The 122,736-nt window shown below is 51.4% G+C and overlaps 10 protein-coding genes, 1 long non-coding RNA gene and 2 other non-coding genes across 19 annotated transcripts; 2 read left to right on the forward strand and 11 right to left on the reverse strand.

Moving 5' to 3' along the window:
* Positions 1-468: 468 nt before the first annotated feature.
* KLK4 (kallikrein related peptidase 4) lies at positions 469-3,791 on the reverse strand. Its single transcript, XM_061140587.1, has 6 exons — positions 3,692-3,791; positions 2,993-3,190; positions 2,692-2,872; positions 1,984-2,234; positions 1,760-1,896; positions 469-899 (listed from the first exon to the last, which is right to left on the reverse strand). The coding sequence occupies exons 1-6, from the start codon at positions 3,789-3,791 to the stop codon at positions 747-749; spliced, it is 1,020 nt and encodes a 339-aa protein (XP_060996570.1). The 3' UTR covers positions 469-746.
* Positions 3,792-13,566: 9,775 nt separating this feature from the next.
* On the reverse strand, positions 13,567-13,639 carry TRNAQ-UUG (transfer RNA glutamine (anticodon UUG)). The gene has a single exon. It is a non-coding gene; the product is annotated as a tRNA-Gln (tRNA).
* Positions 13,640-29,171: 15,532 nt separating this feature from the next.
* Positions 29,172-38,385, reverse strand: KLK5 (kallikrein related peptidase 5). The gene is made up of 5 exons (XM_061139966.1): positions 38,313-38,385; positions 35,521-35,782; positions 34,292-34,548; positions 34,025-34,158; positions 29,172-29,327 (listed from the first exon to the last, which is right to left on the reverse strand). Exons 1-5 carry the CDS (start codon positions 38,383-38,385, stop codon positions 29,172-29,174), a joined length of 882 nt encoding a protein of 293 aa, XP_060995949.1.
* A 3,926-nt stretch (positions 38,386-42,311) lies between these two features.
* KLK6 (kallikrein related peptidase 6) lies at positions 42,312-49,042 on the reverse strand. The gene is made up of 5 exons (XM_061139980.1): positions 48,997-49,042; positions 48,203-48,359; positions 45,156-45,403; positions 43,574-43,710; positions 42,312-42,464 (listed from the first exon to the last, which is right to left on the reverse strand). The coding sequence occupies exons 1-5, from the start codon at positions 49,040-49,042 to the stop codon at positions 42,312-42,314; spliced, it is 741 nt and encodes a 246-aa protein (XP_060995963.1).
* An 8,043-nt stretch (positions 49,043-57,085) lies between these two features.
* Positions 57,086-62,247, reverse strand: KLK7 (kallikrein related peptidase 7). Of its 3 annotated transcripts, none has more exons than XM_061139970.1 (6): positions 62,200-62,247; positions 61,540-61,658; positions 60,905-61,064; positions 60,518-60,759; positions 60,173-60,309; positions 57,086-57,863 (listed from the first exon to the last, which is right to left on the reverse strand). In XM_061139970.1, exons 2-6 carry the CDS (start codon positions 61,598-61,600, stop codon positions 57,708-57,710), a joined length of 756 nt encoding a protein of 251 aa, XP_060995953.1. In that variant the 5' UTR covers positions 61,601-61,658; positions 62,200-62,247; the 3' UTR covers positions 57,086-57,707. The 3 variants fall into 3 exon arrangements, with proteins under 3 accessions (XP_060995953.1, XP_060995952.1, XP_060995951.1); XM_061139969.1 differs by lacking the exon at positions 62,200-62,247 and adding an exon at positions 61,960-62,189; XM_061139968.1 differs by lacking the exon at positions 62,200-62,247 and adding an exon at positions 61,960-62,189 and having other exon boundaries at positions 61,522-61,658.
* A 6,183-nt stretch (positions 62,248-68,430) lies between these two features.
* On the reverse strand, positions 68,431-74,353 carry KLK8 (kallikrein related peptidase 8). The gene is made up of 6 exons (XM_061139967.1): positions 74,262-74,353; positions 73,768-73,845; positions 73,154-73,313; positions 72,707-72,966; positions 70,692-70,825; positions 68,431-68,586 (listed from the first exon to the last, which is right to left on the reverse strand). Exons 2-6 carry the CDS (start codon positions 73,835-73,837, stop codon positions 68,431-68,433), a joined length of 780 nt encoding a protein of 259 aa, XP_060995950.1. The 5' UTR covers positions 73,838-73,845; positions 74,262-74,353.
* A 53-nt stretch (positions 74,354-74,406) lies between these two features.
* On the forward strand, positions 74,407-77,668 carry LOC133054730 (uncharacterized). Its single transcript, XR_009692502.1, has 3 exons — positions 74,407-74,440; positions 75,663-76,046; positions 76,731-77,668. It is a non-coding gene; the product is annotated as an uncharacterized LOC133054730 (long non-coding RNA).
* On the reverse strand, positions 76,004-81,846 carry KLK9 (kallikrein related peptidase 9). The gene is made up of 5 exons (XM_061139979.1): positions 81,804-81,846; positions 81,512-81,668; positions 78,745-79,010; positions 76,819-76,955; positions 76,004-76,163 (listed from the first exon to the last, which is right to left on the reverse strand). The coding sequence occupies exons 1-5, from the start codon at positions 81,844-81,846 to the stop codon at positions 76,011-76,013; spliced, it is 756 nt and encodes a 251-aa protein (XP_060995962.1). The 3' UTR covers positions 76,004-76,010.
* On the forward strand, positions 77,321-77,394 carry TRNAG-CCC (transfer RNA glycine (anticodon CCC)). The gene has a single exon. It is a non-coding gene; the product is annotated as a tRNA-Gly (tRNA).
* A 4,046-nt stretch (positions 81,847-85,892) lies between the features above and the next one.
* On the reverse strand, positions 85,893-90,066 carry KLK10 (kallikrein related peptidase 10). Its single transcript, XM_061139989.1, has 5 exons — positions 89,973-90,066; positions 88,597-88,780; positions 87,419-87,693; positions 87,098-87,231; positions 85,893-86,232 (listed from the first exon to the last, which is right to left on the reverse strand). Exons 1-5 carry the CDS (start codon positions 90,064-90,066, stop codon positions 86,080-86,082), a joined length of 840 nt encoding a protein of 279 aa, XP_060995972.1. The 3' UTR covers positions 85,893-86,079.
* Positions 90,067-92,473: 2,407 nt separating this feature from the next.
* Positions 92,474-97,012, reverse strand: KLK11 (kallikrein related peptidase 11). The gene is made up of 6 exons (XM_061139976.1): positions 96,893-97,012; positions 95,005-95,079; positions 94,430-94,586; positions 93,808-94,073; positions 93,122-93,258; positions 92,474-92,626 (listed from the first exon to the last, which is right to left on the reverse strand). The coding sequence occupies exons 2-6, from the start codon at positions 95,042-95,044 to the stop codon at positions 92,474-92,476; spliced, it is 753 nt and encodes a 250-aa protein (XP_060995959.1). The 5' UTR covers positions 95,045-95,079; positions 96,893-97,012.
* Positions 97,013-98,041: 1,029 nt separating this feature from the next.
* Positions 98,042-106,025, reverse strand: LOC133054705 (kallikrein-12-like). 3 transcript variants are annotated; one of them, XM_061139958.1, is made up of 6 exons: positions 105,926-106,025; positions 102,194-102,249; positions 101,432-101,591; positions 100,380-100,636; positions 99,363-99,496; positions 98,042-98,334 (listed from the first exon to the last, which is right to left on the reverse strand). In XM_061139958.1, the coding sequence occupies exons 1-6, from the start codon at positions 105,973-105,975 to the stop codon at positions 98,179-98,181; spliced, it is 813 nt and encodes a 270-aa protein (XP_060995941.1). In that variant the 5' UTR covers positions 105,976-106,025; the 3' UTR covers positions 98,042-98,178. The 3 variants fall into 3 exon arrangements, with proteins under 3 accessions (XP_060995941.1, XP_060995940.1, XP_060995942.1); XM_061139957.1 differs by having other exon boundaries at positions 100,380-100,639; positions 105,926-106,017; XM_061139959.1 differs by lacking the exon at positions 105,926-106,025 and adding an exon at positions 102,421-102,652 and having other exon boundaries at positions 100,380-100,639.
* Positions 106,026-112,115: 6,090 nt separating this feature from the next.
* Positions 112,116-119,982, reverse strand: LOC133054713 (kallikrein-13-like). Of its 3 annotated transcripts, none has more exons than XM_061139974.1 (5): positions 119,931-119,982; positions 116,191-116,380; positions 115,835-115,884; positions 113,988-114,124; positions 112,116-112,304 (listed from the first exon to the last, which is right to left on the reverse strand). In XM_061139974.1, exons 1-5 carry the CDS (start codon positions 119,980-119,982, stop codon positions 112,116-112,118), a joined length of 618 nt encoding a protein of 205 aa, XP_060995957.1. The 3 variants fall into 3 exon arrangements, with proteins under 3 accessions (XP_060995957.1, XP_060995955.1, XP_060995958.1); XM_061139972.1 differs by having other exon boundaries at positions 115,616-115,884; XM_061139975.1 differs by lacking the exons at positions 115,835-115,884; positions 116,191-116,380.
* Positions 119,983-122,736: the final 2,754 nt, after the last annotated feature.

Genomic DNA, 122,736 nt, shown 5'->3' on the forward strand with positions numbered 1-122,736 from the left:
TAACAATTCCTTATATTCTTGGGCCTTCAGTCTTCCCTTTCTCTGTCCTAACTCGTCCCTCTCTCCATCCTCAGACTTCCCTACCCCTGCCCCCCAGATTCTTGCTACCAGTCTCCAGCTACAGCAGGTGAGTCCTGAGGCAACCACAGGTGAAAAATTCTTAAAATGGATTGAAGAAGACCAAACCAACATAAGTCAACTAAAGTTGATTAAACAAAATAAGGAAATCCCATTACTTTGCCATTTGCTGATTCGACTTTTCAGAAACTGGACAACATCCACAGAATCAGTTTCTCTTAACCTCCTCCCAGGTATGTCTTCTTCCGTGGGAATCCTGTGACTCTCCTGGTCAAGGGTCCCATTTCCCAGATGAAAAAACTGAGGCACAAGGAAGGCAGACTATTTGCTGGAATCCCTTGGATGGGAAAGGAAGCAAGGAGGACAGTTCGAACAGAGCTGATGCTCTCTTAGACTTTATTTCAGGGCTTAGGGGAAGGGAAAAAAACGGTGAAAAATCAACTTTCTCTACCAATGGTAAGGCGGTGTCAACATCGTGCCGCTAGGGGGCACCGTGTGCAGGAAAAGATTCTCGGTGGGACAGGACTCCTGGGGTTGAGGGAGGCAGGGTGGGGGTGGGGGTCTAGACTCCTGGATCTGAGGGTGGAAGGCACTGGGAACCCAGATTCCTGAATTCCTTCAGCAGCTTATATTTTGGGGTTCATTTTCATGAGTCCCAGTCGCAGGAGTTAACTGGCCTGGATGGTTTTCTGTATCCAGTCCGCGAACTTGCAGAGGTTGGTGTAGACGCTTGGCACGTCAGGTTGGCCACACTGGGCTTGTCCAAAGGATACAAGGCCCTGCAGGGACCCGTTGCAGACCAGGGGGCCCCCGGAGTCACCCTGTTGTGGAGAGACAGAGAATAAAGAATCCAAAACAGAGAGGTGGGGACGCGCCTGACGGTCTAGTGGCTCAGAATCCCCTTTCCAAGGCAGGCAACACAAATTCGACTCCTAGTCGTGGAACTGAGATCCCACGTGCGGTGGGGCAACTAACTAGAGTGGGGTAACCGACTACCGTGCCACCGCTAGAGAGACACCTGAGCGCCACAAGCAGAGAAGCCAGCATGTTGCAACGAAGATCCCGCGTGATGCGACTAAGACCCGAGTCAGGCCAAGAGACAGATGGACAGATAAATGAATATTAAAAACAAAACACAGAGAGGTGGAGATAGATGTGAGATCAGAAAGGAACCAAATGGAGAGAGGCAAAGACACGGGAGAGAAGACAAAAGATAGCAACATATTCCTTAAAGGTTCCACTCCAGAGCCCCGATCACACCTAATTCGGCTCCCTACGTTCTAACAGCTGGCCTATTCTCTTGGGTTTGCTGCTGTTCCATCTCTGTGTCTCTCCTTCTTTTTCTCCCGCTATAGCTTACTTCTCTGTCTCAATGACTCTCGGAGTCTCTATGCATCTCTGTACCTCCTGTATGTTGATTTTTTATCCTATTTCACTTTACATTTCATCTCTATGTGTCACTGTATCTGTTTCTGTCTGGGTGCGCATGTGTGTATGTGTTTCTGCCTTTCTGCATCTGTCTTTATTTCTGTTTCTCATTTGCCTTGCTTCTCTTTCTTCCCATGTCTATTTCTCTTTCAGTCTCTCTTCCATATCTCATGTCTCACCACGGGGTCCTTGCCCCCTCCCTTCTCCATCTCTCCCTGGATCGTCTCCCCTCTTCCCTTCCCCCATCTCTCACATGGCAGGAGTCCTTCTGGTCCTGGCCTCCACCAGCGCAGAACATGCTGGGGTGGTACACGTGGGCATAGAGTTCACTGCAGATCTTCTCCGACACCACTGAGATATTCACGCATTGGAGCACTTTGGGCAGTCTGCCTGGGACGCAGAGCATCAGATCAGCCTCTACTGGCTGGGCGGAGAACCCCTCGGAGAGACCACACACACCCACCCTCCCGAGCTCACCATTCACCAGCCGACCCCAGCCGGAGACCAGGCAGGAATCCCCGGCGGCCGGGCACTGGGAGGCGATGCTGATGTCCTGGATGGTATCAGACGGGGACACCGACTCTTCTAACTTGATGAGCATGAGGTCGTTGGCGAAAGATGGTTTGTTGTACTCTGGGTGCTGGATGGAGACGTGGGCTTCTATCATCTGACTGCCTGGTTCTTGGTCGGCCTCAAGACTGTGCAGGCCCAGCCCGATGGTATAGGACCTGAGGGCCACGGGGTCGAGGGTGCGGGGATAGCGTGGGGACAGGTTAGTTCTGTGGCAGCCACGCCATTATCTCCATTCTTGTCTTCAACCATAACCCCATCTCCAGTCCCCTGCCTCACCCCCATCTTCCTTGCTAAGCTCTGCACTACCCAGTCATGATTTCAAATCCTAATGCACAAGTTATAATCCAGGGACAAGAACTTGCCTTAATTTACTAGATACTCAGCAGTGGAACTGAGATTTCAACCCAGGACTCTCTGAGTCTTTCCAAAGCAAGAGCTCCCGCCTCCCTCGCAGAGCCTTCCTTGAGAGCGGCTTTCACTTTTAGTACGTGGAGACTGAACCTATGAAGCCCCTCTCCTCAGCTAGCAGTGCATCCAGACCCTCCCTAGAACCCAAGCCCCGTCCGCGTCCCTCCTCCCCGCCCCACCCCCGGCCCCCCGCCCTGCACTCACTTCTGGAAACAATGTGCGGCTGACAGCACCCACTGCGGATGCACCAGGACGCCCCCGCAGAAGAATTCATTTTCCAAGAACAGGGCCGCCTGCCAGGGCTGCGAGTGCGGGCGGCAGTCCTCGCCGTTTATGATGCGGCTGCTGCCGCCCCAGGCGAGGGATCCTGAGGGCGGAGGCAGGGCTGGGGGAACCCGGCTCTGAGCCGAAACGGGGCTTCTGGGGGCGGGGCTTGGCGTGGGGGCGTGGTCAGGACTGAGCAAAAGGCCCAGAATGGAGGACACTGATTCCTAGGGGGCGTGGCCATGTCTCTCGGGGGTGTGGCTGCGGTTGATGGGCGTGGTCGGGGCTTCGGCGGCGGTGAGGGGCGGTGGCTCAGGGTGGAAGCAGGACAAGCGGGAGTGGGGTTGGGGGCGGGGCTCTCGGTGCATGGGGGCGTGGTCATAGCTGGGAGACAGACAGGAGGCGGGACTAGGCCTCTTGGGGGCGGAGTCACAGTGCACTGCGGCGTGTGGAGGTCAGATGGGACTAGACCTCTCGGTGGGCGGGTGTGGTCAGAACCTCAGGGATGGAGTCAGGGATCCTGCGGGCAGGGAGAGTCCTAGGGGCGGAGTCAAGGAGGACTGAGGAGGCGGGGGCGGGGCCACAGTGCGGGGGGCCTTAATTCCACGGATCAGGTTCCTTGGGGTGGGTTCGGGTTCGCAGAGGTAGGGTCACTTGTTGGGGGAGAGTTTCAGCTTCGAGTTCGTCACAGCCATCTCCCAGACCCACACTCCATCTCTCTCTCTCACACACACACACACACACACACAGGCACCACGGTAGGCTTGTGCACGGCTGGGGCCTCAGTCTCCCAGCACAAGCAGACCCCTCCACACAAGGTGGCAGAGGCAAGGGAGACAGAAGAAGATGCTCAGGGAGGCAGTGCCAGTGTCTGGAGCCCTAGCGTCTCGCCCAGCTCGGCTCAGCCCCGTCCCCCCAGGGCAACAGAAAGCCGGCTCACGCAGCAACCCCATAACACCGTGCTGATGCCCGTCCCCGGGCCTCTGAGGACTGCGCAGCAGGCGCAGATTGCCCTCAATGGGTGCCTCTCCTAGAAGCATAATCTCCCTTTCAGGGGTACCCCAGGCAAGGTCTGGTGGCTCAGACGGTAAAGTATCTGCCTGCAGTGCAGCAGATCCGGGTTCCATCCCTGGTTCCGGAAGACCCCCTGGAGAAGGCAATGGCTACCCACTCCAGTATTCTTGCCTGGAGAATCCCATGGACAGAGCAAAGAACAGGACACGACGGAAGCGACTAACACTTTCCGGCTCCACAGGTCCTCGCAGCTTCATCACTCAGGTCCTCTCAGCATTGTCACCACGCAGGATATCCAGAGGCACAGACTGTCAGAGCCGTTCCCCCAATCATGCACCGACTCTCATGGGAACGACTGTACACGGAGGCGTGCAAAACCACACACACACGCTAGCACACAGGTGGCACCCATGCAGACCCTGTGATACAAGGAATCACACGCGTGCATCCGGAAAGCAACCGTCACACCGTACTGTCATCCATGCAGCTTCAGTCAGGTCCCAGAGGACCCTGAGTCGTGCCTGCCCAGTAACAAGCCTCAGGCACAATCTCACACACACACACACACCTCACTCAGATACCTGTGACACCGAGGAGGAGATGCCCCAGGAACCAGCCCCAGGGCTTTCCTGCTGTGGTCATCCTTCAGCACCTGTATGAGGGTCAGTCTCTAGGGAACCAAGGCTTTCCATCAGTCTCTCTCTCCACTCCTGCCCCCTCCCCCAAGATATTATTGGACAGACAAGGATCTATACCACCCCCTCTCCGACACACACACACACACACACACACACACACACACACACACATCGCAGTGTCTGAGCTCATGGCCCAGAGACCCACAGCCTGGAGAGCCTGAGAGCCTGAGAGCCTGAGAGAGAAGTGGAAAGAGAGAGAGAGAAGTGGGTGGAGAGGAAGAGATGGAGAAAGTGTCTCTCCATCTATAGACTGGGAGACGTAGGAGGATGGAGACAGGGCCCTCAAGGATGCAGAGAAGAGAGGATATCAGAGACGGGCTGAGAGTCAGAGTCCGGGAAAGAGAGATTCAGGGAAATAGACCAGGGGAGACACAGGAGGACTGGAGAGACCCTCCTAACTAGAGACCAATTTGGAGGAAACAGACCTGAAGACCCAAGGTCCGGAGGCTGAGAACCGCAGGGACACGGGGCTGTAGGGAGAGTAGATCATGAAGACTGCTCTTAAAGGAGTGGTGGGTGGGACGCTCACCTAGTTGCCTCTGGGCTCCGGGATCCTACACTGGGCTGGGCTTCCGCCTGCTGCCTCCAGCAGGGGCCCCTTGGGGAGCTTATAAGCATCCCCGGCTGGGCTGGCCTGCCCCCTAGGGACACATTCCTGGGGCGAGGTGCTGCCAGCTTGCAGCTCAGAGCTCTCTGGCTGCCTGGTGCCAGGCTGAGATCAGTGAGCTAGAGGGGTCGGGAGACTCCGGCCTCACTGACCCCTTCTTGCTTGGTTGCCTGTCAGCTTTCCCGTCTCTCTCTCTGGTTCTCCCTCCCTGTCTCTCTCACACACGTACACACACTCTCTGTTTCTTTTTCTCTTGTTCTCCCTCTCATTAAATCTCTCTCATCCTCTCTTTCTCCTTCTCCCTGCTGTGTTTTCCCAGCCGAACCTCCCCGATTCAAACCCCCAAGAGCACATTCTACCTTTGGAACCTTGCACACGTGACTGCACCCCTGTGAGCCTCTGTTTTCCCATCCATAAAATCAGGGTGATCATTGTTCCTCCATCTCAAAAGTCTTCCCAAAACCTTTGTGGGGCAAAATGCCTGGACACCGAGCCAGGCGCACCGTGGGCACCCAGACAGTGGCGGGTAGGATGAAGCTTTTGCTAGTCAAAGAGCAATTGCGCCCCTCCGAGGCTCTGAGCTGCGGGAAGGGACACGCACATTCCAGTGCTTCAGGGGCATACGTCCCAGCGGGGGAGACCGACCAACAGAAAAAAGTGCAGGGACAAGCGAATATCTGGTATTCATGTGTGTGCAGAGAACACGGCTGGTATTAGAGATAGACTGGGACCAGGTTGGGTGACTGCAAATGAGGGGGTGTCGGGGCGTCTCAGAGGAGGGGACTTTTAGGCTAAGAGGCAATGAACTTGGCAGGAAAGAGAGAGAAGTTGGGGGAATTCCCTCGTTGTCCAGTGGTTAGGACTCAGCCTTTACACTGCAATGGCCTGGGTTCAATCCCTGGGGGATTTGCATGCTAGGGGAAAGAGTTTGGGTTCATTTTCAATGCAACGGATTTTTTTTAAGTTTTTTTTTTTTTTTTTTTTTTTTTGCTGCAGACCATTTTTAAAGCCTTAACTGGATTTAGTACAATACTGCTTCAGTTTTTATGTTTCGGCTTTTATTTTATATTATTTTTTGGCTGCAAAGCATGTAGGGTCTTAGCTCCCCAACCAGGGATCGAACTTGCACCCTTGGTATTAAAAAAGTGATGTCTTAACCCAGGGAAATCTCTCAGTGCAATGGATTTTTAAGCCTGAGATAGGAGTGGTGTGATCTGATTTCTTTTTAAAAAGCATTCCGCGTGGAGAATGATGGGAGTGGGGTGAGATGGAAGCGGTGAAACCACTGAAGGGGGGGGGGGTGGCAACAGCCCCCCGGATGGGAGAGGCTGTGGCCCCTGGGCAAAGAGAAAGGGGAGGGGCGGGGCGTCAAGTACCCGACGGGTGGACGGTGGGGAGGGAGGAGAAAGGAGGCCTGGGGCGTGTCTCCGCCTCGGTCTGCCGGCGGTCACATTTGTGGCGCCGTTTGTGTGGAGGTGCGAGGGGGTGTTGGGGGAGAAGGACTGAGCTGAGGGCGCCCATCTGGGGCCAAGCGGTTGGATGTGTGGGCCCCAGGGGGCGGACAGAGGTCGGGGTGGGTGAGGAGTCACCCGAGGAAACATGTGTTTAGAGCCATGGGGTTGGATGAGATCACTCAAGAAGCAGGCGTGGACTGCCCTGATGAGGGGTTGTAGGGACAGTTGAGGTGATGCTGAGGGATGACTGTGCCTCCCTCCGTCTCTCTTGGCCCCGTTTCCCTCTGCTTTCTCTGTCTCTGGCCCTTCCCTAGTGTCTGGTTCTTGGACCCTGTCTCCATCTACCTGCCTGCGGCGTTCAGTCACCTGGGGGCACAGAGACCCCGGACCCCGCTCTGCTCCGGGGACCTGCAACTTTGATCGTGAACATGGAGGAGGTCAGCAGGAGGGGTGTGGTGGGTGGTGGGTGGTGCAGGGTGGGCTCAGACCTCACAGCTGCCCAGACTTGACTTAGGTCTGGGCAGTGGGAGGAGGGGGGTTGGAGCCAGAGGGAGGGACAGGGCTGGGGCAGCTGGAATCAGGGAGAAGGCGGTGGATGCGGCATCCTTCTGCCCTGCTCTGCAGCCTCACCTCTGTCCTGTCCTGCTTGAGGTTAGGCAGAGGTGACCCAGTTATTTGGGGATGAATCCAAGAGTGAGTGTGTCTGTGTTGGGGGCGGGGGTGGTTAGGTCATGTCATGGGGATGCCTCCAGCCTGGCAAGTGGGAAGGGTTTGGAACAGGGGCTCCATGGGTGAGAACCCAGGCTGGGGTGGGGGGTGGAGAGAGGCAGAGACCACGAGATGCAGAGATGGGCAAAGAGACTGGGACCAGAGGCAGAGAAATAAAACCCCAGAAGGACATAGGGAGAGACAAGAGAGAGAGATGGGCTTCCCTGGTGGCTCAATGGGTAAAGAATTCGCCTGCAATGTGGGAGATCTGGGTTCGATCCCTGGCTTGGGAAGATCCCCTGGGGAAGGGAACGGCTACCCACTCCAGTATTCTGGCCTGGAGAATTCCATGGACTGTATAGTCCGGGGGGTTGCAAAGAGTGGGACACGACTGAGCGACCTTCACTCATAGAGATGGAGGCAGAGACAGAGCTGGGGAGACGGAGAGGAATAGAAACACAGAGAGAGAACAGGGGGAAGAGATGAGGGCAGAGAGAGAGAGAGGGAGAGACCAGGAGACAACAGGGGGAGAGACCTGAACGGAGGCAGAGATGGGTTGGGACACAGAGGGAGACAAGGAGAGAGAGACACAAAAGAGAAGGTGGAGAGGTGGGCAGAGAACACAGGCCAACAGCAAATGACACAGACAGAGATTGTCTAAGCACCCTGGAAGTCATTCTAATTTCTTTTTCACTTTTAAAAATGTTTATTTATTCAGGTGCTCCAGGTCTTCACTGGGGCCCGCGGAATCTTCACTGAGTCACGCAGGCTCTGTCTTTGTGGGCGGCGCACAGACTCTCTAGTTTGGAGCGAGGACTCAGTAGCCGCGGCGAGTGGGCTTCATTGCCCTGCGGCATGTGGGGATCTTACTTTCCTGCCCAGGAACTGAAGCCATTTCCCCTGCATTGCAAGGCGGATTCTTAACCACTGGACCGCCAGAGAAGTCTCCCAAGTTATTTTTAAAATAGAGACCGAAGATAAGTTGTAATTTTCCCCAACTTGACCCAACCCTAGCCACCCCAATAAGTGTCACCCCATTCACAAGTCCCCATTGATTCTTTTCTTGGTTGCCCTAGTCCTTTGAGCAGCACCTCCAAAATGTCACTCAGACCTAACCAGGTCTCCCCACCTTGACTCCCCTTCTCCTGGCCCAGCCCTCTCTCCCTGGACTCGCTGCTTCCACTCTTGTCCCTCCCAGTCTATTTCCCAGAGGGATGTGCCTCCTGTAAACAGCTCCAGGAGCCTCCCGAGCCTCCCTCATCCTCTAGGCCCCCCTGTGGTCTGTTCCATGTGGCTTCAACACACTTCCCTTCACTCGCTCCCTTGACCACTCCCACTGCTCCTTTTGTCTTCTCTCAAATGTCACTTCTTCCCAGTGGCCTTGCCTGACCCCCTTCCCAGTCTAATCCAAGGCCCCCACTCTTCTGGGTTTTGCTTCTTTGTTTTCTTCTCCAAGCATCCCACGCATGTCTCCAGAGCCCTTGGCACAATTTACACACGTGTTACTGTTTGTGTGTTTATTTTTCTAACATCTGCCACTCTCATCAGCCTGGGAGTTTCGTGGGGACAGGGTCCTTGTCTGTTCTGTTCACCGTGGAAAATTCAGCGCTTCCCATGGAGCAGGCAGGCATTCACTATGTGTGTGCTGAACACATGGGTAGGAAGAGAGAAACACAGATTCAAAGAGAGATGCTCAGGGACAGACAGACAGAAGAAAGAGCAGGACACAAAGACAGATGGAAAGAACAAACAATAACAAACAGTAATAACAGCTTACACTTAATGATAGCTCTTTGCATTGGGACAGGAGTGGGGAACTTAATTAATTAATTAACATTGAATTAATTATAATTATGGCAAGAGCTTACCATGGGCCTATTTTAAGTGGCTTATATGTAATAACTTTATCTACCACCACACCATATGCTCTTATTAACTTTATACAAATGAGGAAAATGAAGCACAACGAGGTTAAATAGTTTACCCAAGGTCGCAGAGGGCTTCCCAGGTGGCAAGGGTGGTAAAGAACCTGCCTGCCAATGCAGGAGACGTAAGAGGCGCAGGTTCGATCCCTGGGTGGGGAAGATCCCCTGGAGAAGGAAATGGCAACCCACTCCGGTATTCTTGCCTGGAGAATCCCATGGACAGAGGAGCCTGGTGGACTACAGTCCGTAAGGTCGCCAACAGTCGGATACGACGGAAGCGACTTAGCTGCAGCAGCAAGGTCACAGAGTCTGGGAAAGATGGAGATGGACAAGTGGGCAGAGATGAAGGGATACAGACAGGAGAGAGTTGGAAACAGCAAAAGGTAGATGCTGAAAGACACACATCTCAGGATAATAATGATTAAAAACAAAAAGACCTAATAGTTATATATCACTTTTTACTAGGTGCCTTCATAACAGTTTTACGCACGCCAACTAGTTTTAATCGTCACGATAATCCCACGAGGTAGCCGTTATTGTGCTTAATTTTATGAATGTGGAAAGGGAGGCACAGAGAGGTCAATCGGCTTACCCAGAGTCACAGAGCAAAGTGGCCATGAATCCAGACCTCTGGCTCCAGAGCCCGCCTCTTGAGCTCTCCTTCATGCACATTAGGAAACAGAAACAGAAGCTGAGGGATGGGTGTGCTGTCTCGGGACACAGATCATGGGGGTTCAGGATACACCTGGGTCCACGGCCCCTCACCTGAGCCATCTGCCCTCATCCCCACCTGCAGGTGAGGGGCAGCCTGGCCAGAGAAGATGTAGAGTGTCACTGGGGAGGCAGTGAGATGCAGCCACGCCAGCCCCAAGTACCTCTCTCACTGCGTAACTGGAAGAGCAAGCTCCCCCTCCCCAATAGACGGAGCTAAGAAGACGCTCTTAAATCTCCTGGACACAGTGGAGGGTGGCCGCCGCTTACAGATGTCATCTGCTCTAAGGCCCAAAGCAGCCCTGACCACGTTTTCAGGGGCATCTGTCCCAGCCCTTAGGGTACCAGTCCCCATTCTTTGGGGGACCAGGGACCAGTTTCACGGGACACAATTTTTCCACGGACCAGGCATGGGGTGCAGGGAGGGTGGTTTCAGGATGACTCAAGCGCGTTACATTTACTGTGCATTTTATTTCTATTATTATCACATCAGCTCCACCTGAGATCATCAAGCATTAGATCTCGGAGGTTGGGGACTCCTGCCTTAGGGAACTCGCCCCCAAGTTCTATTTGGTAAACTCAGGAAACACGTTCAGGCTGGGTCTGAACCAACTTGAGGGTGGCCGGCGGAGGGGTTGCCCCTATTTCATTCAATAACTAAAACCACGTTGGCATAGATTGTATTATCTGAGGAGAAGTGCTTTTTCCCCCCTTATTAAGGGCAATGGTGGGTTCTGTAGGAAAACTGCCTGCTGAAGGCATCTCCCCTTCCTGCTCCTCTCCCAGGGGAGAGAGAGGCCAACACCTGGGGTGGGGGTCCACCCCGAAGCAGGGACAACGGAGACAGGGATTTGGGGAGGGCATTTACTGGGGTGAGAGAGTTGGAGCCTAGAGAACTACGGAGACCACAGCCTGCCCACTTGTGAGCTGGGGAGGTGGCTGTGGGCTGTGGGGCCAGTATTGGGGCGTCTCCTGGACATTTCACAGCGACAGGGTATGGGGTCGGAGGGGTCTCACTGAATGTCAAAGGAGCAGAAGTTAAGACAGTAGCCCTCGTGGGACTTCCCTGGTGGTCCAGCAGCTAAGACTCCATGCGTCCAATGCAGGGAACCTGGGTTCAGCCCCTGGTCAGGGAACTGGATACCACATGCTGGAACTAAGAGTTCAAATGCCACAACTATACATCCTGAGTGTGGCGACTAAGACCCAGCACAGCACCCCCCCCCCCCAAAAAAAAGGACAGTAAGTAGCCCCCATGGACCAGCGGCCTGGACATTACTCTTTTTCCCGTTATTTACAAGCTAAGTTATATCATCCCCCTGCAGAAGAAAATGGGGCCCTGCAAGTGGCAGATATTTCCTGCCAGACTGGTGGGATATGGGGTTGGGGGAGGACCAGTGGGCTTGAAGCAGATTAAAATCCATTTAGACCTTCGCTGTCCAAACAGCAGCCACCATCGGCATCTATTGGGTGCTTAAAATGTGGCCAGTGTGTGGTTAAAGAACTAGCTTTCACTGTTTAGTTAATTTCAGCGAGTTTCAGCATAAATGTCAACTCTTGGTTCAATTATTGGGAAAGTTTTAAGTGCCTATGGAACCAGCCGGGTACCTGAATCCACCTTTTCAACTCTTTACATTTTACAGGCTCTGAAGTAAAGACCTAGAATTCCAAATGAAAATTTAGCATTCTAATGGAGATTCTGCTGTAGGTGTGAAATAGTCACCCGATTTTCAATTTTCTGAAATTTACTGTATTTATTTTTGTCCATGCTGGGTCTTCGTTGCTGCTTGAGAGATTGTTCTAGCTGCAGCAAGCGGGGACTCTGAGGGTAGTAGCGGTGCCCGGGCCTCTCATTGGGGGTGGCTTCTCTTGTTGCATAGCAACAGTAGCTACTAGAAAATTTTAAATTACTTAGGCAGTTGCTGCTATATTTTGATTGGACAGTGCTGGTGTGGAGGGAATAAGAATCAAAGATTAACAACGCAAAAAAGCTTAAGCACTATGTAAACTGGTGTGACTGGGGACATGAGATGGATGTGAGAGTTGAATCATAAAGAAGGCTGAGTGCCGAAGAATTGATGCTTTCAATTTGTGGTGCTGGAGAAGACTCTTGAGGGTCCATTGGACTGCAAGGAGATCAAACCAGTCAATCCGAAAGGAAATCAACCCTTGAATATTCATTGGAAGGACTGATGCTGAAGCTGAAGCTTCAATACTTTGGCCACCTGATTCAAAGAGCTGACTCACTGGAAGAGACCCTGATGCTGGGAAAGATTGAAGTCAGGAGGACAAGGGGGCGACAGAGGGTGAGATGGTTGGATGGCATCACCGACTCAATGGACATGAGTTTGAGCAAACTCTGGGAGATAGTGAAGGACAGGGAATCCTGGCATGCTACAGTCCATGGGTTTGCAGAGGCGGACACGACTGAGCGGCTGAATGACAAAGTGAGTTTCTTTTTTTTCCCCGGCCGTTCTTGGCGCCTACGAGTTTCAGTGATCTAAAAAAAAAAGCTCTGGAAATGGCAGATCTTTTGTCGGGCTGATCCACAAATAGCCTTCAACTGTAGGAGAGACCTCTCTAAGGCATATACCTGATCCAAAAGACTTCTGATCACACTCAGAATAAAAATTAGAAACCTTACCGGGACGCAAAGGCCCAACCACACTCTATGCGCCTTTGTTCTAGGTTTTCCATAAACGTTAACTCAATGTCCTCACTATCCTATGAAATAGTGTTATCACTATTGTAATAGTGATATTGTATTACTATCAATACACTGTCAATACACTATCAATCTGTAAAAGATTTACAGATGACGAAAAAATTAGGCACAGAGAAGCAAAGAGTCATATGCAGTTGACCAAACAGGGAAGATCCCCTGGAGTAGGACATCGGTTGGAGGTGGGTTTGAAGATGGGCTTCCCAGGTAAAGAACCCGCCTGCCAATGCAGAAGTAAAAGACGCAGGTTCGATCCCTGGGTCGGTTCTATCCCTGGGTCGCGAAGATCCCCTGGAGGAAGGCATGGCAACGCACTCCGGCATTCTTCCCCGGAGAATCTCACAGACAGAGGAGCTTGGGGCGGGGGGAGGGCGGTGCTACAGTCCGTGGGGTTACAAAGAATCGGACACATCTGAGGCGACGGAGCACAGGTCTGCAGGCAAGCTGGTAACCTTCAGAGCTGGAATTTTTGACATCGCGCCTCTCTGTGCCCAACGACTGTGCAACACTGCCCCCTTGTGGATCCGGAGACACACAGGGAGAGAGTGCCCTCTCTCACAGGAGAGAGTTCCGAGGTTGGGAGGGGGTTAGAGACAAAGGCGGGACCCCAGGGTCTCTTGGATCTGTCGCCCTGGGCCCCGGCACCCAGCTCTGGACCCAGACGTGGGAGCAGGGACCGCCACGTGAGCTTTGCCCCTGGTGAGCTCCGAGCCTTGCGCTCTGTGAGCTTGGGTCTTGATCCTGACCTTGGGTGTATCAGGAACTAAAAAGAAGAGCTCAGAAATCTGACCTTTGGAGTCAGATTTGCTCCAGCAAGAGTTTGGGTGAGCCGCGGAGTGTTTCCGTTCTTAGAGGTCAGCCACTGTTATCTCCAGTTATTGCTACTAATGCAGTAAGTCCAAGAGGACTCCATTTATTTACTCTATCTCTATTTATTTATTTTTTTGGCCACACGGTGTAGCTTGTGGGAGCTTAGTTCCCAGACCAGGGATCGAACCCAGGCCCTCAGCAGTCAAAGTGCTGAGTCCTAACCACTGGACCTCCAGGGAATTCCCATCTCTGTTTATTTTTGAATCATGGTGACCCTGGGTGTCTTCCAGAACCATGTCCTCTGTGCACCCAGATACCCAGAAATGATCATGCTAAAATAATGGGGATAATAAATCCCTCGCATGCATTGAGTGGGCTTCCCTCATAGCTCAGTCGGTAAAGAATCTTCCTGCATTGCAGGAGATCTGGGTTTGATTCCTGGGTTGGGAAGATCCCCTGGAGAAGGAAATGGCAATCCACCCCAGTATTCTTGCTTGGAAAATCCCATGTACAGAGGAGCCTGGTGGGCTACAGTCCATGGGGGTCACAAGCAGTCCATGGGGGTCACAAGAGTCGGACGCGACTTAGCAATTAAACCACCATGCATTGAGTGGTTCTAGTCATTGTTTAGCTTGTGTTATTGTTCTTAATCTCAGGGGATAAAGTTATGAGCCTGTCTTTTTACAAAAGCAGAGATAGGTTCAGAAATGTGACTTCCCCCATTATAAAAGGAAATCAGTTTTTCTCAGAAAACTCCTCGCTGGCTATATTTGTTAGGGTGGCGGGGGAGGTGAAAACAAAGTCCTTCTTTGTTTTTACATACTTGGGGGAACATGTTAACACTAATGGTTAACATATGCTGAGTGCATGCTCTGTGCAATTGTTTCAACAGCTTCACTCGCATTAATTTGCTAATATGCCCATTAACTTTAAGAAGAAGCTACTATTGTCTGTCTCCATTCTACAAGGGAGAAACCCAGGCGAAGAGAGATTAGAGTCACCTTCCGAGGCTATCATGGTAAGAAATAGCTGGGTATGAACCCAGGGAGAGTTGCATGAGAATCTGTGTGTGTGTGTAACGTCATTCCCACTTCACTTTTCAAAGGTAGAAGTAGATTTATTTAAATAAAAATAGATTTATTTATCTCTGTGGCTGGGTCGAGTCTTCGCTGCTGCACGTGGGGTCTGCACTGTGTCCTTCGGGATCTCTCCTTGGGGAGCAGGGACTCTCCAGCACCAGGGCTCTACATCACCCGGGCTTAGCTGCCCCGCAGCATGTGGGATCTTAGTTCCCTGACCAGGGATCAAACTAGAGTCCTCTGCATTGCAAGGTGGATTCTTTTTTTTTTTAATGTTGGGATTTTTGTTTTTATTTTTAAAATCATTTAATTAATTAATTTATATTTATTTTTGGCTGCGCTGGGTCTTCGTTGCTTTCTGCAGGCTTTCTCTAGTTGCGGCCAGAGGAGGCGACTGTTAGGTTGAGAGGCGTGGGTTTCTCTTTGCGGCGTCTTCTCTTGTTGCGGTGCACGGGGCTCTAGGTGTGTGGGCTTCAGTAGTTGCGGCTCGCATGTGATGCACGGGCTTAGCTGCTCCGTGGCATGTGGCATCTTCCCGGGCCAGAACCGAGCCTGTGTCCCCTGTGCTGGTAGCTGGATTCCTATCCACTTGTCACCAGGAAAATCTTCCAGGCGGGGTTCTTAACCAGTGGACCACTAGGGAAGTCTCTCTGACTTCATTTTTGAATAGGTATTGCTTCCACACGGCACAGAAGCAAAGTATGTTTATTAAAAACATACAGAGTGATATACCTCCATCGTGACCTTGCCCGCCTTTGAGCTGGTCCTCGCCCCTTCTTCCAAGCATAACGACCAGAATGTCTTTCTTGGGTCATCTTCAAGGGTTTCACTGCACATGAACCATTAAATGCAGAGATGTCTTCTCATTTTGCCTTGGTTTTAGCCACCAGGCTGGGCTTCTTGAAAAGTAAGGTGTTTCCTAGTGATCAAAACATCTGGTGAAATGAACCATTTAGACGCTGAGAAAACAAATCGAATTTGAGGAAGTCTAACTCTCGGGCCTACAGAAATGAACTGGGTCTTTGCTACATCTCCAGGGGAGACTGTAAAGAAAGAATAGCTCCTTATGTCATGTGACTGCTATCAAAGTGCATTATAAACAGTAAAGTTTTTGGAAATGGCAATACACAGTTTATGAGAATTATAATAGATCTGCATTTGCTTCTACTGTATCTTTAAGGCTGGTCTAAGAGTCACAGGCAGCTAACAAAAACGGTACATGAAAAAAATAAAAATAAAAACACAACATTTGGTGAATTGTTTTTCATGATATAAGCATCAAAGAAAAACTTGTAATGCTGAGTTAGTTTCAAGGTTTGTGCAACACGGTTTAGATAATTACGTAAGTTGTAAAACAATGGCTGGTGTAAAAATTACAGATGATTCATAATTATATCTATGAACATAAAGCTCTCTACTGGGAAGGCTTCCAGTCTGGAGAACTCAGTGGGAGGCATTCCTCCACCCACACCCAAGGGAACTTGCTACTCATTCTGCCGGTGACTGTTGTTCAGTCGCTGGGATGTGTCAGACTCTTTGTGACCCCATGAACTGCAGCACGCCAGGCTCCCCTGTCCTCCGCTGTCTCCCAGAGTTTGCTCAATTTCATGTCCATCAAGTTGGTGAGGCTATCCAACCATCTCATCCTCTGTCGTCCCCTTCTCCTCCTGCCTTCAATCTTTCCCAGCATAAGGGTCTTTTCCAATCAGTTGGCTCTTCGGATCAGGTGGCCAACATATTGAAGCTTCAGCATCAGCATCAGTCTTTCCAATGAATATTCAGGGTTTTGATTTCCTTTCAGATGGACTGGTTGGATCTCCTTGCTGTCCAAGGGATTCTCAAGAGTCTTCTCTAGCACCACAGTTCAAAAGCATCAATTCTTCAGCGCTCAGCCTTCTTTATGGCTCAACTCTCCCATCTGTACATGACTACTAGAAAAACCATAGCTTTGACTGTATAGACTTTTGCGGGCAAAGTGATGTCTCTGCTTTTTAATACGCTGTCTAGTTTGTCATAGCCTTGCTTCCACGGAGCAAGCGTCTTTTCATTTCATGGCTACAGTTACCGTCCTGTGGGTGGAAAAAGAACACTGAAAATAGAACAAATAAGACAGTGAAAAGTGCACATAGAGAGATCTAGAACAGTGATCACAATACATGCTCAATGCAGAAATATCTACATTGTTGGTTGCAGTATGCGGGAGCTTTAGTTGGGTCTAAAGCTCTAAAGTCATATGAACTCATGAGTTGCAGTAAGTGGGATCTAGTTCCCTGATCAGGGATCGAACTTGCACCCCCTGCATTGTGAGCATGGAGTATTAGCCACTGGACCACCTGGGAAGTCCCCCAAGTTTCAGTTTTGCAAGATGAAAAAGTTCTGGAGATCAGTCATACGACAATGTGAATGTACTTAGCACTATCGAATGGCACGCTTTAAAGTGCACAAGATGGTACATAATTTTACATTATGTATTTCTACCACAAAATATTAAAAAAGACCTCCTGATGCTGGAGTTGGTTACCAAGTTTGTGACACATCATTTAGTTAGTTAACATGAGTTATAAAACAATGACCAAGAGTGAAAATTAGAGATGACTCTCTTGTTATCACTGCAGGTAAATGATACAGCCCCAAAGCTCCCCTGGCATATTTCTTAAGGTACATTGTTCTTAAAAGCTATAAAAGCTCTGGACAAGCTCCTCATTGTGAAGATGAACAGTTTCACTCTTTGTCTAATGCCCTGCAGGGGTGTTTTGGTAGAGTCAGTTCTTGACAGTTTTTCTTGAGTATATATGTGTGTGTTAGTCTCTAAGTCATGTCTGACTTTTCACGACCCCATGGACTGTAGCCCTGCAGGCTCCTCTGTCCATGGAATTCTCCAGGCAAGAATACTGGAGTGGGCGGCCATTCCCTTCTCCAGGGAATCTTCCGGACCCAGGGATGGAACCTGCGTTTCTTAAATCTCCTGCATTGGCAGGAGTGCCAGTTACCATTGGTGTTGCCACTAGCACCACTCAATGCCTCAACAGCACACACAGGAAAATGTCCACATCGGCTTTTTCTGGATGGTTGAATCACTATGTGGTTTTATTTTCTTCATTCACGTACCTCTGTGTACCGTGTTCCTCCATGTTCCACGTGTTCCTTTGTGTAAGTAAATGATGAGAGAATTTTTAATTAGAAGAGTTCCAGATCATAAATATAGGAGAGTGATAAAAATTATAAAATCACCATTTTGCAACCCGTAACGAAACAGTGCATCTGGGCTATGGTCATGGTTGGCTGCTAAAACCAGTGGGTGGAAAGCAGATGGGAACTTTATAATAAATGGGTCAGGCTACGACACTGGAATCCTAACATCACAGAGAGGCAACTCCACAGCAAGTATCTCTTGATTTGTTGTCACGGTAAAGACACAGCAGCAGCTTTGAAATATTTTGCTCCCAGCTTGGACCTGAAGGAGATCATGGTTTTTGCTCCAACTACCAGAGGATGGAGAAACATGTTAAATAGGCCCACAGGGAGCCAATCAGGAGAATCTGTGATGTGCAAACTTCCAGGATGAACAATCTGTTTTCATCAACAATAAACACATTGTTCAAGATTGGGAAAGGAGTATGTCAAGGCTGTATATTGTCACCCTATTTATTTAACTTCTATGCAGAGTACATCATGTGAAATGCCTGACTGGATGAATCACACTCTGGAATCAAGATTACTGGGAGAAATATCAACAACTTCAGATATGCAGGTGATACTGCTCTAATGGCAGAAAGTGAAGAAGAACTAAAGAGCCTCTTGATGGGGATGAAAGAGGACAGTGAAAAAGCTGGCTTAAAACTCAACATTCCAAAAACTAAGATCATTCCAAAAACTAAGAGAAAAGTGGAAACAGTGACAGATTTTATTTTCTTGAGCTCCAGAATCACTGCGGATGGAGAATGCAGCCGTGAAACTAAAAGAAGCTTACTCCTTGGAAGAAAAACTATAACAAACCTAGACAGCATATTAAAAAGCAGACACATCACTTTACTGACAAAGATGCGTATAGTCAAAGCTATGTTTTTTCCAGTAGTCATGTACGGATGTGAGAGTTGGACCCTAAAGAAGACTGAGCGACGGAGAATTGATGCTTTTAAATTGTGGTGCTGGAGAAGGCTCTTAAGAGTCCCTTGAACTGCAAGGAGATCAAACCAGTTAATCTGAAGGAAAATCAACTTTGAATATTCATTGGAAGGACTGATGCTGAAGCTCCAATCCTTTGGCCACCTGATGTGAAAAGCTGATTCATTGAGAAAGACCCTGATGCTGGGAAAGATTGAAGGCAGGAGGAGAAGGGGATGACAGAGGTTGAGATGGTTGGATGGCATCACTGACTTGATGGACATGAGTCTGAGCAAACTGCGGGAGATAGTGAAGGATGGGAAAGCCTGGCGTGCTGCAGTCCGTGGAGTTGCAAAGAGTGGGACATGACTTAGTGACCGAACAGCAACAATAAAACCTTTATCAGTAAGTAGAACATTTATTGTCACTTCCTGCCAGTGCCCCATCAATCCCCACCCCCACCCAAGAGTCAAGCAGTATTCTGATTTCTTTCCACTATAGGCTAGTTTTGCTTGCTCTTCATATAAATGGAAATATAAATACGTCCTTTTCGTGTAAGGCTCTTTCATCTTGAGATTCACTCAGTGGTAATTTGTTCCTTTCAATGACTGAGGCACATCCCATTGCTGGACTCCACCAGTTGTGTTCATACGTTCTCCCATTGGTGGACGCCTGGGCTGCTTCCAGTCTTCTCCAAATAAAGCCGCTATGAACATCTGTCTGATGGTTTTCGGTTGCTTTTCTCTCATGATTAAAGATGTTGAGATCTTTTCACTTGCCTTTTGCCTATTTGCCTTTCTTCTGCTGTAAGTTGGTTCAGTCGCTTAGTTGTGTCCGACTATTTGTGACCCCACGGACTGCAGCATGCCAGGCTTCCCAGTCCAGCACCAACTCCCCAAGCTTGCTCAAACTAAAGTAGACTCATCTTTGATTTTTTTCTCTCAAAGAGAGGAGTCTTGGACCTACCTGGTGGTCCAGTGGTTAAGAATCCGCCTGCCAACGCAAGGGGCACTGGTTAGATCACTGGTCCTGGAAGATCCCACATGCTGCAGGGCAACTAAGCTTGCATGACGCAACGACTGAGCCCGTGTGCTGCAAATACTGAAGCCTGTGTGCCTAGAGCCTGTGCTCTGCAAACAAGAGAAGTCACGGCAATGAGAAGCCCGCGCACCTGGCAAGAGAAAGGCAAAGAGAAAGCCTGTGCATGGCCTAAATAAATAAATAAAATTTAAAAACAAAGGGGTCTTGATACATTTTCTAGTGCCCTTATTTAACTTCCCTAGTGGCTCAGACGGTAAAGAATTCGCCTGCAATGCAGGAGACCTGGGTTCGATCCTGGGGTCAAGAACATCCCCTGGAGAAGGAAACGGCAACCCGCTCCAGTATTCTTGCTTGGAGAATCCCACGGACAGAGGAGCCTGGTGGGCTACAGCCCATGGGGTCACAAAGAATCAGACACAACCTAACAACTAACACTTAATTTAACTTACACAGATGATCAACCTTCCCGTATATATTCGTTTTCAGGGACTGCTGTAATAAGGTATATCACAAGCTGGGTGTCTGAAAACAACAGAAATTCATTCTCTTACAGTTCTGGAGGCCAGAAGTCCAAAGTCAAGGTGTCTGCAGGGCTGAGCTCCCTCAGAAACTCGGGTGGAATCTTTCCTTGCCTCTTCCAGCTTCTGCTGGCGGCCGGCAGTGTTTGGCTTGCAGCTGCACCCTTCCATCTCTGCCTCTGTCTTCACATGGCTTTCTCCCCCAGGAGTCCGTCTTCACATCGTCTTCCCTCTTCTCGTAAAGACGCCGGTTTTATTGGATTCAGGTCCACCCTACTTCGGTATGAACTCAACTAATTACATCTGCAGTGACCCTGTTTCCAAATCTGGTCACATTCTGAAGTACTGGGGATTAGGACCTCGATATATCTTTCGGGCGAACACCACTTAACCCATAATATTATCGATCCGGTGGTCTGTCCCCGCCCCCCCCCCCCCCCCCAATTATGTCTAGGCCCTCGCCGTCTTCGAAATTGGGCTGCATTCTCAATGTGGTGGCATATTTTTCTCTGCACCAACTCTGGGGCAGACGCTGGGCAAGAGGTGGCATTGTCATCTAGGTGTTACCCGTAAAGAGTTTGATTCCATCCATGGCCCAGACGGGTCGAGAAACTTGCTCAAAGTTAGCGGAGGAATTGGTTCTCAGCGTCCTAGGACTCCAGAAAAGTCCGGCCACGTTCACTGCTTCCCCTAGGCGTTTCCTCAAGAAGCCTCGAGGTGGCGCCGTAGAGCAAACGGCGGATTCTAACACCCCGGCTTTTATTTTTATTTTTTAAATTTATTTATTTATTTATTTTTTCAGTGGGTTTTGTCATACATTGACATGAATCAGCAATAGATTTACATGTATTCCCCATCCCGATCCCCCCTCCCACCTCCCTCTCCACCCGATTCCTCTGGGTCTTCCCAGTGCACCAGGCTCGAGCACTTGTCTCATGCATCCCACCTGGGCTGGTGACCTGTTTCACCCTAGATAATATACATGCTGTTCTTTCGAAACATCCCACCCTCACCTTCTCCCACAGAGTTCAAAACTCTGTTCTGTACTTCTGTGTCTCTTTTTCTGTTTTGCATATAGGGTTGTCATTACCATCTTTCTAAATTCCATATATATGTGTTAGTATGCTGTAATGTTCTTTATCTTTCTAACACCCCGGCTTTTAAAACGCCTTCTTCCTGGGCCCACCTCAGGGATCTTGCAACTCTTGATTCAGTTGGTCCGAGGAGGGGGCCAGGAATTGACTCTTTTAACAGGCACCCAGAGGATGCCGATAGGCGAGGGCTGAAGGATCAGATGCCTGTCTTCTCAATTGTGCAGGGCAGCTTAGGGAACTCCAGCACAACAGTAGTTATGCTCATCATCGTTACAGAAACTCCTATTTTCACACGCTCCTTCTGTGCCCAGCTCTCTGCGCTTGCCATTAGGGTACGGTCTCTCCTTCAATGCTCATGGTAACTGTGAGATCGTCCCACCGGAACGAAACAGGAAGCGGATGCCGGTCTGCGCGTCCGTCCCCTTTTTACTACCAGACAGACCAGACCCACGGGGAGACTCTGCGCAGGGGCCGAGGGAAACGAGATGGGAGCTCTGGAGGCTGGTGGCAAGGCCACAGCGTTTGGGCGTGGAGGTGGGCGTAGGGGAGAGACTTAAGCATCTAGAAGGGCAGGGAGAACTAGATCAGGGTCAGCCAAGGAAATCTGGGGTCCAGGATTGCCCCTCTCTCATCTAAAGCTCACTGCAGGAATCCTTCCTACGTTATTGTCTCTTCGTGTGCCTCTCTTGCCTCTATCTAACCATCCTCTGCCTATCGATCTAGTATCTGTCTCACCGAGTCTCTCTCTCCATCCCCCTCAGTCTTTTTCTATAGTTCTGTTTTAGTCTTTCTCTGAGGTTTCCCAAAGGGCTGGCTCCTTCTTCCCCACTCTTTAAATCTGTGTCTGATTTTAAGTCACTTCTAATCTCTTTTATCTTTATTCCCTTTTTTTTTTTTTTTTTTTAAAGATTTCTGTCTCTTTTTTGATGTGGACCATTTTGTTATTCAGTCACTCAGTCGCATCTGACTCTTTGCGACCCCGTGGGTGGCAGCAGGCCAGGCTTCCCTGTCCTTCACCATCTCCAGGGGTTTGCTCAAACTCATGTCCATTGAGTCGGAGATGCCATCCAACCATCTCATCCTCTTTAAAAGTCTTTATTGAATTCGTTACACTATTACTTCTGTTTTATGTTTTAGATTTTTTGGCTCGGAGGCACGTGGGGTCTTAAGTTCCCTGACCAGGGATCGAACCCACAACCTCTGCATTGGAAGGCTATATCTCAGCCACGGGACCACCAGGGAAGTCCCAGCCTCTCTTTCTTTAAAGATCTCGGTCTCTGCCGCCTCCTCTCTTTCTCCCCTCATCCCTCCGCACCCCTCCCGTCGTTGCTCATCATCATCCCTTGTTTGGCTCTGTGTCCCTCTATTTGCTTTTGTTGGCCCAAGTGTGTTGTGGTTTCGGGCACAAGCTCAGAGCTCCCACTCCTTGGGTCACCTCCTAGCTCTGCCACATACCAGCTGCAGAAATGGAGCCGGATTTACCCAACCTCGTTGCCCCTCAGCCTCCTGATTTATTGAGAGCCTCCCTCCAGAGAGGCTGCCGTCAGAACCGGAGAGACGAGGTGCGCCACGCATGCGGCGAGGTGTCTGGCACTCAGTAAGTGGGAGCTGTCATCATCAGCGTCATTATTATTATTACTAATACAAGGTAACCCACTGCCAGCCTCTCTGGGGCCAACAATTAGGTGCTTATCTGGTGTGTGGAATGCATGAGGGAGATCCTCCCACCACCAAAATTGGGGCCACTCCCTGACTTCAGTTTCTAGCCTGGATCAGTCACCCCCAAGAGTGAGCGCACCGGATGGAGGACACACCAGCCTCCTGGGGACACACCTGATGACACTTTTCGCCCTTCGTCTCGGCTTCTCCGAAGTCCCGAGCCGACCCCGTGCCTTTGGTGTGTGTGTGCTGGGAGGGATCAAGCAAGGAGACGCCATGGCCAGGTTAGGGTCAGAGTCTCATGTAACGAGTGAGGGATACACAGTGGTGTCAGGAGGTGGCCACAGTGAGTAGAAACAGCACAGACAGCTTCCACAGTCTTGCAGAAGAGGTTCAGCGCCTCACTGTGCAAGATGTGGCTTGGTCACTGGACGAGTTCATTTCTTTCTTTCTTTTACTGCCTTTAGACCTTAGTTCAGAGGTTGAATATCATACACACATCATTATTAACATTATCATCACTGGTTTGCAAGGGATCCCTCTTTTATCTGTCTCCTCTCCCTCCCTCCATCCTTCTCTCTCTGTCTTCTCTCCTTCCCTCTCTTCCTTCCTTCCTCCTTCCTGCCCTCCTCCTTCAGCCTCACAAACTATGTCATGTAGCTCTTATATGTGTGTATTTTTAACTTATGTCACTGGTGTTGGCTTACACATCTCCCTCTCTTCCAAGTCGCTTTTCAAACAAGTGCTGTGTTTCTAAGACTCTTTCTCGCTCTTCGTGTTCCTGCGTCTGCCTCATTGCAGGAACTCCACGAAGGGTTGTCCCCACGTTCCCCCAACAGTCTCCCTTGAAATGGACACTCCATGGCTACCAACTCCGAGACACCACACAGAACACTGCAGGGTGCGTCCTCGTACGTGTCCCCTTGTGGGTGTGTGAGAATTTCTTTGGGATGGATAGTCAGGAAAGAAATGGCTGAATCACGGGGTGTGGGTATACTTAATTTGATGAAATACTGCCAGAATCCTTCCTCAGAGAACTGAAACCACCACACGTACCCAAGCGGCGCCTGAATATGCTAATGCCTGTACATCCCTAACAACACTTCACACTACGCATCCTTCTAATTTTCTCCACCCTAATGGGTGTAAAGTAGTATCCTGTTGTTTCAGTTTACATTTCTATGATAACTAATGAGTTTGAACACCTCCTCATTTGCATAGCTCTTTTGCAAATTGCCTATTCAAATCCTTTACCTATTTTCCCCTAAGGGTGTCCATCTTATTGCTTATCAATTCACAGGTTACTCTTGTTGTTCAGTCGATAAGTCAGTCGTGTCCAACTCTTTGTGACCCCAAGGACTGCAGCATGCCAGGCTTCCCTGTCCCTCACTGTCTCCCCGACTTTCCTCAAACTCACATTCACTGATTCAATGACACCATCCAACCATCTCATCCTCTGTCGCCCCCTTCTCCTCCGTCTTCAATCTTTCTCAGCATCAGGGTCTTTTCCAATGAGTTGGCTCTTCGCATCAGGTGGCCAAAGTATTGGAGCTTCCCCTTCAGCATCAGTCCTTCCAATGAATATTCAGGACTGATTTCCTTTAGGATGGACTGGTTGGATCTCCTGGCAATCCAAGGGATGCTCAAGAGTCTTCCCAGCACCACAGTTTGAAAGCATTGTTTCTTCAGTGCTCAGCCTATTATAGGCATTGGTCTCTTTTCCATCTTTTCCCCTGGTTCATGTTTGATTTTACAAATAATTTCTCTCATTCTGACAAATGTCTATTAAAAGTCTGTTTTACCCTCCTTTAAACCCAAATTCTTAATTTTGTCATAATCAACCTAACCAATGTTTTGTTCTAATATCTTTGCTTTTAAAGTCTTAAGGAGTCATTCCTTGTACCAGAGATTCAAAGATATTCTCCTTGACTTTTTTCTACTGACTTTACAATTGTCTCTCTTCCATATTGGCCTCTAATACTTCTAGACTTCACTTTCTTGTGTGGTGTCAGATAGAAATCTGGGTTTATTTTGCTCCTCATAGTGAGCCAGTTTTCTTAATACCATTAACTAAGTGTACCGTATTTCCCCTATTAATAAATAGGGTTAAGAAAACTATTAAATTTTCTATTAAGCTTTCCCTTATTAATTTGAGTTGCTGCTTTACCGTATTTTATATATAGCATACAATATTACATTGAGTTCCCATGAGTTCTTTCTGAGCTCCTTCTCTTTGTCACTGACCCATTTATCAGTTTTTTTCACTAATGCCTCACTTAAAAAAATGCATTCCTTTTGTTTTGTAGTATGTCTAGTAGGGCAAGAAGCTTATTTCTTGCACCACCATCACCTTATTCTCACCGCTTACATCACTGTGCAGGAAACACATTGATCCTCTCCACCCTTCATGGGAACTGTTTACCGACACCAGCCCCATCCTGGCCTCCTTGTCGGAAAAGACACATCTCATTCAGGAAGAGAAAGTCGAACCCGCCAAGGAAAATCTGCACAATGTCTTTGTTCAGCTTTTAGTTCCTGGAAACTATTTCCCAAACCATCTCCTCTGTATCAGCATACTAAAAACCAACTCCAGTAGCTCAGACAGACACTTGAGGTTTTTAAAAAAATACATTTACTTGCTTGTTTCATTTTTGGCTGCACTCGGTCTTGGTTGCTGCTCCTGGGGTTTCTCTAGGTGCGGCAAGTGGTGACTACTCTATAGCTGTGGTGCACAGGCTTCTCACGGCGGTGGCTTCTCTCGTTGCAGAGCGCGGGGCTCCAGGCAGGCAGGCTCAGTTGCCGCGTGGCACGTGGAATCTTCCCAGGCCAGCAATCGAACCAGTGTCCCTTGCATTCCAAGGTAGATTTTTAACCACTGGACCCCCAGGGAAGCCCCGACACTTGAGGTTTTATTCTCTGTTTCAAGCCCAGATGCTGGAAGTCCATGCCTGGAGCAGATACTTAAGCGAGTCCCCAAGAATGCAAGATTCCTCTTGCTTCTTGCAACCCAATCTTTATCCTGTGGTTTTTATCCTCAGAGTGGCGGGTCTGCCTCGGGGCACCTACATGCCAGGTGGCAAGAGGGGGAAGTCCAAACATGATGCGCTCCCTTTTATCAGCAAAACAAAAACTTCCCAGGAAAACCCAGCTGCTAGTTTTCAGCTGCTGTCTTACTGCTTAGAACTGGATCACGTGGCCACCCAGAGGTAGGGTGAACGTCTTTACTTAGGTCACACGCCATGCCACAGCAATAGAGGGTCTCAGGTGGTGATGCGGTGCAGAGAATGACGACCACCTCTTTGACTCCTGTCTCCTGGCCCACGCACTTCCCTTCTGATCTCCTGCTGACCCTGGAGTCTAAATCCATCCAGGACATCTCTGGGTTCCGCCATCAGCAGAAAGAAGAATGAAGATGGGGTGGGTGGAGAATCAAAGCACACGGCTTCTCCTAAACCCTTCACCATAGTTTTTTTTTTTTTTTTTTTTGCAATTGTGGGGGGCAATATTTATTTGTTTGGCTGCACTGGGTCTTAGTTGCGGCATGTGGATTTATTTCCCTGACCAGGGATGGAACCCAGGCCCCCTGCCTGGGGAGCACTGAGTCTTAGCCACTGGACCACCAGGCAAGTCCAACAAATGTTACATCAGGAAAAAAGTAAGCTGTTGAAGAACCTCGAAACTACTCCAATACTTATCCAAAGTAAAAATGGGTAAGTAAGTTGAAGTACGCTTGCACAATAACATACAGGGCAACGGTGAGAAGGAAACATTCACATCTACAGACAAAAACCTGGGTGAGCTGAGAGCAAATACAATATTGAAATCTGGATTCTGAAGACCAAAACTCCTGTCCCCAGATGTGTCTGTTTCCTCGACCGCCACACCCTGCAGCCTTCTCAGGGGCACTGCCGGGCGGGTTGCTGCTGAAGGAAGGGTGACGATCGGCTCCGCCCATACTAGGTGGCCCCACCTCCTTAGCCGTAGCTGATTGGGTCCAGAGTCAGCACCTGACCCACGAGCAGCCAATCAGATTTTTTCCTCTCTGTTGACTGTGAACTAAGACAGCCCAATCACTGGAGCCAGTTGTCCCGGAAGTGATGAGAAAAGAGAAGGCCCCTTGCAGAAAATGAGAAGATACCCTGAAAGCAAGATTGCATGGGGAGAGAGTGAGCCATCCCAGAGGCAAATATCTGTCCCATCGTTTTCCAACTGCAAGTCATGGACAGTCTGTTGATAACGCACCTCCCTTTTTAACTTTGGCCAATAAGCAGCTCCGTTTTGTTTTCCACCAATATCTGGAATGATCTACTTAGCACTGTCACCAGCCGGCTTTAAAACCCCTGGTGGTTTCCCGACCTTTTAGGGAAACAAACAAACCAGCTTCCAGGTATACTGGTCTTCTTCTTCTTCTTTTTTTTTTTTCTTTTTTGCAACCCCGTGGACTGTAGCCCACCAGGCTCCTCTGTCCATGGGATTTCCCAGGCAAGAATACTGGAGTGGGTTGCCATTTCCTTCTCCTGGTCTTCTTTGCCTTGTGAGAAATGCCCATCCCATCACCATCTTGCAGCCCTTGCACTTATTCTTTTATCTGGAATTCCAGGTCCCAGACATTCACGGGGCTGGTCACTTTTCATCTCACACGCTGTCGTTGTTAAGTTGCTAAGTCATGTCTGACTCTGGGACCCCATGGACTGTAGCCCACCAGCCCTCTTCTGTTCATGGGATTGTCCAGGTAAGTACTGGAGTGGGCTGCCATTTCCTTCTCCAGGGGATCTTCCCAACACGGGGATAGAACCTGCGTCTCCTGCATTAGCAGACATCTTCTTTACCATTGAGCCAGCAGAGAAACCCTTCATCTCGCAGGTCTCAGCTCAGATGCCTCCTCCTCTGAGAGGGCCTTTACATTAGTTTCTTGTTGCTGACGTAACAAATGATCACAAGCTTAGTAGTGTACAACAGAAATTACTGTCTTATGGTTCTGGAGCTAACCTGTTCACACTGTTGTCTCACTGGGCTAAAATCAAGGCACTGGCAGACAGCACTGAATTCCTTTTGGGAGCTCTCGGTGGGGGGGAGTCCATTTCTGAGCCTTTTTCATTATCTGCATTCCTAGGCTCACAGCCCCTTCCTTCATCTTCAAACCCATCAGCATAGCATCGTCCAGTCTCTCTCTCATTTTAACTCCCTACCCTGCTTCCTTCGTATAAGGGCCCTTTGGATTATATTGGCCTCTTCCTCTCAAAATCCTTAATTTGGTCACAGCTGCAACATCCTTTGCCATGGAAAGTCATGGGGCTGCCCTGGTGGCTGATACAGTAAAGAGCCTGCCCGCAATGTGGGAGGCTGGGGTTTGATCCCTGGGTCAGGAAGAACCCCTGAAGAAGAAAATGGCAACCCACTCCAGTATCCTTGCCTGGAGAATCTCATGGCCAGAGGAGCCTGGTATGCTGTAGTCCATGGGGTCGCAAAGAGTCGGACATGACTGAGCAACTAACACACACATGAAGTCACATATTCACAGATTCCAAGGATTAGGATGTGGACACCTTGGGGTAAGCGTGGGGGTGGCTACTGCTCCCCCACACCCTTCCAACCATCCGGTATAAATACGCCCCTCCCCCTACGTTCCTTCTCTTCCCCATGCCCTGTTCTCCTTTTATTCATATCACTTACATACTTAGAGTATAAAATGTGTTTGTCTATCTTTTCTGTTCTGCCCGCTGTAGTATCCCCAGCATGCGGACCCATTCCTGGCAGGAAATCGTCAGTTGATCAGCATTTGTGAATAAATTGAAAAGCTGATCGAAGGAATCTGTTTCTTGCAATTGCAATGATGACCCAACAGAGCAAACAGCAGTGCAGAGGGGCCAGTGACTTGTTCCTGGCCACCCGGCCGTTCAAGGAAGAGACTACACAGAAGAAGTCCCCTTCTCAGATGCTTTATTTCTGGGATCAAATCTGGGTCACAGCTGCAGAGGTGGACTCCAGACCTGAGGAAGGAAGCGCTGGGGAGACTGAGGTGCAGCCTTCGCCCTGGCTGTTATGGGAACTGTCTTCAGGATCCGACCAGAAGGACTGGTCTCTCCACTGTCCAGGGAGCGGGGATCTTGACTCCAGGAGACGGGTGGAGGGGGGCACTGGAGAGATGAGCAATCTCAACATTTTAGAGAAGGAACTGGGGTCTGGAAGGAGTGTCAGGGTCCCTGCAGGGGTGGGGACTTGTGGGGGGATGGTGGGGGGATGAAGGGAGTCCAGAATGCCGGGTCCAGGAATGAATCACGAATTGGACTTGATAGTGTCCTGGATCCACTTGGTGAACTGACAGAGGTTGGTGTAGACGCCAGGTCTGTTGGGCTGGGCGCAGGGGAAGTCTCCCCAGGACACGAGGCCCTGCAGGGAACCATTGCAGACCACGGGGCCCCCGGAATCACCCTGTGGAGGAGACAGGGAGGCACAGAGAGGCAGCGATGTGGGGAGATGAAGGGAGGGGGTCACACAGATGAGGAAGACACCAGAGAGTGAGACACAGGTAAAAAGAGACACACGTGTCGCAGAGTCGGACACGACTGAGCTGCTGACACGCACTGACACTGTCCCTCTGTACCCAAACCCCACCCTCTTTTCTGTCTGTCTCCCTCATGCCTGTCTCTGTGTTTCCTTCTATTTCTTTCTCCCTCTTCCCTCCAACCTTGGAATACTGAGTTTCTCCTACTCGACAAGCCTTCTTTTCCCTTCCTCAGTCTTCATCCATCCTTGACACCAATCCACCTTGTACCTATACCTCACTTTTGCAGGGGAGCAGTCGTCAACCCTGGGTGACGCTTTTTCAGCCTGGCATTGCTAACATTCTGCATGCTCGCTCAGTCATGTAGTCATGTCTGACTCTTTGCGACCCCATGGACTGTAGCCCACCAGGCTCCTCTGTCCATGAGAGTCTCCCGGCAAGAATACTGGAGTGGGTTGTTATTTCCTACTCCAAGGGATGTTCCTGACTCAGGGATGGAAGCTGTGTCCCCAGTGGCTTTTGCACTGGCAAGTGGATTCTTGGGGAACCCACTGGGACCAGACAGTTCTCCGCTGTGGGCGGCTGTCCGGTGCATCATAAGGCTTTTAGCAGCAGCCCTCCAGCCACTACACACTAGGAGCTCCCTCCCTCCCCAGACACATTGAGACCACCAAAAACATCTTCAGGCATCGCCACACGTCCCCCGGGGGTTCAGAATTGAGGATCGCTCTCGCTGACTAATTTGGGTTTGCCTCTGCTTAATTCCCTTAGCTCCCTGTAATGACCCTTCCTGTAATAATACTTGGGCATTTTTCCTGTCACTTCTTGTTTATGTTTATGCAAAATCCCTCCGACCTGGCTTCTTCTTGTGTTGTAATGCAGATGCTGTTTTCCAGGCAAAAAAACCTCTGCTGCCCCAATCACTAAATTTCAACTTTCTTATGGTTTAATTTCTCTCCTTTTTTGTTCGCTCTTGTTTAATATCCCTGCAGAGTTCCTTTCGCTTGGCAGTGAGTTAACTGCTCTGAGCCTTGGCTCCTTGTCTGTAAAACAGAGTTAATAATAATGGTTAAATGGATTAATTGAGCTGATGCTTCTGAACCACTTAAAAAGAGTGTCTGGCAATTAATTAGCTCCTGTTATTATTATAGTATTAGTATGATTGTTATTACTTCTTGCTTTTAGTGGCCACGCCCAGACTGCATTCCGGTATGAAAAAGCCACTTGAGGTTTAGGGGAAAAAAAAAAAGCCAAAGTACTACCCTTGGCTACAGAAAGACTATGTATTTTACTGTGTTGACATCTGGACACTGAGTGAAGTAAGACAGAGAGAGAAGGAGAAACATCTCTTTTATGTGGAATCTAAAAAGAAATGATACACATGATCTTATTTACAAAACAGAAAGAGACTCACAGGCTTAGAGAACAAGTTACGCTTGCCAAGGGGAACGGATGGTTAGGGAGTTTGGGATGGACATGTTCATGCTGCTGTATTTCAAATGGATAACCAAGAAGGACCTACTGTAGAGAACGTGGAATTCAATGTCCTGTGGTAGCCTGGATGGGAGGGGAGTTTGGGGGGAGAATGGATACATGTGTATGTATGACTGGGTTCCTTCTCTGTTCACCTAGAACTGTTACAACATTGTTAATCAGTTCCACTCCAATACAAAATTAAAAGCTTTTTTTTTTTTTTTTTAAAGATTTTGGTATCTGAATCAGATGTACTTTCTTCTCATAAAAACCCCTCCATCCAGATGTGTGTGCTTCCAGTGTTAACTGGGAACAGAGATTAAGCTGGTGGACCTGGGAAGTTTTTGCAATTGTTACATTTGTAAGATTTTTGGGGTAGGGGAGCTTTTCCCAGGCATCAGAATGGGTCTGGAGTGCTGTCTGAGCCCACAGCTTAACAAATATTACTGAGCATACATCCTGCCAGCAGAGAGCTTGTTAATTTACATTCCTCTAGACCCTTTGGATGGAGAAGGCAATGGCACCCCACTCCAGTACTCTTGCCTGGAAAATCCCATGGACGGAGGAGCCTGGTAGGCTGCAGTCCATGGGGTCGAGAAGAGTCAGACATGACTGAGCAACTTCACTTTCACTTTTCACTTTTATGCATTGGAGAAGGAAATGGCAACCCACTCCAGTGTTCTTGTCTGGAGAATCCCAGGGATGGGGTCGCACAGAGTCAGACACGACTGAAGTGACTTAGCAGCAGCAGTAGCAGACCCTTTGGAGGGAGGAGGGGGTTTCCCAGGTGGCGCTAGTGATAAAGAACCCACCTGCCAAATGCAGGAGACAAAAGAGATCCAGGTTTGATCCCTGGGTTGGCAAGATACTCTGGAGAAGGAAATGGCAATCCACTCCATTATTCTCGGCCTGGAGAGTCCCATGGACAGAGAAGCCTGGCGGGCTACAGTCCATGGGGTCACAAAGAGTCAGACTAGAATGAAGCAACTTAGCACACATCCAGAGCCTTTGGGGACCTAAATATAGGGAAGGGTCCTGAGCTGTAACAGTTTAATTTCTGTCATCCTCAACAAATAGAGCTCCCATGAGAACATAAAGAAGCTGTGTCCTGGGAATCAAGAAATATTTGCTGAACACTGGGTTCCACTCATCCTTCCACTCTCAACCTCTGTCCCCTAAACATGCTGGCTCTTTTTTTTTTTTTTTATTCTTTGAATCAGCAGAACTCCTTCCTGCCACAGGGCCTTTGCACATGCTTTTCTTGCTCTAAACTTCTGCAAGGCTGGCTCCTGTGTGTCATTCAATCTCTGCTCAGATGTCACCTCTTCAAGATTCTTCCAACCACCCTTCCATACATTGCTCCCCCATCACTCGCTATCATAAAACGACATTTTATTTTCTGCATGGTCCTTACCACTTTCTGAAATTACCCTCTTTGTGCAGTTTCTTGACCATTGGATTTTTTTTTTAAACTTTTTACTACACCAACAACTTTGTGATCAATCCTGTCGATTAAATATTGCCTTTTAAAAAATACCCTTAGTTCCCATTTTCTTTTTTTGAGATGTTTCATAAGAATTTGTCAAAAAACTTTCCCACTACAGATTTTGAGGAAATAACTCTTAAGACTGCACTTGCCTGAAAAGTGCCAAAATAAATAAGACAAATCTGTGATGTTTATCGGGGCTTCCCTGGTGCTCAGACGGTAAAGAATCTGCCTGCCATGCAGGTGACCCGAGTTCGATCCCTGGGTGGGGAAGATCCCCTGGAAGAGGGAGTGGCAACCCACTCTAGGGTTCTTGCCTGGCAAATCCCACGGACAGAGGAGCCTGGCAGGCTACAGTCTATGGGGTCGCAAAGAGTCAGACACGACTGGGCAGCTGAACACACGCGATGTATGTGGTACGAAGGGTGGCCCCTCAAATGTGGTACCTTTTCTCAGGGCACACCCTGCCTGTCCATACCACACAGGCTTGATCTCTGCCTTGAGGCCAGTGCTGTCTAACGCAGTGGCTACTAGCTACACAGTGTTCTTGAGTGCTTGAAACACAGCTAGCCCTGACTGAGATATGCTGTCAATGGACAAGGACACACTGGCGCAAACAAACAAACAAACAAAAAAAACAGGAAAAAGAAAAACCATCGAGAAACATCCACACTAGCTTTCAAAGACTTACTATGAGAATCAAAGGATGTAAAACATCTCATTCCTAATTCTTACATATTAATTACATTTTGAAATGGTGGTACTTAGGATACATGGGATTAAATAGGGTATATTATTATTGCACATGTGTGTTCAGTGGCTCAGTCATGTCCAACTCTTTGGGACCCCATGGACTCCAGGGGGTAGCCCACCAGGCTCCTCTGTCCATGGGATTCTCCAGGCAGGAATACTGGGGTGGGTTGCCACTTCCTTCTCCAGGGGATCTTCCCCACCTAGGGATCAAACTTTTGTCTCCTCATTGACAGGCACATTCTTTACCACTGAGTCACCATTATTATTATTATTGTCATTATCATTATTATTTGCTGGGTCTTCATTGCAGCACATGGGCTTAGTTGTCCCACGGCATGTGGGAGTTTATTTCCCGAACTAGGGATCAAACCCATGTTCCCTGCAACGCACGGTAGAGTCTCAACCACTGGGCCATCTATATTATTAAAATAGCTAATTTCACCTGTTTGTTTTTACTTTTTTTTTTTTTTTACATGTAACTGTGTGTGAGAGTATTAGTTGGTCAGTTGTGTCTGACTCTCTGTGACCCCATGGACTGTATCCTGTCAGGCTCCTCTGTCCATGGGAGTCTCCAGGCAAGAATACTGCAGCGGGTTGCCATGCCCTCCTCCAGGGAATCTTCCCGACCCAGGGATTAAACCTGGGTCTCCTGCACTGGATGCAGATTCTTCACTGTCTGAGCCATCAGGGAAGCCCAGGAAGTTACATGTAATTACCAGAGTGTTTAAAATTACACGTAAGGCTTGCATGATATTTTTACTGGAAAGCATTGCTCCAGAATGTGAGCTCTGTGGGAACAGAGGGTCTCACTGATTTGATCATCACGGGGTCCCCAGGACGCAGCAAGGTTCCAGGAACATAGCTGATTTCCGTGTGTATCAGCTGAATGAATGGAGAAGTCTCCAGCCTTACCTGGCAAGAGTCTCTGCCCGCCTGGTCCCCAGCGCAGAACATGGTGTTATCTATTTGATTTGGATAGGCCTTCTTGCACTGGTCGTCACTCAGCACCGTGATGTTCAGGCACTGGAGGGCTTTGGGGAAGGTAACTGGAACAGAGAGACCGCAGGACCGGGCAGGCGGTGAGTGATGGAGGAAGATAGGGGAGGGGCAGAGTGCTCAGAGACAGAGAAGGGGAGAAGGCAGACATAGGTGGGCATCGAGAGAGACCCAGACACTCACCCTGGGGACTGCTGGTTGTTCCCCAGCCAGACACCAGGCAGCTGGTCCCAGCAGAAGGACAACAGGAGGCGATGTTGATGGGTCTGACGTACGGAGTCTCGCGGATCCTTTTGTTCAGTTTGATGAGCATGAGGTCGTTGGAGTGGCCGGGGTGGGAGTAGCCAGGGTGGGCAATGGATTTGATGCCCTGGAACAGCTGCTGCCCAGACTCATACATGGGTGACAGTGAGTGGTGGCCAAGACGAACTCTAAAAAATCTGAGGAAGACAGTGCTGATCACCCCACCAACTCTGAGCCTGACCCCCATATGCAATGCTAACTCCCATGCCAAACCTACCCCCAACCCCACTTTCAGCCCCATCCTCAAACCCATCCCCGACACCGTCTTTGCCTCCAACCCTTTGCCTAACCCTGCCCCAGTCACAACGGCAAATGCATCTCCAGCCCGTCTCCAGCGCCAGCTCTAATCCTTTCCCCACCCAAAAAGAAGTTAAAGTTGCTCAGTCGTGTCTGACTCTTTGCGACCCCATGGACTGTAGCCCATCAGGCTCCCCTGTCCATGGGATTCTCCAGGACAGAATGCCAGAATGGGTGGCCTTTCCCTTCTCCAGGGGGTCTTCCCAACCCAGGAATCAAACCCAGGTCTCCTGCATTGCAGGCGGATTCTTTACCAGTTGAGCCACAATGGAAACCTCCCACAAAAACCAGGAACAAATGCATTCTTAACCCCAAATACAACTATCCTCAATCTCACATCTAACCATGCATGCGAAGTCGCTTCAGTTGTGTCCAACTATTTGCAACCCCATGGACTGTAGCCCACCAGGCTCCTCTGTCCATGGGATTCTCCAGGCAAGAATACAGGAGTGGGTTGCCATTTTCTCCACCAGGGGATTTCCCTACCCACGGATAGAACCCGCATCTCCTGTGTCTTCTGCCTTGCATTCCTAATCATCCAGGGCTTGCATTTCTAGCCTCAAATCCAGCTCATCCCTAACTCCCATCCCCTACCACAACCCCCCTCCCAGTCTGACGTCATCCCCGCCCCACTCTCCTCCCCAGCTCCATTCTAAATCCCATCCCCAACTCTACCACCTCCTGCTCCCCCGTCCCCATCCCACCCTCACCAGACCGCCCCACGCCCAGCCCCCAGCCCCCATCCCACCCTCATCAGACCCCCCATGCCCCTCCCCTAGCCCCCCAGCCCTCCTCTTGGAGCCCCTACTCACTGCTTGCGGCAGTGGGCTGCCGTGAGCAGCCACTGCGGGTGCACCAGCACGGCCCCGCAGTAGAGCTTGTTGAATCTCAGCAACAGCGCAGCCTGCCACGGCTGGCTGTTCTTCTCGCAGTTGGTCCCATTCACGATGCGGCTGCTGCTCTCACCCGCCCGGGTGTCCTCCGTCTCCCCAGGCCTGAGGTACCGGGTGCTCTCAGAGGGCCCGATGGCAGAAGGGTCGTCGCAGGAAGCCACATCGTTTGCGAGAGTCGGGTCTGGGGGCAGAAAGTGGGCGGGACCGAGCTCGGGCGCGGGGCCAGTCAGCGGATGAGGGGCGGGGCTAGGGCCCTAAGGGGTGGGGCCTAGTTTCCAAAAGTGGGAAGTCAAGCCTTCGAGAGAGCCGGGTCTGAGCTTGTGTGGGCAGAGCCTGAGATGTGGGTGGGGCTTGAAATCGATCTGGGCAAGGCCAAGGCCAGAGTCACGCGGAGGAGTCGATTCTATAAAGAGCCTTGACTTTGGAAGAAGAGGCCAGGGCTGGGTTCTAGGAACTGTGGCCAGGATCGGAGGTGGAACCTGGCCCAAAGAGGTAAACCCGAAGAAGCTGGGGCCTTTCTTGGTGGAAGGGCACAGCCCAAGGATCCCTGACTGTAGATAAAGTCTGGACTTGGGGTATGGTTGAGGAAAAGAGGCAGAACTAGGAAAAGTGCTCAGACTGGGGGAGGGGGAAGGGGTTTATTGGGATGGGGCGGTGGAAATCAGAGTTGTTTTGTGAATTCAAAAACACAAATGTGAGCCCCTCTTCGTCACACAAACCTGCACAAAGGGACCCAGATACCTTCCTCCATCACCGGTTCTCCCATCGCCTGTTTAACCCGTCTTTGTTTGTGTTCTTGCTAAAGACCCAGACAAGCGCCATCTTCATTTACACGCACTCTCCAAGAACACGACGGCTGTCACAGACATGCACACACCCAGTGACATGTATCATCCCCACACACAGCTCTGCCTCGTGGCGCACACACTGCCCAGGTACACTTATTTGGGGGAGGCTGACACTTTTCCAGTGGTCATGTATGGATGTGAGAGTTGGACTATAAAGAAAGCTGAGCACCGAAGAATCGATGCTTTTGAACTGTGGTGTTGGAGAAGACTCTTGAGAGTCCCTTGGACTGCAAGGAGATCCAACCAGTCCATCCTAAAGGAGATCAGTCCTGAATATTCATTGGAAGGACTGATGCTAAAGCTGAAGCTCCTATATGTTGGCCACCTGCTGTGAAGAACTGACTTATTGGAAAAGACCCTGATGCTGGGAAACATTGAAGGTGGGAGGAGAAGGGGATGGCAGAGCATGAAATGGTTGGATGGTATCACCGACTTGATGGACATGAGTTTGAGTAAGTTCCGGGAATTGGTGATGGACAGGGAAGCCAGGTGTGCTGCAGTCCATGGGGTTACAAAGAGTCGAACACAACTGAGTGACTGAACTGAACTGACATGATCTCACTCCCCCCCACACAGTATCTTAGTGACATGGGCACGGACGTGTAGAGACTGCCCCTCACTTCTGCACACAGCACGATAGCGTAGTGACAAGGTTAGATAGACTCTGTGGACCAAGCATGACACAGGGCAAGTCACCCAGCCTCATTCACTGTCTCGTGGTGACAGCCTCTTCCACACACTCTGCTGTCACGGGAGGGATGGGAACTTCACACACACCACTGAGTGGTCACACATACAACCCCTACAAATACGCAGTCATGGGACTTCCCTGGCGGTCCAGCAGCTAAGACTCCGAGCTCTCGATGCAGGGGGCCCAGGTTCTATCCACAGTCAGGGAGCTAGATCCTCCAAACACACGACCACACACAGTTACCCATACACAAAGCCTCAACCAACCACACACAGTTGTTGTTCAGTCGCTCAATTGTGTCTGACTCTTTGTGACCCTACGGGCTGCAGCACGCCAGGCCTCCCTGTCTCTCACCCTCTCCTGAAGTTTGCCCAAGTTCATGTCCATTGCATCAGTGGTGCCATCCAGCCATCTCATCCCCTGTCATCCCCTTCTCCTCCTGCCCTCAGTCTTTCCCAACATCAGTGTCTTTTCCAATGAATTGGCTCTTTGCATCAGGTGACCAAAATACTGGAGCTTCAGCTTCAGCATCAATCCTTCCAATGAGTGTTTCTGGGTTGATTTCCCTTAAGATTGACTGGTTTGATCTCCTTGCTGTCAAACTAGTGAGCAATATCTGTAGCTGTCACAAAGAGAGCCACCCATAACCACCCATAACGTCGCACCCAGCCACAATCACACAGTCGCAAATGGCTACCTGAAGGCACCTAGCCACACATTTTCACGGCCAAGCACTTTTGTCAGACTCAATCCTGTGACGCAGGGACAGAAACCAGCCGGCATCCATACACCCAGCAGAACAGCCACACACAGCCACACACACAATAGCACTCACAGCACACACACCGCCACCCACACAGTCACTGAGACACACACACCATCTTAGATGCACACACACTCAGTCACACGATCACACGTACAGTCTCAAAGGGTCCCACCTGTCACAGATAGTCACTTGATATGGGAAAAGGCACCACACACTCACACTCACACACACATGTTCACATACATAGCGGTCCTACTGCCACACACAATCACAAATGCAGATTTGCATTCACCCAACCGTGGGGCCATAACTAGTCACACGGGGTCCCCCTGGGTCACAGAGTCCCTGACAGCTCCCCCCAGCCCCGCACGGCTGGCCTATGTGGACACACTAGGGTCCTAGTTACCTGTCGCCCCCAGAATCAAGGCTGCGATTAGGGTATGGGCCATCCAGGACCAGGCGGCTCCTCCCGTGGCCATGGTCTTTGCACCTGATAGAGGTGGGGGAGAAGAGGGTAGGCAGGTGATTCTGGGACCACTTATCCCACCCCCATCTCCTTCCATCCCCTGTTGCTAAGAGCAGAGAGGGGCCGTGAGCACGTGGTCCACCGAGAGCGCTGAGTTGAGGCTCGGGGGAAATTCTAGTACTTCGCAGCATCCTCCCGTCTCTGGTCTCCGAGCGAGGATGGAGATGAGATTGAGAGAGGCCCCGCAAGCATCCTTCCCAGACCAGAGCCCACACGGAGCCGTCTCTGCGTCCCTTCGCCCCTCCCCAGGGCTCACCTGCCGCGTCCCCCAGGTGGGGGGTGGGGACCCGGCTCCGCGCTCAGCCGCAGACTCTCAGGCCGCCGCCGCCGCCGCCGCCGCCGCCGTGGTCCTGCAGTCGCCTCCTCCTCCTCCTCCTCGGCTCCTGGCACCGGCCTGGGTTATAACCACCCACTGATCCCCGGGGCGCATTCCCGGGTAGTGAGGCGCCCTACCGGGCTTTAGCAACCACTCCTCCGGGCTTCCCCCCACCTCCGCCCCCAGAGCACCCCCCACCCAGTCCCAAAAGCCACTCCCTACCTCCCTGGCCCCGGGATGGGGAAGGGTCTCCAGAGTTCTGGCCCCGGGGCCTCCCAGAGCCTCAAACCCAGCGCCTCCCCTCCTCTGAGGCGCGCTGGGCTCGGGTTTTCCGTCTTCCCTGCGCCTTCACTCGTTCGGCCTGCCCTGCCCTCCTCCCTCTGCCCTCATCCCTCTGCTCTAGGCTTCTCTCCGTTCCGCTTGCCTTGGAATCTTTGAGTCTCTTTCAGTATTAAGGCGCCCAGCCAGTGTCTCTTTCTTCTTTATTTTGTACGGCTTTATTGAGGTATGACCGAGCTACAGTAAAATGCTCATGTTCAGTATGTACAACGTGATGCGTTCTGACCCACATTCATCCAACCATCACCCCAACCAGGATAACAAATGTATCCATCACCTCCAAAGTTTGTTCATGCCCTCTTATGTGTTTCTGTGCTTCTTAATTAACCTCTCTTTCTCCACACCCTGGGTCTCTCTCTGTATCTTTTCTGTTACCTGTCTCTTTTCTGAGTCTACCCTTCCCTGTCTCCTATCTCTATTTCTGTCTTCCTCGCCTTCTTCTTTCCCTTCTTCTTCCTTCCCCCTCTCTCTCTGTCACCGAGTGCCTGTATCTCTGCATCTCTCAGTCCTCTGTCTCCCTCACTGTCCCTTTGGGGCCAGGAAGACTCTGGCCACGTTGCCGAGGGGCCCCCTCAACACCTCCTCCTGACCCGCATCCAGGACCTTGGGGTGCAGAAAGGGGCAGGGATCCAGTCTAGGGGTCCCCGCAGGTGCCTTCCACACACTGTCGGGCACAGCCAGGTGTGGGCGAGAGTTGGGCAGGGCCACCTGCCAATGGGGCAGGAAGCCAAGAGGCTGGGAGAAGGGATGGGTGGCTCCTGGCCCCTTGGGAAATGGGGCGCTGGGTGGGGAGCCCAAAGGGTGCGTCCTCCCTCCCTGGTTCTGGGCCACCCGGGCCTGCCTCTCCTGACCCCTTACCATCCAGGCTCTTCTTTTGTCTGCCCCCAGCTCTCTGGATCCATCTTTAACTGTCTCTCCAAGTCTCTGTCTCTGCTAGGATGTGAGAGCCAAGGACTCATCCGACACCTATTTAATGAGCACCTACTGTGTGCCGACTCAGGTCTGTCTGTGAGCAAAAACAGACAATGACGTCTGGAGATGCTGCTTTTGCAGAGCTCATGTTCCTTGAGGGCAAAACCTGAGCTGTCTTGCTCACCTCTATAATTCAGAACCCGTTGACTGGGAGGATTTAGAACCCCGAGGCTGGTTTCAGTGTGTAGGGGGGAAAAAAAAGTCAAAACATAAGAGTCTGAGGCTTATTTTGCCTATTGCAATGAATATTTCATGCACTAAAGTGACAAATCCTGCATCCTACTTCTTTCTTTTAAGTTTAGCTAACTCACCTTTTTAATTCCAAATTCCAGGAAGGTTTTTGTTTGTTTGGTTTGGTTTGGGGGAGTTCTTTTTTGCATTTTAATTTATTTTATTATTGAAGTAGAGTTGATTTACCATGTTGTGCTAATTTCAAATTTCGCCTTGGTAAAATTTCACCTTCCTTTGGTTCTGGAGACATCTAAGTATACTTTTTCTCAGCTCTAAAGACCTTTAGGATTGAGAGATAGTCTGGAATGGCCACTCTGTGATAATTTCTGACATCCTTCTACTCTGCAGGGTAAAACTAAGGTTGCCATTCATGTTGGCGAAGCAAATGGACCGTGGTCTCTGACCCTCCCTCCAATCCTGACTTCTGCTCCAAACTTCAGCTCCCATGTTGGACCCTAGTTTCCCTTTCTCTGGGGAGTCACTTACTGTTCCATTCAGCTTCCCGGGAGGATGGCTGGCTTAGACGGCCTTTTGTCTTTCTCAGGGCTCGTGCAGTGGGACTAAGCCAGGAAGGTCTTTCTGAGGACAGGGAGTGTACGTCAGCATGGGATCGTGCAGAGTGCGTGTGGTGGAAGAACCCCAGAAGGTACATGCAAGCCTGGGTCTTCACCCAGTTCTGCCTGTCTGCTCCCCTCATTTGGGGGGAGCGTCTCTGGTCTCTCCACCTCCCTGCCCAACCCCCTTCTCTCCCCTCAACTGGACTACAGTGCGATCTTTCACATATCTGCCTCTGATCCTGTCCTTTTTCTCAAGGCCCTCAGGATCAAGGTCAAGTTGTTCAGCCTGGCACTCAGGACCCAGCGCCATCCTCCACTGACCTACATTCCCAGCCCCATCACCCACTTCTCCAGCCTAAAACCCTGGCCTCCACCATCCTGGATAATTTACCATGTCAAGGACACATCAGATGTTCTCACCCCCCTCCCCCAATTTTTCTACAGGTCATTAGCATCCTGAGAATGCCCCCGACCCAAGCATCTCTATATAGCGTACTCAAATCCAGCCTCCCTTCTCCAGCCCTCCCACCCCGGCCCCTACTCAGCCCCACATCATCTCTCCCTGCACCCTCACTGGTCTTTCCCTTCCAGTCCATCCTGTACCTCGTCCCAGAGCTGCTCGTGCTAACACCCCTTCCATGGCTCCCCATTGCCCTCAGGAGAAGCCCCAGACTCCCAACCTGGGGTCTGAGGTCCTTTGGGATCTGGTCCCTGAGGTCTCCTCTCCTCTTATCTCCCACCACTCTTACCCACACACAGTGGCCTCCCAGCCCTCTCATCTCCCTGCCTTTGCTGCTATAAGGGGAGTTTAGTGGAGAAAGCCACCCTCCGGCAGTGCTGGCATAAGGTGGAGGAATCAGGGAGGTCTCCCTGGGCTGGGGAGGAAGGTCAAGTTGGGTTGTGAAAGGGGACTAAGGCTATCCGGGCTTTAGAGAGGCAGATGAGGCAGAAAGCACCACGAATAATAAAATCCACTCTTTTATTGTTCACGTGGGTGTGCCAGGCACTGTTGCTTGTGTTTCACACATTTACAACCCTCAATCTCCCCCACCACAGCCACTGCCTGATGAGACATGTACGATTCTTATCCTCATTTTTACAGAGGAGAAAACCTACACAGTGAAGGAAGGCAGTTCCTGTAGATACATGGCGAGCAAGTGGGGGAGCTGGGACCCCCAACTCGACTTTGGCCAGACACGAGACCACTTCTCTGTAGGAAGAAATTAAGCCCATGGGGTCATCAGGGGAGGGAGAGATCACTGGAAGGGAATTGTTTGTATTCTGTTAGCAGCCGGGGTAAGACCTTAGCCCGTGTCCACCATCACACCTAGTGATGAGAGGGCGGGGCTGGGGTAGAATCAGGAAGGGTTTGCACTGTGGTGTCATGGCTTTTTATTAAGTATTAGGATCGGGTCTGGGCAGCAGGGGGGGAAGAGGTCAAGAGGTGGAGGTCACAGGTCAGGATCAGTTGGCCTGAATGACTCTTTGGATCCAGTGACCGTATCTGCAGACGTCAGTGTAGACGCCCGGCTTCTCCTTGGAGCCGCAGGGGACGTTACCCCACGACACAAGGCCTCGGAGGCGGTCGCCACACACCAGTGGACCCCCGGAGTCGCCCTGTGGGTGAAGAGGGGGAGAGAGTCAGACAGACCCGCAGGAGAAAGAAAAAAAGACGGCGACTTCCCTGGGGGTACAGTGGACCGTGAATCAGCCTGCCAGTGCAGGGGACGTGGGTGCAAGCCCTGTTCTGGGAAGGGTCCATGTGCCACGGAGCCACTAAGGCTCTGCCACAACGAGTGAGCCTGCGCGCCGCAACTCCTGAAGCCCGCGTGCCCGGAGTCCCTGCTCCATGACGAGAGAAGCCACCTCAAGAAAAAGCCCGCCCAAAAGGAGAGAGCAGCCCCCGCTCAATGCAACTAGAGAAAGCCCCAACGAAGACCCAGCAACCATAAACAAATAAATAATTTCAAAAACCTACTCTGAAAAAAAAGAAAGAAAGACAGAAGGAGACACAGAGAGACATGTAGAGACGGGGGGACGATACTCAGAGATGGAGAGAACGACTCACATACAGAGAAAGAGAGACAGACAGACAGAAAGTCACGGTCTGGGGAACAGAGACTGAGGGAGACTCAGAAACACAGAAATCTCTAAAGGGAGGATGGATGGCCTCAGAAATGCGGCTTCTCTTCCTGCCCTTTCTCTGCATCTAGCTCACTGGGCGTCACCTTTCTCTAGCTTTGCCTCTTTCTCCCTCTTGGCTGGTATCTGCAGATCCTCTGATGCAGAGGGGTCAGTTTGGGCATCGGAAGGAGACATCCAATGGACGACGTGGCAGGAACCCAAGTTAAAGGTATTTGGGAGAGAGGACGGGGCCCCTTTGCTCCCTGGCTAGGGTCCCCCTTCTGCACAGCTTGGCTACTTCCAAGCAGGACTGATGGGGGCTCTGTTGGAGGAGGGACAGTCTCCTGGCACCATCTGCCTCCTGACTGTGTCTCTCTGCTTCTTGATCTCTTCATCTCCATCCTGTCTCTGCACTTCCGGTCTCTGTCTGTCCCTGTCTGTTTCTGTGTATGAAATTGAATCTCTCTCTCTCTTTTCTTGCCTCTGACTCTCACCCAACCTGGCTCTATGTGCGTCTGTCCCTTCCATTCGGTCTACGCGTCTGTCTCTTCCTGCTCATCTATGTCCTTGGCCATGTAGCCGATGGGCCCCGACGTCCTCACCTGGCAGGAATCCTTCCCGTGCTTCTCGTCCCCGGCACACACCATGTTTTGGGTGATCTGGCCAGGGTAGGCATGATTACACTCCTCGCGGGACACCAGGTGGATGTACGCACACTGGATGGTGTTAGGGTATTCACCTGCAAAGAGAGATGGGCCATGATCACATCACAGTCCGCCCTTCTCATTGATCCTCCATCTATAAATCCTCCCCCCCCCAGTGATCCCCTTTTCCCACTGGTCCCCTTATTCCTGTTTGTCACTCATTCTCAAAACCCACTTCCACTGCCTGACTCCTGATTGGTCCTTCTTTCCATCACTCTTCCCTCCTATTGGACTGTCTTCCTCAATTACCCCTTCTCTCAGTCAGGTTAGTCGCTCAGTCATGTCTGACTCTTAGCAACCCCATGGACTGCAGCACAGTAGGCTTCCCTGTCCATCACCAACTCCCAGAGCTTGCTCAAACCCATGTCCATTGAGTCAGCGATGCCATCCAACCATCTCATCCTCTGTCATCCCTTTCTTCTCCTGCCTTCAATCTTTCGCAGCATCAGGGTCTTTTTCAGTGATTCAGTTCTTCACAGCAGATGGCGAAAGTATTGGAGCTTCAGCTTTAGCATCAGTCCTTCTCATGAATATTCAGGGCTGATCTCCCTTAGGATGGACTGGTTGGATCTCCTTGCAGTCCAAGGGACTGTCAAGAGTCTTCTCCAATGCCACAGTTCAGCCTTCATTTCCTATTGGTTTCTCCTTTCTCTTAGGTCCTGCCTCCACTTGTCACTTTTCCATTGGCCCCACCTTCTTCAGTATTCCCTTCCTCTATTAGTCACTCCTCTGTTATATCTCTTCCTCCTTCACTGGACCCTGCTTTCCCATTGGCTCATCCTGATTGGGCACCACTTGACTGTTGTGCCTTTTCTAACTGGTCCCTTCTTTCCTCATTGGTTCTCCCTTCCTACTGGCCCTTCATCCAAAGCTGTGCCCCCTCATTGGTTCTTTCCTAAATGGCCTCGTGCTCCCCTGTTGATTCCCCCTTCTTTTTTGGCTCTTCACTAACAGGCCCACCCTCCATGGTTCCTGCTGATCTATTGGGTTTATTTCTGCCTCTAGTCCTTTATCTAGTGACCCCTCTTGACCTTTGACTCTTCTCAATTGGTTCCTCCACCATCAGCTTTCTCTACACTGTTCGCTTTCTTGATCCACATCCTTCAGCTGGCTCCCCTGCTTTATTGATTTCTCTTCTCCCATTAGTCCCTCCTCCATTGATCCTTTCTTGATCATCTGTGTATCCTGATCCGTTCTTTTTGACAATTGGCCCCCTCCCTGATTGATATCTCTGCAGTGACCCTCCCTCCTCATTGACCCTTCATGTCATGTCCCCCGACTCCATTTCAACCAGCTGTTGGTCTGCTCTCTTTGCCGGCTGTTCACTCATTAGCCCAGCTCTCGTATTTGCCCTCCCTCCCCATTGAACTTTCACCCACTGATTCACTCTCCTGCTGACTCTCATCATGAACCACCTCCCCCCGCCATGACCCATCACCCAGCGATGACGGGTCACCCGCATCGTTCTCCCCCTACTGACCGTCTGCCATCTTGCCCCAGCCTAGAATGTGGCAGCTGGTGTGGTTGGCTGAGCAGTCTCTTTCCAGGGCCAGAGGCTGGATGTGTTCGGAGAACCTGGCCGGCCGTGACAGACGCAGTAGCATGATGTCCTGGTCGTGAGTGGCGGCGTTGTAGCCTGGGTGGACCACGGTCCGGACGACAGAGCTCTCCTCCTGAAAAAACTCCCTTTGCTGAAGGTTGTGCTTCCCCAGGTAGACCTGCAGATTCCTGGGGAAGGAAAGGGTGAGGCCTCACCTGCAGCCCTTTGGACTGCAGCTGAGACTCTGGAGGGGCCTACAGTGGGATATGGGGTAGCCTGGTGCTACCAACCATCTGGCCTGCTGCTGGCCTCACTGTCTTCCCAGCTCAGCAAATGACAACTCCGTCCTTTCAGAATAATCCTGGAGGCTATTCCCGACCTTTTATGTGTTGCTTCGTATCTAAGCTGTCCAGAAATCCTTTTGTCTCTCCAAAGCATATCCAGAATCTGACCACTTCTCTCCTCCCCCACTGCTACCATCTTGGCCTGAGCCACCGTAACCTCTTTACCTGGACTGCAGCCTCACTGGACTCCTGGTTTCTCCCTTTGGTCCTGTCAAGTCTGTCTTCCACGAAGCAGCCAGGACTGTTTTAACAATATAAGCCAGCCTTGTACTCTCTGTGTCAGCACCCTACCATGACTCCCATTTTGCTCAGAGTAAAGGCCAAAATCCCACTGTGGTCCATAAAGTTTTGTACAATCTGTCCCCATTATCTGTCCACTGTGTCCCACTCTGCTTCTCTTTCTGCTCCAGCCACACAGGCTTCCTGGTCTTTCCTTGAACTCAACAGTCATCCTCTTACCCCAGGACCTTTGCACTGGTTGTTCCACCTGCCAGAAACTCTTTCTCCCAGATACCTGCATGCCTCACTCCCTCACCTCCTTCAAATGTCACCTTCTCAGTGCAGCCTTCCCTGGAGACTCAGTCACAGTGCAAATATTCAGACTTCCCTGGTGGTCCAGTGATTAAGAATTCATCTGCCAATGCAGGGGACACGGGTTCGATCCCTGGTCTGGGAAGATTCCACATGCTATGGAGCAACCAAGCCCATGCAGCACAGCTACTGAGCCCACAGCCACGACTAACATCTGAAGCCCTCATGCGCTACAGACTGTGCTCTGCAACAAGAGGAGTTATCGCAATGAGAAGGCTTCCCACTGAAGCTAGAAAGTAGCTCTCACTTGAGCAGCAATGAGGACTCAGTACGGCCAAAAATAAAGAAACAAATATTATTTTAAAAAAGATGAGATTTTTGTTTTAGTCAGGTACATCCTCCTTAGCACCTAGACCAGTGTCTGGCCTATGACAGACATTGAATAAATATTTGTGAAATGGATCAAAGTGTTGCTCCCTTGCTCAGAAACTTTCTGTAGCTCCCTATTACCCTCGGAATAAAGCTCAAGTGCCTAATCCCACTATTCTCTGACCCTCAGTGAGCCAGTAATTTTCCTTAGAACTCTTCAGACTCTTCCCACCTCAGCTTTTTGGGCCGTGTATTTCCTCTGCCCTGGATGCTCAGCCTGCTTCTTCATTTGGTTTCCCTTTCTCATTCTTTGTCCGTGCCTCAGCTTAAATTTCATCTCATCAGAAAGTCCTAACCCTCTTCCGTCTAAAACAGGAACTTCTGTTCTTTTCTCTCATGGAGCCACTCCTGTTTTTTCCTTTCATTGGACTTAAGAGTAATTTGTGGTTATATTCCACCCCCCCCCACCCCACCCCCCCCCCGCCAAGGATTCAACAACTGCTTCTGGTGCCTTTCTACTCCTGTGTCCCAAAGGGCAGATACTCTGGGCAGCTGTCTCCATCTTTGCTGAGTCCACACGACCCAGCTCAAATCTAGCATTTGTGATTTCCCCTGGTCAATGTGCACTGAACGAATGAATGAGGATGGTGAGAGCGATGCCAGGTTTCCCTGTGTTTGGGGGAGACCACCCTGGAGGTCCTTGAGTCCTTGACCCTGCAAGACAAGACCTCTGCTGAGGTCTCCCCTTGACCCCACTAGTACACGACACCTCTTGGTTTATCACTTGTTACTTCTCTGAGCTTCAGCCTCTACATTTGCAAAATGGGTCTAAAAAGTCTGTTACTGGGCTTCCCTGGTGGCTTAGATGCCTGCAATGCGGGAGACTCGGGTTCGATCCCTGGGTCAGGAAGATCCCCTGGAGAAGGAAAAGGCAATCCACACCAGTATTCTTGCCTGGAAAATTCCGTGGACGGAAGAGCCTGGTAGGCGACAGTCCATGGGGTTGCAAAGAGTCAGACACGACTGAGTGACTTCAATTTCTTTCTTTCTTTCTTTCTTTCTTTCACTGTGCAGGATTCCATGTGCCTAACTAGACACGTGGCCCATAGTTAGCACTGAAAAACATGGAGGCTGCTGTTCCTCTAACTACTGGTTATTAGCGCTCTGAGGATTGGTCCTGGACCTGTGGTTGTTTAGTTGCTAAGTCGTGTCTGACTCTTGCGACTTCACGGACTGTAGCCCGCCAGGCTCCTCCGTCCATGGGATTCTCCAGGAATGAATACTGGAATGAGTTGACATTTCCTTCTCCAGGGGATCTTTCCGACCCAGGGATCAAACCCGTGTCTCTTATGTCTCCTGCGGCAGGCGGGTTCTTTACCACTAGCGCCACCCCCGGCGGCAGCTCTTTCCAGGGTGCTCTTAAAAATGTGAACGGGAACTTGCTGCTTCCCTGATGAAAACCCTACGCGGCTTCCCCCTGCACTTGGAGTTAAATCCACCCCTCCCTACAGGGCCCTGTAAGGTCCTCCTTCCCCATTGAGAAGGCCGGTTTATTAATGCAGCAGTTTTGCTTGTTTTCCTCACTGCTGTACCCCCCCAGGGCCCCAAACACTGCCTGGCACGGATACTGTACTCAATTAAATACCGGCCAGTTGAGCCTGGTTATCAAGACGGCGTCATGACGTGGGAGTCATGCAATTCTGCAGGAACTCCGCAGGGTCTAACGGCAGCGAGGATACTCACGGTTTTTTGCAGTGGGCAGCGGTGAGGACCCACAGCGGGTGAATGAGGACGCCTCCGCAGAGCAAGTGGCCCGACGTGTAGAGGGCAGCTTGATAGGGGTGAGACGTCTGCTCACAGGGTCCACCGTGGAGTACCTTGTTCTGCTCCTCCGCTTGGGCTGAGGGAGGCTCTGAGTGAGTGGGGAGGTCTGGAGGTGTCAGCTACACCCCCCAAGCTGAACCCCATTGCTGCCTTGACCATCAGCTTCATCTCCATCCCCACCGCCAGAGCCAAACCCATCCCTAAACTTTCCTGTCTTTAAACCTGTGCCTGCCTGCTAAGTCGCTTCAGCCGTGTCTGACTCTTTGCAACCCCATGGACTACAGTGTACCAGGCTCCTCCGTTCTTGGGATTCTCCAGGTGAGAATACTGGAGTGGGTTGCCCTGCCCTCTTCCATGGGCGGGTCTTCCTGACCCAGGGATTGAAACTGTGTCTCTTATGTCACCTGCATTGGCAGGCGAGTTCTCTGCCACTAGCGGCCTCCTGGGAAGCCCATCTTTAAACCCACCTCCGACCAATTTCCCCATGTCCCGAACCAACCTCAACCTCTTCCACATCTTGAAGCCCACCTCCCACCCCTCCCCCACCTGCATCCCTCATCCCTAACTTAAACTCCCCGATGTCTTCCTCATTCTAAACCTCCTCCCCAGCATTGCCATATGTGTCCCCATCCCCAATTCCATTCTCTTCCCCATCAACAACCCCCCACCCCCTGCCCAAACTGACTCCCTCATGTCACTGCCCTTTTGCCCACCTGCAGCGCCCAGAACCAGTGCTATGACCAGCATCTTCACGGCCATTCCTGAGAAGGGAAGCCAAATGCTGCATTAGTCCCAGCCTCCGAGTTCGCCCAGGCTCCTCCGTCCCCATCCTCCCCATCCTCCCCAGCTGGCTATGCTCTCCTGACCCTTGGCTTCCATCCTTCCCATGTAGCCTCTCGGTTTCTTACCTTCCCAACCCACGCCTTCCATCTGAGGGTCCCACGAAGGCGGGGGTGCCAGCGAGGCCCCAGAACCTGCTGTTCACCCTGCCCTTCTCCTGATGCTTCTACACTCGTTCTTTTTTCTCCTCTTGGCTCTAGTTTGCCTGCTCAGTAACAGGACGGAGGGCCCCTGACATTCTTCCCTTGCCCTGGGGTGTCTCCCCCTCCCCTTGGCTCTGAGCTTACCTGAAACTCACCTCCACACCTGGGGCTCCTGCGGGGGCCAGCTGTGGGGGGTGGGAGGGTGGGATGGGCCGGTTCTTGGGTTGGGGGCAGGGACGGTAGGTGTCCCCAGCGGATGGATGGACGAGGAGACAGAGAGAGTCAGAGGTGCAGGGAGCTGGGTAGAGAGAAGGCACGCTGAAAGCAGAGGCAGGCAGAGGTAGAGGGCTGAAAACAGAGAACGTGGGCACCCAGGGCCTGGCGGACAGACACCCCAGCGCCCTGGCCTGCCTGCAAGAGGCCCGTCCTGTCCTCAGATGCTCCCATGCTTCCTTTTAACCCCTGCCTCCCCGGGCCCCTGGAGCAGGAGGCCGCCCCGCCCTTTCCTCCTTCCCCGGGCCTCCCACGCGCATTCCTCCCACCCCCACAGCTCTGCTTCTGCTGACCCCTGATCCCAGCGTCAAGGGAAGGGGGTGCAGTTTCCTGAGTGCACCAGGGGGGCGACTCCGCAACTCCCGGGTCGAGGAAGGAGGGGCTGGGGGCTGAGAATTCTGGACCTCCAAGGAGAAAGGGGCTGGAAGTCTGCACACCTGGACCTAAAGGCAGGAAGGGCAGGAGCTTGTCCTCAGTTCCTAGACTTCCAGGTCCTCGAGCACAACAGGGTGGGAGCACCCCAGAAGGCCTGCGTCCCAGGTAAGCATGCAGTACCCCAGGCCTCCAGGACTCCCACCACTCCTGTGAGTGCTCTGGGGCCTGCGGGCCGTCAGTGCCCCGGGGTACGGGCCACCAGGCGGCAAGGGTTCAGCGGGGTTAGGGTGATTCACGCACCTGCCCTGAAGTCGCCTCTGTGGGTGTTCAAGAGCCTCCGTGTCCCCGCAAGACAGAGCAAGCCAACCAGCAAGAGAGTGTGTGTCACCAAGCCGGTCCCCACCCTGGCCCCAGGCTGGGGTGCAGAGCCAGGCGCTATGGGGAAAGGGCCTTGGAACAATCGGGCTTTGTCCGCCCCCAGCACCCCGTGCCATGCTCCTGGCACCTCCATTTCTCAAGCTCTCTTCCGGGCAGGCGGACAGGCGGCTTCATCAATAACTTCCCTTTGTCCCTCTCCGACTGTGCTGTGATTGTCCATCCACCTCTGGCCGGATACCGGGGCCCTTGACCCTCCCGGTCCCCCTCTTCCGTGTCTCTGTCCATCTCTCTCCCTGGCGGTGGTGGCAGGGCCTCCATCTCTTTTTCTCTGTCTGCTTCTGTCTCAGCATCCTATCTTTTTCTCTGATCGCCGTCTTTCCCCCTTGATTTTCCGTGTCTCCACTGACACTCTAAATCTCTCTTCTTACCTCTCCTAGCTTCCCCTTGCATTGCCAGGAGAAGCATGTGTATCCACAGAGGGGTGTTAACTCCTGGAGAAGGGGCGACCTGGAGGTGGGAGCCCCAGGGGAGCTAGTGGGACCCAGGGGGACTTCAGGACTTGAAGATTTCACATCGATATGGAAATCAGCATGAGACCTGGAAATAGGCAGGGATGCAGGAACACTGGGTAGCCACGTGGGAATGTGATGAGTAATGGGGATTCAGGAAGCCATGGAGGCATCCAGGGAAGATTTGAAGAGGTGTCTTTGAACTTGAGCTTGCGATCAGGAGGAGAATGGGCGTAGTTCAAGGGTCTGGCCCAGGTGGGGAAGCAACTGACTGGTGATGAGCTGGAGCCTGAGGGTGTGTGTGGCCGCGTGGCAGGAAATGGGTGTGGTGATCAGATGGAACGGGTGGGATGGAAAATGGAAGCTTTTGGGAAAGTCATTGGGTAATAAGTCCAACTGATATGAATAATGTCTACCTCAGCAACCAGCGTGGGCCTGGCAGTACAGGTTAACATTTAATTCTTGCATTAAATCGAATTGTCACCACCTTTGCTCGGCCCCCGTCACCTCTGGGATGAAAACCGATTTGGCCTTTGATATGTTCTGTCAGTCCTGGGTGTTCATTGGAAGGACTCATGCTGAAGCTGAAACTCCAATACTTTGGCCACCTGATGCAAAGAGTTGACTCATTGGAAAAGACCCTGATGCTGGGAGGGATTGGGGGCAGGAGGAGGAGGAGACAACAGAGGATGAGATGGTTGCATGGCATCACCAACTCAATGGACACGAGTTTGAGTAAACTCTGGGAGTTGGTGATGGACAGGGAGGCCTGGCGTGCTGCGATTCATGGGGTCGCAAAGAGTCGGACACGACTGAGTGACTGAACTGAACTGAACTCTTGCCTGGAGAATCCCCATGGACAGAGGAGCCTGGAGAGCTATAGTCCATAGGGTCGTGAAGAGTTGGATGGGGAGGAAAGCAACTGAGCACTCAGGCATGCTCTCCGGGGAGGCTCCTCCCACCCCCACCCCCAGCCTCCTCCAGCCCTTCTCACTCACCTCCCCACTGAACTCAGCATCTTCTTCTCAGGACCCCCCATCCTCCCAGATATCAGGCTGGACTGCTCGCAGCCACTGATCCCCAAGCACTGTGCCCCCACCTCCTCTCTCTCTGTGATCTCCTCTCTCTGTCCCCATGTCCCTGGTCCCAGGTCAACCCTGCTCCTCTCTGGACCATTATCGCAAATTCTTCCCTTTCTCTGTATCCTTCACTTGGCCTCAGAGGCATCTCCTTGTGTCCAGAGCTGACCCTGCCTTTGTCCTGCTCACACCCCTGGCATGGGTCCCTCAGCGTCACTGGGACAAAGTCCCAGCCCTTCAGCATTCAGGGCAGCTCCGGCCAATAGAAATATAATGCCAGGGACACATGCACTTTTAAATTTTCTAGCAGCCACACAATTTTTTTAAGTAAAATATTTATTTTAATATCTCATTGAGCTCAATGCACCCAAAACAAAAAATTTCAATGTGACATCAAAATACAATTTTAAGGAGGCGGTTCGCTTTCTCATTTTTTACGTAGTAAGTGTTTGAATCCCACGAGTCTTTTACACATATGTGCATGCTGAGTCGCTTCAGTCATGTCCAACTCTTTGCGACCCCCACGGACTGTAGCCCGCCAGGCTCCTCTGTCCATGGGATTCTCCAAGCAAGAACCCTGGAGTGGGTTTCCATGCCCTCCTCCAGGGGATCTTCCTGACTCAGGGATCAAACCCAGGTGTCCTGTATTGGCAGGTGGATTCTTTACCACTTGAACCACGAGGGAAGCCCCTTTTATACTTACAGCACCTCTCAATTGGAACTTGCCACATTTCACGAGTCAGGAGCCACCAAGGTGAGTGGCTGCCTCATTGCCCAGTACAGCTCTGCCCCTCTTGTTTTCTAGGGCTCCAGCCTTGGAGACTAGAAGTTTTCCTGAACCATTCATTCCGTGTCTTCTAACCTCTAAGCGTTTGCTTATGCTATTCCCCTCTCCCACAATGTTCTTCCCACCTCCTCCTGGCAACAACTTGTCATTGCGTCATCATTGCCTCCTTCAGGAAAGCGTCCCTGAACACCACCCAACTTCCAGCCTCTTGCAGATGGGTTGGTCACTCTCATCGAAGTTCCTAGAGCAGGTGGCTCCTTCATAGCAGCATCTGGGTCCATCTCCCACACTTGGACCATGCACTCCTTGAGGGCAGACCCTAGGGCTGACTCATCCCTGTGTCCCAAGTCCCAGCACAGGTACTTGGCCCAGAGGAAGCCTTAGGAAATGTTTACCAAGTGACTAAATGACTTCATTACGCCCACTCCTGTTTTACAGAAAAGAAAACTGAGGCTCAGAGAAGGGAATTTAGTTGCTCAACCTCAAACACCCAGGGAACGATGGAGCCTGAACTGGAACTCAACTTCCAACATGGCCGTGGACGTGGCCCATCTCTTGGGTACCACCTTTGGATCCACCTTACTACTATGTGGGATGGGTAGAGTTTTGAGGAGTTGTAGAGAGCCCCTTGGGAAAGGAGGGAGGTGGTCAGCAGTGGGGAGTGGAAGAAGCTCTAACAGAGAGAATGAAGTGCCCAACTCTAGGCATTTGCCAGTGGCCTTCATGGTTTTGCCATCCCCACACGCCATGCATGCTTATCCCCTGCAAAAATCTTCAATGAAGAAGATGTTTGGGACTTCCCTGGTGGCCCAGCGGTTAGGAGGTCACCTTCAGGTGCAGGGAGTTCAGGCTCAGTCCCTGGTCAGGGAGCTAAAATCCCTCATGCCTTGGGGCCAAAGATCCAAAACATAAAACAGAAGCAATATTGTGACAAATTCAAGAAAAGACTTTAAAAATAGTCCACTTTACAGAAAAACTTAAAAAAAAAAAAGAAAATGCTTTATTAGAAAACTTTATGAAAGTAGAAGCAGGAAGAAGAGCCAGAAGTCACAGACCATAAAAACCAACCCTCACTGCAGGCTTACTCTATGTCAGACATGGTTCATGCACTTTCTGGATGTTAAATGTATTCTTTGTAACAGCCATGGGAAACAGACCCTATTTCCCTTATTTCCGGGGTGAATGGGGGACTTCCCTGGTGGTCCAGTGGTTAAGACTTTGCCCTCTCAATGCGGGTTCAACTCCTGGTCAGAGAGCTAAGGTCCCACACACTGACGGATGTGGCCAAAAATTTAAAGAAAAATTAAAAAAAAAAAGGGGGATGAAGGAATTTGAGAAGGAGGGGACATATGTATACCTATGGCTGATTCATGCTTATGCATGGCAGAAACCAACACAATAGTGTAAAACAATTATCATTTAATTAAAAATAAGTTAATTAAAAAAAAATAAAAGCACAATACCAGAAAAAACGAAAACAGAAACAACAACTACTTCTGTAAACCCTCCGTGGAAACACCGAATCTTATAATAAATCCTCCTGAACGTCCCTTTACTGAGATACCGTGATTCCCATTGTTTGCAGTTTCCTCCGCTCCAACAAGCAATAAACTTGATTTTTTCTACTTCAAAAAAAAAAAAAAAAAAGGATGAAAGAAAAAAGGTGGGGAAGTGAGGCGCTCAAAGGCAAATAGCTCACAACTGCCAGAATGGGATTGGCACCAAAAAGCTGTTTCTAGAGTCAGTGCCTTTAACGACTACAGTGTACCATCTGCCCAGAAAAAAGAATTTGTTTTTTAAAAAAATTCAACAAAAGAACACTCTCAAGTCATTGCAAACCAACCCACCTTCAGATTTGCATACAAATCTGCCTAGAGGCATAGTCAGCTATCCCCAGGCTGACCTAGTGAAACTGCTTTGCTTTGCTCTTTAAAAATGTTTAGATTAATATGGATTTAGAGAGAGGGGATGTTGGTGGAGCTTCACAAAGGTAGTGGCCAAATACTCTGACTTTAGCCACACTGCATGGCACGGGAAATCTTAGTTCCCTGATCAGGGATTGAACCTTTGCTTCCTGCAGTGGAAGTGCAGATTCTTAACCACTGGACCACCAAGGAAAGTCCCCCAAAGCCTTTTGAAATTCCTTAAACTTGACACTTAAACTTAAATATGCCAGCAAGTTTGGAATGTGAGCAAATTTGGAAAACTCAGCAGTGGCCACAGAACTGGAAAAGGTCATTTTCCATTCCAGTCCCAAAGAAAGGCAATGCCAGTGAATGCTCAAACTACTGCACAATTGCACTCATCTCACACGCTAGTAAAGTAATGCTCAAAATTCTCCAAGCCAGGCTTCAACAATACATGAACCGTGAAATTCCAGATGTTCAAGCTGGTTTTAGAAAAGGCAGAGGAACCAGAGATCAAATTGCCAACATCTGCTGGATCTTCAAAAAGCAAGGGAGTTCCAGAAAAACAACTACTTCTGCTTTATTGACTATGCCAAAGCCTTTGACTGTGTGGATCACAATAAACTGTGGAAAGTTCTGAAAGAGATGGGAATACCAGACCACCTGACCTGCCTCTTGAGAAATCTGTATGCAGGTCAGGAAGCAACAGTTAAAAATGGATATGGAACAACAGACTGGTTCCAAATAGGAAAAAGAGTATGTCAAGGCTGTATATTGTCACCCTGCTTGTTTAACTTATATGCAGAGTACATCATGAGAAATGTTGAGCTGGAAGAAGCACAAGCTGGAATCAAGATTGCAGAGAGAAATATCAATAACCTCAGATATGCAGATAACACCACCCTTATGGCAGAAAGTGAAGAACTAAAGAGCCTCTTGATGAAAGTGAAAGAGGAGAGTGAAAAAGTTGGCTTAAAGCTCAACATTCAGAAAACTGAGATCATGGCATCTGGGCTCATCACTTCATGGCAAATGGGGAAATAGTGGAAACAGTGGCAGACTTTATTTTATGGGCTCCAAAATCACTGCAGATGGTGACTGTAGCCATGAAATTAAAAGAGCTTACTCCTTGGAAGGAAAGCTATGACTAACCTAGACAGCATATTAAAAAGCAAAGACATTAATTTGCCAGCAAAGGTCTGTCTAGTCAAGGCTATGGTTTTCCCAGTAGTCATGTATGGATGTGAGAGTTGGGCTATAAAGAAAGCTGAGCGCTAAAGAATTGATGCTTTTGAACTGTGGTTCAACTGTTGGAGAAGAGTCTTGAGAGTCCCTTGGACTGCAAGGAGATCCAACCAGTCCATACTAAAGAAAATCAGTCCTGAATATTCATTGGAAGGATTGATGCTGAGGCTGAAGCTCCAATATGTTGGCCACCTGATTTGAAGAGCTGACTCATTTGAAAAGAACCTGATGCTGGGAGAGATGGAAGGCAGGAGAAGGGGACGACAGAGGATGAGGTGATTGAATGGCATCACCGACTCAATGGGCATGAGTTTGAGTAAACTCTGGGAGTCAGACATGACTGAGCGACCGAACCGAACTGACCTGAACCTTGACTCATATTCAGAGGCTGGAAGAGATTGGGTCTCTGGACTCTGGTCTGAGGGAGGAGGGGGCTTTGCGTTGGAACACCAAAGGAAGTTAAGACATTCTGCAGGGACAGTGGAATTCCTGCAATACGCGGAGGGGTGGGAGAGTGGGAGGTGAGGCGAGAAGGAAAGTTGGTGGAGCTTCCACGAGAGGAGAATGTTGACTGGGAGGGAGTTCTGGAGGAGCAACTGGAAAGACTGGCAAGAGAGGATCCCTTTGTCGGCAGCTTCTGATGTGTGACTCCCTGGGGAGCCTCTGATGGCAGGAGCAGGGGTGTGGCCAGGCTGAGTCACTGGGGCTTCTCCCTCCTCCCTTTGTGAGGCCCCTTCTTGAGGACTGGAGCCCACCTACTCAGGTTCCCAGCCCCCCATTTCCCCTGACACCCTGGAGGCTGGGTGTTCACCCTCAGTCACACAGTCCCTTGTGTGACCCAGGGGTCCTGTCTTCCTGCCAGCCCTCTGCTTCCACCTCGTTCTCCTACTACCTCACCTGTGGAATGCCCAGAACACTTTCACATCCCTCTACACCCTGATGAAGTGGCATATTCTCTACTGCCACCCCTTTACTCTCTCTGCCTTATTGTTCTTTCTCTCTCCCATTTTACAGATGAGGAAAACTGAGACCTGGAAAATGGAGAAAAATTTACCACTGGGCAGGGAGGCAGGACAAGATACCAAAAATCAGATACATTTTTCTTTCCCGTCTCCCTCTCTTCAGGGTGTCTTCTCCTCCACTTTGGAGCTCCAGAGCTTCTCCACCTTTGTTTTTCAGGCTATTAACATGCACACCCACAGAAAAGTAAGTGGAAGGAAGCAGGCGCCCCATGACTATCACTGTATGCAGGTTGATATACGTCCTTTCAGGTTTTATTTTGTGAATATTTTCATTTTACATAGTGAGAACCACATACACATGTATTTCTGTATATTCCTTCCTTCATTTAACATCACATAGCATAAACATCCTCACATGATACTAAGAACTCTGCATAATTACTATCCTTAACAGCTTCAGGATATCCTTGCCTCAAACCAGCCTACTGTTTGAACAATCCACTGTTTCTACACACCTTCCGTGTTTCCACTATTTTGTTATGAAAAATAACATTGTGATAAATTCAAACTTTGCTCCACATTTTGGATTTCTTTTTTTTAGTAGGCAACTAGGAATTACTAGGTCAAAGGTGGAGGACAAAACAAATGTCCCCACTCACACTGCCAAATCACCTTCCATAAAAACTGTATGAATTTACAGTTTCAGTGGCAGAGAGGGCTGGTCTCACTACATCCTTACCAACATCAAGGTTTTGTATTTGTTTTGGTTTTTAGGTCTAATTTGATTGGCTTACACACATATTGTTGAGGTTTTAACATGCCTCTGAGGAAAGATAAAGTCAAGTAGGACTGTAGGTCACTGAGGTCCTTATTTCTGTGAATTTCCTGTTCCAGGGCGAACGGATGGAGAGATGGGAGTGGAGAGATTAACGATATCTTCTCATGGTCTGTTTTATCCAGTCGACATACTTGCAGACTTGGGTATAGACACCTGGGTTGTTGGGTTGGCCGCAAGGGAAACTTCCCCAGGACACCAGGCCTTGCAAGGTACCTTTGCACATCAGTGGTCCACCTGAGTCACCCTGGAAGGGATAAAGCAAATTAGCTTCAGCTTCAGAGCGAAGCTCCTGCCCCCGCCTCAGTAGTCAGTCTTTGTCAGGCGGACCCAATTGAGGAGAAGATAAACCACGTTCTCTAAAGACATTGGCTTGAGCCTCAGCCCGTGGGACCAATCACAGGGAAGGGGCGGGGCTTCTGGCGGTCAAAGCCCCATTTCTTCCCGGTCTTTGGGGATTCTGGCACCAAGCCAAGGGAAGAAAGAGCAATATCTCCAGGGGATGGATAGATGTGCGAAAGAGGGATGGGGTGGCTCTGGAATCCAGGGGACAAACTGATGACATAATTAACAAGGTCCAGTGCAAAATGAAAATGCAAAGAACTCCCTGGAGGTCCATTGGTTAGGACCTGGCACTTTCACTGCCGGTGGCCTGGGTTTGAGCTCTGGTGAGAGAACTAAGATCTACCATGTGACTTGGTATTGCAAAAAAAAAAAAAAGAAAGAAAGAACGAAAGAAAATGTGGGCTCTGTAGCTCAGAAAGTATTAAAAATTTCAAAAAAGCAACAGGAATGTGTTAAACCAAGCGTGGGACTCTCCCAAGTGTGGGACCCTGTGGCACTGTAGGACTCGCACATTCAAGAAGCCGGCCGTCACTAGGGGAGGAAGAGGAGGCCTTACTCTTTGGGACACAGTTTCCTGTCCCATCACCCCACCCCTCACACATATGGTCCCCCCATTCCTGACAGCCGAGGGTGCAGGTGAGAGGCAAAGGAGTGGGGGTGGGGAGGTATGGGGCGAGAGACAAGGAAAGGCAAAGAGTCACAGAGGAAAGGAACTTAGGGGACTTCCGTGGTGGTCCAGTGGCTAAGAATCCACCTTCCAATGTGGGGGGACATGGGAGCTCAGGGAACTATGATCCCACGTGCTGTGGGACAATGAAGGGAAAAGAAAAAGGAAGAGAGGTATAGCAAAGGATGGAGAAGAGGTTGTCAGTGGGGGTGTACGGGGCAACACAGATGGAAAGAACGAAACGAAATTCAGCGTAAAGAGAGATGTGGGAAGATGATGTTCAGACTCTTTGCGACCCCATGGACTATACAGTCCATGGAATTCTCCAGGCCAGAATACTGGAGTGGGTAGCCTTTTCTTCTCCAGGGGAATCTTCCCAACCGAGGGATCGAAGCTAGGTCTCCCACACTGCAGGCGGATTCTTTACCAGCTGAGACACCAGGGAAGCCCAAGAACACTGGAGTGGGTAGCCTATCCCTTCTCCAGCAGATCTTCCTGACCCAGGGATCGAACTGGGGTCTCCTGCATTGTAGGTGGATTCTTTACCAACTGAGCTATCACAGAGAGGGAGTTACAAAGAAGAGGGGAGAGAGCATTCTTGGCCTAAGACTGGGTCCCAAGGGAGGGGAGTGAGACCTTAGCTTTAAGCACACAATCTCAGTAATTGCAATAAATACTATTTTAATGCAATACCTTAAAATTGAATTTAATATGAAAAAGTTCATGATGAACACTGTATCCCAATTTTAGATAAAGCGTTAGGTACCAGGCTGTGGTGAGACTCACTGAAGCCTGAGGCAGATGAGAAATTCAGTAAGACTGAGGCTTCTTTATTGAAAATTCTGATATTTTGTTAATCGTGGACTTTTGCATGAATTGACAAAAAAAATTGCATTAAAATGTGATTTATCTTGATTACTGAGTTTTTTGGGTGTCTCTTCCCCTGTAAAGTTTGTATTTGGGGGCTTCACTGGTGACTCAGTTGGTAAAGAATCCACATGCAATGCAGGACACCTGGGTTTGATCCCTGGGTCAGGAAGATCCCTTTGACAAGAAAATGGCAACCCACTCCAGTGTTCTTGCCTGAAGAATCCCATGGACCGAAGAGCCTGGTGGGTTATAGTCCATGAAGCTTCAAAGAGTCAGACACGACTGAACGACTAAACCACCACCACTGTGTTCATGGATTGTGATACTCAACAAAGATGTCAATTAAAAAATAAATACAGTTTGTGTTTGAAGCCAAGGCCACACATGCCTACCCGTTGGCCCCCAGGTTCCCCACCCCCAGACCCTCCCGTTCATTTCTCTGCCTCATCCTCAGGGTCACATTAGTCTGCACTGGGCTCCCACTACTGACCTGAGCAGAGAATGGGGTAGTGAGAGCTCAGAAAGCTGAGCCTGGGGCGGGGGCTGCAGGGGTGTTGGGAGAAGGCTCTGCACCAAGGTCAGGTGCAGAGATTGTGGGTGAAGGGGGACAACGGGGGCTCTATGCTGAGATGAAGCAGCCGGGGACCCAGGGCAGGGGAGGAAGGGGGTCTCACGTTGCAGGCGTTGGTGCTGGAGTTGGGGATCCCAGCACAGAGCATGGAGTCTCCCAGCAAGTCCTTGTAAACCTTCTTGCAGTCTTGGGGAGAGATGAGCTTGACGTCTGTGCACATAAGCTGCACTGGAAAGGTCACTGCGGGATGGGGAGGGGTGTCAGTCAGAGATCTGGGGTCTCGATGGGGAGAGGATGGAGGTCCAGGATTCTAGACCCTGAAGGACGAGGGGAGGAGGGGTGGGGGATCCACATTAGGATCATGAAAAGGGGGCCGACTCCTGGTCTCCTGGGTCTGGGGGAGGAAGGGTCAGGGTCCAGGACCCCTGAGTCTCCCAGGCAGCCTCACCATCAGGACTGGTGGTGGTGCCCCAGCCGGAAACGGTGCACGTGGTCCCAGGGGGGTCGCAGCGGGAAGGCAGGTTGACTTTCTTCACACTGGATGACAGCTTGGCCCGGCCGTTTAGCTTCACCAGCATGAGGTCGTTGGCGTGGGTCTGCGTGGAGTAGCCCGGGTGGCGGAAGGACCTCGTGGCCTTGATCTTCTGGCCGCCCGCCAGCCGGTCACTGCCCATGTGCACGTTGTACCCACTGGAGGAGGGTGTAGTGTTCAGAGAGATGCTGTGAGTGAGACGGGGGGGCAGGGACCCAGAGAGAGGGGGGCAGAGACCAGAGAGATGGGGATGAGGACCCAGGGGAAGGGCTGGAAGTGCTCACAGCGCCCCTGCCCACGTACTTCATCATGCAGTGGGCAGCGGTGAGCACCCACTGCTCGTTGATCAGCACACCTCCGCAGTGGAGCTGACTGCCCTTGAGCAGGGCCACTTGCCAGGGCTGGGAGCCTCTTGGACACGGGACTCCATCAATAATCTTGTCCCCACTCTTGTCGCCCTGGTCTGGACAGAGACATGGAGGAACACATGGGCAGCAAGCCTCAGAGGAAGGCTGAGTCAGCAGCTGAGGGATTTGGAGACAGATGGAGACAGACAGACAGACAAGGAGACAGGCTGGAAAGGAGAACAGTGCAGAAAAAGCAGGAGATGGAGACGGAGAGAGACAGGGGCAGCCCACTCAGAAGCCCAGGGGGAGCAGCTCGTCTGGGGGCCACCGCCGAAGCTGATGGGAGAGACGCTGTGTGCCGGACACAGGGTCTGGGGGGCACAGAGACCCCGGGAGGCAGAAGGAAGCAGGAAGGAAGGAGGCAGGAGGCAGAGGAGTCTTGTTTTCCGAAGGAGAAGCTGCTGGAGCCGGGGGAGGCCCTGAGCAGGCACGCCCCAGAGAGAGCAGCCCCTGAGGAGGGTCAACGGGGCTGAAGATGGGAGGTCGGGGGTGAGGGCAGCCCCCCACCCCCACCTCTGGGCTGGTCCCCACCGTCCTGTGCAGCAGATCCCAGGGCGAAGGTCAGCAGCAGGATCAGCAAGGGTGTCGCCATGGTGACCACTCTGAGCCTCTCAGGGGCTGCCAGGCAGGGAGGTTCTCTTCCGATGGGGCTGAAAAGGACACAATTCAGGAAGCAGGAGTCCTAGCCCGCAGCCCCTCCTCCCTCAGACCCAGGGGTCCAGACCCCCAGACGCCCTTCCCCTGGGGACCCAGGAAGCTGGGCTCCCATCCCTCCCCAATCCATCAATCTGTATTCCTAGCTCCTTTTGCCCTGAGACCTCAAATTCTAGACCTCCAGCCCCTCTACCGCCAGAACCAGGCGTCCAGGCTTCCCTCCGCCCCCGCCCCTCAGGAACAGGAGTCAGGGGTCCAGTCAGCCTCATCCGCCCCCTCTCCCCGCTCTCCCCCTACCGGAGACGAAGCCCCTTCTCAGCTCGGGGAGGTCAGATCCGACCCGGGCGCCAGACCAGGCCAGGCGTCTCCAGCCCGGCGCCGGGCGGCTGTCTTATACCGAGTCCACTCCCGCCCCCGCCCTCGGCGCCCTGGGGTGCAGGTGGGGCGGGCTCTGGGACGCCCCCTCCCGCGTTCGCGGTTGTCTGGAACCCCTGCGGCAGCCCAGGCGCTTGCACTCGGCTCTCTCCACCCTCTCACCCCCGCGCCTTCGGGCCGGCATCCCGGGTGCAGCTGCGGAGGGAGGATCTAGACGCTCCGGCCCTGGGGGCAGCGGGGCGGAGTTCAGGGGGAAGCAGGGCTGAGGAAATGGGCTGTGGCTGGGCCCTCCTCCGGGGCCGGTTTCTTGCCCGCATCCCCTCTCAGGGATGTCGTAGACCCTGTACCCTAATTCTCACCAGTTTGGGAGAATTCGTTCAGGGCTGGAACCCGGTCGTCTTTGAACCTGAACCCATTCCCAGCCCTCACACAGGGTTAGTTGCTCAGTCGTGTCTGACTCTTGGCCACCCCGTGGACTGTAGCCCCCAGGTTCCTCTGTCCATGGGATTCTCCAGGCAAGGATACTGCGGTGGGTTGCCACTCCTTTCTCCAGGGGATCTTCCCGACCCCGGGATCGAACCTGGTCTCCTCAATTACAGGCAGATTCTTTTTAATTTAACCCTCATACAGGGTATGAATTAAAAAGAAGATGCTCTTTCCTAACTGGATAAATGCTTACTGTTATCAGTATCATCTGTGATTTCATATTATACCCAGATTTCTATACATACTCTGTATTTATAACAAAAGTGTCTGTATTAAACATTATCTAATTAATATCACCTCTTTCTTTATGAATTACCTTGAAGAATTTTTCATCTTAGTATATTTAGATGGATTCCCCTTCCTTCTTAAGGGTTGCATAATACTATTCCATATTATAGCTGTATCATGATTTATGCAATCTGTTTCAAATTAGAGTATGTTTGGATAGTTTTAATTGTAATAATGCTGGGTTGTGCTTCCTTGTACATTCCTCTTTGCTAATTATGTTCATTCAAGAAATATTTACTGAGCATCTGTTCTGTGCCAGAAATTATTCTGGCTCCTGGGGACATTGTGGTCAGCATTCCTTCATACAAGCTCTTGTTCTAGTGGGTGGAGACTGGGAATAAAAAATAAGCGTATAAAATACATGCTTTGTTTATTAGATGTTGGTAAGTACTGCAGAGAAAAATAAAAGCAGGGAAGAGGGACAGGGAGATGCTGGTTTCCCCCACTCTCAGGGACCCCTGGGGTTGTATTATTAGGAAGATTCCACATGAAGATGGCATTTGAACAAAATCTTAAAGGAGTTGGTGGATGGGTCCATGTGGCTTCTTGGAGGGAGTGAGTTCTAGGCGGAGCAAATGGGCCAATAAGTTAGGCACGAGGCATGAATAGAATGTTCTAGAAGGGGGCCCTTTTTGAAATTTTCATTTATTCATTTTTGGCTGTGCTGGGTCTTCGTGGCTGTGCGAGGGCTTTCTCTAGTTGCGGTGAACGGGGGCTGCTCTCTGTTGCAGGCTCGGGCTTCTCATTGCAGAGGCATCTCTTTTTGCACAGCACAGGCTTTAGGCGTGTGGGCTTCAGTAGCAGTGGCTCGTGGGCTTCAACAGCGGTGGCTCATGGGTTCTACAGAGCGCACTCAAAAGTTGTGGCCCATGGGCCTAGTTGCTCCTAGGCACATGGAACCTTCCCTGACCAGGGATCGAACCCCTGTCCCCTGCATTGGATGGCGGACTCTCATCCACCGCGCCACCAGGGAAGTCCAAGGGAGCCCTTTGACTGGAGCTGAATGAGTGGAGCGCAGGGCAGGTGACGAGGCGAGAGAGGTAACAGGACTCGGGTGACATAGGATCTTGAAAATCAGTGTAGGACTTTGGCACTTACCTTGAGTAAGATGGGAACCATTATACCTGAAGGCCAGTTCCTAAAAGTGGAATTGACCCCAGCTTCTAAATCAGACCCCCAAAATGTGATCTGGTCCTCAACCCTGAGCCTAAATCTTACTTCAGTTCTGACCCCTAACCAAACTCTAGGTTTGTCCCATAATTTGGCCTATAATAGACATTACTGTTGTCTACTTAAGCATTCACTCCTTCTGCCTTTCTATCAGAACTCCAATTTTGTTTGTAATCTTTTATCCTCATCATGACTATGAAGTTTACTGCACCAAGCAGGAAAACCATATCCTGCCCACCAGGGATTGGTTTAGAAATGAACATGTGATGCAGGTCTGGCCAATGAGGAGTGAAGGGGAGACCCCTGGGGCTTTCTTATTTTCAAAAAGAGACACTGGCAGAATTTTCTTTTCTTTCTTCTAGATAGTACCCCCTCTGGATGTAAATTTTAGAAGCATGGCAGCCTTCCTGGGACTGGAGAGGGAAGTGGCTAGTGGACCAAGCCAAAACACTGCAGATGGTCAAGCAGAGAGATCAAGTGATGTAACAGGATTTGTACTTTCAAAATATCACTCTGGCTGCTATATGAAGGACGGATTTTAAGGGGGTGTGGAGACATGAGAAAACTATTGTTATTGTTCCAATGAGAGTTGATGACATCTTGGATAAAGCCATTTGGGAGGTGGGGATGGTAATAAGTGGAGGGATTCAAGGTGAATATAGGGGAATCAACAGGTCTTGGCAATGGATTAAATAGAAGCTGTGGAGAGGGAGACAGATGTTAAGACTTCGAAGTCTCTCGCTTGATGGATGGAGCTGCCATTCACTGAGAAGACACGGCTGGATATGATCAAGTGCTCAAGACAGAGTGAAAAAGACCCCACTCTTTTTCACAGAATGCCGAGGAGGCTGAAGAGAACCCTAATCCTTACTTTGACACAATTCTCAACACCAGTCTTGTTTTTTTTTCTTAATAATGCAATTACTTTATTATAAGCCTGAATGTCACCTAACTCATATTCTAAAATGTTGTATGGGAAACAGAACAAGTAAGTATATTAAAAGATGGCAGTCCACCTTCTCATTCCCCCCTCTAGCATTGATGAAGGATATGGTCAAATTATAGACATTTTAAAAGGTAACACATAGATTTCACTTTGAATTCTGACCAAGCTTGGAGCATGGTATTTGATGGTAGAAGATACAGATACTGAAGGTTTGTTGTTGCGGAGCACAGGTTCTAGGCACGTGGGCTTCAGCAGTTGTGGCTCATAGACGCTAGAGAGTGGGCTCGCAAGTTGTGGAAGTTGCCCACGGCTCGTGGAATCTTCCCGGACCAGGGACTGATCCCTGAGTTCCTATGTGCTGCCTTACCCCATCCTCCCGGATGGGGTGCACCTATTCTTGTGCACCTACTATGTGATGCGTCAGGTGCCTTGTGAACCTCATCTCTGTTCCTCTCATGGGTCCAAGTGAGGACTGTCTTCCCCACTTTATAGATGAGAAAAGGGAGGTTTAGAAGAAGTTAGAGGGCTTCCCTGGAGGCTCAGTGGTGAAGAATCCGCCTGCCAATGCGGGAGACACGTGTTCGATCCCTGATCCCTGAAGATCTCACGTACTGTGTGGCAGCTAAGCCCATGCACACAACTACTGAGCCTGTCCTCTAGAGCCCAAGGGCCACACCGACTGAAGCCCTGGATCCTAGAGCCCGTGCTCCGCAACAAGAGAAGCCACTGCAGTGAGAAGCCTGCACTCTGCACCTGGAGAGGAGCCCCCACTCACCGCAACTGGAGAAAAGTCTATGCAGCAACGAAGACCCAGCACAGTCAAATAAATAGATAATATATTTTTTTAAAAAAGAAGTTAGAATTGAGGCTTCCCTGGCGGTGCACTGGTTGAGACTCTGCCCTTCCACTGCAGGGGGTGTGGGTTCGATCCCCACTTGGGGAAGTTCCACATGCCATGAGATGCTACCAAAGAAAAAAAGGAAAAAAAAAAAAAGTTAGAATCCTTGTGGAAAATCAATAGCTAAGGAGTCAGAAGGGTCAGAATTGGAATGCTGAGGATTGCCCAAGGTATGCCAGGTGGTGCTAGTGATAAAGAACCCACCTGCTAATGCAGGAGACAGAAGAGAGGTTTGTTCCCTGGGTTGGGACAATCCCCTGGAGGAGGGCATGGCAACGCACTCCAGGATTCTTGCCTGGAGAATCCCATGGACAGAGGAGCCTGGCAGGCTACAGTCCAGGGGGTTGAAAAGAGTCGGACACTACTGAGCGACTTAGCAGACATGCACCTGTCACCATCACACAGACCCAGTCTGAGAAGGAAATTTCTCTGTCACCTATGCTCAGAACCTCTCTTGGCTCAAAATGAACTGGGAACCCCATGGACTTATTCATGATGCTTGTCCCCATGTTGGCCAGAGCCCCAAATCCCAGCCCTCTTGTGTCTGCCCTTTGTGCTTAGTCCTGCCCAGTCCCACCCAGACACCCGGTCCATACTTCCTTTGCCCTCAGACTCTTGTCCTGGTCTTCTGCCTGAAGACTCATCATCCGGCTCACCATCACAGCTGAGCACTGGTACCTCTCTGTCCTGCGGCTGTGCCTTGCCCTAAGGCGTCCCGGACATTGGCATCCTGGAACTTTCTGATTCAGTGTCTTAGGTTTGAAAAGCCCATTGTTTCTGATTTCCGGGATTCCCTTCCCCAATTTTTTCATTATCAGCCCCCACTTCTTATGGAAAGCTGCCCCCACATGCATATAGTTCTGGTGAAACTGTTAATCATAGTTTTCCAAAACACTCCCACCCATTGGTATAGACACATGGTCCAGTTAAGCCAAGATTATGGTTTCCTCCCTAGAAATAATGATTGATCCAATCAATGGGGGGGGGGGGTTCAGTTCAAGCTGGACCAATCAGAATTCTTCCCTGGGATTCATATTAAGATGTTGGGAGAAAAGAGATCTTTGTTTCTGCTGGGTTTGTTGAACTGGGGCTGTCTGAGGCTACTATGTTCCCTGAGTGTGAAGACATTTGTCCATAGAGGCTGAAATGAGATCCACGGGAGAAGAAAAGAGATGAGCTGAGATGAGAAACAGTCCACACATATGAGAGAGAGAAACAGAGGCAGAGAGAGCAGGAAGGGAGAAATTGTCACAGAGGAACAGAGAGATGATTGACCTAACTCACCAATTCAGGTGGGCTTCCCGGGTGGTGCTAGTGGTAAAGAATCCACCTGCCAATCCAGGAGATGCAAAAGACGTGGGTCCGATCCCTAGGTTGGGAAGACATCCTAGAGTAGGAAATGACAACCCACTCCAGTATTCTTACTGTGGATAATTCCATGGACAGAAGAGGCTGGTGGTGCTACAGTCCACGGGGTCGCAAAGAGTTGGACGTGACTGAGCACATACACACACACATGCACATCACTTCAGGTACTTGAGACTCTGATATCCATGTCACTTCCTCCAATATTACGAATCATCTTCAAGGCCTTCCTAAGCACCTAAACCAGTCAATCTCCCTTTATGCATAAAACCAGTTTGAACTGTGGCTCAGCCACTTGTATGCAAAAGCTCCTTGACATAAATAGGTCCTTTCAGCTTTTGTGCTGCCTCATTCTCGTGAATGCTCATGGGTGCATGTGTTAGCTATTCATATATTTTCTGGACCCTAGTCTGCATAGCTCACAGTTTATAAGGAGAAATCTCCCCATAGTCAGAGCTATGGTTTTTCCAGTAGTCATGTACAGATGTGAGAGTTGGACCCTAAAGAAGGCTGAGCACCAAAGAATTGATACTTTCAAGATGTGGTGCTGGAGAAGACTCATGAGAGTCCCTTGGACTGCAAGGAGATCAAACCAGTCAATCCTAAAGGAAATAAGTCCTGAATAGTCATTGGAAAGACTGAAGCTCCAGTACTTTGGCCTCCTGATGGGAAGAGCCAGCTCACTGGCAAAGACCCTGATGCTGGGAAAGATTGGGGGCAGGAGGAGAAGGGGATGACAGAGGATGAGATGGTTGGATGGCATCACCAACTCGATGGACATGAATTTGAGCAAATTCCGGGAGATAGTGAAGGACGGGGGAGCCTGGCGTACTGCAGTCCACGGGGTCGCAAAGAGTCGGGCAAGACTGAACAACTCAACAACAACAACATCTCCCCCAAGAGCTTAGTAAGTTTAGCTGCTTAAAAAAAAAGAAAAAAATGAACAGCAACTCTTTTAATGGTCTTTCGCAGGCCAGTCCATTGGACATTTGAAAATCCCTACATCTTCTCTCTCCTCTGAATTAACCTCCCATTTCTCCAAGTCCTCCCAGAAAAAAGGAGGGGAACAATTTTGGACAGTGGTGATGGGCAGAGTGACCATGGGGATTCTCATCTCTCCATCTCCGGGGTGCAGACCCTCTGCCCCTCCACCCCTCCCAGGAGGGCCAAAGCACAGACAGGCAGAGAGCCAGGCTGAGGTCGTGAGTTTATTGAGGGAGATTTAGAGCTTGTCTTGGGATCAGCCCCTGCCGCCTATGGTCTTCTTAATCCAGTCCAGGAAGCGGCAGACTTTGCTGTAGACACCAGGTTTCTCAGGCCGCCCACAGGGGTCTGATCCCCACGATGTGATGCCCTGGAGAACGCCATTGCATACCAGCGGGCCCCCAGAATCCCCCTAGAAGGGGAGAATAGAAGATTTTCACCTAAGTTGCTCAACTATTACCAGTATTTCCTGGGCTTCCCTGGTGACTCAGATGGTAAAGAATCTGCCCACAATTCAGGAGACTTGGGTTCCATTCCTGGGTCTGGAAGATCCCCTGGAGAAGGGGATGGCTACCCACTCCAGCATGCTTGCCTGGTGAATCCCCTGGACAGAGGAGCCTGGTGGGGCTACAGCCCATGGGATCACAAAGAGTCGGACGGACTGAGCAACTAAGAGAAACACGACACCAGCATTTCCTACCATCTCTGTCACGTGATTGGTTCCCGGCATAGGATCTTTGTATCCTGGGACCAATGGTGAGAGAGAGGGGTGGGGCCTCCATGTGTGGGGATACAGACAGGATGTCTAAGGGCAATGGAGGAAATCTTGATCAACGGGGGAAGAGAACGCTCTCTGGAGGGTCCAGTCCAGAGAGCAGAGAGTAGCAATTGCATCAGGGAGACTGAGCTCCTCCATATTTTGGCCACCTGATGCGAAGAGCCGACTCACTGGAAAAGACCCTGATGCTGGGAAAGACGGACATCAGGAGAAGGGGACGATAGAGGATGAGATGGTTGGATGGCATCACTGACTCAATGGACATGAGTTTGAGCAAACTCTGGGAGATAGTGAAGGACAGGGGAGCCTGACGTGCTGCAGTCCATGGGGTCGCAAAGAGTGGGACACGGCTGAGAGACTGAACGGTAATGACAAGAATTCCTGGCCAATCTTGGAGAGATCATCTAGTTACAAAACACAGGAGAAAGGAGCCGGGTTCTTGCGGATATACATACACCCAAGGGAAAAAGGTGGGAGTATGTGGGGAGACATTATTGTCTCTAAGCAATCATGGGGAAAAGACTAGCTTCCATAGCAGGAGCTACTCATGGAAATGATTCTGTTCTTGGCCAATAGGAAAGGGAATGATTCTATTCCTGGCCAATAGGAAAGGGAGCACTGAAGCATTGTCTTCAGGGACCAATCGTTAGCAAAGGGGGCGGGGACAAATCCAAGTGGAGCCCTGAGGACTGAACTTGTAGCCAGTAGACTAGAGAGTGCTCCATCAATGGCAAAGCCCAAGATGTGTCATCTTGAGGATGGGGAGCCCACTGAGGGAGCCCCGAAATCAACGGTGCCATCCTCTGGCCAGTTGGGAAGACAGCATTGCTCCCCAAGGAACCAGTCATAGGAGAAGTCAGCCATGCTAGGGAACGCAGTCAGGACCCGGAGAGAGGGAGCTCACTCTACGATCATCGGGAAAGTCAGCACAAACTCCAGGTGCTAACAGTGGGAAAGAGGGCAGGGAGCTTATCCTTCATGGACTTCCTTTCTCCTCCCTGCACCTTCCCCGGCTGGCAAGCGTTCCCAAGGAAACAGCAAGGACGATTCAATTATCCCGATTCCTGCGCTGTGCAGCCTCTGAACGCGCTTCCCACTTTGTAGAGACAGGGGTGCTGACTCTTTGGGATCGCCCCACTGCCAAGCCCCACATCTCTGCAAGGCGAGCGAGGGAAAAAGGGAGTTTCAGGACTTCCCCGGTGGCCCAGTGGGTAAGAATCTGCCTGCCAATGTGGGGGACTCAGGTTTGATCCCTGGCCCGGGAAGATCCCACATGCTGCAGAGGAACTAAGCCCGGGCGCCATAACTACTGAGTTCACAGGCCTAGAGCCTGTGCTCGGCAGCTCGCCTCAACGAAGAGGAAGCCCGCTGCCCCCCGCCCCCCAACACACACACCCCCCACCCAGTTTGCTGCAACTAGAAAAAGCCCGAGCAAAGCCACGGAGACTCAGAACAGCCAGAAATAGGTAAATAAAAGAGGGAGTTTCCCAGATCACCAGCCCAGGCTGGATGCGTGAGACAAGTGCTCGGGCCTGGTGCACTGGGAAGACCCAGAGGAAGGTGGAGAGGGAGGTGGGAGGGGGGATCGGGATGGGGAATACATGTAAATCCATGGCTGATTCATGTCAATGTATGACAAAAACCACTACAATATTGTAAAGTAATTAGCCTCCAACTAATAAAAATAAATGGAAAAAAAAAGAAAAAAAAAAAAAGAGGGAGTTTCCGAAGGCACTCACCTGGCACGTGTCAGCCCCACTGCTGTCGCTGGCACAGACCATGCTATCCGTGACTTGCCCTGGGTAGGCTTTCTTACACTGCTCCTGGGGAATGATTTTTACTTCTGCACAGTTGAGAGTGTCAGGAAAATTCTCTGAGGGAGCAGAGGTTGTAAGTTGCCAGAGACAGCAATCGTTTCCCTCCATCCCTGTTGGGATCTAACCTCCCGTCTGTACACCCACAGCTGCACAGGGCTTTCTGAGACATCTCACAGGAGGGCACGTTCTCCTCTCATCACAGGAAAGCCGCAGCCCCTGCTCTTTCTTTTTCTCCACCCAGAGAAGGACCTTCGGACCCTACTGTTTGTTTCTTGCCCTGAGGTCATTTTCAAATGAAGCATCTGGTGACTGGGGGGCCTGGAAGCGCCCCTCTGTGACACCTCTGAATCTTTCCAGTCTTCCCATTCCCAGACCAGCAGGTCCTCCATCTCAGCTTGGTCCTACTTCTTCCAAATATCACCTCTTCCTAGAAGCCTTCCCTGATTATTCTAACTACAACACCACATCTCCATTACTCCCTTTCCTCTCACCTCACCCCTGTAATATTCCATTCTAGCACTTGGCTCCACCTAATATTTCATTTTATATGTATTTGTTTATTGTCTATTCCCCCACCTGCATGCAACTCCACAAGGCTTTGTATGGTACAATACTTGGGGCATATCAGATGCTCACAAAATAAGTGCTGAATAGATGGGCAGTGGAACTAGTTTTTCTTATTAACCTTTGAAAAACAGACTTCAGAGGGAAAAATTCTACCTGGTACCTCTATGTACCAGAAGATATATGCCCAGAATCTCATTTAATCCTCACATGAGCTCTTGGAAGGAGGGAGTCATTCATTCCTTCACCCATGCATTTCTTCAACAAATGTTTACCAAACACATACTGTATCCCAGTCACCCTGAACACTAGGAGAACACCATGAAGAAAACAGATATAATCTGAGCCCTCGTGGAGCTTAGAAACCTATTGGATAATTATCCCCATTTTGTAGCTGAGCAAACTGAGGTCAAGAGATGGGAAGGGACTTGCCCAGAGAAAAGGGGCAGAGCCATGATTTGAACTGACCTGCCTGATTCATGAGCAGATAGGTTTCCACAGCAGCCCATTGTTTTCTTAGGAGTCAGACAGGCAGGGACATGAATCCTGATTTTTGCTTTCCTAGCAAATCATATCACCTCTGAGCTGAGCCCCAATCTCTTCATTGTGAAGCAGGGCAAAGGCCTCTCTGAACTCTGAAGTCCCAGAGGGAGGACCTTGACTCAAGTCCCAGACTTGAGTCAAGAAAAAGGAGGGAGCTGGGTAACTAGACTGAGTGTCCTGGGGGAGAAAAGGCCTGGACTCCTGGTTGTGACGGGATCTGGGGCCAGAATCTTGGGTTCAAGATGGAGAAGAGGGAGCCTGTTTTCCTGGCCACTGAGTCCCTGTATCCCAAGTCTGTTGTGAAGATTACGTTAAACTCTGAATAACAAAATAGGGCTTCCCTGGTGGTTCAGACGGTAAAGAATCTGCCTGCCAATGCAGGAGTCCCGGGTTCAATCTCTGGGTCGGAAAGATCCCCTGGAGAAGGGAATGGCTACCCACTCCAGTGTTCTCGCCTGGAGAATTCCACCGACACAGGATCCTGGCGGGCTGCAGTCCATGGGGTCGCAAAGAGTCAGGCTCGACTAGTGACGAACACTTTGACTTTCTGTACCACAAAAAGTCTCATAACTCTCCACCTTAAAGGAGGCATGCATTCACTCATCCACTCTTCATTCATCCATCCACTTTTCTGAGCCCTATTAAACAATCTGTTTCCTTTTTCCCCCATCATGCCTATCAATATTCTGGTCTTGAAGGTTTCTAATGTGGACCACCCGTGACTGTCAACCTCACAGTCACGTTCCCTTCCTCATCTGCTCTAGAGGCAAAGCGTCGCCAATGCCTTGGGGTCCACTGGGCCAACCAGCTCCTCCTCTCCCTCCCACTACCTAGGGGGCTGGTGACAGTGCCCCAGCCTGAGATGGTGCACTTCTGGCCAACTTGCGGGCAGTGATCCGCCAGCTTGATGGGCTTCACTTTGGGCCCCAGGGGTACCCGACCACGTAGCTGAATGAGCATCACGTCGTAGCTGTGGTCGTTGTTGCTGCTGTTGTAGCAGGGGTGCGGGATGGACTGAGCCACCGCCCTCTCTTGTTCTGACTCATCCTTATTCTTCAGGCTGTGCTCTCCCACGCGGACCGTGTATTTCCTGTGATGATGGGGGTGGTTGGGCACCCGGGCAGGGATCCGGGCTCCCAGCCCCCTCCTCTCTGAGACCCAAGTCCCCTCTTCTCTCAGACTTCCATTCTCAGAGACCCGGTCCCCAGCTCACCCCTCCTGAAGCGAAGCCCCAGCCCACTCTTTCTCCACCACCTCTGCTGCAGGAATCCACTCACTTTTTTTGACAGTGGGCCGCTGTAAGAACCCAGTTGTCCGCTATGAGAACACCCCCGCAGATAAGCCGGACGCCCTGGAACAAGGCCGCCTGCCACGGCTGAGAGTGGGGCTTGCACTCCTTGCCTTCCAGCACCTTGCTCTCCTGTGCCCTCAAGTGTCCTGGAGGCAGGAGGGAGAAGTTTGGGGCAGGAAAACACGGTGGGTTCAAACGGATACACACGCACACACCCTCCTCCGGCGTCTGCCGCCCAGCTTTCACGTGCTGCTGCACAGATGCACACGTACCCTCGTGGAAGGCCATGAGTCACCAGACACGGAGTCACACACCTGAGCCTGCGTGCACCCGCCCCGGAGACGCGCGTGAATGTCTGCGCCCCTCGGCAGGCAGCCCCACTGGCTTTGGTGCGCTGCTGCAATACCCAGCAGAGACTAACACATTCCTAGCTGCCGCCACGTGTACCAGGCCTCCACCCTCTGGAAACCCCACGGGAGCTCCCGCATGTCATCTCACACTTCCCATCTCCCCACACGCCGCCACAGGCACCCACACAGCCACCACGATGGTGTCCCCCCAGGCTCACGTGCTCCACCGATGCCTTCCGGGCCCGCTCACCTGCCCGGGATTCCAGCAGCAAGAGCAGGACCATCCAGATCAAGACTGCAGCAGGTGAGGGACATCCCATGGTGGGGCCTGGGAGACGAGAAGACAGGGCTGAGCGGAGGAGGAAGGAGGAGACCAAAACCCTAGTGATCTCGGGGTTGAGGTGGGGAGAAACAAGACCCTGAACCATTCTTCTCGGTCTTGCAGGAAGCAGGAGCTGAGGACCCAGAGTCTCAGGTCTGAAGAATGAGATGGGGCTCCAGATTGCTGAATCTGAGTTGCTCGGAGCCCATGGGGTTGGATTCCCACATTCCAAGGAAGGAGGGAGTCAGGGTCTCCGACTCCTGGGTCTGAAGGAAGAACCAGCTGGGAGCTGAGACTCCCACGTCCTGGAGAGCATGGGGCTGGGGTGCTGGTTGCTGGGTCTCCAAGGAAGAAGGGATCTGAGGTTCTGCGGGAGGGGGCAGGGGTCTGATACCCTGGGTCTGAGAACTTTGGCATCTCACCTTATAGAATTCAGGGGGCGGGGTCACCTACTGATTCGGGCCCAGAGGAAGAGCTCCCAGTGCTTCAGCACTGCGTGTCTGGTACAAGATCCTGGAGCCTTTTAACCGGAACAGCCCGCCTCCCCATCCGACTCCTCCCACCCGGGAGCCGGCAGAGCGCTGAGGAACTGGAACCCTGGGTATGGCTGAGGAGAGGCTGGGGGGCTGATCGGGAAATCTAGAGGGAGCAGGGGTTGGAATCTCCAGCTCTTGAGGTCTTGGAGGGAAGGAGCTTAGTACTGTGACTCCTGGAGCTGAAACAGAAAGGAATGGGTGCCCAGACTTCTGGAGCTGAGGGAGGAGGGGCTGGGGTCCTGGGCTCCTGGGTCTGAGGGAGAAGGGGGCTGGGGGTCTGGACCCCTGGGTCAGAAGGAGGGGGATGGAGGCCTGGATTTGAGGTCTGAGGACGAAGGGGCTGGAGGCGGAATTCTTAAGGTTGTTTTATTTTTTTTTGGAAGGAGAAATTCGGAGCCTCGGTTTTTGTGGGAGGAGGGGGCTGCCAAAAACCCGAATGGGAGACAAAACCGTCTTCTGGGTCCCAACTTCTGAGGGCGGGGCGCCCCGCCCTCTGGCGGCCCCCTGCGAGGTCCAGATTCCGGGAAGGCAGGTTTGGGAGGCGCTGTGACCTGGTTTCCCCTTCCCCTGGGGGCGACGGGACCGGCCCAAGCAGAGCCCAGGAGCCTTGCTGTAATAGGGCTGATGGAGACAGACCTAGGCAGGACCTACTCCGGACTTATGGGGAATTGCAACGCAGCGGCCGTGTTCCCTCTCTGCCCTCTATCGCGCACCCGATGCCCATCTTTTATCCTACAAAACCGGCAGAAGGAAGGCAGGACTCCGCACGTTTAATGCAAAATTATCCCTTAGATCGGGCGGGACTGAGCCCTTCTCCCAACTTCTCTCCTCTCGGTCGTTCCCCTCCAAGATGAACACCCTGGACACGCCCAGGAAGGGGCCATGGTGCGGGATGGGGGGAGTGGGCAGAGACTGACCCACTGCCTGAGTTCCACTTGGGGGAGGGGACCCTGCAGTAAGGCGGGGTCGCTGACGAAGGAGGTGGGGCCGTAAGGGGAAATCTCACTGGACAAAGCTCTGGAGGGAGACGCTGTTTATTAATTAACTTATTTATTTGGGTCTGTGCTGGATTCTCCTTGCTGCCTGGGCTTTTCTCCTGTTGTGGTGCCCCGGCTGTCTGTGCCCCAGCTTCCGTGGCTGCGGCGGGCGCGGTGGGCTCAGCAGTTGCAGGCCCTGGACTCCAGAGCGCAGGCGCAGTTGTTGTGGCTCCTGGACTTAGTTAATCCCGGGCACGTGGGATTCTTCTTCCCAGACCAAGGATCTAACCCACGTCTCCTGCCTTGACAGGCGGATTCTCTTCCCACCAGGGAAGCACCTAGAGAAGCTATTTAGTGGATGTCTTTCCCGAGGTAGACCGTAGGGGACGCTATTCTGTGGGAGCGGTGCCAGGTCCTGGTGAGTCAAGAGATGCGGCCAAGAGGGACGGAGATGTCTCCCCGCTCCTTTCAACTGGGAGGCAGCTATACAGTTCACGGGGAACCCCAAGTCTGAATATCCAGAAACTGGGAACTTGAATATCCCGAAGGCGTCTCCAGGCCAGCTGAGGCCAGGGGCGAAGACTGTCGAGACTGGAGTCTTGCAAATCCGCCTGCCCTGCACCCATCCTCCTCTCCTGGTCGTCCAAGGCTCGAGGGCTCAGTTGTTCTCCATGGTTTCTTGAATCCAGTCCAGGTAGTGGCACACGCTTGTATAGACCGCAGGGCGCCGGGGTCTGGAGCAGGGTTCCGAGCCCCCGGACACCACACCGGCCAGGGTCCCATTGCAAACCAAGGGGCCCCCAGAGTCACCCTGCACGCGTAACAAGAGCAGAGAAACGGTTAGGCCGGTCTACTCAGGACCTGACACAAGGCATTTTCTTCCTCCGAGGAAGCTTCCAGTTCCCTTCTCCTCCAGAACCCAGGCGTCCGGGTCTCCAGTCCCTCCTCCCTCAGTCCACCTGTGCGGGCTCAGTCGTGTCCAATTGCTTTGTGACCCCATGGACTGTAGCCCGCCAGGCTCCTCTGTCCATGGAATTTTTCCAGCAAGAATATTGGAGCAGGTTGCCATTTCCTCCTGCAGGGGATCTTCCCAACCCAGGGATGGAACCCACGTCCCCTGTGTCTCCTGCATTTGCAGGTGGATTCTTTACTGCTGAACCACCTGGGAAGGCCATAGATGCAGGAGTAAAATCTCATGGCCCCCACCTCCCCCTAGGACCTAGCATCGTGGATCCTAACCCCTCTTCTCCCAGGACATAGAGTCCAACCCCTAGTCACCTCCTCTTTTAGGTCCAGGAATCCTGGCAGGACTGGTTCCCCGTCTCCCCACCCCTTCCCAGGACCCAGGTATCCCAGATCCTTCCCTGTTCTGTTCTAGGAAGTCTGGAGCTCCAACTGCCTTCTCCCCCAGGACCCCGGAGTTGCTGCAGGACACCCACCCCCGTCCTTCCCAGAGCAGGTCTCACCTGGCAGGAGCCCCGGCCCCCCTCCCACAGGCCGGCGCAGAGCATGCTGTCGGAGATGTGGCCTGGGTACGCCCAACGGCAGAGCCGGGGCTCCAGGATTCTGATGTTGGCACACTGCAGCGTCAGGGGATACTCCACTGTTGGGAAGCAGGTCGGTAGAAGGTCAGCAGCTGTCTCCTCCCAACTCAGCACTCCCCCTCCCCCCACTTTCTGAAGACGGACCCACCGCCCCACAGCACGAGACTCTCCAGACTCTCCAAGACAGGAACAAGTGACAGAGCAACAGAATCACAGCGTGGAGGAGAGACAGATGGGGAGGAAGGGGAGAGGGCTGTAGAGGCAGAGAAAGATGCAGAGGGCCAAGAGATGAGAAGAGATAGGTATAAAACCCACACAGGGAAAAAGAGGGACCATGGTGGGAGACAGAGACCACTGGAGGGGAAAGAGAACTCTCACAGGAGGCAGTGAAGAAACAGGGAGAAACAGACTCAGAGATGGGAATTCCCTGGTGGTCCAGTTGGCTAAGACTCCGCACTCCCAATGCAGAGGACCCAGGTTCGATCCCTGCTCAGGGAGCCAGATCCCACATGCTGCAACTATGAAGGCCACGTGCTCTAGAGTCCGTGCTCCGCCTGGGTCAGCCACCACAATTAGAAGCCTGAGCATCACAGCTGCAGGGTAACTCCCTGCTCTCTGAAACCAGAGAATGCCTGCATGCAGCGACAGAAACAAACACAATAAAAAATTTTTTAAATAAATAAAGAAACAGACCAAGAGACATCCAGGGAGAAAGTAGTGAGATCAAGGGGAGGAGACATTTACAGTGAGATAGCCGTTGGCAGAGACTGAGATAAAGACTAGATAGAGATGGGGAAGTGGGGGAGGGGCTGTCTAGGGAAACAGCGGTCCTTGGGGGTGAGATGCAGTGAACCAAAGAACCTGTGTGTTGGCTGAAGGGCACAGCCTCCACTGAATTGTACCAAATTCTGCCCAACAGTGGTCGTTATTTTAGAAATACAGACCCAGCATTGTCAGTTTTGAATTTTTCAAGCAAATCAATAAACTTGGCTTTTGTATCACATTGCTCAGGTTTTAACTGTTGGCAGCCACAAACTGACGTTTTTGTTTTTGTTTATTTCCATGGCCCTTTGAAAGCCAGTACTGCCTTGGGAAGCCAAATTTGACTAATGGATGTGCTGATTTCTGACTCTGAGTGACACAGACCTTATTTCAGTTCTGAGATGCATGTATTTTCACATGTAAACATCTCTGAAATCAGGATGTGCCTTCCAGTAAATGGTGTCATACAGGGATGGATGGAGACTTCCCTGGTGGTCCAGTGGTTATGAATCCATCTGCCAGTGCAGGGAACACGGGTTCGATCCCTGCTCTGGGAAGATTCCATTTGTGGCGGGGCAACTAAGCCCATGCACTACAACTTCTGAGCCGGCTCTCTAGAGCCTGCGAGCTGCATTCACTGAACCCATGTACCCCAGAGCCTGTGCTCCGCAACAAGAGAAGTCTGCACACCACAACTAGAGAGGAGCCCCAGCTCGCCACAACTACAGAAAGCCCTGGCACAGCAACAAAAACCAAAAATAAATAAGAAAGAATAAAATTTTTTTAAAAAGAAGATAAGTGAAAACGATTGCAAATGTGTCCTTTTAGCTATAGGTACTTCCGTGTATCTTGTAAGAAAAGGATGGCTGAAATCTGTTTTTCTTTTTCTCATTCTTAGTGGGTTGTAAGATAATGGTGCATCTTATCATTCATAGCATTTAGATCTAATGAAATATATGGATGCATAGATAGATGATAGACAGATAGAACATAGAGATGGAAAAGCAGAGACAGAGACAGAGACAGAGAGGGGTTTCAGACTCCCGGCATGAGACATCAGGGTGTCCGCGGTGGGTGAGGCTGTACCCTTAGGACTAGACACGGCCCCCCAGCCTGAGATGAGGCACTCGGTGCCAGGGGAGACGCAGGTCTGGCTGAGGTTGAGGGGCTGCACGGCAGGGCCTAGATGTGCCTTCCGGGGCAGACGGACCAACATGATGTCATCGTTGTGGTCCTGGGCGGTGAGGTCCTGGTTGAACCCAGGGTGAGGGAAGAAGTCTGTGGCCCGGAACAGCTGCTCTGGACCCTCCCATTTCCAGAGGTGGTGCTCCCCGAGGCGGACCCACAGATACCTGTTGGACAGGTGTCAGAGGTCAAGGTGGGAGAAGGCGAGGTATCTTCTGGGCCCTGATCCTCTTTATTCTGACCACCGGGATGCTGGGTGACCCTCCACAAGCCACACACCCTCTCTGCGCCCTTGTCATCTCTACGTGACCCACAGTGCTGTGTGACTTTAAGCCAGGCACACACCCTCTCTGGGCCCCTGCCTCCCACTCCACCCCTTTGTCTGCCTCTACCTTCCTAGCTCTCCCCCAAAGCTCACACCTCTTCTTAGCCCCATGTCAAGTGAACCACCTTCCTCTCTGCCCCACCTGGAGCCTCAGTGGTGACCTGGGTTCCCTGGAACCATGGAGGCAGGTGAGGCCTCTGCCCATCACCCCACGACAGCCCTACAACCTGCACCCACAGGTCTGGTGGCTTCTGTGGGGCGTGGCGCTGTGTCTTTCTGTGTGTGTGTATGTGGAAAGGGTGGGATATGGAAAATCCCTGAGCTAGGCTCATTCGTGGCCTCAGACTTTTCCTGTCTGCTACATCCCTCATCTCTCAATGCACTTCTTCCTGAAATCCGGTCTCAAACCCTCTTCCTGCGGTGTCAGAGCCCACTTGCTCTGCTCTGGGTTCATGCCCTGGGCAATCAGGGACCCTCAGGGTGTCTACATGTCCATCCCCAACTCCTGGCCTCTGACACTAGGGACCAGGCTAATGACTGAGAACTCAGGGTTTGAAGACTGCAAGGTGTTAGCTCTGTCTTTTCCCTCTCTGTCACACTGTTGCCGCGGTTTCTGGGTCTGGGAAACCAGTCCCAACCCCACCCCACAGCCCCAACTTGTCCCTGCTCCTGAATCTCCTGCACCTCCGTATTTCTGCTTCTCCCCCTCTGTCTTTGGTACTGAAATGTGGCCATTGTTTTCCTAGCCTGATGTACAGGCCTGAGCTAAAAGAGTGGTGTATGATGGGAAATTCTCACAGAGCAGCCTGGGTAGCCCCTATGCTTCATTTCTCGAGGGAAAACATCCGACAGGAGTGATGGCCCCTTTCCCCAGATAATATAAAAAGGATTTCTGCATCAGGTAGATTCTAGAATTCTATTAGAATGCCCAGAATCTAAGATTCTAAAATTCTAAGGTTCTAATACCTTGGAAACCCACAATTTTAGAATTCTATGAGACTCAAGCTCTAGTATCTTAAGCATTTGAGATTCTAATGTTTTTGATTTCCCTGAATCAAAAAGTCTAGGATTTTTAAATTATCTGAATTAAATCTAGGACATGAAAACCTAGGGTTCTAACATTCTGGGACAGTAAAACTAGAATTTCATCATTCTAGAAATCTAGAAATCTTTGATTTTTAGAAATGTAAGAATTTAGGTTTCAAATAGTTTGAAACTCTCGAATTCTCTTGGTTAACACTTTCGGAATTTTAGAAATCTTGAATGGTAGTATGCGGGAATAGTAAATCCACCAGATTCTAGACATGTACGAATATAATCTAGAATTCTCTTGGTTCAAGATTCTAGAATTCAACAAACTACAGTATTCTAGGACACTGCAATTCAGAAATTCTCAGACTATGAGCTTCTCTACTTAATGAACCTAGCTAGAGCACTTTGAATCTAAGATTCTAGGGTTGTGCTATCTGACACAGTGATTGAGCGCTTAAATGTGGCTAGTCCAAATGGAGATGCAACATACTTGTAAAATGCAAGCCTGGTTTCAAAGGCTTAGTATTAAGAAAAAAAGGCCAAACTATGTCATTCAGAAGTATTTAAAATTGATTACATGTTGAAATAACATTTTGAGTATAGCAAGTTAAATCTGCTGTGAAAATTAATTTTACTTTTTTTTTTTTTTTTGTCTGTTTGGTATATGGTAGAAAACTTAAGCTTTCCTATGTGGTTAGGGTTCTATTTCCGTTGGTTAGTGCTGCTCTAGACTGCTCAGATTCTACCTGTCCCTGAATCTATGTTTCTCCAATTCAGCAACATCACTGATGTAATTACTTACTTACATTAGTGTAAAATATCCTAGATGCAAGATTTTAGGAATGTACGGCTCTGGATTTTTCCAGGTCAGAGTCTAGGCATCTAGGAGTCTGAGTGAGTGAAGATGATCAGTAATGTCCAACTCTGCGACCCCATGGATTACAGCCCACCAGGCTCATCTGTCTATGGAATTTTCCAGGCAAGAATACTAGAGTGGGTTGCCTTCCCTTCTCCAGGGGAATCTTCCCGACCCAGGGATAGAACCAGGTCTCCTGCTTTGCAGGCAGATTCTTTACGGTGTGGGCCACCAGGGAAGCTCATCTAAGAGTTGAAGTTTCAAAATCTACACCCTGAGGACCAGCTTCTCTAGGATGCTAGAATTTAGAGTCAACTCTCCGTCATTCTAGGAGTTGAACTTGGGGAACAGAAGTGGAGGCTCGGCGCTTCCTGCCCACAGCTCCCTCCCTCCTCTACAGAGGTCCCCGGCCCTCTCTCTCTTTCCTGACCTCCAGCCGGGTCCAGGTCACTCACCGTTTGTGGCAGTGGGCAGCTGTGAGCAGCCAGCGGTCACTGATGAGGGTCGCCCCACAGAAGAGGTGGGTGAGGTAGAACAGCCCAGCCTGCCAGGGCTGCGAGTTGGGGCGACATTCTTTGGCCCCGATGGCTCGGGTGTCTGCCCAGCCCTGCCCTGGGGTGGGGACGGGAGGCAGGAGGGTTATCAGAGAGCCAGGTGGGAGGGCTGGGGAGAGAGGCTAGACAGAGGGCCTGATGGAAGGGTCCTGGTGGGGGGCCATGGAGGGGAGCATGATGGCGGGAACCTCACCTTCCAGGAGCGAGAGCAGAGCGCAGAGGAATCCCAGCCTCATGACCTCTGGGGTGCCTGGATCTCCAAGCCTCTGCTCTGTGTCCCTGCTTCTTTATGGTAAGCCATACTGTCTTCCTCCTTGGGGCCGCCCCATGATTAATCTGGGTTGGGACATGTCCTGGGGAGGAGGGGGAAGCCCAGGGGCCTTGACTGGGGGCTGTGGGGAGGCAGACCGCACCGGTAGACCCTTTGTCAGGATGAGCACCATCAGGGGTCTGGCGCAATGGGGGAGGGGCCGTGGGTGAGACAGTCCTTCTCAGGTGGGTTCTCCGGAGAGGGCAGCCCTGATTCGCCCTGATTTCGGGGTGGCAGCATCCAGTTACAGGATATTCTGTGGCCTGGAGGAGGAAGAGAGAAAGGAGGAAGATCCCTGAGGCGGAGTCCTAGGGTGGAAGCAAGTTCATTTTGAATGAAGTTGCAGTGGGCTGGGACCAATGCACTGGGCAGGCTGGAGTGTTACCTAGCAAGACCTCCAGGGAATCAGGCTAGGAGTGGGAGAAAGAATCAGGACTCAGATGGAAGAAGGCAAACTAGCTGGCAGGATGGGGGTGAGGTAGGGAAAGAAGGAGAAAGAAAAAAAAAAAAAAAACCAGGGAGACAAAGACACTCAAGAATGCAGCGAGAAAAAGAAAAAGAGACAGAAACGCTGTCTGGAGTGGCAGAGACCACAAAGGGAGCTGCACACCCACAGAACCCTCCCTGGCACCGGGGCTTGGGCCCCTTCCCACGAGGATAAAGGCCTCTCCCAGGAGGTTGAGAAATATGATCCCATCTGGGTTAACCTACTTTTGTCATAACCTACTTCCGTTTCCACATCTCTACCACCCCAAAGATCCAGGTGCCCAACCTAGCTGGTACTAAACACTTTTCCTATTAATACCACCAGATCTTGGCTAAGTCCTGAGAACATGGTCTTGTTTCTTTTCTACCCATCTCCTTCTTTCCAGTGTCCTTTGTATCATGCCATCTTCCCTGCCTCTCTCCCCATCCCTCCTTCTCACCAGATGAGCAGTCCCTTGAGGGCCAAGCCCAGATCTGACTCATTTCTGTGTTCCTCGCATCACCCTGTTCAAGGGTGGGCTCATGGGAGGCCTCAGGAGATGTTAATTGAATGAGTGAATGTCTTTCTCTATATCCTTCTTAGTAGTGAACTCCTACTCATCCTTCATGACCCAACCTAAATGCCCCCTCCTCCAGGAAGTCTTCTCTGATTCCTCCAGGCAGAGTACATCTTTTCCACACTGGGCACTTCCACCCTGGCCCTTCTACATTCTGTTGCTGTAAGACTTATGATTAAGCTGGGTCTGGGCTCCCTTGAATGTGTACACCTCACCAGGATGTAGTGGTTTGGAGCATGGATTCTGGAACTGGACCATTTGGGTCCAAACCTCAGTGCTGGTAATTGTTAAGTGTGTGATCTTGGGCAAGTCACTGAACGTCTCTCAGTTGCTCCATCTACTAAGTAGCAATAATAACTGGGGTTGTGGGAGGATTAACACATATGAAGCACAACAGTGGTAGGCTTTCAATAAACATGCCTGTCCCCCTTCTACAGAGCCCTGCACTGCCTCCATCATAATACAGATCATCCATGACTACAGTTGCCTTATATTTTCTGCAGACTGGGAGGTCCTTGAGACCAGAGACTGAACACCCACTCTGTGCTAAGTGCCATACTAACTGCTTTAAAGAATATTTTGATAGCTAGCTTTTTTTGACTATTTATTCTTTGCTGGCAGTTGGGTCAACATTTCACGTATGTTTTCTCACTACATTCTCACAAGAGTCTAACTAATCTCTTTTTCACAGTGGAGATAGCTGAGGTAGCGATAGCACTCAAGTATTTTGCTCAAGTCACACAGTGAGTTACAGAAATATATTTCCTTCTCTACTTGGTGAACTCCTACTTATCCCTTAAAACCCCATGCATATGTCCCCTCATCTGAGAAGCCTTCCCTGATTCCTTCAGAAGGAGTCTTCAGGCCCTCTTGGGAAACCCTGGGCCTTCTTCTGTTACAGCATTGATCATTTTGTGTTATTTGTTAATTTGGCAATGCGTTGAATGCCTTGTGTGTGTCAGGCATCAGACTAGGTGCTTAGAAAACCACAGTGAATAAATTAGAGTCCTTGCCCGAATTGACTGGGTGAGGGGAAGGAGACAGACCATTACAGAGTAAACAGATACTGAGATCATTTTTGCTATAACAAGTGCTGCAAAAGAAATACACAGAGCGATGGATTAGTGACCAGTGCGGAGGTTTACTGTGGGGAGAAGCTTTCAGCCAGGGAAATCCTGGAAGGCCTCCTTGAGGAAGTGACTTTGAACAGGGACCTGAATGACAAGAATGTAAGGCTTGCCTATCTCCTGGACCAGACTAGCAGCTCCTTGAGGGTAAAGCCTAGTCTGATTCATCTCCGGGACCTGGCACGGCACACAGCTCAATAAACACTTATGATGTGACTAAAGGAATGGGTGAATTGCCTTTAAAAATGAATCGAGTTTTCGAGTTCCCACCTTCTTCACTCTGATTCTTGCATAATAAGCTCAATTGATATGCCTCATTGGCGTTTCCTGGATGTGCTAATAGGGGTGGGGAAACGGTGGAAGAGAGCTGTGTAGACTCTGTTCAAACGCTGTGCCCCAGTCTTCCGTGGGATCTGTGGGGGTGCGGGGCAGGGGCCTTGTGGTCACCACTGTGTTCTCAGCAGGCAGTAGTGAGCCTGCCATACAACTGGTGCTCAATAAACTGATGTTGGAAAGAGAAAACAAAATAACCTGTGCAGGTTAGAAAACTTCTATTGTGCATGTGTTCCACTTGTGTTACCACTCTAAAGTCCAGGCTCAGTGGAGGAGACACCCAGACTTCTGTTAGCTTTGCTTGGATTCTGTGTATAATAGCCCCTGTTCTATGCGCTCAGTTATGTCCGACTCTCTGTGACCCAATGGACTGTAGCACGCCAGGCTCCTCTGTCTGTGGGATTCTCCAGGCAAGAATACTGAAGTGGGTTGCCATCTCCTCCTCCAGGGGATCTTCCTGACCCCGGGATTGAACCTGTGTCTCCTGCATTGGCAGGTGGATTCTTTACCACAAGCACCACCTGGGAAGTCACATTTAGCCCCTAGCATGGGAATATTTGCACAGAGACAGTATCAGGGAGAGGATAAGAACCCCCTCGTCCCAAATTTTCAGGGCAAAAAGCTCAAAGCCAATTTAGGGGAGGGGAGGGGAAGGGAGGGGAGGGAATGTCTGGTTGTTGGATCAGCCAATGAGAATGGAGATGTGGTATAGAGATGGAATTGGATGGGGATGGATCTAACCAAGAAACCAAAACATTTCCCTTAAATTTCAGAGGGCTTCTTTGCGTAAACTTAGCAACTGAGGTAAGGGAGAGGTCCTCTGATCTTAGAGACTCAGATGTCTGTAAGGTGAGGTCCCTTGAGTTTCGGTGGCCCCAGCAAGGCACGGAAGGTACCAGATGACTCAGAGACAGCCCAGGTCCTGGGACAGGAGGAACAGGTGTTGGGTGGACCCCAACATGGGAAACAGTGGGAGGGAAGAAGGAAGTGGTTAAGAAGTGCTCTACAGAACCTGACAGGAAGAAATGTGATTCTCCCATCAGTCCTGATAGACGGGGCTGGGAATGCAAAGGGTGGTTAGGATTAGAGGTTACCTCTGTGCTTTTTTCCCCAGGTGACAAAAATCACACACATGCCCACCAGGACCTGGTGTCATTTAGTCAGAGTTCACCACCCACCATGTTAATACTTGACATGGCAATTTCCATGACAATCTACACGCACATGTTATAGTCTCCTCATGACACGTTTTATGAGGTAAGCACTTCATTGTTCCAGTTTTCCAAGTGAGGATAAACTGAGGCTCAGAGAAGGTACTTGGCTTGCCCAAGGTCACACAGCAGGTAGCAGTGAAGAAGGCCAGGTCGGGTGATGGATAACTTCTCTCAGAGACTAGTGACTACCAGCTTCATTTCTCATGAACAAAACTTGGCCAGCGCTTTCTGCATCTTGGCCACCGCTGTCTGCATCTCAGCGTCAGTGCGGGCAGAGAGCAGCAGTGGGCAGGGGGTGTGAGGAAAGAGGAGAGATGTTAGCAGGTGTGCATGGGTGGCAGAAATTTGAGTGGGGCAGGGGGAGAGCCCAGCCCAGATGGAGGAAGGAGGGGAGGTCGGAGGAAGAGGGGCAGGTGGAGAAGGAGTTGCAGGGCATCCTGGGTCAGTTGGAGCGGATGGTCTTCTCTATCCAAGAGCGGTACTTGCAGATCTGCGTGTAGACAGCTGGATGCTGGGCGGAGCCGCAGGGGTAAACGCCCCATGAAAGGATGCCCTGCAGGGTCTCGTCACAGACCAGAGGGCCACCAGAGTCACTCTGGGAGTGGGAGGGAGGAAAGATCAAATAAATACACCAACGGAAAGGTTGCCACCTAGGGGTCTGGGGTAGTGATGGGGAAGGGAAGGTTCAGGTAGGGTTGGAGCTGGGTTGGGATAAAGCTGAGGCTGGGGTGGGGTTGAGGTGGGATGGGGTGGGGATGAAGTTGGAGATACGATGGTGATGGTGCCATGTCATTCATGGTAGGTGAGGGATGGAGCAGGCTCTAGAGATAAGGCTGGGGTCGGGCTTTAGGAGGGCTTCCTAGGTGGCGCTAGTGGTAAAGAACCCATCTGCCAAGGCAGGAGACGTAAGAGATGTGGGTTTAGTCCCTGGGTCGGGAAGATCCCCTGGAGGAGGGCATGGCAACCCACTCCAGTATGAGAATCCCACGGACAGAGGAGCCAGGCGGGCTACAGTCCATAAGGTTGCAAAGAGCTGGACACGAATGAAACAACTTAGCACGTGGGCGTTTAGGAATGGCTTGAAGATGGGGATGTGGCTTACGATGGGGTAGGAAGGGGTTGGGAGAAGAAAATGGCAACCAGCTCCAATATTCTTGCCTGGGAAACTCCATGGACAGAGGAGCCTGGAGGGCTACGGCCCATGCGGTGGCAGAGTCAGACATGACTGAGCAACGCATACAGGATGGGGAGACGGGCTTGGGCGTGGACTTGGAGACAGGGTTGGGCATGAGAAGGTGGACACAAGGAAGTAGAGTTGAACATGGGGTTGACGTTGGGGTAGCAGTGGGATAGTGCTGGACGTGGGGAGGAAACTGGGCTGGGAGTAGGGGGTGTCTGTTTTCCCATAGCCTCCCTGTCCTGCTCCCACCAGTCAGAGACCCTCCCTGGCCAGTCTGTACCTGGCAGGGGTCCTGGCCCTGATCCAGTCCTGCACACATCATGTTGCTGGTGATCACGCCGGGATAGAAGACTTCACACTCCTTAGGGCTCAGGATAGTGACCCTGGAGCAGCTCAGGCCCTTGTTGTACTTCACTGATGGGAGAAAGCATCGGGTAACCCTGGGGCCCCGGCCCCCAGTGTCCCAGGCCCCAGGAGTCCCGACACCCAGACCGTGCCCCTCCCAGGCCCCAGACTCCCAGCCTCTCCTCCGTCCAGGAGTCCTGGCCCCGCTTCCTCCTTCCCCGAGATTCAGGCCCCCCCCGGGGCCCCTGGCTCTTGCCTCTCCGGGAGGAAGTGGTGGCCCAGCCGGCGATCTGGCACTGGTCCCCGGGCTGCGTGCAGCGGAAGGGCAGGCGCAGGGGCCTCACTCGAGGCCCCGGCACCACAGGCCTGCCAAGCTTCAGCAGCATGAGGTCATGCTCGTCTGTGCGCCTCGGCAGGATGGGGCCCGAGCCCTGCTGGTACTTGGGGTGGACGATAGGACGAGAGGTCCGGCGCAGCTGTTCGCCCTGCAGCAGCAGCAGGTGGTCATCCCCGACTCGAGCCCACAGGGGCCTGGGGAGGGAAGAGCCTTCGTTGGGACTGGGGCTGAGCCCTGAGTCCCTGGGAAGGAGGGTACAGGCATTGGGGTCAGGGTGGACTCTCGAGTCCTGGCAGGGGAGGGGGCTGGGGCTAGGACTCTAGGGTCTGAGGGAGGAGGGGCTGGGGGCCTAGATTCTTGGGTCTAGGCGGAGGGGGCTGGGACTCCTAGGTCTGAGGAAGCAGTGTGTAGGGGAGAAGGGAACTGGAGACCTGAGGTGGGAGGCATGGGGAGGTGTGACCACGGGTTTGGGTCCCTAAGTTCTGCAGGATTTGAGGGCAGAGGGTCTCCATGGGTAACCTACTCTTTTCTTCCTCCTTCACTGAGGACTCACAAGGTGAATAACTTCTTTTAGTTCTAAAGTCCTAACCACACTAGACCCCAACTTCTGTCTGCTGCACAAAACTGTCTACACCTAAGTGGAAAACCCTGATGTTGGGAAAGATTGAGGGCAGGAGGAGAAGGGGACAACAGAGGATGAGATGGTTGGATAGCACCATCAACTCAATGGACATGAGTTTGAGCAAACTCCAGGAGATAATGAAGGACAGGGAAGCCTGGTGTGCTGCAGTCCATGGGGTCACAAACAGCCCCACGTGACTTAGGGACTGAAAGACAAGAACAGGAAAAATGGAACCCTAAGAGATTCGGCTGGGCAGTGGCTCTGGATGGGCCCGGAAACGCTGAGAAAGACTACACTGCCCCCTCGTGGTCACAGCACAACTCCACCTCTCCTCCTACAGGAAGCCCTCCAGGACTGCCCCCACGTGGAGCTGGCAGGCCCATACCCTCACGTGCTCCCGCCCTTCCCGCCACCCCCGCCCCCCGGGGCCTGTCTCCCCAGCCCCTCTGTAGCGCCCCAGAGGAGCTCCCCCTACTTATTGTTCCCGCAGTGTGCAGCGGTGAGCACCCAACTCCTGTCCACCAGGACGCCGGCGCAGTGGAACGAGAGGCCATTGAAGAGGGACACCTGCCAGGGCTGCGAGCCGTGAGCGCACGGGGCTCCGGAGGCCACGACGCGGGAGCTTGTGTCGTTTGCGGGGAGCAGCAGAGCCTCCGAGACTGGAGAAAGAAAGCAGGTGGGGGTCGGAGCAGTCAGGGCAGTATGGCCAGCACTGGGTTTGGGATCTGAGTGGGGCCATAGGACGGGGCTTTTTCAGGGGTGGTGGTGCACAGCCTGAACCCGACGGCGTGTGTGGGAATTGGCTGTCCCGAAGCAACCGAATGGAAGTGGGCGGAGAACGGCGTGAGAGGGGAAAGGAGACCTAAGGGGCCTCCCCTGGTGGCTCAGACAGGAGAGAATCTGCCTGCAAGGCAGGAGACTCGCGTTCGATCCCTGGGTTGGGAAAATCCCCTGGAGGACGCGATGGCAACCGAGTCCAGGATTCATGCCTGGGAAATCCCGTGGACAGAGGAGCTTGGCGGGCTACAGTGCATGATGACTGAGCGACTGACACTTTCACTTTCACTTGCAAGGAGACCGAAGAGGCTGATTCTGGAGGAGTGAGGAGTGAACCGAGTACAGGACGAGGTCAGGAATACAAGGAGGCGGGGCTATGGGCGTGGTTAACGGGGCGAGGCCAATGGGGCGTGGCGAAAGGGGGCGGGGATAGAACTCTGCGCTGCGGGGGTGAAAGTTAGGGTTGGGTGGGTGAAAGTTAGCGCTACCGCGCTAGCAGAAGGGGTGAGGGCAAAATACTGTAAAAGCAAGGCTTGGGATAGGGACTCCCCTGTTGGTCCGGTGACTGAGACTCCACACTCCCAATGCAGAGGGCGTAGGAGTTCAGTCCCTGGAGGGAACTAGATTCCACAGCCTTTAACTAAGAGTTCGCCGGCAGCGACTGAAGATCCCACACGCCAAAGCTAAAAAGATGCCCCAACTAAAAGTTGCAGCTGTGTGCTGCAACTAAGACCCGGGGCAGCCAAATAAATAAATACATATTAAAAAAAAAAAAAAAAGACTTGGGATTAAAATAGGGCGGAGTAAGAAGGGGCGGGGAGGGGAAAGGCGAGGACAAAGTGGGGGGTGTACTGATCCTAGCGGAGTGAAAACGGTTGGGATAGCTAGGGCGGAGTTAGAAGAGGGGCGGGTCTAATTTGGGGCCAGGCCTTTCCGGACCGGTGGGTGAGTGCTGGGGGTCTCAAGGGGAGAAGTGCGCGACAAGTTTGGTGATAACAGCCCACTCTCTCATCGCCTCCCCGCCGCCCACCCCATTCCCCGGCGGCCCCCTCCAAGCCTGGTTCCCCGCCTCACCCCAGAATTGCGCCATCAGTAGCGGCAGCAGCAGCTTCCCCAGGCCGCCCTGAGCGCCGGAGGCGGCGGAGAGGTGGAGATGTGGAGGTCTCATGGCCAGGACCTAGGCTGGGGAGGAGCAGCGACGCGGGCAGTTCAAAACACTTGCCGGGTCCGAGACCCCCACCTTGCCTGCCCGTCCGCGCATCCTGGGCCACCCCAACCGGCAGGGACTCGTTTAACCTGCGGTCGACCGGCGCAGGGGTGGGTAGCCTGGCGATTCGGGCCTGAACCGCCAGTGATGGGCCCAATTATCCTAATGACGCCCCTCTGGCGTCCTCCCTCACTCCCCGTCCCAAGCCCGAGGGCAGCGCCCTCCCGGGCCGGGCTGGCCCGGGCTGGCCCGGGCTGTCCCGGGTGCCAACCTTTCGGCGCTTCGGGTTCCTGCCCTCCTTCATATAAATGGGCTGGAGCTTCGAGGCTCAAAGGATAAAGAGGATAAAGAAGCTGAGTCTCCAACAAGTCTCCTACCCGCCACCCAAAGGTGCCCACCTGGGCTCTGGCGACCCACCCCCACCAAGGTGAGGTGCGTGCCGCTCACCTGGGAGCCGTGGAGGGGAAGACGTGCCTCAGCCCTGCCGTGTGGGCCGCTAGACTCCTCTGCCAAGGGACCCCTGGGCAGGCCTCCCCTTTTAACCCCGAAGAGCCTGTTTCCCCACCCTTCCCCCAGGGAGGTGCCCACTCCCTATCCCTCTCCCTAATTATGCAGTGGGTGAGGCTGGGCCCCAGATTCCTGCTTTGGGAGGGGCCCGGGAATACAGGCTTCTCCTAGTGCCTGAAACACCCTTTCAGAACTTGGATTTCGTGGGGTTTCCTCAGGTCCGGTGTTCCCAGAAGCTTTCTTAGGTGAGGAGAGAGGGGGGCCACATCCCCAGAAGTTGCCCGGGGGTCACTGGCATAGTGTTGGAGACAGATGACTGTAAGCAGAGAGAGAGAGGGAAATAAGTAAACAGGGAAATGCATACCGAGAGTGACGTAATGAGAAAAGCCGGATGGCTGACCTGGAAAGAGGGAAGCAGAGCGATAAGACAGATGGAAAGAAAAAGAGTGGGAGCAAGAGACACAGACAAAAGGAAAAGAATGCACAGAGAGGCAGGTGCGGACACAGAGGGATGCTCTGTGCCTGGGCGCGCGCCCGTCCACAGCCAGAGCGGTGTCCTTGTGTGTCCCGGCCCCGGTGTGTAGGGGGAGGTTCCGCACCCTGTGCGGTCACTTCCCATCCTTCCTGCCACCTGTGTGTCTCCAGGTGACAGACAGGCCCGTGAGTCACAGGAGGCCAAAAGCTGCAAGGGGCATCCCACGGCACTTCAGCCAACTCCCTCATTTCGGGTGAGGAATGGGAGGCTCAGAGAGGGCAGTGACTCACGGGAGGCCACGCAGCAAGGTCCACTTAACCACCCAGAGGCCCCAGTTCCAGCTCTGAGTTCTGACTCCTCCTGCCAACCACCTCCCCTGCCAGGCGAGCAGAATGTGAGGCGAGAGCTAGTTCTGGACTCTTTGTGACGCTTCTTCTCCAACAAGAAGTGGGTTAATTCCAGAGGTAGCCCAGCTCTGTGCCCTCCAACTGAACTTTCTGCCGCGATGGAGAGGCTCCGTATTTGCTATCAAACGCAGTAGCCACCCGCCACATGTGGCTACAGAGGTTTTGACATGCGATGAGTATGACTCAAGGATTACATTTCTGATTTTGGGCCATTTAAATTTAATTTTAATTTAAATATCCACATGTGGCTAGTGGCTATAGTATTGACCTGCAAAGGTCTTGATGAACTACCTATTATGAAGGTTGGAAAGAAAACAATGATCCCTTCCTTTTATTGGGTCTCAGCTATGTTCAGGCTGACTGACGGAGTGTGCATACTTCTGCATGCACGATTTTACAGATAAGGAAAGGAGTCTTAATCAAGGCAGTATTGTTAAGAAATGATCCCTTGCTCCTCTTACTTACTGGCTGTGTGACCATGAATAGGCGACTTCTTATCTCTGTGCCTTAGTTTTCCTCATCTGCAAAATGGGTATAATAATAACGGCACCAGCCTCATATGGTTTTGTGAAGATTGTGTCGGTCGACATATTTAAAAGCCCTGGGACCAGGGTCACCGGGAGCATTCAAAAGATTCATTTGTTTAGTAAATATTTATTGAAACCTTAGTGTGTGCCAGGAATTGCATTTGCAGCTGGAGGTACAACAGTGAACCAGACAGCTATTTTCACTCCCAGAGTCACAAGTTAGAATGAGGCAGGAGTAGAACCCAGGTCTCCTAACTCCAAATCCTAACCCTGCTTACTAAGTAATCACACTGATTACTAAGTTAACAGCATCTCTCGTGGTCAAGAAGGCCTCTCCCCCCACAAAGTACATGAAGAGAGTCCTGGCTCAGACTTCCTTATTAACAGAATGAACAGGAAACCACAGCCCCAAGTAGGGATTAGGGGATTGGGCTGTGATCAGCTGGTCCTGGCTAATTGTTCTCCATGGTCTTCTGGATCCAGTCCACATATTTGCAGACCTTTGTGTAAACACCAGGCTTTTTGGAGACAGCACATGGATCCTGGCCCCAGGAGATGATGCCTTGAAGAGACCCATTACAGACCAGAGGGCCCCCAGAGTCACCCTGGAGATGGGGAAAAGAGAACCAGTTAGACAGGAGGCAAGAGGGGAAAGTGTTCATGGTCTTCGATAGGACGTGGGGATGGTGTTGGAATAGAGGTGGAGATTGAAGATGGGATTGAGGATGAGGTTAGAGTTACAAGTGAGAACAAAAATAGGATAGAAAACTGATTGGTCCAGTGGTCAAGAATCAGCCTTCCAATGTAGGGGACGTGGGTTCAATCTCTGGTCAAGAAACTAAAATCCCACATGCAATTAAGCCTGGGGTCCACCACCAGAGCAAGCATGATTTGAGGATGGTTGGGGCTGGAAATAGGGGTGGGGATGGGAGTGGAGCTGGGGATTGTGTTTAGATTAGAAACGGGAACCAGGAGTGGAGCTGGATTGGGGGGTTGCCAGGGAAAGTTGGGGAATGAGATTCTGACTGCTGATGAAGATGCAACTGAGGTGGGAGCTGGGAATGGAAATGTGGTCGGAGACCCAGGCCCTGCCCTCTGACCTGGCAGGAGTCCTTGCCCTCCTTTCGGACACTGGCACACACCATGGTGTCCGTGATGTTGCCGGGGTAGGCGTCCTCACACTCCTCGTGCTTGATGATGGTGATGTTGGCACATCGCAAGGTACGGGGCAGGTGCACTGTAGAGGCGACATGAGGGGGCACAGAGAATGAGAAGCCCCCGGTCCCCTTCCTCATGCTGCGGGGCTGCCTCTAACCCCGGCAGAGAACCAAGGCCCTTTCTCTGCACCCAGCTCCCGTCCTTCTTGCTTGCAGCCAACTCACCTCTCTGCTTGTAGTGACAGTAACAGTAATGCCATTAAGTAAAATTCTTTATGCCAGTTGCTCTATAAACATTATCTCTTATCTAGACCTAGCAGGTGGGTGTGATTATTCTCATCTTATAGAGAAGCCACTTGCCTAAGGACCTACAACTCTGCAGGTCGTGGATTCGAAATTGCACATCCTGTCTCTGAATCCAGGCCCCAAACGTTTGTCTCCACCCTCCCCAGCCCTAACATTTCCACTCTTCCTTTTGGCTTATCCCACTATTGACACCCCCGGGGTGGCCTCCTTTTGTATTCCTGCAAGTTCTTGTCTTTGAAGGTTCCTCTGGCTCCCACTATCCCTCCGCAATCATAATCGCGTGCCCCGCCCCTCCCCATCGCGTGCCCCTTTGGAGCCCCTACACTGGGGGCTGGACATGGTGCCCCAGCCGGAAATGAGGCAGTTGGCGCCCGCAGGGACGCAGCGCCGTGACACGGTGAGGGGTCGCACGGCCCAGGTGAGTTGGGCCGGGGTCGTCATCTTCACCAGCATGATGTCGTTGCGGTGGTCTTTGTTGGGGAGGCTGTTGTTGAAGTCTGGGTGGGGGAAGGACTTGGTGGCAGTTCGGGTCTGCTCACAGCCATCCTGCTGCTGGAGGCTGTGCGCCCCCAGGTGAATCACGTATCGGCTGAAGTGGGAGACACACCGCCGGTCAGAGACGGAAGGGGAGGGAGGCAAAGGAGATGGAGAGAGGCGTGGGGGGGGAGGGGGAGAGACGGAGAGAATGAGGAAGCAGCGCGGCTCCCCCTCCAGCCTCGTCCCCCGTCGCCCACCACGCACCACGACTTTATCCTCAACACGACATCCGACCCCCCGAGCCCAGCGCCATCCCGGCTTCCGACATCCTTCATCGTCCCAGCTTCAGTCTCAGCCCCATCCCACCGTCGATCCCTGACCCCACGGTCCCCACCCGAGCCCCTCTCCACCCATCTCTCCATCTCCAGCCCCCTCCCCTCCCAGCCCCGCCCCAGCCCCCGCACCCACGGCTTGCGGCAGTGGGCTGCTGTCAGGAGCCATCTGGGGGCGATGAGCGTGGCCCCGCAGAGCAGCCTCGTCTTCTGGAACAGAGCCACTTGCCAGGGCTGTGAATGAGGGGCGCACTCGTAGCCCTTGATGATTCTGGTCTCCCCCCCGACGTGCCCTAGAAGGGTGGGGAAGCCAAAGAGGGGGCCCAACCATGAGTGGACTCCCAGAAATGGGGGGAAGGGGATCACAACCCTGGGAACGCACTGTGTGGACAGGCTGGGCATTAGATGATTGAAACCCTTCCACACCAGCTGCTCAGCAGCCACTGTCCTGAGCTCTCTGAGTGTCTCCCACACCACCCCACCTGCCCTAGGCCCTCCTCTGGGACTGTCTTTGTCTCCTCCCTATTCTAGCTCTAAAGGGATCACACCTTTGGGTGGCAGGGGGCATCCGGGACTCCTTACGGCTCATCTACTCTTTCAGATGCCCTGTTATTCTGTATTTTTAATATCAGCTCCGTCAGGGTCTACACCCTGAGGGCTGGGAATCCTAGAGACTCTGGGGGCCCTGCCCGTCCCCACCCCGCACCGTACCTGTCACCAGAGCAAACATGATTAATTGCAGAGTCATCATGGCCTGCAGCGGGGGAGGGCAGGCCCCAGGTTCTTCTGGGAACAAGATGGACAAGGGGCAGAATCACTTCATGGGGAGATGGAGGGCTGGTCCATGACCCTGCTCCGGCTCCTCCCCCAGCAAGAAACAACCAGGTTTGCGGAATTCCTTGGTTCTCACAGCACCCCAACCTCCAAAATTTTAAAAATAAATCTCTAGTATGGAGGCTGGCTTTGCAGGGCCCAATCCCAGTTAGGGGCTTCCCCAGTGGCTCAGCGGTAAAGAATCCGCCTGCCAATGCAGGAGACCCAGGTTCCATCCCTGGGTGGGGAAAATCCCCTAGAGAAGAAAATGGCAACCCACTCCAGTATTCTTGCCTGAAAAATCCCATGGACAGAGGAGCCTGGCGGGCTGCAGTCCATGGGGTTGCAAAGAGTCGGACACAACTGAAGTGACTGAGCACACACGCATGCACTCCCAGTTGAACCCTCCAGAAGCTAGGGGAGGGCTTTGCCCACAGCAAGGGATGGGCTGACCCTGTGTAGTCAGCCACGGGACCTCGTAGGCCCTTCTTGCCCATCTGAGACTTAGGGCCCAGCCAGCTGGGGGTCGGGGGATAAAGGGAACCAGGCTCCATTCAGTAACTACCCCAGAGCTATCTGGGGTGTAGGAGGGAGCTCAGCCTGGGACAGCATTCTAACCCCCAACCCTGCTGAACCCCTGCTAGACAGGACTAGACAGGGCAGAACAGCTGGATAGGGCAGAGAGGGGCTGGTCACCTGGTCAGTGGGGGTGGAGGGTTGGACTCGGTGATAGAAGCTGGGGTCGGAGGACACGAAGCTTGGGGTGGGGGGGCAGCCTGCTGGAGACACAGATCAAGGCAGACAGACACAATGCCTCCACCCCTAGAAGGTCTGAGCAAGAGGAATGATGCCAGGCAGAGGCCTGGCACCCTCAGCAGGGCGCCTTCCCTTCTGCCCTCCCACCACACCCCCAGACTCACAGGCGCTGGGGCTGGGGCTCGGGGGGCTGGCAGACACTGATGCAGCAGGTCTAGGAGTGGGAGGCACCAGAAAGGTGAGCAGGCAGGGGGTGGCCCGGGGCAGGCCCAGGATGACTGGCCTCCCAGCCCTGCCTTAGCGCCCCTGGGGGCAGGGTGTGGGGGTCACTCCTCAGCCTGGCCCTGGCCCTTGGGTGTGTTGCCCACCTGCCACTGTCACGTCCCCAAGTCTCTCTTCTCTGTGCATCTGTATCCCCTCACACCCCAGGGTCCATCTGTCTGTCTGCATCCTTTCTTGTCACTGTGAATCTGCCTTTATCTCTCCCACTTTTCTATAATTCTCTGTGTATGTGTGTCATTTTTCTTTTTGGTCCTTTCTCTCTCTTTGCCCAACCCTGTTTTTCCCTCCCAGTGTCTGCAAGCCTCCTGTAATTCTTCCCATCTTTCTTTGTGCCTCTCTTGTCTCTGCCTCCCTCCATCCCTGTCCTTCTGTCTCTCCCCACATCCATGTCTAAATCCCTCTCAGTTCTCCTCCTCTCCCAGTCTGTCTGTGTCTCCTGTCTTTGCTCCTCCCTTCCCACAGCCCCCAAGCCCGGCGGGGGGGGGGGGGGCGCCCTGGCCCCTTTGTTCACCATTCCAAGGGGTGGCGGTGGCGGGGGGGACTCGGGCATCACACAGGTGGGGCTGCTGCCAGGCAAAGGAGCAGGCAGGAGGGTGGGGGAGGCAGGTTGGGGCCTGTGGGATTTGAGGCCCAGGAAAGGGAAGTCTGCCCTGGGCCGGCATCCACCCCCCAGGGCTCCTCCGGGGCTTCACTTCCCTGCCCACCCTTCTCCCGGGGTCCTCGGGAGCCAGCTGTGGCCCTTACTCACTCTGTGACCTAGGTCCGATGACTTCCGGAATCTGAGCCAGCTCAGCTTCCTCCTCTGCAAAACTCAAGTGCCGATCCCTACTTCTGCGGGTTTGTTTATTATCACTTAGATCTCCCTCAGTCTTGCCCTCCTCTCTCCCCTAATGAGATGTGAAGCAAGACTAGGGGATAGGCTTGGGTTCTGACAGCAGCCAGCCTTGGCCCCAAATCTGGGCACTGCCTCTTCCTACCACAGTGACGTGGGATGAAGGACTCCACCCGACTGAAGCTCAGTTTCTTCATCTGTGAGATGGGGGTGACAGCTCTGCCTCAGGGGGTTGGGATGGAGACTCAAGGAGAGCCGGGTACAGTAGGCAAGCATCCAGCAAAATGCTGCCACGGCTGTCCTGATCACCCCTCACCCTCTCTCATCTCAAGTGTCCCTTCCATTCACTGGGGAGAAGAAATTCTCTTTCCAACTCCTGGAGAGGTTATGAAGACAGACCCTAAGAGGTGGGCAGAACTATTTTAAGACCGAGGCTGGGTCCTCTTGCTTTCTAGGGCTACACCCCCTCCTCCATCATCACAGACATCAAAACAGACCTGCACCCCACATTAAATATAACACGTACTCAACTCCAGCTGAGCCAAGTTGCGACTGGCTTGTGGGAAGAATGTTATGTTTTATGGACGTTTAATTAAATGGTAGTGAATTTTGGTCTTGCAGCTTTCATTTGGTATTTTGGAACTTACAACCCTGTCCCCCACCACCCCCGCCCCCCCCGCCCCCGCCACACACACACACACACACACACACACACACACACACACACACACATACACACACACACACACGCACCGCCCCATGTCAGGTCCTCATGGCCCTTTGAAAAGTTTATAAGCTCTAAACTTATAAGTTCCTGTTGCTGCAGATGGAGAAAAATGGCCTTAATTTCTAATGTAATTTTCTCTAGTGCATTTATGTGAGGCTCCTGAGGGAAAACTCTTACCCTCTCGCATCTTTATTTCCACACCTGTGGGTAGGGTAACTGATGAGCCCTCCCTCTAATCTCAACCAGCAGAGGGATTCAAATAGACACAGCCCCTCCTCCAGGTTTATTTATTCCAGTCACACACTTCCTTCTTCTTCAACCGTGGGTCTTAGGAGGGCTGGCTGGAGTTGGGAGCTCTGCGAAGAAGATCCCCAGTTCAAGAAGAGTGGGAGCTAGAGGTGATGACGGAGATGGTGTTGGCGCTCTGCGGGTCACAGTGGCCCCCAAGCTGAGGTATGACGATGCAGAGAGCAGGTCAGTTGCTCCCTATGACCGTCTGGATCCAGTCCACGTATTTGCAAATATTGGTGTAGACCCCTGGGATGCCTTCTTGTCCGCAAGGCCCCACGGATCCCCAGGACACCAGACCCTGAAGGACCCCTCCACACACCAGGGGACCCCCGGAGTCACCCTGGAAGACAAGAGACGAAGGAGCATGGTCTGAACATGGGGAAACCCTGTTCCAGTTTCCTCTCCACAGTCTCCTGCCCCCTCACCCATTTCTTGGGCCTTGAGGATGGTGGCTCCAAGCCTTGTCATCAGAGAAAACAAGAACAGCCAGGTTCCCAGAGGACAACAGTGACTAATCAGAGAAGAACACATTGTCCTTAGGGGCCAATCCCAGGGAAGGAGGGCAAGCCTCTAAGCCAGGTTAGAGGGTTCTCTCAAAGACGATAGCTGAGCCTTGACCAATGAGGAAAGAGAGTGCAGGCACCAATGACCAATCCCAGTGGAGGAGGGCAGGGCTCCATGTTGGTCAAGGAAAAGGGCTGGGGCCCTGACCAATGAGGGAAGAGGACACTGGCACCAGTGACCAATGGTAGAGAAGGAGGACTGGACAGCTCAAGAGTCCTCTCCAACCGTAGCTGGGGCTCTGACCAATGAGGGAAGAGAGCACAGGCATCAATGACCAATCCCAGTGGAGGGGGGCGGGACTCCATGCAGGCCAGTGACCAATGGTAGAGAAGGAGGACTGGACGTCTCAAGAGTCCTCTCCAGGACTCTGGCTGGGGCCCTGGCCAGTAGGGAGGGGCATCCTTCAAGCTGGAGGACCGACAGGACAAGGTAGCCGAATTACAGGATGAGAGAGCCCTCCAGCCCCTCTCTCCTGGGCCAGCACCAACGGGAGGATGGATGGTATGGGGAAGACTCAGGACTGGAGAGACACGCGGTCACCTGCCTGAGCTCCGAATGCCCGTTACCTTTTGCTCTTCCTCCTTTAGTGCCCCACCCCAAATCTCTCCTGCTCTGTACCTGCGCTCCCTCTCTCCGTCCTCCACTCCCTGGGCTCTCTCCCTGGCGCTTTCTGTGCCTCTCCTTCTTTCTGACCTCATCTCCCTCCCCGTCTCCTCTCTCTGACTTGCCCTTTCTGCTCCCCCCACCCCACCCCGTTCTCCCTCCCCTCCCTCCCATCCTGGGTGTTCCCTGCAAGTCGCTCACCTGGCAGGCATCCTCCCCAGCTTTGCCGCCAGCACACACCATGTTGTCTGTGATTCTCCCGGGGAACACTGCTCGGCAGGTGGCATTGGAGACGATGGAGAGGCTGAGGCACTGGAGTCTGTCTGGGAACGGGCCTGGAGATGGAAGATGGATGCTGGAGGATCCCCCAGTGCTTCCCTCATCCCCCCCCCCCCCCCCCACAAAGAGGCCACATGGAAACCCAATACAAGTTTATCCTCCACCCCCTCCCTGTGACCTCCAAGACAATCCTCGGGCCTTTACATTTCAGATGATTTTATTACATAGTGGCTCTTGATTTCAATCCATTGGCCCAGTCCCCCTGACCTTTAGCCTATGACTCAGAGTGACTCCAGACCTGACCTCCGTCAATCCCAGCTACTGTGACCTTTGACCTTCAATCTTTTAAAATAACCCTTTGAGCCCACCTTGGCCTCATGTCTTCTCTCTGTCTCTATCTTCCTTGTCTTCAACTTAACCTCTGACCTCAGCTCTGCATCCTCTAAACCACCGTTCCTACTCCAAAGTGGCCTCTGATCCTAGTTTACTTGACCCTAGACTGCATGACTCTAACCCTTGGCTCCACACACCAAACCCTATGGCTTCCAGTCCCAGACCGGTGACGCTTGATGGAATCCCAGTTTCCATCCTCAGATTGTGGCCGACATCTGGGTCCCATGACCTCAACTCCACAGTGACTGATGCCACAGTCCATGACCCCAAGAGCCTATTATCTATGCCTTTCGCTCTAGCCTGATGACCCTTGACATCTCTCTGACCTCTAACCTCATCCCTGACCCATGACTTCCAACTCCATATTCAACCACTGAAATGCTTTGACTCCCAAGGCCCTTGATGCACCATATTCTCAGACCACAGGGCATGATCCTGATGGGGGACCGTTTACCCATCCTTCCTCTGAGAAGGCAGGACCCTTGACCTCACACCCTATACCCCCAGCTCTGTCCCTCCTGACCTCTGACCCCAGGACCCCCTTACTCCATGGGTGGTTGGTGGTGCCCCAGCCCGAGATGTGGCACTCGGTGCCGGCTGTTGCACAGGTCGTGGGCAGGGGCAGGGGCTGGACGCTGGCGGTAAGCCGGACAGGGGTGCCCAGTCGCAGAAGCCGGAGGTCATTGTCATGGTTCCCCAGGTTGCCTCGGTAGCTGGGGTGGGTCACCGAGAGGCCGCTGCGTCGGATCTGTTCGGTCCAGTCCAGTTTGCTCAGGCTGTGTTCCCCCAGGCGCACCCAGTACCTGCTAGGGGGGCACGGCGGGTGGTGGGTGGGCTGTCCCGGGGCTCCCAGACCGCCTGCCCCTCTCTACCGCTCCGCACCTTGATGGCTGTCCTCTCACTCCTTCATTCCCTTGCTCTCACTGTCTGTCTCTTCCCATCTCTTGGTCTCTACTTCCATTGCCATCTCTGCTTCTCTAGCGTCCATCCTGTCTCCCCTCTCCAAGCCACTGTGTCACTTTCTGATTGATTCTCTCAGCTGGTGATGCCCATGGGGCAGGGACATCCGTGAGTCCTGTTTACTGCCCCGTTCCCACCACCCAGCAGAAGGCTGGGTCATCAACATTGTCAACGAAGGGGGAAATAAGGAGTAGATTCTGTTTGTCTTGCTGGTGTCCCTCCCTGTGCCCACATCTCTCTGTCTCTCCATCCATATCTCATTTTACAGATGGGACCAGTGAGGCCCAGAGAGGTACCAGATGTAGCCTTTGACATTGCACAGAGAGTTTGGGTCAGACATGGGCCCAACGGCTCAGACTCGGCCAGGGGACGCTGGACTGGTGACACACACCATGTGGGAAGGAAATGAGACATGAGGGAACGTAGGGGCTGGGTGGGCAGGTTGCAAGACCCCTGCTGTCCACCCCACAGCTCCCCACCCAGGTCCACCCCAGGCCCACTGTGAGGAAGTCCTACTTCTTGTCTAACCTCAGGCTCTCTTGTTGCAGGACCATCTGCTTACTCCTGTGAGCCCCTCCCCTCCCCACCACCCTCCCTTTGACCACCCTGAGTAGGGAGGCTCCCAGGTCGGGGCTTACCTGCCGCTGCAGTGAGCAGCTGTGAGAACCCACCTGCGGTCAATGAGGACCCCCCCACAGCGCAGACGGGTGCCCTCAAACAGCCCCACCTGCCAAGGCTGAGAGTGAGGGACGCACTCGGTGCCGTTAACGATCTTCTCTTTGTCCTCGTGGCTGAACCCTGAGGACAGGGACACAGGGCAGAGACATGGGGGTCAGAGGCTTAGAGATTGTGGATCAGATAGACAGAGGGGTACAGAGCTCTGGTGCACACACCACAGCTCTCGTGCCACAACTAGAAAGTCTGCGCGCCTCAATGAAGGATCCCGCATGACCACGAAGATCCCACGTGCTGCAACTAAGATCTGATGCAGCCAAATAAATACATTTTTAAAAAAGAAAAAAAGAAAGAGGGACACAGAATGAGCAAGAAAAAGGCAAGAGAAAGAAACAAGAAACAGAGATGGTGGGGGAGGGGGCTCAAAGGCAGGAAGACAGACCGGTGATATATAGAGACAGGTGGAAACACCCAGAGACACAGAGAGGAAGACAGAGGAGAGAGATGCTTCAAGAGAGAAACAGACATTCAGAGAGAGAAAGGACGGAGGCGTGGTGACATGGGGAGACAGAGGGGAGACGGATGGGAGGATAGAGGAAGAGAGAGAGGCACATGACCCCGGAAGAGGGAAATGAATGGAGGCGTAGAGTCAGCCCCCGCCCTCCCCTCCTCAGTGCTCGGCATTCTCATGAGGGAGGGACCCACCTTCCCTCTGGGAAACTTACCAACGAAACACAGGAGCAAAAAGATGCTGGCCCTCATGGTGGCCCACTTCCAGGTTCTGGGGGGCACAAGATGCAGCATCTCAGAGATGGCAAGTGGACCCTCCCATTCCCATCCCTTGCACCAGCAACTCCACGAGGAGGGGACGGTCTACATGCCCATCCTTCTCTGTGCCCATCCCCCCAAGGGTCACCCCGCCCCCACCGGTGTCTGCCTGCCTCCTCCTCACCTGGTCTCTCTGCCTGCCGGTTCCTCCAGGTGTCTGTTGCGATCAGCCTGTCCGTCTCTCTCTCTTTGCTATCTCGTCTGCCCACCCACCGGCTTGTCCTTTCATCTGCCGGCTACCCTGCCGGTCCACGCTCTCGCTGTCCACCTGTCCCCCTCCTTCTGTCTGTCTGTCCCAGACCAGCGGCTGACACAGCTTTTAACTCTCTTTGTCCCAGCCCATGCAATTTTTCCGGGTTGGGGGAAGGGGACAAGGAAGTCATGGGGTGGGGCTCCCTCTAATCCTGGGGAAACTCTTGTAGGCTAATAACACTTGACTGAGATTTACAGTTAAATGGAGAGGGGAGGGGCCTGGATGACTCCGGAGGGAAGACCCAGCCCCTCTCCTTTTCCCCTCCTCTCCAGACCGGCCAGCAGCCCATGACTCATGGCCATCTGGGAGCCGAGTTCTAATCCCGACTCCAGTGACAAGCCTCAGGGAGGGTTGGGGTGGTGGATCCCTGGGACTCTTCCCCCGAGAGGTGCAGGGAAGGGGCGAGAGGGTGGAAATGAGAGTCGGGGAAACCGAGGGCAGAGAGAGCCCGAGAAAGAAGAGGTGGAAAGGGAAGAGGTTTCAAAATAGGTGAGACAGAGGAATTTCCAAACCGGGATCCAAGGAAGTCTGGTTCTAATGGAAGTGTGCAAACAATTCTGTTCCCTGCCTTCAGAGCACAGGTCTTGTGATATGAGGTTGATTTATCTAATTCCATGAAAATTGTTTTGCATGGGGACTTCCACTGAGAAAGAAATGCAATAGGAAACAGAGGGAGAGAGAAAGAGATTTAAGGCAGAGTCCTTCTCTCTCATTCTTTCTGCCATCATCTTTTTTTTTTTTTTTGAAGTAAAATTCACATGACATAAAATCCGGTTTTGGGGGACTTCTCTGGTGGTCCAGTCCCCAATGCAGGGGACATGGGTTCAATCCCTGGTCAGGGAACTGAGATTCCACAATCTTCGGAAAAACTAAGCCCGCTGTGAAACATCCTGCATGCTGGAACTAAGATCCAATATAGCCAAATAAATAAATAAATATTTTTTAAACATCCAGCCTTTGAGCCAGTTTAAAGTCTACCATGCAGTGAATTTTCCTGTACTCAGAATGTTTTGCAACCATCACCACCATCTAATTCCAGAATATTTTCATCACTCCCAAGAACACCCTCTACCCTATCCACTGATGAATGGACCAATAAAATGTCTGTCCCTACTATGGGGTTTGTGGGTGTTAAGTCACTTCAATTATGTATGACTCTTAGTGACCCTATGGACTGTAGCCCACCAGGTTCCTCTGTTCATGGGATTCTCCAGGCAAGAATACTGGAGTGGGTTGCCCTGTCTCCCTCCAGGGGATCTTCCCCACCCAGGGATCGAACCCGTGTCTCTTACGTCTCCTGCATTGGCAGGCTGGTTAGCACCACTTGGGGAGCCCACTATAGGGTACATTCAACTATGAATATAAAAGGAACAAGTACTGATATATGCTATACATGGGGGAGGGCTTCCCTGGTGGCTCAGTTGGTAAAGAATCCGCCTGCAATGCAGGAGACCCAGGTTAGATCCCTGGGTGGGGAAAGATACCCTGGAGAAGGAAATGGCAACCCACTCCAGTATTCTTGCCTGGAAAATCCCATGGACAGAGGAGGCTGGCGGGCTACAGTCCATGGGGTTGCAAAGAGTCGGACACAACATAGCGACTAAACCACCATCATACGTGGGTGAACCTTGATAACACTATGGAGAGTGAAAGAAGTCAGTCACAAAGGACCACAAACCATACGATGATCTCATTTATATGAAATACCCAGAAAAGGCAAACTGATGGAGACTGAAAGTGGTTTAATGGTTGCCTGGGGCTGCAGGGGGTGGGAATGGGGAGTGACCGCTTGGTGGTTCTCTTTGACATGCAGACTTACAGCTTGTGGCTTCTGCATAAAGCCAATTCCTTTCTATAGCTGGCAGCTCAAAGAGGACAGACCTCCTGCTTTCAAGAAAAGCACCAAGAGCCTTTGTCACCTCTCCCAGGGAGCCCCCCCAGAGCTCTCAAGTCCTTGTTCCTAGTGCTTTCTTCTTGGGCATCATCATAAGCTCACTATGAAGCCCATTTATAGGGAGAACTCAGGTCTCCCAACACGGGGGTGACATCCCCGAGCACGGAGACCATCATAGGTGAGGAAGCTGACAGACAGCTGAATGAAGCCACTTGCTCACAGTCACATAGCTGAGAAGAGGCAAAACTGGAGTCAGAACCCAGGCAGACTGGCTCCAGAACTTGTATGGTTAATCATTTTCCAAGTATGTGAATGAACAAAAGAATGACTAACTGAAGGAATATACATGTGAATAGATGAATGTAGAAGTGTTGCTGTGGGTCTCAAAGAAAGAGGGTGAGCATTTGGAAAAGTACAGACTGGGTTGAAACCTCAGTTCGTCTCGTGACTCCCTGGGGGCCATTGGGACACTCTCGTCCTGTCCTCTGTTGGTCCATCAGAAAAATGGGTCTGGGAGGAAGGTAAATGTTTACCCACCACTTCCTCTTGGGGGTCATCAAACAAGGCAACAATAGATGAATGGGAATGGAGAAAATATATTAGGAGTTTGGGATTAATATAAACACACTACTATATATAAAATAGGAAGAAAAAAAAAACAAGGACCTACCCAGGGAACTATACTTAGTATCTTGTAACAACCTATAATGGAAAAAAGAATCTGAAAAAGTATATATGAATATATATATATATATGAATCACTTTGCTGTATACTTGAAACTAACATAACAATGTAAATTACACTTCAAGAAAAAAATAAAAACAAACAGAATAGATGGATAGGGGGACTTTCCTGGTGGTCCAGTAGTTAAGAATCCGTCTGCCAATCCAGGGGACATGGGTTCAATCCCTTGTCCAGGAAGATCCCACATATCTCGGGGCAGCCAAGCCTGTGTGCCATGACTACTGAAGCCTGCGGGCCCAAGAGCCCAAGCTCTGCAGCAGCAAGAGAAGCCTCCACAATGAGAAGTCTGAGCTCTGCAACTGGAGAGTATAATCCGGCTTGCTGCAACTAGAGAAAGCCCACACACAGCAACAAAAAAGACCCAGCACAGCCAAAAATAAAGAAAAAATTTTCAAAAATCATGGATGGGGTACATGTATGCTAAATGCAGACATGAGTAAGATTGCCCCTATCCATTTATTTCTTTTTATAAAGAAGGGACTTTCAAAGCTGACAGATGACAGAATCTTTCTGCAGTCTTCAGTTTATCTGTACACCTCTCTCTCATTCTATTTCTGTCTCATTCATTCACTCAACAGGCATTTTGCGCTTGCCCTGTGTACTTACCTGATCCTCTGCTGAGTGATGCTGGGGTCACAGAGTTTAATCAGAACCCACAGCCCCACACCCCCTCCCAGGCATTGCCCAGTTTTTCTACCATCCTTCCCAGCAGAACTTCTCCATGGAGATCTACTCACTGTTTGCACCCCACAGCCACAGTCTTTCTTGGGTCTTCAGAGATTTCCATGTTGAGCAATCCAACAGTCACCTGTCTGTCCCCGTCTTACTCAAGCTTTGGGCAGCATTCAAAACACGGCCAGCCCTCCTCTGCCGGCTTCCTTCCGGGGCACCATGCATTTCTGGTTTCCCTCCTACTCCTGACTCTCCTTCCCAGCCTCCTTCATGAATAGGACTTTTTTCCTCCATCAGTGTCAGTACAAACAAGGGTGTTCCCAGGGCTCTGTCCTAAGCCGTGTCCTCTGCACCTGAGTGTGTACAGCTGACAGTTTCTCCCATTACCTGGGGCAGCTTGGTTCTCAGGTCTCTCCCCACCTTTATTCCTGAGCATCCGACAGCCCTCTGGACAATCTAAACCTACCTCGCCGTCTCTCCCCACCGACCTGTTCTCAGACCCCATACTCTCCACCTTTGTGGTTGGCTCCACCATCCACCCAGTCCCCTGCCCAGGCTCTTCTCTCTGGAACCCAGCTTCTTTTCTTTCACTCTCTTCGCAGACCACCCCTTGTAGCAGTTTTTCTCTTTTTGCATTACAGAAAGAAGACTGGGGAACAGTACACAGAAGACATGGGCTACAGGACTGCCAGACCCAATTACCACCTGATTATTGGGCTACCTGATGCCAGCCGATGACTGGTTTTTGAAACAAGGCAAGAGGAAGAAGACAAGATCTTTCCACCTTTGTCCCCATCACGTACCCATGACTGTGAGCCCTCCTCTTACAGAATCCCCCAGATTCCTCACGGAAGGTGGGGGTGGGAGGGCACAGTTCTTGAGGCACAAGCCTACTTGTTCTCCCCTCCAGCAGCTGAGGATTAAAGCCACCTTTCTATTCCCTCTGAACTCTGTCTGTATTTTTCTTTTCGTCTTTTCAGCGGGGAGAGAAAGGGAAGATTTTGGCACCATCATCCTCCCCAAGATGGCTTCGAACACTTACTCCTCTGTGTCTTTGAAACCTGGCTCCCGAGCTCTGGCCCTCTGCAGCCTTCGCCCTTGGGCATGCCCACAGCCCATCTCCCTCTGTGTCCCCCAGGAGCTCTGCGTCTTACCCCTGGGTTATCTCAAGGAGACCCCGCCACCCACTGATTTAACTAGGCTGAATCCAGACACTGTCCTCCTTCTTACCCCTCCTCACACTGTTCCTCTTGTCTCTGATTCTCTCAAGCCCTAACTTGGCCCCAACTGGCCTTGTTCCCTCCTCCTAGACCCTCACCCAAGTCATCTACCTGGATTCTCAGCCTCTGACTGCCCCTCCCCACCTAGTCCACCACTCAGAAAGCCCCAGAGGGATCTTTCTACATCTAGAGCCTTCTCTGGTCCAGCTCACACCCCTCCCGTGGGTCCCTGGTATGCATTTGATTTTCCTCCTGGATTCTGGTCACAGATGTTTTAAAATTTTTTGGAATCTCCCAAGTGATAGGGGAAGGAGGCCGAGTGGTGAAGAGTTGATGCTTTTGAACTGTGGTACTGGAGAAGATTCTTGAGAGTCCCTTGGACAGTAAGGAGATCAAACCAATCAATCCTAAAGGAAATCAACCCTGACTATTCATTGGAAGGACTGATGCTGAAGCTGAAGCTCCAGTACTTTGGTCACCTGATGTGACAAGCCGATTCATTGAGAAAGACCCTGATGCTGGGAAAGATTGGGGGCAGGAGGAGAAGGGGGGCAGCAGAGGACGAGATGGTTGGACAGCATCACCGACTCAATGGACGTAAGTATGAGCAAACTCCAAGGGACAGTGAAGGGAAGGGAAGCCTGCCGTGCTGCAGTCCACGAGGTCACAAAGAATTGGACACAACTTAGTGACTAAACAGCAACATACACAGAAAAGCACGAAATTCACTAACTGGAGATGTTTGTTTTCTTTATTTAACAATCATCTCTTGATGTTCCAACTACCTGGTTTTTGTTGCAAAGTCTCCTGTGTATCCTGGCTCCTCCCTTATTTCTTGGAAAGTTCCCTGGAGCTCTCTGAGAGGCTGTCTCCCGGGCTTAAGTCCTCAGCATGTCTGTCAAATAAAACATAATTCTCAGCTTTAAGGTTGTGCATTTTTTTCAGTCGACAAGGTGGTGGCCCTATCAAGGCTCCCACTCACAGTGGTCACCCCTCAGAGGTGGAAATGACCCTTTGTCACATGTGTGGCATCATGAATCATGACATCTGAACCAACCCTTGGATGAGGAAGTCCATCCTATTTCTGTGGGAGTCACTATATTATTCTTCATTATCCCTTCCTCCTGGGCTTCCCAGGTGGTGCTAGTGGTAAAGAACCCCGCCTGCCAATGCAGGTGATGTAAGAGACTCAGGTTCAATCCCTGGGTCAGAAAGATCTCCTGGTGGAGGGAATGGCAACCCACTCCAGTATTCTTGCCTGGAGAATCCTCAGGGACAGAGGAGCCTGGGGGACTACGGTCCACAGGGTCGCAACGAGTCAGACACAACTGAAGTGACTCAGCATGCATGCGTGCATCCCTTCCTCCAAAAAGCCCGACCTGAGTTTCCAACCTCTTCAATCCGCTCACAACCCGTCTGCTTCTTTCATCTTAACATTGAATTTGTTAGCATGAAATTGTGGGCTCATATGCCCATTGCTCCCATTCACCTGGTAAGTCCAGCCTAGTCCCTTAAACAAGGCCTCACATAGACTTCCCTGGTGGTCCAGTGGTTCAGAATCTGCCTGCCAACACAGGGCACACGAGTTCGATCCCCGGTCTGGGAAGATCCCACATGCGACGGGGCAGCTAAGCCCGAGCACCATAACTCCTGAAGCCTGTGCATCCTTGCGCCCGTGGCCCACGACAAGAGAAGCCACCGCAGGGAGAAGCCTGTGCACCACAGCCAGAGAGTAGCCCCCTCCACTCAGCACAGCTAGAGACAAGCCCGTGCAGCAACAAAGACCAAGTACAACCAAACAGTTAATTAATTTAGCAAAAAGTGAAACCAAACAGGGCCTCGCAAATGGGACAGTGGCTCAGCTCGGTTTGGACTGGCATCCTTCCAGACTTGCGGGGATGGGGGTGGGGGTCAGGGGTGGGAGGCAGAGGTGGGTGGGAAAGAATGTCCCTGGGGATGTTCTCAGAGGAGAAATACAGGAAGGTGTCTCCATCAGCCTGCAGGGATTCGACTCACTGCTGGATTGTCTTTAGGTCCACGCGGCTGTAAAACAGGGGAGCTGATAGTTCCCCAACTGGGGCCTCAAGAGAAAGACATGAAATGGCATTATCCACTGGACTGATGATAGGAAGTGTGGGTCTCTTTTTGCTTTGGTCTCCCCCTTCCCCACCACCCATCGTTTCACCTCCTCTCTTCCTCCAACGGCCTCCAAATTCTTTCTTGCACAGGATCTCATTGTTATTAAAAAAAAATCCCCCTGGGGCAAAACAGGAAGGAGCGGGCAAGTGGTTACAAAGTCCCGGGGAGAGGCAAGGGAGGCAGGTGGTCTGAACAGCCTGCCACCTGGCTGGCCTTCTTGAATTAAAGTCCTGTTGGCAGTCAGATCCTCCTGCTCAGGTATGTCATTATTTTCTGTTCCGCAGGAAGGATTGGGCAGCCGCCTCCTGGTTTCAGATCCCCAGCTGCCACCCAAGGCAACCTGCTCAGGGCTGGAGCCTTGGAGACACGGCACCATAACAATGACATCAATAATAAGAACAATAATACTCGTGACAGCTGCCACTTAGGGAGCTTCACTCAGTACTGGCTGTTCTTTCGAGTGCTTCCATGCATGAAATCAATCCTCTCAAGAGTCCTCTAAAGTAGGTGACGTTCTCTTTACCTTTATTAATACACTGAGATGGTTCTTCATCCTCAGATAGGGAGAAGTGAACTCGTTGGTGGCACATTATTGTTCATGATCAGTACAAGCCTCTACTTTTGTTTTCCTTCTTTATTTCCTTTCGCCCTCACTTCCTTCTGCTGCTACCTTTATTATAGTGTATCTTTTGCTAGTGTTTCTGTCACTCCATATCCTCTATGATCGCTTTTATTATTGTGTATCCTTGCTAGTGCGGGCTTCCCCCCATGGCTCAATGGTAAAGAATCTGCCTGCCAATGCGAAGACACAGCAGCCGTGGGTTCGATCCCTATGTCAGGAAGATTTCCTGGAAAAGGAAATAGCAACCCACTCCAATTCTTGCCTGGGAAATTCCATGGACACAGGAGCCTCTGGCTACAGTCCTTGGGGTCACAAAGCGTCAGACACGACTGAGTGACTGAACAACAATCACGATTTGCAGTTAGTTAGTTTGTGTTGTTTATTTCCTGTGAAACCGCCGAGGGCAGAGTTTATGGTTGGTTGCTTATCCGATACACAGTTTGAAACCAAAACTCCTGGCCTTTCCCTGAAAACTGTTCCTTCAGCTTCCTCCCGTTTTAGTAAACGGCGGCTCCATCCTGCTGCTTGCTCAGGCCAGAGTCTTGGAGTCATCCTTGACCCTCCTCTTTTTTTTTTAATGTTGAACATTAAAAATATTTTATTTTATGTTGGAGTATAGTTGATTTACAATGTTGAGATAGTTTCTGGTGTACAGCAAAGTGATTCAGTTAAACATATACATTGATCCATTCTTTTTCAGATTCTTTTCCCATATAGGTCATTACAGAGTACTGAGTGGACTTCCCTGTGCTATACAGTAGGTCCTTGTTGATTATCTACTTTATATAGAGTAGTGTGTTTATGTCAATCCCAAGCTCCTAATTTATCCCTCCAGCCCCCTCGATCCTCCTCTTTTTCTCACATTCTCTGGCTGAAATCAACAGACACTGTAACAATCCCTTCAAACAGATCTAATATCTGACCTCTGAACTCCTCCGAGGATATCATTCTGGTCCAAGCACCATCACCTCTCACCTGGTCATTCCACACCAACCTTTGCACCTTCTTCTCTAATCTAATACACCAGGCAGGCTCCTGCCTCATGGTCTTTGCTTTTGTTATACTTTCCACTTAGGCATTTAACCACTGCACTTGAGGGTCATAGACAAAGATGTAACAGCACGGGGTACTGAACAAGGATTGTGGGTAACAGAACAGAAGATCTGGTGGACAATAGCTGCCAGGAGACGGAACCAGTCGATCCTCAAGGAAATCAACCCTGCATATTCACCGGAAGGACTAATGCTGAAGCTGAAGCTCCAGGACTCTGGCCACCCGATGCGAAGAGCCCGATTCATTGGAAAAGACCCTGATGTTGGGAAAGATTGAAGGCAAGAGGAGAAGGGAGCAGGCAGAGGATGAGATGGTTGGATAGCATCACTGACTCAATGGACATGAATCTAAGCAAATTCCAGGAGACAGTGAAGGACAGAGGAGTCTAGTGTGCTGCGGTCCATGGGGTCACAAAGAGTCAGACATGACTTAGCAAGTGAACAACAACACCAGCAAAAGAGCATGGAGGCCGCTTGGAACAGTCAACCCTAGCACCCTAGAGTTTAGAGTGCTGTTGATATTGAATGGGCATGGGGGTTCAGAGACTGGGAATACTGGCAGAAATGGAATGTAGGTAGGAATGGGACAATTGGGGAGACCCAGAAATGTCTCCAGAATTTCCCCAGGTTCGTTTGAATGAATGAACCAGCATGTGGCTCCAACGTTAGCTGTGATGAATCAGAGGTGCACATAATGTTGTCAGGGCAGAAGATGCTGCAGACAAGAGAATATAGGAAGAAATGTCTTGGGAGTCTAGAACCCTCTTGAGTACAAAACATAGAAGGATCTAGAATATTGGCAGTGAATAAATACTTGAAGGGGTATAGGATGTTGTCAAGGAAGTTCCGTTCATAGAAAATGGATGAGATCGTTGGATGAGATCACATGGATGAGATCACAGAATATCGTTGAGATGGGCAGACGGAGGCATTCAAGTGTTCCACAGATTGCACATTCAGATGATGATCTAGGTTTATGTTGAAACAGTTGGGAGATCCAGCACGTTGTCTTCATTGGGACGTCCAGGGGACTGGGATGTTTCAGTGATGCAACGTCTGGGAGAGCGTGATGCTGAAAGTGACTGAACGCTTCTGAAACATGCAGTGTCAGCTGGGATCAGAAGTTTGGAGAATATGGGTTGCTAGTCAAGTGGAACACTTTGGGAGGGACAGAGAAGAGCTGGGCAAACCGAGTCACGGGGCAGGAAAGCCAGCCCGACTTTTATTGCAGGCCCTTCGTCCATTCCTGCTGCCGAGCTTTCCGTTTCCGGATTGTTTCTTGGATCCATGGAACATACTGAGAAACTCGGGTGTAGACACCAGGCCGGTTGGGCTGCCCACATGGGAAGTCTCCCCAGGAGATGATGCCGTGAAGTGTTCCGTTACAGACCAGGGGACCCCCGGAGTCACCCTAAGTGGGAGAGAGAGAGGCAGGGTGTCCTAAACCAAGGCAGAGACACACACAGAGGCAGAGATAGAGGGAGACAGGGATACGGAGAGAGGTGAGAGAGAGAAACAGAGATAAGTGGACAAACACAGACAGACAGACAGACAGACATTTCTGTGTCTCTCCCTGGTCTTCTGTTCTTCAGTTCCATTAAAATGGTGGTGGCTTACCTCACACCCCTGTTCTTGATTCTCAGGCCCCAAATCTCACCTTCTACCCTGCTCTACCTCTCAACCCTGCTTCGGCTTTACGGTTCCTTGGTATCATCTTACTGTTGAGTTAATCCAGCCGTATTCCTGGTAGGGTATGCAATACACCCGAAATGCCTCTTCTCCCTCTGGGCCCAGGGCAGAATTTACTGATTGATAAGGCTCATAGTGCTAGTTCATTATCATACCCTTTCCCATGAAACCAAAACTCAATCTTAAGAAGCCCCCCTCTCTTGGGCAAAGGGTTAATTTTTTTTATTTTGTTTTGCCTCTGTAATACCCATTTTCCCTTATTTTGATGACAGCCTCCTGATTTTTTCATTTGGAGAATGCCTTCTCTCCTACTCCCAATCCATACAACTTGTCCATGCCTCTGTCTGCCCCCACAGCTAGTCACACGACTCAGACTTGGCCCATCAGAGAACCCCACAGCTCTGGCCCAGGACACAATACAGCTGACCCTTGGATGGCACAAGGGTTAAGGGCACAGACTCTGTGCACAGTAAAACTCCCCCTATAACTTGTAATTAGCCCTCTATATATGCTGTTCCTTAGTGTCTGAGGTTCTGCACCTGCAGATTCAATCAGCCTTGAATCTTGTATTTGCTGTAGTGCTTACTATTGCAATAAACTCCATGTATAAGTGAACCGATGCAATCCCAACCCATGTTGTTCAACGGTCAGATATCCTATGTCAGCCTAGTGAGAGAATCATGCTCAGCGTTTATGTACACAGCTGGAAAAGAGATCAAAGATGGTTCCTTACAGGGTAAGATTTAAGACCAAAGCTGCTGGGGCCAACATGCTATGGCACGGGGAAAGTTTAACTGAGAATGAAACCAAAACAGAAGAGTTGAATGTTAAAGAGAGACAGACTCTTAAACATCATGTGGGCACCTGGATCCACCCATGCCTGAAACAAGACATCCTGGACTTCTCAGTCACAAAAGCCAGGGTTTTGCTTAAGCTGGTTTGTGCTAGGTTTCCATCACTCTCAACCAAAGGAGTCCCAACACTGATATATCTCAATACAGGGATCTGGGTAGCCACTGTCAAAGCCCAAGCTTAAGATGAATTCTGTTTGCCAGCCATGGGTACCCTCTTTTTATCCTGACCCCCTTGTGGCTCAGCTGGTAAAGAATCTGCCTGCAATGTGGGAGACCTGGGTTCGATCCCTGGGTTGGGAAGATTTCCTGGAGAAGGGAAAGGCTACCCACTCCAGTATTCTGGCCTGGAGAATTCCGTAGACTGTATAGTCCATGGGGTCGCAAAGAGTCGGACACGACTGAGTGACTTTCACTCACACTCACTCACTCTATGCTAAGAGACAGCTCACCTTGCAAAGACTGGTTTGCCCAAGGCTGGAAGCAAATCCTTCCCCCCAAGCATCTGTCCCCACCTGCTGGCTTGTGGCAACCCACCACCCCCTTGGCCTCACCTCACAAGAGTCATTGCCACCCTCTTTTGTGCCGGCACAGAGCATGTTGGGTGTGATCTTCCCCGGGTAGACTTGACGACACTCCTCATCTGAGCGAAGCTCGATGTTGGCACATTGGAGGGTTTGGGGGTAACTCACTGAGGAGGAGAGAGAGGAAGGTCTAAGGATGTCTGTTCTGGACAGGTTATAGGGTGGAATCTGGATGGGCAGCAAGTTTGTAGAGAATAACAATGGGAAGACAAAAATGGGAGAAGAGATGGGATATGTATTTGGGTAAAGTGATGGAAGACAGAAATGTGGAGAGAAGGTGGGGGAGAGCTGGAAGAAAGGATGAGAAGTAGAAAGATGGAGAGGAGTGGTACAGGGGTAAATAAATATATCTCCGTAAGAGATATAAGTGGGGAGGTAGTGGGAAGGTGGTGGGAGAGACAGGAAGGCAGAGGTGCTGACAGAGAACTGGAGATGGGAAAAAGACCAGGAAGAGGAGAGACGGAAAGAGAGATGGGAGAGCAGGAGAGAGAGGCGGGAGAGCGGGAGAGAGAGGCCGGAAGAGGGCTGGGGCACACTGGGAAAGAAGAGACGGAAACGAGGCTAGGGGAGAGCCAGGGACGCTGAGGAGGTGCAGAAGGCTCTTGCTGCTGTGGAGCTCAACTTATAGTCATATACATATGTATTTATATCCAACAGATGTATTTATTCATACTTCATTATACTTAATAACCAATATATTAAATTTAGTTTCTAAATTATAAATGATACATATATTTTTAAATACATATTTATGCATAATACATGCTATTTGTATACAATGTATTTAAATAAATATATCATTTATAGCTTAGGAAATAAATCTAATTTCTATAATTTACATATTTATATACAGATGTTTTACTATGTATATCCGTATAAATATAATATGTACATATACTATATATTATATACTTTTATATACTTATAAGTTTATATATATTTATATAAAGGAAACAATTTTATATATGGTATATAACATATGTAATTATAGCTCTGTATTCATAAATTTATGCATATTTCTATAAAGGAAATATAATTGACCATTTACATGATATGACATATTATATATAGCTATATCTATTCATACATTTAGATTTATGTATTCTTTATAAATATGGGCTATAAATATAACTATATATACTTATACATTTATATTTATACATACTTTATAAATATAACTTTACATATATTTAAGTATTCTTTATATAGAATATAAATATAACCTTATATATACAATTATATTTACATATTCTTTATAAATATAGAATATAAATATAACTTGATATATATTCACACATTTGCATATTCTTTATAAATATACATTTATGTTTATATATATTTATATATGATACTTTTATATATTCTGTAAAGGATATATAAAACTATACATTATATGTAACATTATATAACTTCATATTTATACTTTTACGTATTTACACTTCTATATTTACATGAAGGATGAATATACCTTTCTATATCACTATGTGGTTCATGACTCATCCCATGTCTAGTAAACCTAGTTCTGTCTGTAAAGACCCCTGCCCCGACCGGCCCTCCCGTCCCGCCCGCGTCTCCCCGGCCGCCGTGCGGGCGCGTACCCTGGGGGCTGGTGGTGGTACCCCAGCCAGACACGCGGCAGCAGGTGCCGGGCGGCAGGCAGCGCTGCCGGGAGAGGGGCAGGGTCTGGATGTGCCTGCTGAGCTGCACGGCGGACTTCAGCTCCAGAAGCATGATGTCGTGGTCATGGTTCAGGTGGGTGGGGCTGCTCTGGTACCGAGGGTGGGGGATAGCTCGGGCCACCTCCCTCACCTGCTCGCCAGCCTCCATGCGCGCCAGGACGTGCTTGCCCAGGTACACTCTGTACCCTCTGCGGGTGCAAGAAGCAGGTGGTCAGAGGGGTCCAGGAGCTCGTCTCCAGTCGCGTCCCCAGTCTCACCCTTCCCCGGCCCGCGTCCTTATTTCCAAAGGTGTCTGCTTCCACACTCTCGACTCCAGTTCCCTCTAAAGCCTCTGCTGGGACCCCCTTTCCACACCCGCACGTCTCCACCAAGCCTCGAGCTCACCCCATGCCCATCACAACCCAACTCCAGCCTCATCCTCAAATTCAGCTCCGCCCACGCACCACCCCACTCACAGTCTCACCCCACCCCTTGCTCCCCCGGGCCCCACATACTCCTTTAGACAGTGCGCTGCGGTGAGGACCCATCTGGGGTGCACCAGGACTCCCCCGCAGAGCAGCCGCCCTTGCACCTGTAGGGCTGCCTGCCAGGGCTGAGAGTGGGGGATACAGGTGTAGCCACCAGGAAGGAACCCGTTGGTCCCATTGGTGCCGTTGAGAATCTTGGGATGCTCCCGAGAGATGCCTGGTGGATGGGAGAACATGTTAGAGAATTGGGGCTCACAGGGAAAGGAGGCTGGGCGTTATGGTTCTTGGGCTTGGGGAGCGAGTCAAAATTTTGCTCTGGGTGGCCAGGAGCTGATGATTCATTTGTCAGTCTCTGGGAGTTGCCATTTTCTATGTAGTGGAGATGAGCCAGGGCAAAGAGGTTGATGTCCCTTTTTTCGAGACGCGCCAAACCCTCCACTGGAGGTTAAAAGAAGGGTTTGGGGAATGAGGAAGCTTCTGATACGTAAGCAGAAGCCTGACTTCTTCCCATCTAAATTTTCTCTCTTGGTCCACCATAGGGATTGATTTCCAGGAGTAGAGGTGAGCCTACCCTACCTATCTCCTTAAGCAGTATGCATCCATCCATGCCTCAATCCTTTCTAAACACTTTTACTGAGTGCCTTCATGGCCTTAAATACCATTCATAACCTTTGTGAAGGGAACTCTCGTGGTGGCTCAGATGGTGAAGAATCTGCCTGCAATGCAGGAGACCCAGGTTGGAAGCACAGCAGTCCACACAGAGACAAAGAAGGTTTAACCCTGGGGCTTCACTGGTCGTCCAGTGGTTAAGAATCCACCTGTCAACGCAGGGGACACAGGTTCGATCCCCGGTCCCGGAAGATCCCACATGCTGAGGGGTAACTAAGCCTGTGCATTGCAACCACTGAAGCCCGCGTGCTCTAGAGTCCCTGCAACTGGAGGGACTCCACAGCCACCACATGGAGAAGGCTGAGCACCACAGGGAAACGTAGCCGCTGCTCGCCACGGCTGGGGAAAGCCCCAGTGCACCAATCAAGACCCAGCACAGTCAAAACAAGTAAATAAGCTAAGAAATTTAAAAAAAAAAAAAAAAAAGACGTCTAATCCTGAATGTGCCACTTCCTGGCTGGGTACAAGTCTCAGCTTTCTCTCCTGTAAAGGAGGGGAAGTTATAGATCGTATCTCGTCGGAAGAGTCGTAGGTTCCATAAGATCCTACATTCAAGACACACACAGGACCTGTTGTGGAACAAGCACTCAGGAAGCGGGGAGTGCTATTAATTGCACCCTCAGAAACTGAGTCATCATCACTTCTCTTTCAAACCTGATTTTGCCAAGAGAAAGTTTTCATGATGGTGCTCATATCCTTTTAACATCTCTCTTGTCTTGCTGAGCTCACCTTTTCAAACCAAGAGGAAGTGGAAGGTTGCCTTCGGCTGGCAACCCCCAAATTAAGTGGAATCAGCTGCCTTTCCTGTTATGGGGGAGGTCAGAAAGGGAAATTGCCTATCATTGAGGGAGGTCAAAAAGGTAAACTGCCTATCATCAACAGGCAATTCAATAAATATTATAATCGAAAACAATATTGGTCCAAATTCAATAAATACTATTTTTGTTCATTGTGCGGAACTGATTTTTTTTCCATTGTTGTCCTTCAGTCACTAGGCCCCATTTGACTGTTTGTGACCCCATGGACTGCAGCACGCCAGGCTTCCCTGTCTTTCACTATCTCCCGGAGTTTGCTCAGATTCGTGTTCACTGAGTCAGCGATGCCATCCAAACATCTCATCTCCTGTCGCCCTTTTCCTTTACCTTCATTTATAGCAAAAGATGCTGTTTTCCACTTTGAATAGTGATATTAACTTCAAATATGCTCTAAGAAAAAAAAAAAAGTTGCCTCTATGAAGACCATTAGGTTGAAAATAATAAAGATGGTTTGTGCTAAGTCCCTTTAGTCGTGTCCAACTCTTTTGCGACCCCGTGGACGGTAGCTCGACAGGCTCCTCTGTCCATGGGATTCTCTAGGCAAGCATCCTGGCAGGGGTTGCCATTCTCTACTCCAGAGATGGTTTGCCAGAGCATAAAGTCCAGGGTGTGGAGGCCAGGGCGGGCGACATGGATTAAGGTCCTGACTCAGGCACTGCTGGTGACTTTGGGGCAGGACCCTGCTGTCTGAGCGTCTTGGGCTTTTCAGCTGTGAAACTGGAGTAATTCCAGTGCACCTACCTCGCCAGGCTGCTAAGGGCTCTGTAAGACCTGTCTGCGGAGCTCCTAGCTCTGGGGCGTGGCACCCAGGAGGGGATACGGGAGTCCTAGGAGTGTCACCCCAAGAGAGAAGCTACCCTGCCTTCAGCCCAAGAGTGGTGATGGATGCCTGAAAAGCCCCCTCCTTTGGGTCCCAGCTCAGGCATCAAGTCCTTTGGGGGCCCCGGTTCTGGGCCAGGAACTGCCATTACATCTCTGGGCTTCCAGGTTGGCTCCTTGAAGCCATCACCTCGCATCACAGTTCTAACCAACCATTAGGGGAACTGTCTGAACGGCAAGCATCCCCGCTAGGCTCTGGGTGCTGAGGACAGGAACTGTGTCTCTGTGTACCGCACCCAGCACAGTGCCTGCTGCTCGGCTGTCTGTTGAATGAAGGGATGAATGCGGTTTCCCCCTTGCCTGCCGAGGCAGGGCAAGGGGACTCAAATGTGAGGAAGAGGAATCTCTGGGGACCAGCTCTTCATGGAACCAAGGTTGGGGGTCTCCTCCCTGGTGACTTAGATAGGAAAGAATCTGCCTGTCCGTTAGAAGATGCAGGAGATGTCGGTTAGATCCCTGGGTCAGGAAGATCCCCTGGAGAAGGGAATGGTAACCCACTCCAGTATTCTTGCCTGGAGAAATCCCATGGACAGAGGAGCCTGGCAGGCTACAGTCCATGAGGTTGCAGAGAGTTGGACATGACTGAGCAAATAACATTGTAATGATTATCAAGGGCTAAAGAACAATCTAGAAGGTTCTGGAAGGGCCTGAGACTAGACAGAATACTACCAATAAAGCAGTTTGTGTGTGTGTGTGTGCACTCACACGCATGCTCACTCACTCATCCCACCATGACCCCAGGGACTGTAGCCCGCCAGGCCGCTCTGTCCATGAGGATTCTCCAGGCAAGAACACTGGAGTGGGTTGCCATGCCCTTCTCCAGGGGATCTTCCCCACCAAGGGATGGACCCCCTGTGTCTCCTGCATTGGCAGGTGAAGGAATTCTTTACCACGAGGGCCACCCGGAAGCCAATAAAGCAGTAATAACGACTAACTTCCCAGTCCCTTCTATCTTCCAATATTCGCAGCCACCCTTTGTGGTAATGTTTCCATGTTACAGATCAAAGAAAGAAGCTAAGTTACTGGCTCAGTGAGGCAGCGTCGGGATTTGCATCCCTGTCTTTCTCTTCTAACTCTTGAACTTGGGAAGGTCTTGGGGGTGGACTTTCCGGTACAGAGTAGGACAGTCAGTAAGAGGGCTGGTGTGCAAGGTCTGGAAGGCTTAACAATAGGGCAAGCGCATCTGAACCGGGATACCCCAGGGAGAGGTCTGGGGTGGGTGGGGAGCATGGACTGACCCCAGCTGGGTCACCAGGTCACGCAGGGACAGGCGGGAAGCACGCCCTAGGGACCCGCCTCCCCGCAGGGGGCTGGGGGCGGAGCCTGCGGCTCCCCGCCCCTCCCACCTCCTACCTCTGTTTGCAGCGGCCACCCCGCCTCCGCCCCCGCGCATTGCATTCTTACCTCCTGACCAGGCCACCGACAGCAAAGAGATCGCGGCGGCCAGGGGCCACATGGTGACTTTGTGGTGGGGGGCAGGGAGGGCGGGGCCTGAGAAGTTGAAAGTGGGTAAGAGCGGGCCAGAACCCCCCCATCTCTGGATACTCCCTACCCTCTGGATACTCCCTGCCCGCTCTGCTCTGCGGGCTTCCCAGTCTTGAGTGTCCTCTCCTTTACTCTGAAAACCTTGACCCTGGAATCTGCACCGACCCCCCCCCCCCCCCCATCTCCCAGTTCCATTCTCGGTGTGTGTGTGGAGGGGTGGGGGTGGGGGTCCCGCTAACGCGATGGGAGGGGCAGCTTGCACATCCCTCCCGGGGGCTGCAGCTCTCTCGCTGCCCTTCACCCTGGGTGGCCCGTCCCTCCACCCCAGCCCGCCAGCCAGCTGGGTCCTTGGTGCACTCTCCTGCCCCTCTCTACCCTCTGCAGGCGCCTTCTGCCCTCTCCGACGCCTGGTCTAAAACTGAGCATCTTATCTTTCCGCTGCTTCACCTCTCAGACCTCTGCAGATTTCTGTCTGGAACCTTGCCTCTGGCCTCTGTCTCCCTCTGCCTGACTCAGCTGTCTCCCGCTCTCTCCGACCCTCCTCCCTCCCAGTGCTCCTGCCCCTGCCTTAGGCGGACCCTACCTGGGTCGGGCCCCGGGTGACTTCTGCTGCCAGCTGCCTCCAACTTCAGCCTCGACCCATGGCTTTTAACCCCTGAACTCCCTCCCCCAGCGCCTTCAGCGTTTCCCTGTTGCTGGCCTTCCCTTCTCCACCCCCAATGGCTCAGCAGTCTGTCGCCGGCACCCCCAGCCTGGGCTTGGCCCTTCTCAGTGGGCGGAGCTCCCAGGACAAGCTAGGACCCAGATCTGGTTCCGCCCAAGTTGAACCCACTGTGAACTTTCAGGCAGCAGGACCCATCTGCCAGGGAAGGGAAGAGCCCAGTTCCTTCCCCAGGTCCACCTTAAATCCCCCGGGGGTCCTCTCTAACATCAACCCATTTTTCCATCCCACTTTCTTATCTCCCCTCCAACCTTGTCTGACTCTTTGTGATCCCATGGACTGTAACCTGGGTTCCTCTGTGCCACTGGACCACCAAGGAGGTCCCTCCCACCCAACCCTACCCATATTCTTAATATACATCAGTTCCCAGCCATTTTCCATCCTCTTCCCACCTCCCTACCTAATTTTGACCATTCTCCACACTTAACATCAGCCTGTCCCTCAGACCCATTCCCGTCCATAGCCATTCTCAAGTTTAATTCTCCACGTCAAACTCAACATGTCTAAGTTCCAGTTCTCGGCCTCATCTCCAGCTCCAACTCCATCTCCAGCCCCTTTTCTTCTGGAAAACACAGGGATGCAGAAATTTACCCTACCCTGCCCCTCTCTCCAAATCACACACAAGAAGGGAATCTTCAGATGGGTGGATAGAAAGTCAATTTAGATTGGATGTGGGCAGGGGTTGGATCTGGGAAAGCAACATTTTGGATAAACGTGGCCTTTTAGGAGCAGGGATGAGGCAGTCCATGGGAGCGTAGGTGGGGATAAAAGCAGGAATCAGAGAGTTCTCGGGCGTCTGGGGGCTGGATGAGCGGGAAGAGGAAGGAGGAAGGGACGGTGTTTTAGGTGTTTGAGGAATGAGAAGGCGTCTCCTGGAACTGAGCCTGGGTGGATCCCGTGAGCTAATCCCAGGGGGTGGAGGAGGCAGGATTAGGGATTAGACAGGACCGAGGTGGGGTCAGAATTTGAAAGAAAGCCAGGGATGAGGATCAGATGAAGTCTGGAAAGAGAGACAGCAGTGGTGTCATGGGGATAAGGAACTGAGATGGAAGGAGTAAGCCTTCATCTCAAAACTGGTGTGACCCATATTGAGAGATTAAAGTTTTGCATTTAAGGGTCAAATCTAGCGTTAAAAGATTTTTTGTTTTATAAAAAAAACAGAGGATCTAATCATGACACTCCTGCATCTATAAAATGAACATATGTCGAAGATGTTATTTGGATTCATTAATACGTGATGGAGCTAGCAAGCTGTTACAAAGAACCACATGCATCTAGGCAATAAGAAGTGCTGAAATGAACTAACAAATAGATGCAAAAGTGGCTTATTCTGTGTTGTTGTTGTCTAGTTGCTAAGTCGTATCCAACTTTCTGCCACCCTATGGACCATAGCCCACCAAGCCCGTCTGTCCATGGGCTCTCCCAGGCAAGAATACTGGAGTGGGTTGCCATTTCCTTCTCCAGGGGATCTTCCTGACCCAGGGATGGAACCCGCATCTCCTGCATTGGCAGGCGGATTCTTCACCTTTGAGCCACCTGGGAAGCCCCATTCTATTGGGAGGGAAGGGAATTGTACTTCCACCTGACAGAAGTCATTCACTCAGTTATGGATATGAGAATTATTTGCACTGTTATCAACTGTTTATCATTCACAGGGTGGTAAAGTAGCTCAAGACAGTAAAAGAAGTTGAGACCCCATCCAATCATAACTCATCTAGTGTTCCATTGATGGTATCGATGGGTCCATCTTAAAGCATTTCACAAATTTTCCCCACACTAGGAAGAAAAGTTTGTGGTCAGGTTTAGGATGGTAGGGGGTGTAGTTGGGGATGGGGCTGGGGGGTCTGATGATAGCAGGCGAATTTGAGGAAGAGAATGGACCTGGGATGAGGGTGGGGTTGGAGTTGGTTTGGGGAATAGGATTGAGTTGTAGATGGGAGGAATCTGGGAATAATGTTGTTGATGGTGTCCAGTTGGCTTGGGGCTGGAGATGAGGCCAAGACT

The sequence above is a fragment of the Dama dama genome, chromosome 4, assembly GCF_033118175.1.
Source record: "Dama dama isolate Ldn47 chromosome 4, ASM3311817v1, whole genome shotgun sequence".
NCBI classification, from domain to species: Eukaryota; Metazoa; Chordata; class Mammalia; order Artiodactyla; family Cervidae; genus Dama; species Dama dama.

Bases quoted from the DNA above. Each gene is read 5' to 3' on its own strand.
- KLK4 (XM_061140587.1), bottom strand. From the start codon at position 3,791: ATGCTTCTAGGAGAGGCACCCATTGAGGGCAATCTGCGCCTGCTGCGC. The intron at 2,873-2,992 runs GCCACGCCCCCT...GGGTTCCCCCAG, and splicing joins CCACACCCCCGAGAGACATG to CCCTGCCTCCGCCCTCAGGA. The intron at 1,897-1,983 runs GTGAGCTCGGGA...TCTGCGTCCCAG, and splicing joins CTGGGGTCGGCTGGTGAATG to GCAGACTGCCCAAAGTGCTC.
- KLK5 (XM_061139966.1), bottom strand. From the start codon at position 38,385: ATGGCCACGGGAGGAGCCGCCTGGTCCTGGATGGCCCATACCCTAATC. The intron at 35,783-38,312 runs GTAACTAGGACC...TTCTGCCCCCAG, and splicing joins CTTGATTCTGGGGGCGACAG to ACCCGACTCTCGCAAACGAT. The intron at 34,549-35,520 runs GTGAGTAGGGGC...TGTCTTCCTCAG, and splicing joins GCAGCCCACTGCCGCAAGCA to ATTTTTTAGAGTTCGTCTTG.
- KLK6 (XM_061139980.1), bottom strand. From the start codon at position 49,042: ATGGCCGTGAAGATGCTGGTCATAGCACTGGTTCTGGGCGCTGCAG. The intron at 48,360-48,996 runs GTGGGCAAAAGG...AGCCTCCCTCAG, and splicing joins ACTGGTTCTGGGCGCTGCAG to CCCAAGCGGAGGAGCAGAAC. The intron at 42,465-43,573 runs GTGAGGACGTCG...CTTCACCCACAG, and splicing joins ACGGGAAGGATTCCTGCCAG to GGCGACTCCGGGGGTCCACT.
- KLK7 (XM_061139968.1), bottom strand. From the start codon at position 61,600: ATGGCGACACCCTTGCTGATCCTGCTGCTGACCTTCGCCCTGGGATCT. The intron at 61,065-61,521 runs GTGGGGGTGGGG...GTCTCTGTCCAG, and splicing joins CGGTGGGGACCAGCCCAGAG to ACCAGGGCGACAAGAGTGGG. The intron at 57,864-60,172 runs GTGAGACCCCCT...TATCCCTTCCAG, and splicing joins CCAGCACCAACGCCTGCAAC to GGTGACTCAGGTGGACCACT.
- KLK8 (XM_061139967.1), bottom strand. From the start codon at position 73,837: ATGGGATGTCCCTCACCTGCTGCAGTCTTGATCTGGATGGTCCTGCTC. The intron at 72,967-73,153 runs GTGAGTGGATTC...CCATCATCACAG, and splicing joins GCGGCCCACTGTCAAAAAAA to GAAATACACGGTCCGCGTGG. The intron at 70,826-72,706 runs GTAGTGGGAGGG...CTGCTCCCTCAG, and splicing joins CACTGTCACCAGCCCCCTAG to AGAATTTTCCTGACACTCTC.
- KLK9 (XM_061139979.1), bottom strand. From the start codon at position 81,846: ATGAGGCTGGGATTCCTCTGCGCTCTGCTCTCGCTCCTGGAAG. The intron at 79,011-81,511 runs GTGAGTGACCTG...CCTGTCCAACAG, and splicing joins GCTGCCCACTGCCACAAACG to GTATCTGTGGGTCCGCCTCG. The intron at 76,956-78,744 runs GTACAGCCTCAC...GCTTCCCAACAG, and splicing joins GGCCGTGTCTAGTCCTAAGG to TGGAGTATCCCCTGACGCTG.
- KLK10 (XM_061139989.1), bottom strand. From the start codon at position 90,066: ATGAGACCTCCACATCTCCACCTCTCCGCCGCCTCCGGCGCTCAGGGC. The intron at 88,781-89,972 runs GTGAGGCGGGGA...TTCTTTCTCCAG, and splicing joins ACTGATGGCGCAATTCTGGG to TCTCGGAGGCTCTGCTGCTC. The intron at 87,694-88,596 runs GTAGGGGGAGCT...TTCCCTCCCCAG, and splicing joins GCACACTGCGGGAACAATAA to GCCCCTGTGGGCTCGAGTCG.
- KLK11 (XM_061139976.1), bottom strand. From the start codon at position 95,044: ATGATGACTCTGCAATTAATCATGTTTGCTCTGGTGACAG. The intron at 94,074-94,429 runs GTGGGTGCGGGG...CTCCCACTTCAG, and splicing joins GCAGCCCACTGCCGCAAGCC to CCGATACGTGATTCACCTGG. The intron at 92,627-93,121 runs GTCAGAGGGCAG...CCCCATCTCCAG, and splicing joins AGGGCAAGGACTCCTGCCAG to GGTGACTCTGGGGGCCCTCT.
- LOC133054705 (XM_061139957.1), bottom strand. From the start codon at position 105,975: ATGGAAATCTCTGAAGACCCAAGAAAGACTGTGGCTGTGGGGTGCAAA. The intron at 100,640-101,431 runs GTAAGCCCCGAC...GTGCCCCCCTAG, and splicing joins GCTGCTCACTGCAGCGGCAG to CAGGTACTGGGTGCGCCTGG. The intron at 98,335-99,362 runs GTGAGCGACTTG...CTTGTCTTCCAG, and splicing joins CTGGGGAGGATGCCTGCCAG to GGTGACTCCGGGGGTCCCCT.
- LOC133054713 (XM_061139972.1), bottom strand. From the start codon at position 119,982: ATGTGGCCCCTGGCCGCCGCGATCTCTTTGCTGTCGGTGGCCTGGTCA. The intron at 116,381-119,930 runs GTAAGAATGCAA...CCCATCCACCAG, and splicing joins GTCGGTGGCCTGGTCAGGAG to GCATCTCTCGGGAGCATCCC. The intron at 115,885-116,190 runs GTATGTGGGGCC...TTGCACCCGCAG, and splicing joins GCAGCGCACTGTCTAAAGGA to AGGGTACAGAGTGTACCTGG.